At 36.6% G+C, this 144,179-nt stretch overlaps 9 protein-coding genes across 10 annotated transcripts in view; 6 read left to right on the forward strand and 3 right to left on the reverse strand.

Annotated features, from left to right (window-relative positions):
* LOC138323496 (uncharacterized) overlaps positions 1-1,370 on the reverse strand; it is a 7,161-nt gene extending 5,791 nt beyond the window's left edge. Inside the window, exons 1-2 of one of the 2 annotated variants that reach the window (XM_069268150.1) lie at positions 1,013-1,370; positions 466-549 (exon numbers count right to left, since the gene is read on the reverse strand). In XM_069268150.1, coding sequence (XP_069124251.1) covers positions 466-549; positions 1,013-1,023 — 95 coding nt within the window. In that variant the 5' untranslated portion in view covers positions 1,024-1,370. The remainder of the gene's footprint in view (positions 1-465; positions 550-1,012) is intronic. The other variant, XM_069268149.1, reaches the window with a different exon arrangement.
* Positions 1,371-5,764: 4,394 nt separating this feature from the next.
* Positions 5,765-11,705, reverse strand: LOC138323497 (uncharacterized). Its single transcript, XM_069268151.1, has one exon. It carries the CDS (start codon positions 8,527-8,529, stop codon positions 6,892-6,894), a length of 1,638 nt encoding a protein of 545 aa, XP_069124252.1. The 5' UTR covers positions 8,530-11,705; the 3' UTR covers positions 5,765-6,891.
* Positions 11,706-11,870: 165 nt separating this feature from the next.
* On the forward strand, positions 11,871-14,945 carry LOC138323498 (uncharacterized). The gene has a single exon (XM_069268152.1). The coding sequence runs from the start codon at positions 11,964-11,966 to the stop codon at positions 14,298-14,300; it is 2,337 nt and encodes a 778-aa protein (XP_069124253.1). The 5' UTR covers positions 11,871-11,963; the 3' UTR covers positions 14,301-14,945.
* Positions 14,946-24,206: 9,261 nt separating this feature from the next.
* LOC138323499 (uncharacterized) lies at positions 24,207-40,654 on the forward strand. The gene is made up of 3 exons (XM_069268153.1): positions 24,207-26,226; positions 36,592-36,741; positions 38,342-40,654. The coding sequence occupies exons 1-3, from the start codon at positions 26,007-26,009 to the stop codon at positions 38,731-38,733; spliced, it is 762 nt and encodes a 253-aa protein (XP_069124254.1). The 5' UTR covers positions 24,207-26,006; the 3' UTR covers positions 38,734-40,654.
* Positions 40,655-44,325: 3,671 nt separating this feature from the next.
* On the forward strand, positions 44,326-48,159 carry LOC138323501 (uncharacterized). Its single transcript, XM_069268154.1, has 3 exons — positions 44,326-44,648; positions 46,634-46,792; positions 47,224-48,159. Exons 1-3 carry the CDS (start codon positions 44,381-44,383, stop codon positions 47,541-47,543), a joined length of 747 nt encoding a protein of 248 aa, XP_069124255.1. The 5' UTR covers positions 44,326-44,380; the 3' UTR covers positions 47,544-48,159.
* A 3,703-nt stretch (positions 48,160-51,862) lies between these two features.
* On the forward strand, positions 51,863-57,006 carry LOC138323502 (uncharacterized). Its single transcript, XM_069268155.1, has 3 exons — positions 51,863-52,656; positions 53,246-53,401; positions 56,034-57,006. Exons 1-3 carry the CDS (start codon positions 52,017-52,019, stop codon positions 56,333-56,335), a joined length of 1,098 nt encoding a protein of 365 aa, XP_069124256.1. The 5' UTR covers positions 51,863-52,016; the 3' UTR covers positions 56,336-57,006.
* A 4,816-nt stretch (positions 57,007-61,822) lies between these two features.
* Positions 61,823-64,119, reverse strand: LOC138323503 (uncharacterized). The gene is made up of 3 exons (XM_069268156.1): positions 63,721-64,119; positions 63,059-63,214; positions 61,823-62,481 (listed from the first exon to the last, which is right to left on the reverse strand). Exons 1-3 carry the CDS (start codon positions 64,070-64,072, stop codon positions 62,195-62,197), a joined length of 795 nt encoding a protein of 264 aa, XP_069124257.1. The 5' UTR covers positions 64,073-64,119; the 3' UTR covers positions 61,823-62,194.
* Positions 64,120-66,274: 2,155 nt separating this feature from the next.
* Positions 66,275-69,350, forward strand: LOC138323504 (uncharacterized). Its single transcript, XM_069268157.1, has 3 exons — positions 66,275-66,807; positions 67,241-67,396; positions 67,911-69,350. The coding sequence occupies exons 1-3, from the start codon at positions 66,405-66,407 to the stop codon at positions 68,270-68,272; spliced, it is 921 nt and encodes a 306-aa protein (XP_069124258.1). The 5' UTR covers positions 66,275-66,404; the 3' UTR covers positions 68,273-69,350.
* Positions 69,351-80,480: 11,130 nt separating this feature from the next.
* LOC138323505 (heparan sulfate glucosamine 3-O-sulfotransferase 6-like) lies at positions 80,481-102,113 on the forward strand. Its single transcript, XM_069268158.1, has 2 exons — positions 80,481-82,363; positions 101,462-102,113. The coding sequence occupies exons 1-2, from the start codon at positions 81,759-81,761 to the stop codon at positions 102,087-102,089; spliced, it is 1,233 nt and encodes a 410-aa protein (XP_069124259.1). The 5' UTR covers positions 80,481-81,758; the 3' UTR covers positions 102,090-102,113.
* The last annotated feature ends 42,066 nt before the right edge of the window (positions 102,114-144,179 follow it).

Genomic DNA, 144,179 nt, shown 5'->3' on the forward strand with positions numbered 1-144,179 from the left:
TTCATCAGGTGGATGCTTATCTGCAGACGACACAACGACGCCATATTGGTTCGCCTCGCTATAGTTTTGTTACCGGGGACTAGTGATAATGGATACTAAATAATTGCAACGATGGAACTATAAAAAGTCACTTGCAAATGAACAAGTAGGCAAACATTATTCATATCACCGACTTACATGTTTCGTCATCTATGCTTTCATATTGCACGAGAAAAATGTGACCAGATCTCACCTGTTTGTTTACATTTGTCCACTATACGTGTAGTCAGATTTGGCTATATAGTCAAATCTAGCTATATAGCCAGATTTAGCGGTGCTACCGGACCTGTATGCATATGTATACATATACATTTGTATACTATTTACAACTAAAACCTAGCTACATAGCCAGCCTTGTAGCTGCTACATGTAGACAACATGTATTGTACATTACATACACGTATAATGCATAATATAAGTAATTACTCGATTTGTAGTCTGTTTATCCTCTTAGAAATTGGCAAGCATGAATCTTCACAATCTGCATTTGGGCTCCTTGGTCTCTTCAAGCTAAGAAATAAGATGAAAAATAAATAAATGTGCATTTTGGTACAGTTACATATTGTACATGTATGTAGTTCAAAAAATATCTTGCTATATATGTATCGCCAGATTTGATTTAGAGTACACTTTCATTTTACAACACGAAAGAATTGTCAAAATGGCCGCTGTACTTTTAAGTTTAACATCTCGAGATACTCATCATTCTTGCATATAAACCTACGCTTATGTAATACAATACTGTGTTCCAATGAGTCTTTACATTATTTATTTTTTTAAATAGCGCTAATAGCTTCAGCTGTATCTGCAATTTGAAATGTTGATCAAGCACGAATTGTGCATGTTTGACAGAAACTGCATGAGAACGCATTCGAATCCAAACTCTCAGTCTGGTAACTTATTTATATGCAATCGAAACATTATTTGTTCTAACAAATTCAACACTGATTTATAAGGATTTTATTATAGTTACCTTGCCGTCATTTTGTACTATTCATTTCAGCTGCGCAAAATAAAATATAAATAACGATGAAGAAGCACTTCTGTCAGAGACGTCTGCTCACAGGAGAGTTCTACAAGGGGAGATAACAAAGACAGGTGCGACCACATGTCATGTGGGAGTTATTCCTCTTGGCGTGTAATCCGATTCGTACATGTATGTGACAAATTATTTTGACATTTTACACAAAAAATTCGATATCTTTACGACAGATTCACTCGAGTTTGATAATCCTGCCCTTTAACTGAATTTCGCTTTCGTTGGAAAAGTATAGAATATTAATGAGAGACTTACTAAAGCTACAATAGTAGGCCTTATACAGTATACATGTAAAACATTTGTAATTTATAATTTTATAATTATTTGTTAAATAAAAAAGGTATTTTCTAGATAACTTTTTAACAGCGACAATCTAAAACTCTTCAGTGAAAATACGCGTCTGCAATGGCAAAAGTCAGCCACCTTACATGCACTGTATGCAGTCCAATTATTTATACCATGCTGTCACATGATCTTGCAAGCGCACCTAAGCGTTTCATTTATTTATTGTTACATGTATATCGTGGTGACAGCAAGGAACAAACAGTACCTTCCAAAAATAAATGGTATTTTTTCAGTTTACCAAAAATAAACGAAAAAACATTGACCTTACCCCATGATGAAATTGGAAGTAAACATGGCACACGATCTTGCGCAGTACACTACAATCCAATTTTAATCATATTATGACTATTCAATTTATTAAGCTGACCATTCAAATTTCTATGAAGAACAAAAAAATTGAATTATAAATCAGATTGAAATTCTTAAAAATGTCAAATAAAAAAAAATATTGGCTACTTTTTAAATCAGACGACACTTTCTGCCATTCTTCCACTATATATATCGCCTCAATTGTAACACGGTATGTCTGCATCTTAGACTAAACACTGAGATTGTATTAGAATTTACATTGCCATTCTATACTTTTCATGTCTAAAAAGGTTCGTTTCTTTTTAAAATTAGCTAAAATTACAAGTGCGTAAGATCATGTGCCGCGCATATGATATATATATATATATACGATAAAAATCCAATATCACTTACATGTATTAGGGTTTAGTATCAGAAACATATATACATATGTACATATGCTTCTGTATCTATATAAATGAGGGTTTGAAATATAGTAATGAAGTGTCATCCGCAAATTGTTTTACAAGACTATCAAGATTATCAAATACATGTTTGTCATTCATATACAAAATAAATAGTACTGGACCTAAAACTGGCCCGTGCGGAACGCCAACATTTGTACTTTAAACCAGAAATAAACGGAAGATTTAGATATAAAGTTTTTTTCTCCTAAAACTTGTTGGTACGGGCATAATTTTCAAACCAATTTTGAAATTTTTAACTTCATAGATGTATATACATGCATGTATACCATAATTTTCTATTTTAAATAATTTGAACACTCTGTCCCTTGCGACACACGATCGAATGCTTCAGAAATACATATGTATCACAGAAAGCCTGATATTTTCACTAAATCTTCACATAAATAAACGTGTACAGTAGAATGATCCGTCTGGAAACCATATTGACGTTGCCAATATTCCTTGTGTTTTTATATGCGTATAAGACAAATATGAATAACAGTTCCCTGTGATATAGAATAACATGTCATAATCCCATGTGATGTTTATACTTATACATGTAGTATACAGTGAAGACAATCACACACCACGTACATGCATCTCAGTGATTTCTTAGTGTATAAGTTGTGGAGAAAAACTTTCCACAATTTCATGTGATAGATATGTTAACATTATTATGGCAAACACACACCGCAATCCCATGTGAATAAATGTGTAAACGAATCTGGTAATATTCATTCGGTCAAACAATTTGTAAAATTTTACTTTGCATTTATGGTTTAATAAGGAAGAAGACATATATTAAAAGCTACAATTGCTTTTTATTGCCATGTTACACTAGACCATTTTTACTACATGTGTGTTGTCAACTGTGTCCGACGTCGGTAACGATATTTCTATATTTGGATTAGTATAATATACAGTACTTGATAAGGGATGACCTGATAGTTGGTCTATATCTACCTGGTAATATGGAGAGTACCCTCCCATGTATTTTACAAAAAAAAAATAATTAAATTCAAACTTCAACGTTTTACAGTACCAATAAAACATCAAATTAATTTCTCAATGTGCTAAATCTAAGCGCTTTGTATTAAAATGGATAAAAACACGATTTTGACAGAAACACATGGATATATATTGAAATATAAATCTATTGCAATATCGATAAGATTTGTTATATACTGTAAATGCTATATTGATATCTTTATGTAAAATTTAAACACAGGTGCGAACATAGTAAAACATAGCTCCATTTAAGTAAGCATACTGTTGGCCGTCACATATACATTGTATTTGACTGAGGGAGTGATGGAGAGGGTCATAGAGGGTAGAGGGCGTGTGCGAAAAAGGGTACAGGGTGTGATTAAAAGTGAGAGCGATGGGATATATTGAAAGAATACGGCTTGTGAGAGAGAAAAAGAGTATGGCAGATGTTATTTTTTTGGCAATTTATTTTAATTAATAGTTTATTAATATGTATTTTCATCAAGTGCGTATGCGTTTTCATGATATATATTTTATTATTCCAACTGTTATATCATTATACGGCAATTAGTAAATCGTTATCGTAGGTAGCTGTTGTAAACAGGAAGTTCATTCTGATATAAGGACACAAATCATTAAAGTATCCTGTTTGTATTTTCCAAATTAAGGAAATTGAAAATGTTTACGTACTATACTTTGACCACAGAAATCTTCATATTAAATGTGTAATACAGAAATCACCGTTACAACGGTAGTTAATAAGATTTAAATTCATTTTTACTTGTATAAACATGGTGATGTAATAAGCTAGTCAAATCGGTGCACATAAATCCTTAATTACTGTTGTTCTCCGCCAGTCACCCATACATCAAAATATATTTTCTAGAAGCTAGTATCAATATCTGTTGGCAGGATACATTGCGGTTTTCATATCGATATTCAGAAATTTAATATCCTTTTATAGTTAGTTTCAGTTGTAAACAGGAAAATTACATTAGATGTAATATGTTTTTATTCTAAACATCTTAAGGAATTTCGTATTCTGTTTGATCAGATGAAATGGGACAGGTGTTATTATTATATCTATTTATGAAACAAGATAATTGGCTTTAGGGATCATTACTTTGATACTTCCAATTAACTGTTTTACATCTTAATAAATGTAATCAATAAAACCAACATCATGTTTAACTGAAAGCGCCGGTACCGTTCTGACAGTAATATAACTGTCGTCAATATATGAGCCATATAAAAAGGGTCAGGTGATTTAAATTAAGAATATTTAAAATTATAAATTATAGATTATGTAGTATCCCATGCATCCTAAAACATGTTTCTGTTATAATTTCAGAGAAAAATTTTGTTTTCATTCGTGCCCACCATGAAGCATTCCTCTGTACTTAAATCTTGGTTTACATCCAAACCTGACTCAAATATATGAAATAATGAGAAATTATGAAAATTTATCAAAGTTATGTTTAAAAAAGTCAAATAATTTGTCCTCCTTCTATGTTGCATTTCTTGACTGTTGTAAATATGTTTCTCTACACAATGCATTTTTTAAAGAGACTAATAAAGTTTGAAGAAGTTTGAAGAAGAGTAAGAAAGCATTTTTCGCGATAGCTTAATGAAAATTAAGGAATGTAATCAGGGTTCATACAACAAGCATGTTATTGGCCAAAAGTCAAATTTTCTAACCATTAACTACTTGTTGATACATGTATCATTAGTGTGTTTTTGCTATACTTATATATAAAGATATGTGTTCCTTAACCCAACGAAAATTTTGACATGTTATTTTTTCTTCAGTAATATATTAAAAACCATAAAGTTTATTGAATTTAGCTGTTGAAATAATTCAAATGGTCAGACAATCATATATGATGCCTTATAAACGTTATTTACAACACATACCTTAAAATTCTTGTTTTTTTATGCATTATCGAGTTCCGATGAAAATATACCTGCAGAAATAACTATACAATTACTAATTGGCAATGTGAAATAAAATTGTAGACCACAATCTGGCTTCAAGGTCTGACCGTATATTTGTTTGTTTGATTAATTTACGTCCTATTAACAGTCAGGGTAATGTAAGGACAGCCTCCCATGTATGTGGTGTGTAGCGTGTATTTGATGCAAGGTGCGTGTTTTGGAAGACTGCGGTATGTTCGTTTTGTGTCTTCTTGTATAGTGGAACTGTTCCCCTTTTTATAGTGCTATATCACTGAAGAATGCCGCCAAAGACACCAAGCAATACACCCCATCCGGTCACATTATACTGACAACGGGCGAACCAGTCGTCCTACTCCCTGTATGCTGAGCGCTAAGCATGAGCAGAAACCTCGGCCAAAGGACGGAACCCAGAACCTACCTCACCGGGACGAGAGCTCAACAGAAGACAAACAGTGAGGTGGTGTTAAAGAAGAGGAGGTATAAAACAGGTGCAATAAGATATACAAATAAAAAGGGGTGAGAACAATATACATTTAAAAAAAAATTATTAATGACAATAATCTCCGATGCTGACAGCAGAAAATGTAACAGTTCATTTTTCGTTTCTTTAAGTTGATTCGAATTTCTGTCACATCCCTTGCCATATTTTCGTTCTCATATCATTCCAGGTTTCACAATATATGTTTCTCTTTTACCTTTATCATCGGAGAATAATATTTTTACAGTATATATATCTTATGTGGTATGGCGAGAAGGAAAGATATTAGAATTGTGATTTTCAAAATCAATTTGCATCGATAATGTATTGCTGGGTGCTCTGGCTGTATTTTCGTCATTTGATAATCTTTTACTTCTATGCATTAATAGCTTGACATGAAATACTTTGTAGGATATGTTAATCAAGTTGTTTCCATCGTCGAATAGTAGACGAAAAAAGATGAGTTGGGAAGCTTCGAAAGGAAATTAGGCAAAGAATAGTTATTCAAGTTGCGTAGGTTATAATTGGAGTTTTCAGGCACTAAATTAATGGAGGCAGAAAATTGGTCAAATAATCTGGGGTTAGGGTTTTACTAGTTTTATAATAAAAATGCAATTTTCTCTTGTAGCGACGATTTTCAAGGGGTTCTAATCCACTTTCAGAATATAAAGATGATCTACTAGCAAATGATGGCTAAGCTGTTATTATTCTAGCAATTTCGATCGCAAGCTATTACTTGACATGGCCTAATACGAAAACAATAAACACCAGTACGGTTGATTGGTATTTTATTGTACACTGTATGATCTATACTTGAATAGTTGTAACTATTGTTACAATGAATTTATCGTCTACGTTTAATCTAATATAAAGGTGTTGTTGATGATTAAATTCATCGTAAATATAACGACACAGATATTGAAATTATCCTAAAATGATCAGAAAATTGCATTTCTAAAATCACAGTTTCTAAAATAACTTCTCATATAAATACAAAACAAATTCCATTCTGACAATGTACATACATGTATTTTATTGGTTCGAATCCTTACTCTAAATCTAGGTGTTTCAGCATGAAACGGGTGTAATTAAGAAATCGCGAAAATGCTAGTACACTAAAATTAGTAAGTTAACAGTTTAAAGGTGAACAATGTGACACAATGTATAGAGAATGTGTTCCTGGGAACAAGGAACAGTTCCTATTTATGCTAACTTCCTTACATGGAAACTCCTTTACATGACAGGTATTTTTCGACATTTGTTATTTTGTCGTTGACTCAACCGTGTTTATCTTACAAGGTATCGATCAAAACGCAATCATTGTGGTTGTCACTGATACTTATCACGTCCAATTCTCGACAAAAGTCATTTATAAATCTCGATAATTCTCGTTTCCATTTCTGATGCCAACGAGACTTGTCCTTTTTACAGGTGCTATTAATGATTTTCGGAACAGAACACACGAACAATGTAGTTATAGCCTGAGTCAATGTTTGTAATTCCTTGAATTTCTCAAAACTTACCAGGAGTTCTACAGACAGATAAAGAACTATGGAAATTATAGTTATTTTCAGAATAGCCTTGAAAAGTTGTACGCGTAACGGTTGGTATCTATTGACAACGGACATAAACAAATCACTGGGCATACAGGCGACATCATCAACAATGGAGTAAACCTTGTCTGTTCCATGTTTCTCCGCGTATATTTTGCAAAGCTCTAGTACATTATTAAAGATGTTCGTGTATTCAGTTTTCAACTTCTGTATACTATCCCCTATATACATAATTACAGTTATATACAGAACAAAGTAGCCCGACGACTGGGTCGTATACGCGAATAAACCCGTGTATGTAAAAATGACAACCCGCGACAAAAACAGAAAACTATCGACAAACACAATATTTAACACGTAGATCACATAAGTAAGTGACGTAATCAGAAGTGGTATAAATAGCAAAACTAAACATTTGTAGCATATATGGTGTGTTCGAACGCGATTCCAGGCACCAAGGCAATAACCCCGTAGGATTACAAACATAAAAAACAAAATAGGCATTCCATAGAAAACGATACAAATCGCCATTTCTACCAGACAAACAATGAGATAGCACGGTAACAGAGCTACAAACAAAACACATATAATACAGTTACCGTTCACTGTGAAATACGAAAGCATTGCCTGAAGGCGTCTTAGTTGAATCTTGAAAACATAACCAGTAAAGCTTGGATTCAAAAGCATGAAGAAATTCTTCACCATGGCACTAGAAAGTTGGTCGTATCCATTGGAGTCTTCAATATTAGAATATGTTAGTCTCTGTCTGTCACCTACACTGATGGAAAGGGGAGTCAGTGACGTTCCTTTGCCGGAGTTTTGTGGCAAGCCACGAGCTAATTCTTTTGACAGATTATTTGGAACACATAAGAACAGAATAGCACCAACAATGTAGAGGCCCAAGGCAATAAATGGTCCACCGAAATCAGAGAGGAAGTTGTCCTTGGCCAAGTCATGTCCAGCCAAAACCGATAAAAAGTCCATAGGAGATCCTTGGCGAACACTTGCAACAACGAAATCCGTTTGGTAAATTCCATGTAAAGTTATTTTCACAATTATCACAGATAAACTTAGCAAAGCGAACACGAGTCTACACAGTCGAGAGCCGGTCCTTGGCATGTTGTCACACACACGACGAATGGGCTGAGAAATAATCCACCATAGCGATATGGGATTAAACGAAATCCATTCTTTTGGTTTAGTTTCTGTGGCTGATTTCAGAAGATAAAGTTCCTCTCCATCCTCACCATTCTTACTGTGATGACGTCCTTTGCCAAAATGAATCCAGTCATAGACCGCTGAACAAATTCTCAACAAAAATATTGGGAAGTATACAAAGAGTAAAAGTCCCGTTATAAATGGGAGTATTCGCCACATGTTTTTGTGTCGAAGTACATGGTTATAACAATAGTTATATGGCTTTGTCCCGTTTTCCTCTATACATGACAATCCTACAACATGTGTAACCGATCGTTTCTATAGGACAAATCACATGAAGACACAGAGAATACATTAGTTGGTCTCTGATGTAGATTTTTGTCTTGTAGCAAAAGTATGTAGTCTTGTATTTGTTCTCCAAGTGAAACTCTGTTTTCATTCGATATGCCATTTTTGTTAACGCTCTGGCTATCCTCAAAGTGGTATTCATATGACCAATGACAATAGGACAGTGGTCAGTGTTCCTGACGTCGATATCTATAGGGAAAGGCTGGATCAGGACATCCTCTGTAAGCAGACCGAGGGACCAAACTCTGTACTGCGGTGGCCAGGACAGATGGTGTTGTAATGTCCCCCCGGGTTTTCCGGGGAAAGCCCACACCCATTCCTGTGGCTGTATAACGCACTTGGTGAAGTTTGCGCTTCCTGTTCCCACAAATCTTAATAAAATATGAATGAATTTGTAATCATATTTCTTAAGCATTGTCACAAATGCTTCAATCGTTGAATTATCGATATACATTCCACATCTACCTAAGGAGGAATGTTTCAAGACTCGATCTGAACCACTTGTGTCACAAGAAAGCTCACTGAAGTCATCAAATTTTAAATAGTTCTTTCTAATCTCCGAGATGGCACTGGTTTCATTCGTACCACCTTTGATTAAAACAACACCTACCAATGAATTTAACAACATCCAGATGAACAAAGGTGACATAATCAAGCTCATTAGAACTTTTATGTCAATGTCCGCCTGCGTACTGATGAAGCTCCTTGTTCTGGTGGGGTTTCCAACCTGTGTGTTGTAGACTAATTTTACCTGGTTTTTCCTTTGTATAAAAGTACTTGATTTACGGTCGCATTTAGCATGGGAGATAAGAATTTTACCAATAACATCCCTGTATTAACAAGCGTGATAAAATTCCTTGAATTTCATCCAACCTATCGCGAGGATGTTTTCTTCCTCTTCACATATTAAATAAGTTTATATGAGATTTTAAGTACGAGGAATGGGGCATGGTTGTCACGGATAAAATCGATTAATAAAATATTTGTCTATGCAAATATAAAAACAAGAGGCCCAAGAGGCCTTGGCGGTCACCTAATACAGAAAGAGCATTGAAAAGTTGGTTCAAATCTGTAAAAAATATTTACAAATTAGAATAAACTTTAAAGTTGAACCTTCGTATTATAATTTTTAATTTGTGTTTTTTCATTTTGATAGTTAGTGTATTATGTTACCAAACCTTATGCTTAAAATTCCAATTTGCTTTGCCAACGTTTAACAACAAAACCAATCTAGAAGTCAGTCAGTGTCAGTGATTATATAAATTTCACTTTTTAATCTACCTGGTATGAAGATGATTTGGTTCCATCAAACCTGGGAATTTAGAAGAAGACTTTTGAAATTTTAGCCATTTTAACCCATTTTGGCCCCACCTCTCTGATCCCTGTGGGTCAGCCAGGACCAATATGGATATGGTGTTAAAATGCTATTTCAGGCTAATAATTCTAACCCAGTTTGATTCATTTCCTATTAAAACTAAGCAAATAATGTTCATAAATGTGTTTTTCCTATATGAACTACAGTGAATTTGACTCCCTCCCCAGGGGAAAACTGAGATCCCAGGACCATATAATTCACAAATTTGGTAAAGGCTCTTAAGACCTTTCCATCTATGAATAGTATTTGATTCTACCAGTTCCAGAATTTCTGAAGAAGATTTTTGAAGTTTTGGTCTATTTGACCCATTTTGGCCCCACCCCTAAGGCCCCTGGGGGTCAGTCATGGAAAATTTGTTAATAGGATTCAATGGCCATATCATAGGGATATTTCTGACAACATTTGACTAATTCCTATTATAAATGACCAAATAATGCAAAAAAAATGCGCGTTTTCCCTATATAAGCTATGGTAAACTTAACCTTCACCCCAGGGGGAAACCTGAGACCCCAAGGTCATTTAATTCACAATTTTTGTAGAGGGCTTTGAGCTTGAGACTTTTCTATCTGTGAAGAGAAGGCCTATTTGATTCTACCACATCTGTGCATGGAGAAGAAGATTTTTGAAATATTAGCCAATTTCACCCCTTTTGGCCCCTCCCACAGCCCCCTGGCGGGTGGGTGGGGGTGTTACAATTCACAATTTTGATTGGCCTTGTGCCTTAGAAGGTTTGTGCAAAATTTCATTGAAAATGCTTCAGCGCTTTTGGAGAAGAAGTCGAAAATGTAAATTGTTTACGGACATACGACGGACGACGCACGGCGACGGACAAAAGGCGGTTAGAATAGGTCACTTGAGACTTTGTCTCATGTGATCTAAAATAATATAATTTAAGAATGGATGAGATACATGAATGATCATATAAATAACATGTGTGTTTATGATTAGTAATAGAGTAAAATACGATAACTTTCACCTCATGAGAACAACGAAATACAAATGTAACTTCGTTATAAGCATAATTCGATTGTTATATACATATTAAAAACATCTACATGTATAAGGAACCTTGGCGAGGAATAAAAAGTACTTAAAACGTACTACGTTATAACCAGGAATTCGACTTAAGTGTGGTTTAATATAAAGGTGTTTAACTGTACAATACACTGCAATATGATATTCAATGGAAATAACCTAATTTGAAATCATATATATTAAATATTGCTTAATTTGAAATGATTTATTATCCCTGTTCAGATGTAGTAATGCCTTTTTACCTCGGTTATGTTGAAATCTGGATAATCTGAAAAGATTTTCCTTTCTCCATGGGATTATCCTGATTACACTGTAATATGATGCAATGATAATCCATCAAACATTCAGACAATACATCACATTGATATTTTCGTTACTAATGCACTAGTGTGAATATTTAATTAAGACAGCATGCATTAATATGTTGTACACAAACATTGGCTCAGAAGTAATTTTTATTTCCTTCTATTTCTAGGTTGATTCTTATTTCGCTCTCCTAATATTCTTTACCAATATCAACATAATGTTCATGCCGATAGCCATCTTTCACAATATCAAGTTATGTAACCTTTGATTTCATTGGTAGTCTGCTGTTTGAAAAGCCAATGACAATGAACTTTGTATCATTATTATCTACTGTTATTTGTGAAAAAGGAACAAGGAAGATTTAGAATTATTTCATATTATGGACTTCAAAGTTTAAATGTAATAATAATTGTAAAATAGTAAATATTTCCTTCCCGTCACATGAACATATAAAAGAATAAAAGACAAAGACATTATTATTTCCGTATCCATTTAGTATAAATGAACAAATATACCTCTGCACCTCAAACGTCCTTTCATGCTTTGAATCTAACAGAAATATCCAGTAAAACGTCTCCATAACGACAGCATGTCTTTAGAGGCCAGTGATTACATTTTAATGCATTTTCTGTTCATTTCTATTTTGTGTAAATGTTTCGAAGCTAACACCGGGATAGAGGTATCGAGCCATAACATGGTGTTTCATCCTTCTGTCGGCGCACATGATACATGTGAGAATTGGAAAGGTAACTACATACCAAATACAAATGATGATTGCCCAATGGAAATTTCTCACAAGACAATGAACAAATTTGTGTATGACGTCATCAATAAAAAATATAATTTCGTGAATTTATACCTGGATTTTTTCGGCAAAGGAGACGCGACCTTCACCCCGTGTGTTATACAGCCTCAACGATGGATATGGACATATTCAGGCCCCGGGGGAGCCTTTCAGTACCTAAAGTGGCCCCCGGAGTACAGTGTATGGTCGATGGGATTTCTGACGGCCTCCTCACAGCTGATTCCGTATAACTTTAACATCAGTATCCAGTCTAAAAAGAACTGTTCGTTATATGTGGGGAGAAGAAACACCACAGGCCGAATAGGACTGGCGCTTTCGAAACTGTCCCACGAATTAAGTGAGCAGGTTCGCCTTGTATATGATTCCAGCTACTTCTGCTATAAAACAAGGACCTACATACAGAATGAGGCGTTATATGGATTGTGTTTGCATGTGATATGTCCGTTCGAGGCTACAGGCTATATTTGCTGTCACATGGAGTGGGAATATAAACGCAACCGGTCTGTGTTGGTATGCCCAGCGGAACCACTAACGTACGATGCCGTTTGGTGGATAGTACCGTTTGTTTTAGGTACAGTTCTATTTGTGTATTTCCCTGTGGTTCTATTCTGGTGTAGTGCAGAACTACGCGATATATTTATCAGTGACGTCAATCTTTTCCAGTTCGACCCCATTGCAGACTTAGATGAAACTACACCTCTTCTACCGCCTAAAGTCTGCCCTGAATCTGATTGGCTGTTCACAAGTCCGATCACAGTAGTGACGATCTTAATTCAACCAATATGCTTCCTCGGTCGTCGTTATCCAAACGGTTTATCCAGAACTATTCGGTTTTTCTTTGCTATATTTAGTTTATTTTTCGTTACGATTAAGGTAGTTGTTCACTATATCTACCAGTATGACTTCGTTGTGGCGAGCGTTACCCAGGGTACACCTATGGATTTTCTCTCAGTTTTGGCCGGATATGAAAAAAGCAAAAACAATTTCCTGAAAGGCATCGGCGGGCCTTATATCGCGTGCTCTTTATACCTTATAGGGATGGTCATACTCATGTGTGTTCCGTGTGATCTGTCAGACTTGATGGAGGCAGGAATTCCATCTTACGAGTCCAAAAGGTTATCTCCCCTTACGATGCCAAAAAACATTCAGTATCGACTTGGTTCAGTGAACACGCACAAGACCGTGACGGGGTACAGGCTTGTGTACAGAACAATGACATCAAATTTCTTTATGCTGCTAAATTCTGATTTCTGGGTGCACACGTATCAAATACAGATGCAACGCTTCGTTAACATACATTCCAATAGATTCATCATTGCTCTCATATTCCCGATGTATGTTGTATTGTGCATTTTGGAGATTTGTGCGTGTGTAATATACTTTGGATTTCCAATAACATTTTACATTGTGGTCGTCCTGAAATCCTATAATTCACCGGTATTGCGTTCTCTCTGCACTTCACCAGTTTGGATTCGAATTCCGTTGTTGTTGGTTACGATGCCAATTTTATTGGGGATGCTCATCTTTGTTATATATATGTTTAGCATCATCTTTGTCGGAAGTTTCATCTTTCTGTCACGTGTCGCCGTTTTCACATACACTGGACTCTTCGCCTTCCCTAACTATTCCTATGGATACATTATATTCGCTGTGACCATCGCAATGTATATAAAAGACGTAATCAATTTTGTCAGCGAAGTTTACGTTCAACTTTTCAAGGAGCTCTCGAAACTCTGTCGCCTCTATCAGACGGAGAATGGCGACCTTCCAGTCCAAGTATTTCGGGTCGTAGATAGGGTCAACTACATTCCAGGAAAACTCTTCTTTCATATTGTGAACCGCTTTCAACCCATGCGGTTACAAATGGTTCAGGCATGCATGAAGATCTTGTTTGTTGGTTTCGTATTGTTCGTGTCAGTTTATCTGATACAGAGTTTTCAGAGATTCCAACAACTGTCGATTCTAACACAGTCCGTTACTACGTTGTTTGTGTGTCTGCTACCAAAACTACTGGAGGGAATGTGTTCACGGAAAAATACCGGATATAACAAACAGTGGAAAGCGGAAGTGACGCAATTCATCAAAGAATACTGTTCTAAATCCGGTCAATGTATAAATTAATAGGCAATGTCGCGCTAAACATTCTTGATACATGTATTTGGCGCTGATGACTGACGCGTATGTCTATGTACAATTAGGAAGAGGGCAGTGTTTGTGAAACGTTTTAATCAAAAAAAAGACAAATAACCAGAAAAGAAAGAATTCTTTCGGCAAACTTTATTCAAATTTAGGTATTTTTAGCGTAATGATGATCCAAATTACTTTTAATCATGTATTTTCCTTTTATCTTTTCACCATGGAATCTTTAACATTGTTAGCTAATTAAAGTGTCGCTTTTGTTGGGAATCTAGAAAGAATAATACAATCATATCCTTATTTTACGTAAAGTATTGTCTTAACATTCGTACAACTTTATCATTATAATGCTAATTTACTTATTTTGGATTGTTTACATTATTATGATTTTGCTGTGTGTTTTTGTATATATGTTCTTGGCCGAGTTTCATCAACATTCTTAAATGACTTTAACATTCTCAACAAAAGAACAAAGCTCAGGTTAAGGAACATTCCTTATTTTGTTTAATACTTTCTTATGGAGAATTTTACGTTAAAGAATTCTTTAGATTTAAGGAATGGTGATGAAACTGGGCGGTTTTCAACCGATTAATTTTGATATTTGAAATAAAATAAACAGATTATAAATCATTTACGTTGTTTCTGGTTATCTAAGTAATGTAGTATTGGACTACAACTATATTATTGACAGGATGGTACCACTACTGCCATTTAAGCTCATGTTGATGTTATTGTTTATAATATGATGTATAACAGCTATTTGGACGTATCAGAAATTCCTCTAGCAATCTAAATTCTGACCTATTTCGCGATCATTTGAGAGATTCTCCAATTTGTTCTTGTGGCCTTGGTAATGAAACAGCCGAACATTATCTTTTCATATGTCCTTTATTTAATGAACAAAGATCATCACTCAGAACCAACATACATAATTCTAATATCCCCCACTCGCATTTTAACACAAAAAATCTACTGCATGGTTGTGACAATTGTGATGAAGAAAAAAATACATATTTATTGCAATGCATATCAGAATATATATCTGAAACTAAAAGATTTTTTTTAGATTTTTCTACTGTGATAGGTTGGGGAGATACACTAATAATAATATTCATTTATAATGTAATGTTAAATGTTAAAATATTTTGTTGATAATTGTACTATACCGGATTTGTTTGGAGATGGCTAATATAGGCTTTGCCTGTTGCCAAATCCATTTGCATATTTTTTGCAATAAAATTTGTTGAAATTGAAATGAAGTGATGTATAATCTTACAACGTAAACAGTGAGTGTGTATGTGTGTGAGGGTGTGTGTGTAGTAGTAGTAGAGGGGTATAGGACATAGCGTTTCTCATATATATCACATCCCGTCACTTCCCTTCTGTCTCGTTTTGTTTTCACTAGACGATGTGGCATTTATTTCCTATCCCTGTCTTAAGCCAATTATATTGAAACTTCAGAGTTATACGACTTTTATCTTCCGGAAATGTTAGCTTAATTTAGTTGTAATTACTTATTGTATAGCTTTTTTCACTTTACAAAATAGGCAAAATTGTGTTTTTCTTCTTTTGTGTGTGTGTGTGTTTTTGTTTTGTTTTTTGTTTTTATTATTTACTGTGCAATAATGACTACTTCCGTGTATGACCGAAAGCACTTCTCTGAACGATTAAAAGATAAGGGTTATCATGGTTGTGTAATAGATGATTATTATATCTTAAGTAAACTTTGACAAGGAAAGGGTAAAAACAATTACACGTCTTCCATTCCATAAACCTTTTTAGCTAGACAATTTCTGATCAAACGGAAGAAGAAATTTCCTTGTTTTTTACCAAGAATAAAAAACAGGACGTATAACATCGAAATTTAATGTAATTTTTCTGTTTACAGCTTGAGCTAAACAAAAAAGACATAGAAATTAAGAATATTGATATGAAAACAGCAATGTATCGTGTCAACTGATATTGATGCTATCTTCTAATAAATATGTTTTTGTAGGGGTGACTCAATGAGAATAACATTAACAGGGATATCATAAACATCTGGAACCAACAACATAACTTCATTATAAGCATAGTTCGTAATATACATAGGTCGCTATACACATGGTTCGTTATACACATAGTTCGTTATAGACATAGTTTGTTATACACATATTCCGATATATACATAGTTTGTTAAACACATAATTCGTTTTACATATAGGTCGTTATATACATAGTTCGTTATACACATAGTTCGTTATACACATATTACAGATTTCTTATAGAAACCTTGACGAAGAATTCAAATTATTACGGAATAACCATGGATTCCTTGTAAGGGCGTTCATTTGAAACACGTTCCTTATAATTGCTGCAAGCGCACAAGGTTTAAACAAATAAACAAAGAATTGAATTTAAATCTCATTCAGTACCGATGTAACAGTTATTTATTCAATTATTGAAATAAGGTGATGCTTTACGTGTTCAAGCATAGAAAAGAATTTCAATTTACTTAATATCGAAATTACAAACAGGATATCTGTTTTTATGATACATGTATTTTTTTCGTATATCAAAATTTAACATTCTGTTTACAACAGTTACTTACGATAACGCTGTCTCAATTGCCGTAAAATGGTCTGATAGTAGGAATAATTAAGCACTATTCTCAATATGTTTTGGTTTATGAAGTCATAGACAAAAAACGAATGGACATTCTTTTTCATAGAACTGAGCTTCGCGATATTGAGAATAATGCTGATATCAGCTCAATCAGGTATTAATTAGACATAAATTTCAATGATTTTACTTACTTTTACAATATAACAAAATGTTGTGGCGCATTGATATCTTATCAAACAGTTCAGTTTGGCCAATGGCTATGCCGCTTTTAAAATATCATGCAGAAACGTTATTTCGGTAAGCTCTGTATGTATGACGTCATCATGCAAGTCTAACCAACAGAAATGAGTGTAACATATGAAATAAATAATTCAAATATGTATCATCAAACGGAAGCACACTGAAGACTTTTCACTGACACGAAAAAAGTTTATTTAAGCAATAAACAGTTACCAAATTGTAGTATATAGTCAATATGAATACAATTTGGGTGACAGATAAATTGAATGTCGCCCGTAAATTGAATGTCGCCCGTTAGATTTTATCTCTTGATGTGACAGTTAATATCGCGCAATGTAGATACCCTTCTATAGTAGTGATGTGGTTCCGAATCAGGTAGCAGTGTACAGTAAGACCGAATGGTGAGATTTTTATAAAGCAGAAAGCCCCTGTTTTATTATATGCATAAAATATTAAAAAATGTATATGTCCTAAAATTGGTGAATTCAATCTAGAGAATTATATGCAGGCTTCACATTTGCATAAAGAAATTCTCCAAAATGGGTTCGAAATTAATGGTTTAGAGGGTATCCGAATGTGCGTCTAAGATGGAAAAACTCAATACTGTAGCAGCAGAAATTGATAGCGGGGGTACGAGGTAAGATTGCTCAAAAGTTTAATGATATACCTATGTCGAAATAGGCTCAGTTCCGCTATCACGGTAGTGATGCTTGGTTTTAAACTGTGTTCAAGAAAAAAAATTCTCCTAGAGGGGGTGTAATTTTGGGTTGAAAATCCCATTTTTTTTTGCATTTTTTCAAAAAAACAAATTTGGTTACCATGATTTTTACAGGCTCACAAAACCACAAAAAGCAGATCTGTCCAAAAATGAACTCTGCATAACAATTGCAAATGTTGTGTAGATTAAAAATATATATACTTTTATATAGATGTTATTTAAGGTTAAAAAGCTGTGTGTACATAATTAAAGCCTGCACTTTAGTTGCTGAATTTTTCAAATCTACTGTACACTGCCACCTCAGCGCTTGGGGAAGGACGCTGCTGAGTTGATTCATCTGATGATGGAATTCTATTCCGCGTGAGACTAAGTGATTTATTTAAACCACATATTTTTACGTAGGATAATGGGATTTTGTGCCACTAGAAAGGTAAGATGCAATCTTATTTAAATCTGACTTTTCTATGATAGTTTTGTAGGATATTGAGTTAATCCAATAATATTAGATCTCGATATTGAGAAACTTCTGATGTGAGATCTAATGCCCGAACCCTATACGAGTCTTCGCAAGTTCCGCCCTCGAATTTGAGCGGAACTTTGACGCTTAATTACGAAGTGAAAAAACTTACCAGAATGTCAAAAAACAAGTATAGCGTGAATCAGTAGTTATCCATGAACATATCCTGGTATAAAAATAGGTATGACATAACATTAATCTACGGAATAATCACACATTTAAGAGCTGGCCCATAGCATCGCTGTATAATCTAGGTTAATTCCTATTCAAATTTTCGTCACTTCCGGTTTATCAAATTATAGTACGGTGTATCAAATGGAAAGATAATATTAATAGTGGTAACCAAGGTTGTTTATATGCACGGAAACAAGTATTTTTTATTAGTTCTGATTGATTCTGGAAATATTTAAATAAATTAATGCATTTTAGTCGAAATACTGCAAAATATTTCATAGATAATGATACTTTTACTTTCCGTCACCATTCCGTAATTTGTAACAACCGAGTAAAAATGGCGACCGGGTAGACTTACAAATAGTGGTGGGGGTATAGAAATGTCTAAATTCGGTATAACAGTGCAATAGTGACGTTTTGAATTTTGGATTTAACATGATTTGGGATAATTCTTTCAGGATATAAAAGGTTAGTGTAAATACAACTTGAAATTTTGAATTTATATCGAGCCAATTTCTGCGCCGTGTGAATCCTGCCTCGATTGTTAGAGGTTAGACACGACGTAATGATCAAAAGTGTCTCGTCGTGCTATACCTCTAACATTGTTGGAGTAGATATTGAGTGTGCCTGGTTTCGCTTTTATGAACTCTTTATGTTTCTATCAGTCTGTCAGATATCTGTCGATATTAATTAATGAGTTCTTGTGATAAAGTTGGTTCTCATTAGTACTGTCGTCGTTTTTCTTCGGTCTAGCCTAGCTTCGGCATAATACCATGCCGAGCGCCTCCCCCAAGAGAGTGGCATCAAACAGCTTAAAAAATCGTCACAACTCAAAAACAAGAGGCCCAGAGGGCCTGTATCGCTCACCTGGTTTGTAATGCCAAATAATTTTCTGAATACAGGTTCATTGTTTCTTTTCTGAAGGAATTTTAATATTTACCTCTATTTCCCCTATTGGGCCCCACCTCTCCTACCCCCGGGGGATCAGAGCCAAAATTTATACAAGTTCTGTTCCCCTTCCCCCAAGGATATTTCTGGCCAAATTTGGTTACAATCCATGCAGAACTCTATGAGAAGAAGTGATTTAAAGGATTTACCTCTATTTCCCCTATTGGGCCCCACCCCTCCAGCCCCCGGGGGATCAGAGCCAAAATTTATACAAGTTCTGTTCTCCTACCCCCAAGGATGTTTGTGGCCAAATTTAGTTACAATCCATACAAAACTCTTGGACAATTAAGTAGCAATTTAAAGAATTTACCTATAATTCCCCTATTGGGCCCTGCCCCTCCTGCCCCGGGGACCAGAGCCAAAATTTTTACAAACTCAGTTCTTATTCTCCCAAGGATATTTCTGGCCAAATTTGGTTACATTCCATGCAGAACTCTATGACTAGTAGCGAATTATAGGATTTACCTCTATTTCCCCTATTGGGCCCCACCCCTCCTGCCCCCAGGGGACCAGAGCAAAAATTTATACAAGTTCTGTTCCCCTTCCCCCAAGGATGTTTCTGGCCAAATTTGGTTACAATCCATGCAGAACTCTATGAGAAGAAGTGATTTAAAGGATTTACCTCTATTTCCCCTATTGGGCCCCACCCCTCCTGCCCCCGGGGGGTCAGAGCCAAAATTTATACAAGTTCTGTTCCCCTTCCCCCAAGGATGTTTGTCGCCAAATTTGGTTACAATCCATGTAGAACTCTAGGACAAGTAGCGATTTATAGGATTTACCTCTATTTCCCCTATTGGGCCCTGCCCCTCCTGCCCCCTGGGGGTCAGAGCCAAAATTTATACAAGTTCTGTTCTCCTACCCCCAAGGATGTTTGTGGCCAAATTTAGTTACAATCCATACAAAACTCTTGGACAATTAAGTAGCAATTTATAGAATTTACCTATAATTCCCCTATTGGGCCCCGCCCCTCCTGCCCCCGGGGACCAGAGCCAAAATTTATACAAACTCAGTTCTTATTCTCCCAAGGATATTTCTGGCCAAATTTGGTTACATTCCATGCAGAACTCTATGACTAGTAGCGAATTAAAGGATTTACCTCTATTTCCCCTATTGGGCCCCACCCCTCCAGCCCCCGGGGGGCCAGAGCCAAAATTTATACAAGTTCTGTTCCCCTTCCCCCAAGGATGTTTCTGGCCAAATTTGGTTACAATCCATGCAGAACTCTACGACTAGTAGCAATTTATAGGATTTACCTCTATTTCCCCTATTGGGCCCCGCCCCTCCTGCCCCCGGGGGGTCAGAGCCAAAATTTATACAAGTTCTGTTCCCCTTCCCCCACGGATGTTTGTGGCCAAATTTGGTTACAATCCATGTAGAACTCTATGACAAGTAGCGATTTAAAGGATTTACCTCTATTTCCCATATTGGGCCCCGCCCCTCCTGCCCCCGGGGGGTCAGAGCCAAAATGTATACAAGTTCTGTTCCCCTTCCCCCAAGGATGTTTGTGGCAAAATTTAGTTACAATCGATGTAGAACTCTATGACTAATAGCGAATTAAAGGATTTACCTCTATTTCCCCTATTGGGCCCCACCCCTCCAGCCCCCGGGGGGCAAGAGCCAAAATTTATACAAGTTCTGTTCCCCTTCCCCCAAGGATGTTTGTGGCCAAATTTTGTTACATTCCATTCAGAACTCTATGACAAGTAGCGATTTAAAGGATTTACCTATATTTCCCCTATTGGGCCCCGCCCCTCCAGCCCCCGGGGGGTCAGAGCCAAAATTTATACAAGTTCTATTCCCCTTCCCCAACGGATGTTTGTGGCCAAATTTGGTTACAATCCATGTAGAACTCTATGACAAGTAGCGATTTAAAGGATTTACCTCTATTTCCCCTATTGGGCCCCGCCCCTCCTGCCCCCGGGGGGTCAGAGCCAAAATTTATACAAGTTCTGTTCCCCTTCCCCCAAGGATGTTTGTGGCAAAATTTAGTTACAATCCATGTAGAACTCTATGACTAGTAGCGATTTAAAGGATTTACCTCTATTTCCCCTATTGGGCTCCGCCCCTCCTTCCCCCGGGGGGTCAGAGCCAAAATTTATACAAGTTCTGTTCCCCTTCCCCCAAGGATGTTTGTGGCCAAATTTTGTTACATTCCATTCAGAACTCTATTACAAGTAGCGATTTAAAGGATTTACCTATATTTCCCCTATTGGGCCCCGCCCCTCCTGCCCCCGGGGTGTCAGAGCCAAAATTTATACAAGTTCTGTTCCCCCTCCCCCAAGGATGTTTGTGGCCAAATTTGGTTACAATCCATGCAGAACTCTATGACTAGTAGCGATTTAAAGGAAATGTTGACGGACAGACGGACGACGGACGGACGGACGGACGGACGGACGGACGGACGACGGACGACGGACGACGGACGCCGCGCCATGACATAAGCTCACCGGCCCTTCGGGCCAGGTGAGCTAAAAATTATAAATTGTAATAAAAAATATATCAAAATTCTCAGTTATTTTGGTTTATAATTAGGTAAACCACCTAGCATGGCATATATCTCAGGCAAATATAGCTACAAGGTTAAGATATAATGTTGAGGAAAATTGTTTTAAGCGGAATACAGCACCACGGTCCTAGCCAGCACCGGGCCCAGTCAGCCCCGGTCCTGGTGAGCGCCAGCTCAGCTGTTTGACACTGTTGCCCCAAGACGTTCGCAGTGATGTTGAGTCTAGTGTACTCAGTAAGGGTTATCCCCCTTTAATCATCAAAATTCACAACACTACAATTTAATTTCAGTTTTCGGAAGGCACGTCACTATTGCTGAGTACATTTTTATGCTGTGTAAAGCTCAAACGATGTGATTGTTCTTAAATTAAGTTGAACATTCCATCAGTTTAAGCTGAGTTTATCTCGAAATTACACGGTGTAATTCTACTTCAAACAGTCAAAAGCTTACCACCAGGTACCTTGAAAAACTCTCAACTCAAGCCCCATGCTGTATTTTTCCTTGTGTTTTCCAATCAAAGTAGACTAGTTTTTAATTTCCTCCAGTGTTCCGGACACAGTAGCAGACGACGTTCTAAGACGCTGGACGATGTTTTTATGACGTTTTAATTAATTTGGTATTTGGAAAGCGTCCAAATAGTAATTACTGCAATTTTAAATGTTTTCGTCTTGATTTTCATTTTAATTTCATTAATGCTAACTTTTTTAATTTAAAGTTTATTATTTCGAATACAAATCCTATGTGATGATAGGCTACTACAAATGTAGCTTTGTTTATTGTTTACTGGCGGCCATGTTTGTTTACATTGTTTGTATTCCTACACAGAGACCTCATCACTGTAAATTGCAGACATACTCTCATATACTACAATTTGGTATACTAGTGTTATATAGGCGAATGCAACATGGAATGTAAATATTAAGGTTTAAAGTTGTGTTTTTTGGTAATTGGTAAACTGAAATGTACAGGTTTTTGCATATTTTGCCAAACGTTTTACAAACAACACATTAATCTACGAGTCAACAATAATATCTAAGATTAGGACGGATACACTGACATTTTATATCATACAGGCAAATAAAATTCACTAGTTTAAACAGGGTCTTAAACTTTAATATCTACCACCAAAGTCTTATGTGTCTTATGTCTTATACAGAATAACCCTGATCCCATTGTGTATAAGGAAGTTTTACTACCGGTGTATAATAAATGCCTTTATTTTCCTTTAATATCATCTAAATATATCCAACCGTGCTAGTCAATAACACACAATATATGAGGAAGTTAAAGTAACGATGCTTTGTATTTCAACAACGCCGCCAAGCGTAAAAGTGTAATATTAATATTTTTTTAGTGTACAATTACATAAATATGTGGTTTGTTGATATATATCCTTGTTCATACTAAACCAGTACCTCACATCACTTTTCTAACAACGCATGGATTTTTATCTATACTGAAAAATTACGGCAGGATGTATTCAGTGATCAGGAATTTTATATTAATGAATGTTTGGCCGATACTTTGCACACTGGGCTGGACTTCAGAGGCCAGTGAGCGGACAGTGATACATGAACAGGGACAGAACATGGCGTTTCACCCTTCTGATGGAGAAAACAGAAATGGTGATCTGGAGAAGGATGACATCTACATACAGTATATACGAAAGACTGGTGACTGTTCTGTGATTTTACTACGATGAATGTGTTTTGAACTTTTTGTTCAGTTTAATAGTTATCATCCTCGATCATTCAGGGTTCACTATAACTGTAATGATATCTATCCCTGGAATGTCATACAAAAACTGCTGGTTCTGAGTATAATATAACGACATAACGATAGTGATAGTAACCCCTGGTGTACCGAAGATGAACAGCAGTTGGACCTATTCAACGAGTTTTAGTTTTAGGTGAACACCGACATTAATATAAGTGAACACCTACATTAATATAGGTGAACATCGACATATATATGAGTGAACACTGACATTAATATAAGTGAACACTGACATTAATATAAGTGAACACTGACATTAATATAGGTGAACACTGACATTTATATAAGTGAACACTGACATTGATATAAGTGAACACTGACATTAATATAAGTGAACACTGACATTTTATATAATTGAACACCGACATTAATATAAGTGAACACTGACATTAATATAAGTGAACACTGACATTAATATAGGTGAACACTGACATTTATATAAGTGAACACTGACATTAATATAAGTGAACACTGACATTAATATAAGTGAACACTGACATTAATATAAGTGAACACTGACATTAATATAAGTGAACACTGACATTAATATAAGTGAACACTGACATTAATATAAGTGAACACTGACATTAATATAGGTGAACACTGACATTTATATAAGTGAACACTGACATTAATATAAGTGAACATTAATTTGACTAAGAATACAAAATGTGGCTTTGGTCGAAAAATACTAACATTGTGATGTATATAATTATTTTTTCTTTCTTTTTCATACTAAGTTCGACTTTCTGTATGGCTGAGTGTTTTTTCCATACCTATATATTTGTATTTTCACTGCAACTTTACTATGTAGCCTTGCCAATCACCGGTAAAAAGCAAAACAACAAAAGAAGAAGAAAAAAAAAAAACCTATAATTTCTTATTTCATCATTTCAACAGATGTTTCATCACCATGCTTTGCTCGCGATAAGATATTTAATGCACAAATCATTACGCGTCAGAATGACGTTCATACGAAAATGAACGTCAAATCGTTAGTAACGTGTATAGAGAATATACTGATAATGTAGATAAACTGTCATTATTAAACTGAAGGCAGGTCAGGAGAAAACAACTGACCAATCACAGGCCTGCAGAGATTTCCTTTGAAGATTACATGGAGCTCGGGAGCGACGCCAATTTCAAAGCAACATAATCAACCGCAGTGGTCCGCAATTCGATTATTTCGATGTACCAGAGGACCAAACTACCTACTCAGACCATTTGTTGTCAAATACAGAGTCTTCATTTTGGGTATGATAATAAAGTAATCCAGGAGACATAACAACAGTGAAAGTAACCCTGAAGTACCGAGGATGGAGATTTGGCGTTGCATATTAATAATGAAAACTTTCTGAACTTATGATTTTGTTTATTTTCAATCATTCACGAGAGGCAATTACTTATTTCGGGATCGAGTTTCGTGTTAGATTAGCGATGTCTCCACAACCCGGCGATCTATGTGTTGAGGAAGTTAAACTTCGTGACCTTTCGAATGTTTAAATCCGGAACTATTTTCCTCTTCAATTTATCACACATATGATGTGCACGTCGCAATAGGGTAGAAAACTTATAGTCTTGTCCTTATAATAAGATTAGGGGCAGGTCCCTACCCTGAAAAGATTTGGATTCCGGTACCCACGTGGTGACTCGATAAACTTGAAACACGTGTATATAATGTGTAAACATCCTGTTGTCTGCTTACCTGTGAATGTCCGGAAGTCACAAGTAGGCCCTAATGGGTTCATGACCTGATTTGGATGAATATGATTGTAAGAGCTATTGTTGATATTGTAAGGGTCTCACCTCATTGATGTCTCATCTGTGTTATGACCAAGCATGGCAGATATCTGAGTCACTAACGGTACAACCCTGACCGTCGCTGCACTGGAAGTATTTTAGTGTCTTCAAAGCACAGCCTACCATACTGTGACGCGCTGTGTATTTATATCGCTCAAAGCTTTGGAGGAAATACACATATTGTTCTACAACTATTTCTCTCTTAATGTGTCCTGTCAAAATACACCAGAAGTAGCAGACGGTCAAGTGTGTAATTGTTCCCTATACACGATGTGACGCCGGGACGGGACGGTCGCTACTTTATTTGCCATATGCATATAGACAATTATGACATAAGGTTATTGAATCCCCACGTGCTGACGGAGGGACCATTCGGCTTATTTTGGAGGTAGCTGAGGAGGGAATGTGATGAAGACGAAAGTGTTCGGTTTAGTGGGAGGGTTCACATCTCTGATGCAGGTTTTCGCCCTATGTACCCCCTGGTGGATTATCGTTCAGAGGGATGAACGCCGGACAGTATATGGACTGTGGTATACACTGTCTTGTGAAGTGTCCCAGGGTGTGTCCTTTTGTAAGACTCTGTACCACCACGCGCCGCACGAGGAACATGACGTCATCAAAGTTGTATGTAAGTACATAGTATCAGTATTGTTCCCCCCTTTATCTATTCTAATAATAACATTTTGAACATATTATTTATCATATCTCATTTTGTTTACATACATTGAGCAATTTCGTACATACAGGATATGCTGATACTGCCAAAGATATAAGTGCATATATAGATATATGTGTGTACATTTTGTGTATTCAATGTTGCGTCACAGCTAATTAAATAAAGACACATTAATTATACTGGTTAATCATGAGTTATTACTGGGGTTTTTCAAATATTGATATGTAAACACCCTCAAATATATTTGACTAACCACCCTAAACCCGCATACATAATTCCAATAAATGTTTTACGATGTTTTTGAAAGTTATACTGCATTTCTATATAATAATTTTCTCCTTACATAAATCCGTATGTCTCCACATACTTGTTTATATTACCATAAATAGTAATACAACCAGACCAGAACCGATATATTCGTATGACCTATTTTTACCTGAATGTATATATTATAATAAGCCATGCAGGTGTGTATCGTAAGGCGACTTACTTAGCTAGGTAAGTATACCTATAAACAACTATAAGACTGTCCCAGTTTACGAGGTGTGATGATGGTGTAGCCATAACAGTTTATAGTCCGGTAAATAAAACTACACGTGACAGAGATCTTGTCCCCGATCGTGATATTGATATATCAACTCTCAGAAGCAGATATCATCCACATATCGGATATTGATGGTTATGTAATAACTTTCTGTGAAAAACTCCGAAATTAATGACGAATGACACAAAAATAAATACCTTCAAGATATCAGATACATGCAAATATATATATTATTCTGTATCATGGGAACGCACAAGCTATAGGTTCCTTAATGTATGTAAATAGCGAAGAAAGTAATATAAGGCTGACTTGGTTGTAATAAAATTTACACACGTCACCTATACAATAAACACAACCTTCGTTGATACAAAATCCAACATGTGACAGTTGCCAGGTTCTGACCATTGCAATGGTATGTGGTTTTTCTCCTGGTACTCAGGTTTTCCTCCATCAAAAATAAACCTAGCAGTCCGTAAATGATGCTGGCTATTACTAAATTTAAATAGAGTGTTTAGCTAAAAAACCAATGTGAGGTTATTGCTAGGTTCTGCCCGTTGGGCGGTGGTTTTTCTTTACCAACAAATAAAACACCTGTCACGTCCATAGATGACCCTTGCTTTTACCCTAACCTTTCCTAAACCCAAGTACACGTAATTCCTGGTCGCTAGCTTGATCACATCATCATCATCATCATCATCATCATCATCATCATCATCATCATCATCACCATCATCATCGCCATCATCATCATCATCATCATCATCATCATCATCATCATCATCATCATCATCATCATCATCATCATCATCATCATCATCATCATCATCATCATCATCATCATCATCATCATCATCATCATCATCATCATCATCATCATCATCATCATCATCATCATCATCATCATCATCATCATCATCATCATCATCATCATCATCATCATCATCATCATCATCATCATCATCATCATCATCATCATCATCATCATCATCATCATCATCATCATCATCATCATCATCATCATCCATCATATCATCATCATCATCATCATCATCATCATCATCATCATATCATCATCATCATCATCATCATCATCATCATCATCATCATCATCATCATCATCATCATCATCATCATCACCATCATCATCATCATCATCATCATCATCATCATCATCATCATCATCATCATCATCATCATCAATCATCATCATCATCAATCATCATCATCATCCATCATCATCATCATCATCATCATCATCATCATCATCATCATCATCATCATCATCATCATCATCATCATCATCATCATCATCATCATATCATCATCATCATCATCATCAATCATCATCATCATCATCACCATCATCATATCATCATCATCATCACCATCATCATCATATCATCATCACATCATCATCACCATATGCATCATGTGCATCATAAATGATTTTTGCACAATCATATCAGAGTTAGAAATTACCCGTCTCGCTCTTTTCACTGAAGCATGTCTAAAGCATACACTGTACTTATTACAAAAAATACCAGCTCTGTGTCTTGTTCTCCTAGATCCAGAACATAAAAAAACTTTATTAGAATTATTTTGAACCCCCGCGGACTTCACACATTCCATACCTGACAAGATACATCCGCGAGATTAATGTCACAGAGGACAAGTGTTGATGTGGTTTAGTCAGTCCCATCCTTTCAGTGTCACGGGGACATTCACTCCAACAGCAAGGATCAAATTGGTCAACATTACTTTATAAAAAAAGACCCAGATCGTATAACTAAAAATATAAAACGTAAATCTAAATATAAGGTAGACACGTATCGTTATCTGTTTTGACGGAGTTTGCACATGTTAATTCAACACGGATTGGTTCTGCTTTTGGAGAAAATTCAAAGTTCTTAGGTCAACAATCACCGACCTACCATTAGTACTTGGCAATTTACCAAAGACTGCCAGAAACTCGCGACAAACATGTGGTAGACTTACATATGTATAGTAGAATGTCAGACGCCCTAACCGGAGTCCCGTAATCGATAGCAAACAGCGTCTGCTCGTTCAATCATGATGTAAAAGATAAAAGAAATGTCAAAGTTGGATCCTGGGGCAGTGGGAAAGGTCGAGCCCCGGGGGTAGAGGGAAAGGTTTAAGTGGCGTTAGCGTGCTTGGTACACTATGATCGCTCAGGAAGGATATATTACATCACAGCCAAGAGGAGGATGCTCTCGTTATTTTGACTGTCACTATGACAAGTAGATACTTGAACTGAACACTTTCAGCAAGATTTCATACAATTGTATGTGATATATCACAATTTTGTTGATGCAAAAAACGCTTGAAAAATGACGCAGCGCACTGTCCGTTTCCGGTATTCGTCGTTGCCTGTCGGAAATCTGTTACATTTTGTACATCTATCTATAAACTTAAGTTTAGTCATTTCAACCACAGGGATCTGAGAAATAGTTATAATCTATATTATTTGGACCCACCAGAGTGTCCATAGATTATACCGTTATTAGAGGTTTTCGGGGTGTAGATAAAAAAATGGTAAAATTCATATTCTACATGGTATATATTTGACACTCTGGTGGGTCCAAAACTCCAAATTGATATCAACTGTACATTGTACCTGTAACTCTTTCTCAGATTCCTGTGATTTCAACGTATAGTACCAAAATGTATTATATCGCTCTATATTTGCCCGTATTATTATTTGAAACATTGTTATCACGTAATTATGATTTCACTGTTTTGAAATTTAAGAAAATGTTTTCAAATTCATATTTGGAGTTAAAACGATAGAGAAAATCCGATAATGCTGATTATATAGGCAAAGTTGAATGAACAAAAGTGGACGCTATTGGTTCTTCTCTTGGAGAGAATGAAACAAAGGGAAGCAACTCTGATAGGTCAGAACGGGGATGGTTATTTATTTTGTAGTAGATTAGTAGTTTTGTTTTGTTACAATGTCTTGAGTTGAACGCCACTGGGTTCTGTCCCCTGGTCGAGACACACAATAGACTATACAAGTGGTAGTAAATGTAGTTTCTGCTCCTTGTTAGCGCTTGGCATATCTAGAGTGGGACGACTGGATTGCTGTCGACGTTACAATGTAAAAGTATAGGGCGCGCTGTCTGGTGTCTTCGGTGGCATGCTTCAGTGATATAGTTCTATAAATAGATATAACATTAACATGGTTACAACTTCCTCCACCTCCTAAAACATACAGATGTACAGGAGAGGTCGTCCTAAGTGACCTCATCTGCCAAATAGGACGTTAATCCTAGAACTAACCAAACAACATAGAAACAATAGAGTAATATGCAGAAACATGTCGCTCACATTTTGTATTTGACCAGACAATGGTACGCGTGATTATGGCTAACGATTTGTCTGGGTGTGTTGTCAACACTCTTTGATAAAATATGTACATTGTGCTAACAGAATGTTACACATGTTGTAATGCTATCATCTACCCCCGCGCACGTGAGAACGTGCATAGCTGTCGTTGGCAGCAGGGCAAGTATCTTGCACTCCCCCGAACTGTTGGATTGTTATGTGTCTGTCAAGATGTTGAGCGACAGTTGACATCTGTTTGTTGTGACAGGGGTATATATGATATCCTCATTATACATCGTTACACACCATTCATAAAATTGTATAATGGAGCCAGATAATATTTTTGAGTTCACACAGAGACACAGGGACTTGATAGCCATACTATAAAGTAAGGTGTAATTTCGACCTGTGCTATAATCGCTCTACATTTTCAGATATTTTTTTCTGGGAACGAGAAAACTCTGTGGAAAATTGCCTAAAAGATTTAGCAATCGATAATTTGTCAAATGGTATCCCTCACTGTAAATAATTTCTATATACGAGGACAGGTATATTTCTTTTACAGATGGAAGTATCTCAATTTCGCAAGAGCGTCGGTTATGACCACATCGCAATATCGAGCGTAATTGCGAGGCATCTTAGATTACTGTAATGTTGAATTTTGCTTTACGTCTTAACCTCTAAAATCATTTTCTTAGAAATTGATTTGTCGATAAATACACGTGAGATATGGTAATGACCACCTTACGAACGGCGGTCCTAAACCTTCAATTTCTGCTCAAGCAAATTCATATTTATGTTAGACATCGTCTTGAACATTTAAATTATCGATCCGGTAAACTTCCTGGCAAACAAAACTACCAAGCGGTGTTTTCCAAATTGTAATAACCGATCGCTTCAGTCTCCGCACGCCTTCCCTGTTGTAATTCAATCAAACTGCAGTGCCGATACTTTTCTTAACATTGATTTTTGTCAGCTTTTAGTACGAGTTGGCATTTTACGGCGCTTGGTGTTATTTCTTCACAAACTCCAGTTGAAACAATGACGACCAATTGTCACATTGATGGCAAGTGTTCCGCTTTTAAAGATTGGATTCTGCACTTCATTCTTCGCCTGGAGTGTTTATATAACCTCGGCAACATTTAGGATTGTTACAAATATATTGTTTAGGTTTCTGGGTAAATCAGTCAAGATTTGTTTCTGTTTTATCTATTATATCTAGCACAGCGTCTATTGGATTTAAAGGGGACCGACCGCTTTGGGACAATAGTTAAGGTGCTTTGCATTCTAGCAATTCAACAAGGAACCGATACCACTAGTCCTGTGCACCTTCTAGATAAGTAGCTAAGGTGTCTGATATTTTCTAAAATAAACTTTATTTATTTTACATCGATTGCGAAACCAGTTATACAACTTATAGAAATCACTTTCCATGGAACGGAGAAGCACGCGAGGGGTCTTAGAGTGGGATGAAACCGGAGTGTCCGGAGAAAACCCACGTGATCGGATAGATGACCAACGACTTTTTCACGCCCATGCCGGGGATCGAACCCCGGCCGGCTAGATGAAAAGGCGAGTGGCTTAACAACTTTATCCAAGGGTTCTGATATTCTAGAGTTAGTCATGCACCTCTGAAATGAAGTGACCAAGCGAGTGGTTAAGGTTTCTGATATTTTAACACTAGCTTTTGCAACTCCTTTTAAGAATTCGAATTCCACGTGTGGCACTTGCAACGAAATGCCTATTGGTTCGATGGTTTTTCTTTGGGAACCACGTCAATCCTTCGCCATTTTGCCATCAATTTATACAACCATGGCTGTTTAAAGGACACAGGCAAAAATAAAGAAACGATTTAATGTAATTCATTCTATTGACCTTTGAGCAATTTATATTCTGTATATGACATAAACCAGAACCATCCTTCCAGTAATATACCTTGAGTTTGAAAAAATACAATTTGTATGTAGTTACACCTGGTTCATACCTACAAATGATAAAGTCTGCATTCGCTTTATTCATTGAAACTTAACCACAATTTTCGTAATGGGAACATCGCTTGACGCTCTGTGAATTGGGGGAAACATAATTGCTATTTTTAAAGAGCTGTCTTGTGACAAACTTTTGATTAGAACCAATCTCGTTCCTTCGCAACACTCCCTTGTTGTTACATGATTTTACATAAGTTATAGTTACATAGACGTTTTCCTGTGTATTCACCTTTTTTTAGTACACAAGTATATGACGGTCAATTAGGGCTACCTTATGTGCACCTTTTCTGATGAACCGTATGTTTCAAAGAAATTAAAGGATTGAATTTAATTGGTTAGGCCATCTCGCAATTTCGCGATCTTGCCTCGCAACCTCGCGACCTCGTGCAAAGAGTCAGTAATTTGCACATGCGTATTGACTAATTTTCAGACATGCATATCTCTTGTCTCAGTCGGTTTTGGGTTGAGATTTTGGGAAAGTATTTGACTCAATAAAATTATTGCCAAAATATATACACTTACACTATATAGGAATGTGTTGCTGTCAACTTGCTGAACTTGAAGGCCATTCTTATTTTGGTTTAGGCCAGACCGTCGACGCCGACGATTTTAAGTGTTTGAGGGCAGCGCCTGGGCATTGAAGTTCCCTGCCAGGAGCTCGCTGTGTCAGAATCGCTATACCTATATAGAGTAAGAGCGGGTTTATCGGCAGACAGAAAGGCTATATTTGTAAATTCCACTCATTGACTAACTGTTACTTTCCTTGACACTAAATGGAAATGGCGTGCTTTTGAATAATGTACTTACAAAAATCGCGAGTTGGTAGACTATGCCTGATCGATACACATGGTGTACTATATATAGGGGAATGGAAAGGTTTGATGAAATATTGTCATATGTTTTTATTGTGTCTACTATTGTTGTAACTACATATCGACCGGCATAATGAATGTTTAAGTATCGTCTAGACGAATATATTTTTCGGTGAAGGTTAAAGATCAAAATATAGGTCGAAATGACCTGCTTTCAATGAATAACACGCTTTGTCACTATGGCAATCTTGAGTCACAAGTTTAAAGTTTCTGTAATCAGCAGTTTAGAAGATAGAGCTTGGATAAACATTTTGTCAAAACTAGGTCAAAATGTATACTACATTGTATGTCACAGTGACCTAATTTTGGTATAAGACTTACATTCTTACCTACATTTAGAGGAGACAGTGACCTTAATATGGTGTGTGGTGATATTAGGGGATGAAAATAAAGCTCTAAAATAATGTCACGGATATCTTAAACTTATTTTGAATACTGACATTTTCCCATGGCATAATATTTACTCACAGGCTTTTGAATCTATTAGAATCAAGTATTACACAAATAGAGGTATCAGGTACCCGTACACGTATATTAAATATATATAACCAAAAGCCTGTGATTTATTTGTCTATACAATTTGATGCAAATAGACTTTCTCTTGGGTTCTACGTCAGCTCACGAAGACAAATATTCGTGAAGCCTTGCTTTCTACAATTCAGCGTCCTGATTGTTTCTCGGCTCAGTATAAGAATGTTCCTTCGAGTCAGTTGAAGCTACCGAATAGATGAATCTAAACTAACTGGCTATAGTCATGCAATACAAATGACGAACATGCCTAACCGTTACTTTTCTTGACACTAAATGGAAATGGCGTGTTTTTGAATAATGTACTTACAAAAATCGCGAGTTGGTAGACTATGCCTGATCAATACACATGGCGTACTATATATAGGGGAATGGAAAGGTTTGATGAAATATTGTCATATGTTTTTATTGTGTCTACTGTTGTTGTAACTACATATCGACCGGCATAATGAATGTTTAAGTATCGTCTAGACGAATATATTTTTCGGTGAAAGTTAAAGATCAAAATATAGGTCGAAATGACCTGCTTTCAATGAATAACACGCTTTGTCACTATGGCAATCTTGAGTCACAAGTTTAAAGTTTCTGTAATCAGCAGTTTAGAAGATAGAGCTTGGATTAACATTTTTTGTCAAAACTAGGTCAAAATGTATACTACATTGTATGTCACAGTGACCTACTTTTGGTATAAGACTTACATTCTTACCTACATTTAGAGGAGACAGTGACCTTAATATGGTGTGTGGTGATATTAGGGGATGAAAATAAAGCTCTAAAATAATGTCACGAATATCTTAAACTTATTTTGAATACTGACATTTTCCCATGGCATAATATTTACTCACAGGCTTTTGAATCTATTAGAATCAAGTATTACACAAATAGAGGTATCAGGTACCCGTACACGTATATTAAATATATATAACCAAAAGCCTGTGATTTATTTGTCTATACAATTTGATGCAAATAGACTTTCTCTTGAGTTCTACGTCAGCTCACGAAGACAAATATTCGTGAAGTCTTGCTTTCCACAATTCAGCGTCCTGATTGTTTCTCGGCTCAGTATAAGAATGTTCCTTCGTTGAAGCTACCGAATAGATGAATCTAAACTAACTGGCTATAGTCATGCAATACAAATCTTAACATCTAACCAATTTGGTACATTTGTAGTTCTAACGTGGGTTTGGGATATATTATCAAGACGAACAACAACTTGAATGTATTGATTTTGTCATTATCAATTTCTCCCTGGAACTGTTTGGCATGCCATGGATGGGAATACGGTAATGAAATCTTATGAATGTCACTACAATCAAATTTTAAACACACGATGGAAGCCAATGTGTGGCTGTGTACTCTATTTGTTAATACAGTTGTACCGCTTCGGTTGATTTCTGTTGTATTTCTTTCTGGAGTCTAGAAAGTTAATGTCAGTGTTGGTATTAATTGTGAATGCATATTGTAGAAGTGTTTTAAGTGGTTTTAAAGGTGATTAAATTAATGTCCTTGACCTTCATTGCGTCATTCTCGATATTCCAGGGGTTACTATCACTGTCGTTATATCCACCCCTGAACTATATCATAGTAAATATGAAGGCTTTTGTGCGACAATAGAGGACCAGGTATATTTTTGGTGTTTTGATGTACATCAAAAGAATCGAATGACGTAAGGTACGCTGTAGTTGAATGTAGTTTTAAAAATTGTGCGTCACTTTTTCTCTCCAAAATGCCTTCAGCTTTACTTTGACATAGTGCGGGATGGATATAACGGTAGTGATAGTAACCCTTGGAGTATCGATGATGTCCTTGCGTGTATACGCTGTATTCAAGTGAAATAGAAATGTTGTTTTGAGAAATACGCACGAGTATTGTACTGATTTTGGTGAAATGCTTTCGTTTTATGCATGTACATGTGTCATATATAAAAATGTTTCTATTTTGTTGAATCCTTTCCCTCGGCGAAATAGAAATGCCAGTGTGTTATACATGTGTTTTGGTGAAATAGTACTGGTGGTAAAGCGTACGAGTCGGTCTTTCCTTATCGTGGTATCGTCCAAATATCGATTGGCGATGTAAATTGAATTAATTGAAGGTTAGGCTATAGCAGGGTATGTTATTGGCATGTAGTTCTCTTAAACATACATTTAACGTCCTGAAATTGCGTAAACTGATATGAACAACTCCATGGCATGTGGCTCTATAGACACACATGCCGCGGCCCATATACACATCCCGTATTGTTGAAATCGTTCTAGTTCGTACTGCATGTTATTTCCTTTCCAAAATAGGTTTTAATTTTTCTCATTTCGAACCAGAAAACCTATTATAAGTTCGTTCTCATTTCCAAATAAATAAATGTAACAATAGTGTTTTGCAAAAAAAAATGTGTATTTTTTTTCTTTGCGTATAAGTCTGGGAAGAAGTGAATCAGATATTTGGTAAAAGTTTCCTCTATCCCTTACACCACACTTCGACATTTATAGAGATAAGTGTCTGGTGTGGTTAATAAAAATTATTAATTGAAGCGGAAGGTGAGTCCTTCCCTTGTGACATGCCAGTTCACGCACCTCTTTCACGATTTTTTTTTAGATATTTTCAAATTCCAATGACCAAACATGTCCCAACTTCGCTAGCCAAGGATATTACTAATACTAGCGAAGTTGAACAAGTCCATGATGTTACAAAATTCATTACTCCTTTCAAAATGTTCGATGATATTAAGCGTCAAACTTGATACATAGTGTACAGAACGTTACACATAGTAACTTACAAGTACAGTTCTTTGATCCAACCAAAGGACACTGCCTTTCGACATTTGTTCCCTGACGAATTCAAACAAAGGGAGGTAACTCTAACAAATCGAAATAGTATTTTGACAGGTTCAGAGTAAAATCGGCCAATCAGATTCGTGTTTCCATACATATGATTAGATACAGCAAAGACTTAGATGAAACTTATCAATCCTTGGATTTAGGTTTCACAATTTTCGGTTAATTAACACTGTTGTTGCGGTTGTTGATTTTTGTTTCTTTTTTTTCAGCAAATTTCCTAGAATTCGAGATCGAGACAATGGTAGGTGTTTGTGTGTGCCTTGTGGCGACAGTTCTTGGTACCGTGTACAGACACCGTCAGGCCAACAAAGATTCCCTGGGGTACGGTCTGTGTGCAACTCTACTTCTTATTGTTTCAGGTAATTGCGACCGCGTTCTTAGTACAATGTATATTACAGAGTTGTCTGGATGATGAATGGATATTGCGTCGTTTTCTCTGAATAGATACGACGTTATGTGCTTACAAATATGTGACGAACTGTAACAATTTATTTTAAACCTTCCCCAAAGGGCAGATAACTCGGTAATGTAGACTGAATTTTCGGAACGTGTAATGCCGTATCTTAGAAACTTCAATAAAACCACTACTGATATATATACGTCAGTAATATATAGCTGATCTATCCGCGTTTCGTTCTACAAAAATTAATCGAAGGGAAGTAACTCCGATATTTTAGAGACGATAAGAGCAGCCAATCAATTGCATGTATCTATCTCAAGGTCAAACACTAACGATTTTTTTCTCCAATTTTTAGCTCGCCTATTCGAAGAATAGGGGGAGCTAATGTTGTCACCCCGGCGTCGGCGTCGGCGTCCCATTTCACGTTAAAGTTTTTGAGCAAGTTTCTGTTTCGTCAATTGTTTAAGCTTAAGTCATCATAAATGTTTATTATTTTATTTTCCTAATGTGTATGGATGCTGAACGTGATAATACAACCAATTTGAGGCCCTTTAGGTTTTTTTTGAGTCTGTTAATTTGTCATATTTCCATGTTAAAGTTTTTGAGCAAGTTTCTATTTTGTCTATTGTTATAGCTTAAGTCATCATAAATGTTTATGATTTTACTTTCCTAATGTGTATGGATGCTGAACGTGATAATACACCAATTTGGGGCCCTTTAGAGGGTTTTTGAGTCTGTTAATTTGTCATATTTCCATGTTAAAGTTTTTGAGCAAGTTTCTATTTTGTCAATTGTTTAAGCATAAGTCATCATAAATGTTTATGATTTTATTTTCCTAATCTGTTTGGATGCTGAACGTGATATACAACCAATTTGGGGCCCTCTAGGGGGTTTAAATATTTAAATGTTTAAATGTTTAAATAGTAAATACTTGAACATCAACTTCTTCTGAATAGGCGAGTTTTGCTGTTCTCCAACAGCTCTTGTTTAAATAATGAAATATATACATATGTAGTAGACCTATATCGTCAAAATTCCATCCTATAAAACTAGTGCCTTTTGCAATATTTGGAAATCAACTAACTCGAGCTTGATATATACCAGTTTGACTAAAGTACAGATCCTTATTATCACTACGTTGGAAAAGAGGATCTGAGAAAATCCCATTAGGAGTCATGTCCATGTGACCTTTGTAAATGGCCAATTAAATTGCTTCTGGCAAAATTTTGACAGTGAATTTCAGGGGACGAAATAGTTTGAAAATCCGTCAGAATTATTTTTGTGTACGTAGTCATCTCGCCCAAAGAGCACAACTAAGCTAATTGTATGTGAATATTGGGGCGAAATGGCGTTGTCAAGTGATATAGTAATGTGTAGAAAATGGATTTGATCTGTAGTACACGTGGTATAAAGGTCATATGGACGTGACCCCTTATGGGATGTTGTGAGATCCTCTATGTAACGGAGTGGTAATAAGGATCTGTATTTCAATCAGATTGCCCTATATACCGACAGCTTATCCACAATTTGCATAACATCATCTTTGTTTTTCTTTTCAGGGGCCACGGTATGGGTGACAATAGGAAAACTTATAAAAGAGAACGTGGACTTAGCTGGACATGAAGCTATAGATATCCCATGGTCACTCATCATATCTGCGCTGTCCAGCACAGTTCCGCTGGTCCTAGCAGCCCTTACAGTGCCCTTACTGGTCAAAAACATTCGTGAACTGAAGCGTGATCGTGTGGCCGCACGTGCATTGGAGGACAAAATCCAATCAAGCACGGCGAACTTGTACACGACGGACATCAGCATGGACCGTCTTCCTGGCTACCATAATATGGGAAACTCGCTCACCCCAGCGCCAAGTTTCTCCACGCTCGACTCGACAGCCTTTCCTGGCGGCTCCGTGACGTCAGAGACGATCAAAACTGGAGAGATTTTTCTGTGATATATAAGCAGTTGTTTGTGATAAATGTTTCTCGTTATATTTATCATTATTTAGTCAGTTGTTTTAAGTGTAAAAATGATGTGAAACATCAGCAATATGGACTTTTTGGTACTGAGTAATGGTTTCTTTATATTTTAGTGAAGGTATTGGTTTCTAGGTGTATTGGGTTATGGAAGTAGCATAATTAATGTTTTTGTTTTTGCGAAAATCTATAACTTAAGACAGTAGTCTCGTTCAGCCAGATTCTTGCTTCGTAGCGACAAACGTCTTGTTGGACTAAACTACAGATTTGAGTAGAGCGTAGCCTAGGGGAGAATAGCGAACTAAGGGAGATAATCAGTCTATCAATCAATACCTGTTAGAGAAATGGCAATTCACTCTGGATAACGGAATCACTGATTAATTGCATATGACAATTGTAATGTGGGATATTGTTACAGTAGTACATTACAGAAGTAATAATTGTCTGATACATGTGCCATATACTTCATTTTTCATTGTTTACGAATTTCTTTATGACTATTACTTACTGTACCATATATATTTGTATTTAATTTGCAATCATGAAATAAGCTATTCCAGGTATTGGTAAATGTGACTCACTGGCATATTTTTGACAATCACTGTAATAATAACTCTGGGTAAAGTGTGTGTTTCAAGTGTGTGTCAGGGACGACAACTCACAGAATAATTCACTACAATTTATCTTATATTGTTTTCATTAATACATCTCCACAAGGTCTGTATGATAAGTACAACATAAGGACCTTTAAGTATCTTACATTTAAGTTCATATAGTCAGTTACAATGTAGGTATTTAGAAAATGCATTGGCCATTGGTTGTTTTTAAGGTCAAATGCAGTAAATAACTCAACGAATAAGGTATATTATCTTAGTGTGAAAGAGTATTGATTTTGTTGACAAAAGTAGCTGAGCACCTGCTGTACCTCATTCGCAACCCCTCCTATAATTTTGTATGTTTTGCATGTATACACAAAGGCGAAGTGGTCCCAATAATAATATAATTTCATATCAAATTTGAAAGCTTAATTCTTTAACATAAAAAAAACGAAACGCGGTATTTCATACTCACGTAAAGTATTTTATAAACAATCGATAATGTAGACATATTATTTACGTGTATTTTCTATTTTCTATCCTAACTTAAACATAATACATTATAGCTATCTCTTCTATCAGAGTTACTGCCTTTCGTTTCACCCGTCGGTCCGGACGAATCGTGTAAATGTAACAACGATTCCGAAAAATAATCTAGAGATGTTTATTTCCGAAGAATGCCCGAAATTTCTTCGAGAATCGATATTGCGATTTGGAAAGAACTATCGAAGGGAAGTAACTCTAATAGATCATTTATAAGACAATCTTAACACGTCAAAATGTTATTTGTATTAATTTGCCTGTGATTGGCTTATTCTGTATTTGATTTTTGTCAAAACATTTAGCCCGGAATTGTTTCATTATCCTGAACGCATATAGATAATCCTGAATTTGTGACCCATTCTTATATTGCAATTATTTTTCCTCTATACTATGATCTTCATTCCATTGTATTTCATAGAGATCCTTATAGCACGACTCTCGATTACATTCCAAGTCTGTGTGTCTTATGTGTGCAGTACGTGCATGTGTGTGGAGAAATAAAGATACAAACGGCTCCGTGAACAATTCGATTGAGTTTATCATAAAGGGAGAGAACTCTTTTTAAGTATTTAATGTATAACATGTATCTACAATGGGACGTTTTCAGCTAACTTCTTTTACAAGCTATCCTTCATAACTTACATGCATTTATTATTGTTTTAAAGTCACATGACTTAAGCTTTGCTTTTCTTATTTACTTGTTAATGTTTTATACATGACAAAATAAAACGGATACGAAAAAAAGTTTTGTTTATGCTTCAACATTTAATAAAAAAAAAATGCTCCCTAAATTACAAATGGCAACAATCTACAGGCTTCACTTAAGGTAGTGAGCGATACATTCCCACAAACTGACCACTATACATGTATTAATGAATTAGACACAAGAATCTGTACTGCACATTTTGTAATATGGAAACTCTGCATTATAATTCATTGTCTCTATACATCAAAATATTATACGTACATATGTTTTCCCCAATGCTACGGTTGCTATTTTCACAATGTATTTCAGAGAAAAATATCGTGATACATAATTATCTACACGAATACTACAATGTATATAGTGTATCTTGAATTTTGACGATTGAAGATCAAAGGTCTCGAAAGAAGAGGAAAATAAAACAGACGCACACAATTCATTTTTTAAATAGTATACTAGAGGTATTGTGATATTCTATGGTCGCTTATAATTACAAAGGCATGCGTTAGATGATATTTTTGTAATGCAAGTGTCCGTGGAAAAGGTTTTTTGATGGGGTAATTTTATCAATACTCTAGGGGTTACTTTCACTGACTTGATATACTACCCTGGATTATCTCATAGTAAAACGGAAGGCATTTCAGGACAACAAAACTGACCAATCCCAGGCCTGCAGAGATTTCCTTTTGGGATTACAGGAAGAGCGACGTCTGACTTCAAAACCACACAGTCAACCCCAGTGTACCGTTATACTATTCTTTTGAATGTACATCAAAGGATCAAATTACATTTGTCTTCTGCTACCTTCAGTTTTGATGTTGCATACTCCAGGGCATCCTCGATACTCCAGGGGTTCCAATCACTTGCGATCTCTACACCCCTGGACTATCTCATGGTGAAATTGAAGGCAGTTCAGCGAAAACAACATTTGGCCAATCACAGGCTAGCAAAGATTTCCTTTGAAGACTACAGAGAGAGCGACGCCTAACATCAAAGCCACGTCACACAGTCAACCACAGTGTACCGTTATACGGTTCTTTTGGTGTACATCAAATGACTAAAATTACCTGTTCTATTCTGTCCATGGTTGTAAAGATCGTAAGTGATCGGAACCCCTGGAGTATCGAGGATTCTGTCCATGGTTGTAAAGATCGTAAGTGATCGGAACCCCTGGAATATCGAGGATGATTCCAGGGATGGATTTATAACGTCTGTGATAGTAAACTTTGGAGAATCGAGGATTCTATCATCTATTTCATGATAGATAAAGAATAATAGAATGTACTTTTGGTGTAAAAAAACAAACCAGTAAACCAGAAAATTATACAAACGATTGATGCTAATTAGCAGAGAAGGAAACCTGAGCACAACCTGATCAAAATCCTTACAACCACTCCGTGCAAAACCCATAAGGGGTCATGCTCATATGACCTTTATACCACCTGTGCTTCAGTTCAAATGGCTTTTCTACACCTTGCTATACAGTGAACTGCATTCAAGCGTCCGGATTAGACTCCTCCCTCAAATGTTGTAACATTTTGTTACGACAGCCAATGAAATCTCTGGGAAGTTACCTCGATTGGTTAGACTCCGTGTGGTGTAGCGCAAACAATGTTGACTTCAAAGAAATCTACTGATTTGACTTGGTCACACCTTTGTACCAAAGATTTGTTAGCATACACTTGGAGATAAAAGGTTTCAAACAGCTTTTTAATTCAATAGTACCATATAACCAACGAAAGACAACAACACTATATCTTGATAGCTTCGTAAAACATTCCCAACATTTCTACGGTTGTAGAACGAATATACGTACCCGGCCTACTATACCTTTTGGCCACGACATCATATTCTGTCTAAAAGTCTTTTGAGCTACAATATTGCAGCTAACACGGTTGTAGCTGTATATATAAGCTCAAAAAATATTTTTGATTAGGGTTACATTGGCAAAAAAAATAGGGTCGGTAGGTAGCGATTTTTTTTTAAATTTTTTATATATATTTATATATATTTTTTGTCAAGTTCAGATGCAAGTTCAGAGCTGTTTACTAAACAGATATATAGCAGATCTATAGCTCCTATTTATCAATAAGATGATTAAACATTAAGTGTCTTTTACTCTTGACTCTTTATTTAACAATGAATAATTGGAGATTTGACTAAGAAAGAAGGTATTAACATATTAGATTGGCCTAGCGTCAAACTATTAATAGGAGTATCTTTTTAGGTACAAAAAATTAGGGTCGGGGGTAAAAAATTAGGGTCGGTCGGGTAACCCTAAACAGACATTTTTTGCCTAATGTAGATGTTTCATCCGGAAGCAGACATCCCACGTCTATTTGTTAGTTGTTTGAATTGTAATGTTTAAAAGTATGCTTATAAATACAATATATGTAGATTTCCATTCAAACCTATGATAAGTTGTGTCTAAAAGCACTCTATTGTAGTTCAAGAAAGCATAATTTGACGTTTGGAATATACATGTACATGTATAAAGTAACGACTCTCTAGCTCATGTGATTTCAAATAAAATAGTATTATCAAGTTAAGATACCAAATATCAAATTTCAACTCACTTTAACCTGTGACTATGGCTATGTACATGTAGGTCATGACTATATACATACATGTAATGCTGTTTTTATTTTACGATTTTGTATGCCAAATTGTTGCGGTATTAATGATTGAAATTGCGTACGCTTTTGAATGTGCAACAGCTATAACAGGTAAACTCCGCCCTCAGTTAGACTATCGCTGTTACTAAACTCCGCCCACAGTTTGACTGACGCTATTCCCGAGCCGATAAACGCGCATACGACTGGTTGAAACTATTCACGTGATTTGTGGTTTGAACGATCCGAAAGGCAATTCCGGACGCTTGAACGCATTTCACTGTATCAATTGAAAATGCCATTTCGTTCCAGAATCATATACATTTACCTTTGTTGTGCTCTTTGGGCAAGATGACTATGTACACAAAAAATAATTATAACAGCTTTTTCGAACTATTTCGTCCCCTGCAATTCACTTTCAAGATTCTGGAGGACTGCTTCAGTCTATCATTTAGTGAAAGATAAATTTGAAGTAAACACAAAACACGACTATCAATGACATTGACAAAACAACCGCGTAAAACATACACACACCATCATTTTTCAGAAATAAGCAATATGTTACACGTACAGTATGTAAAACATAACACAGTCAGTGCAAAAAGGTTAAACTACATGGCAACGTACCGTCATAATTGGCAATATTTGAAAAATGATTTTTTTTCAGATACACTATATTTTATAATGGGAAAGTGTGTTTTTCAATATACTGAAGACGATAAATAAAACTGTAACGTGCCCTTGTAATGATATATTGAATAAATATATTCCAAGTAGTGAATACCTCTCACTCAAAGATCTAGAATTCGTACATCTATGTAACTACCCGGTAGTTTCCGTTCACTGTCAAGTGGTGTAGCGGAAATAACCGAGCTTTGTCATTAAAGGGGTACCCTTCACTCTCATATTAAATGTATTCCAATTATACAACAGAATAATATCACTGAAATGATTTATTTAGAAAATGCATTTCTATTTTTTCAATTGATATGAAATATATATACAGTTTTGATTTATTTCCGACTAGATATGCTCGTAAAAACACATTTGTTTGCTCCTTTAAAGGCCCCTTTGACCGAAATCACGAGCACGAAATCCTGTGAATCGGGTACATATACACCTGTGTGAACCAGTCCTGCACATTCGGACATACTCTCTCAGCGTAACAACAATGAATGTCGCTGTGGTTGGAAAAGTTAATCTGGTGTTGGGGGCACTAGCCATTATTTTTCAGATTATTGGGTTTGCCACTCGAGGATGGATCCGCTTCAAGTTTGAAGTCACTTTGATCGATCTAGGAGGTCAATTCTTGACAGGTTTGAAACAGGTCGCTACCACAAAATTTGAATTCGGACTGTGGTCAGTTTCGTCTTGTATCCAGGGAGTATGTTTTGTACTCAAACATACCGACTGGGAATCTAACAGTCAGGTCAATGCATGTAAGTAATAATCCATAAATAATAGTTATGCACAGATTATGCATGAAAATCACAGGGACTTGGCATGAATTTCTAACAAGCGGTCAATAAGTACAATATTCATAATATAAAATATTTCTTCTCCTTTGGAACAAATATGCGAAGCTGTTGGTCAATATATATATTTTATTCACAAGGACATACTACATTTATATATCATATACAATGTATATACATGTACAAAAATGTACATTGTATATGAACGTTAACGTATTAACCGTTGGTAAGAAATTCGTGCCAAGTCCCTGTGACATAAATTCCACATTTGTTCAATTTGATAAATATACAGTGATATATATACTTAAATTCTGATTGTTTCAACAAATAAGACTCGACAGAAATCATTCTGATTTCGTTTTAACATATATACAGGGATGTGGCTAGTCCGCTAAAACTGACCATAATCGCAGGCTCAAAATTCTGACTGATCGCCTGTTTATGGTCAGCTACCTACTGTTCTTGAAAAGCCAGGGATTGTAGTACAAATCTGGCGACAGCGATTATGAGAATTCTGCATGTTGGTTTGGGGTCAAATATGCCTTTAAAGTTAAAGGGAAATGTTTGGCACTCACTTTAATACATGTCACACTCCAATTCATCACATTAACGATGCTATGTCCCTAGTTATGTTCGAGACGTCCAAGAATCAGTGTTTCGGAAGCCATCTTTGAAGACCAAAAGTTAATTTTAACAGCCAATTAGAATCGTCGAATTTCACCGGAAATTGATCCCAGCTAAAACTGACCATAATCGCAGGCTCAAAATTCTGACTGATCGCCTGTTTATGGTCAGCTACCTACTGCTCTTGAAAAGCCGGGGATTGTAGTACAAATCTGGCGACAGCGATTATGGGACTTCTGTAGGTTTAATTGGGGTCAGAAAGGTATTGACAGTTAAAAGAAAACATTTGGCACTCACTTTAATACATGTCACACTCCAATTCATCACATTAACGATGCTAAATCATCACATAAATGATGCTATGTCCCTAGTTATGGTCGAGACGTCCTAGAATCAATGTTTGGGTAGCCATCTTTGAAGACTGAAAGTTAAATTTTAACACCCAATCAGACAGCTGGGATCGATTTCCGGTGAAATTCGACGATTCTAATTGGCTGTTAAAATTAACTTTTGGTCTTCAAAGATGGCTACCGAAACACTGATTCTTGGACGTCTCGAACATAACTAGGGACATAGCATCGTTAATGTGATGAATTGGAGTGTGACATGTATTAAAGTGAGTGCCAAACGTTTTCCTTTAACTTTAAAGGCATATTTGACCCCAAACCAACATGCAGAATTCTCATAATCGCTGTCGCCAGATTTGTACTACAATCCCCGGCTTTTCAAGAGCAGTAGGTAGCTGACCATAAACAGGCGATCAGTCAGAATTTTGAGCCTACGATTATGGTCAGTTTTAGCGGACTAATAACTGCGATATGGAAACGCAGAAAAAAAATCGTCAAAGACGGAACAGTCATTTGAACAGTTGATCGCTGGCACGACAATTGTGACATCATAATAAGCGGAAGGCAGTTCATAGACTGATGAATGCCAGCTGCATGTGATAAGTTTACATAGTAGGGCTGCAGTGAAAATGCAAATATTTACTTAAGCATGCGTTAAAACAAAAAAGAAGAAAATATGAGACTTGTATACGGATCAAAGTTATATTATATCAACATAACATAATACACACATCAAAAACATAAAAATAATAATTATATAGATATAAATTGGAAAAAAAAGTTCTTTATTGTAGAAGTGTAGTAAGACAGTCGATCGCAACTCTAGTTTTTTCACTGTGCGCTCCATCCACGGGCCAACTGATTTGTACTAATTGATAAGAGAAAAAAATCGCTTTCGTTGGCGGTGAAGCATCAAGAATATGGTTCCGTATACGAGTTACCTCCCTTCAACCTATTATTTCATTCCCTTTCCAACAGATGCCGACATGCTGAACATCCGTCAGTATAAGATCATCACCTCCCTTGCCGTCGGCTTTGGAATCGTTGCCATGATCTTTCTTGTATTACATTTCCGCCGGCCTGTCCTTACCAACAGATGTAACGGCTTCTTGGCCATTAGCTGTTTCTCCATCGCAGGTATGCATGAAGTTGTCAGTCAATTTAACTTTCTAGTTTCTGGGGAAATGTTTCCAGTGCTTTTTAGTTTAGTTTTGTTTGTTTTATTGTTTTGGGTTTTGTTAACATCTTCATAACAGATAAAATGCACATAAAAGAATAAAAGCTGAACCTTGTTGAAGAGTGGTTCAATTCTAGATACAAGTTTGAGATCTATGTGGAATAATATGGCGATTTCGAGATACCAAAACAACGTGAGTAAAGTACGATTTACCGTCGATTATTCTCGCCTTCCGGTGATCATGGCGTCATATTTACCCACGTTTTTGTACATTTATCTCGAAATCGATGACTTGGTCGTAGGTCAATGAATGTTCACTACATTTCTCTAGTTTAAATGACCATTATTATTTGAAGCTGGTGGACATTAAGTGTTCATTTTCTTTCTCTAGGCGTCCTGATGTGGTACGTGGTCGGAAAGTTTGCCAAAATGGCCGCCAATCTCCACCCAATTCTGACGGAACATCAGGAATTAACCGCCATGGCACCCTACTCGGTTGTTCTCGCCGCCATTGGAGCCTCGCTTGCGTTTGCGGTAGCGATCATGGTGTTTTTGGAAGTTTTCCGTACCTCGTGTCTAGCGGAGAATGGTACTGTGATCAGCAGGTTTCCCGGCGGTCAACAGCAGCACACCCTACTGAGCATCAGCCACCAAACTACCATGGCCCCGCCCCCAATGATGGCACAGACCACTCATATCAACGTTCGATAAATAAGGCGTAACTGACCTCCTTCTGTGACGTCAATTACACTTTGTTGATGTCATTGTAGGATGATCGTGTAATAAAACTACGATGTGTATGTTTATATATTGTCTTAATAAGTTATCAGTTTCTTTATATTTATTTACAATTTATGCTTCGGATTTATTGCACATAATCGTCACTTTTGTGCCATTCAGACGCTGTCAGTGGTTAAAAGCGAGTGCCTATTTCAAATTTGCGCTTTAATATTTATTTTGTAAAGGAATCAGGACAATGCATAACACTGATTGAAATTATGATCATGTTATTTTATATCATGTCCAATACCTATATTATGACCAATTTTCATTACTTCATACGTTCTAAATCTACAATAGTTATGCATTACGTTTTCATTTGATGATCAACACAATCATATATAACTTTACTTTTTGCATATTACTTCATTACTCTTGAAAAATACAATGACTTAACATTGTGTATGTGATTTCGTTCACTTATTTGAATGAACAATTCATTACATTTTCGTCATGCGTTTTAAACACTGAATTTGATAGCCAATACAACCGATTGAATTCATACATTGTGTTGTGACCTTGCCTCCATTAAACTTTTCTAGCTACATCAGTTGAATTATTTTATGACTTTAATGTTATCACTTTTGAATTGGTTACCAACAAAAATGACAAAGTCGTTCCCAATCGGGTTTTGGAAATGTACTCATATACTCCTTTCGGGACACCTCGTCGTTTATTCCATGTACATAATGTATATTGCCATCATCAATTTCAAAAACCCGATTGAGGGCGATTTTTGTATAGCCAGCGACGATAGTTCGTGAAGGCGATACTTTGGTGTGTTCCAGCGGCGGCAGTGATGGCGGTGGCGGCGCCAGCGCCGCATTGTTGTCAACATTTCACTTTAAAAGTTTTGCCTTTAGGTCCGTTTCTCAAAAGGTTAAGTCCAATCCTAACCAAACCAAAACATAGCTGAAGGACATGATTATCACCTCAACACACCTAATTATTGCAGGATTCAGTTCATGCAGTGGGATGCAGAGGCTGTAAAACTTTGATGCTAAACCATACTTTCTTGGAATATAGCTAAAGGCCATCATCATCACCTCAACACACCTAATTCTTGCAGGATTCATTCATTTTAGGGTGTGGGATTCAGATGCAGTAGGACATACTTATGCTGCATTTAATTTTTCCTTCTTTTTGTTATATTTTCAGATGTTTTTAAATATGCCATTATAGTTATGTAATAAATCAACAATGCGGTACGGGCGATAGTTATGATTACGCGTATTTCTTATTTTTGTTGAAACGGGGCTGCTACATATACTTGTATCGTCTTAGTGGTTAGTGACTACACTTTGTATCAACTTTTTCTAGTGGCAACTGTTTTTTTATGCACGATCCGCATGTAGAAATATGATTTTGCATAATGCTTCGTTTAAATTTACCAGGCACATATATATCCGAACGTATTTCAAAGTTAGTGTTATCTAAGATATAATTCTTTTGATTAAGGTCCGAGAGTTTCACAATCTACGTACATGTGCAATTGTAGCTTAAATTCACTTTGTTCGATTAAGTTCAAAGCCGCCTCCAATTATTACAGGGAAGGGTTGGCGGATTAGGGTAAGTGCAGTAGATCGAATCTTGTATTCATATCAGCAAAATTTGAAGAGTAAGTCATGCACAGAGATCCACAGATGTTGGAATCAAGCATGTAAAATTCGCCGATGGATATTTGAATAGCGAAACTTATAAGGTTATTCTAGTTGTCGTTAGGATTAAGTTTGGGATCATTTGTCCAGGTTTTCTTATTTTCATGTATATACTTAATACATGTATATATTGACTAGGATTCATATCCAAATCTAAGAGTTTGGTCATTTTTTTACTGTAGTTGGGGTCAATACACAGTTGATGGTTTTTAAAAAGAGTAAGCCCATACAAACTGTTTGTCTAGAAATTTCTGATTGAGCACATTGTGTACATGGATTCTAGAAAAATGAAGCACCACTGGGTGTGATAAAGGGGGAAGCATGCTACTTTTGCTGTGAAAATTACGTAAAAGAATATATAGATTGTTATGTGTACTGTATATAATCATTTAAAAAAAGTTTTTCGTGTGGTCTGTAAATGATCATCAACATTACACAAATACCTGTTCTTACAAAAATACCACCCTAAAAACATATTGTCCGAGTGTCTTTTATCAACAATTATATAATTTCTTTTATATATTGTACACGCTTGTACATGTACTTAAAAAATATGATTACACATTTCAAAATCCGAATAAAATGTGATTCGATTTCATCTAGAACTGGCTTCACAGGGGCTCAGCTCTAACTGCCACCTCACCGCGATCTCCTCAAATTATTCCTTATGACTACAAATCTCTGCTATACAATTAGCGTAACAAACGTTGCTAAATTATGCAGCGATGATCCTTAGCACTTACGTCGTACATATAAGTCATCGTATCTTCACGTGATTGTGAATTGGCGATATATATTCACCTTACTTGGTGCAATTAAGATTTTCACCGTGTCATGGTTCTTAGATCCCGATTTTTGTCATGGAAAAATATTTCGCAATGTCTTATTTCTGGACAATCATATGTATGTAGGGATCAACCAACTAAATAAAAAAAAAAACTTCGAAATGGCCCCTGTGATTGAGCCCAGGATAGAATTTTAACCCGGCCGCTGATTGGCTGGCTAATTATGAATTTCAAAAGTAAAAATGTTTTCTGACAGGTAATTATTCCTAGATAACCATGATATGAATTTGGAAATTCATATTGAGATTTAGGTTCAAAATATCAACTTTGATAATGAATAGGTAAAAGCATTAGAATTTCAGGATTTTTTAGTGCAAAATGCGCCTGATTTCAATAAAGCTACCCTGGTTGGAGTTTGAGCAGAAGGACCCAAACTTTTTTTCTATTTAGTGTTATATGAGAACCTAGACTTTAATTATAGAACACAACAGCTAACTAATATTCCTTTGTTTTAATAATACAGTACAAAACTTAAACAAAGTTTAACACTGTGGTCTATGTAAAATCATTTAGTTGGTTGCTCTCTGTACATGTATCTCAAAATGGCGAAGTGTACCTGTTTAAGAAATATTTCAGTAAAATGTAACCAATTACATGTATCACTATAATTCATGTTTTGAGGACAATTCAGTCTAATCTATTTTTTTGTGCCTGTGGCCACAGCATGCAACTAAAAAATCTATAGAAGTTACCCGCATCATTTCTGCAGTTAACAAATACGTTATCCTAATCATCACTTTTGAGTTGCTTGATTCTTTTACGCTTCAAAGTTTGCTAATATTGTTAGAAGACACAATCTACGGCGGTTATTCCAGAAAAATACCCGTCTATACGTTGAACAGACAGTATGATTTCCTCGTATGTTTGTACCGTCGCAATGTTGGATATTGGTAACTGCAGTTACCCTAATTCGGTTTCCCCTTATGAATTATCAAGACGTTTGACCCATAAAGTTACAAATGGAGAGTCCTAGAATTTTAGAAGGAAGCCATAAATACATTATTTATGGTATAACCTGTCGTGAGTTTTCTGTTGAATCTTTGTATTATAAGATTAATTGATCAAAAACATCTACTTTGAAATATTACATGGTTCAATTTTACATGACGCGATCCATTGTTTTTTATAATCATTTACATGTGTAAGCTGTAGCTTAGTTGGCAGACCGTATTATATTATTATAAAAAATATGTTCGGATTTATATTCCTGGCAAAACACCAACATCTTTTAAACTATGTTAATTTACATAGCAAATCATCATGTGACGAAGGAGCGTCCAGGCATGTGCTTATTACTATCTTAAAACTGAATATTAGAAAAATATATATTTTGGATAAGAACAATAATTATGTCGGTCATGTCATGATGTGTCAGACACTCGCGTTTAAAACTAGCATTTACCCCGAAAACTTAAGTTGATTCGCACTAAAAGTACCACGTGTTAAACCATGAATTATGCTATGTTGTTTGTAAATGTATACATGTACCCGGTTGGATGAACATGCCAGCCGAATTCTATTGTATAGGCCAAAACCGCGGTCACGATTTTCTATGTGTACGTTTTATTTTTAGTGATGACCTAGTAGCCTTTCCATTGGCAAACTCGATCATTTTCACGCGATAAGTTTGCAAAAGTAACACTGCTTCATATGGAATGTTATTTAGAATACTGAATAAATCGGTCTACCTGATATAACCGAAGGCAATCCAGGTTTTACCTGTGCGTCATAATCTTTATAGAAAATAAATACACTGCAGCGCCGTCTATCAGTATCGATCGTCTCCTCGGAACAGGTACGCTAAACACCTGGTTTATTCAGGTAGACTCAGCATCTCGTTACAGCTAGGTACATCCAGATACATAGTTGTTAAAGCACAGGAGTGGACACACATTTTCGTAATGGAGGTCTCTCGCCAGCTACTCGTTATTGGGGTGCTGGCCACGTTGGGCTTGTTGATGAAAACCATAGTGTTTACAACTCCGGGTTGGGCTGGTGTACATATCCCTGTAAAGAAACAGCAGCCCATGGATATGGTGATGCCAGCATTACCAAGACAGCCATGCGATGACGGAAGCAGAAGCGGTGAAATGTTAGATGATGAGAATCCTCTTCCGCCATGCGATATGATCCAAGATAAACCAATGCTGGAGGCTGAGAAAGCGGATATGATGCCGGAAATGCACAGAAAAGGAAAGCGCCACCACCGCCATCACCACCACTGTGGTCCCGGAGTCCACATGTCTCTCGGTCTGTGGTACGCCGTCACGTGCACCAAGGTCAACAGAAAGGAGATGGACGACGGCATTGCCGCTCCAACTCCGGATTCATCTGACCTGATTATTGATCGCAAGAAGCGCAGCAACCATCACCACGATAGCTCCGAGGAACATGACGATGATCATGATGATGATGATGATGACGATCATAAGAAGATGGAGAAGAAGTGTCGCATGACGTCATACAAACACGCTGACGTCATCGCCGACAATATGCCCGCCGAGGCTAGCAACTTGGCTGACATCGTGAAAAACATTGCCCGTAAGTTATTTTCTAATTCTACTCCTTTTATGAAAACCTTTCATAAGTATTCCTTCATACATACATTTTTTATTATTAATAATGATCAATCACATTTCACTTTGGTATTTTGTTCGTACTGTGTCATTATTGTTTTCTTTAAAACAGTATTCCTTATTTTGGAATGAATGTGACTCTGCATTTTGATTAGAGATATTGAGAGAGTAAAATACATCTCTTACCGAGTTCAATTTACAAAAGTAAACTTTACCATTGTACCTGGTATTCAGCAGGGTAGTGTCCTTTCTCTGAAATTATACTTTTGTAAATATATCATGTATACTCTTAAACTGATAATAGAATGTAAGTTAACGCAGTGTTCAATGAAGAACTGTACTTTAATCAGTTTGAAACTTATTTATGTTAATCAAAAAATGGCGAAATAAAATCTAAATATCTAAAATTAGGGACAATCTGGTGAGTAGACTGGTTTATCCGGAAGCCTAAAGTTAATATTATCAATTTGAACAACATCATGTTAAATATTTAATTTTACTTCATGTCCATTGTTGTACCTGTCTAATTTATGTATGGACGTATATTTGAATAGTGTACACGGACAAGATGCTGTGTGAGTTCCGAGTAGAGGCCACCATCGGCCTATCCACGTCCTTCGTCGGTATCTTCGCTCTCTGGATGTATGCTCGTGGAGGCGCTAGGGGGCGCTGGAGTGCTATTATGTCATTCATGTGTCTGCTCACCTCTGGTAAGTCACCTTTAGGCACTATAATATATGAAATCATCCTCGAAACTCGAGGGGTTTCTTTCATTGGCGTTATATCCACCCGGGTAATATTACAACAGTGGCAGTAACCCCTAGAATGAAGAGGGTGATATTTACCAGAACTGTCCACTTATTTTATCACTGGTATTTAGATAGACAACGATCCTTTTATTTCATTGTAACCAGGATATTTATTCTTACCCACATGTATCTGATAATTGGTACTATGTAGTTACATTTTATATCAACATGGACCCAGAAAGTGACCATAGACATTTTTAGACGTTTAAGGAGTGTAGATCAAAAATACTATACACTGGTTTATAGTACTATGTAGATTGTGATTTTACCGATTTTTTTATCTAAACCCATGGAACGTCTAAAATTGGTCAATGGGCACACTTTTTATGTCCAGATTGACACTGTATGGGGTGAATACCGTGAATTACTTAAATTGAATACACTGTACCTAATTCACAGATCCCTCTGTTTTTACCTAATGTGTTCTAAGAATGCTTAGTTATGGAAAGTAAGTCGATGTATTCTGCTACACACATTATATGACCCCATAAACAGTACTAATACATTCACAAATAGTTGCTGACCATAAACGAAATTTAAAACGATATTGTGCAACCATAATGGAATAATCAGTTGAAAGCAATCTTAAAAAAATAATTTCTGAAACTAAAATCATGATTAAACCGTGAACGATAGGTGTATACTTCATGATTGGGAAATAAATGCTATCATGAAATAGATGTTCATGGAAATCCTTCAAAACAGCAGTAGAATATTCATTGAAACTGAAACTAACAGCAATGAAAATAATGTATGTTCAACGAGAAAGTTTCTTATAATACAGTATATTACATTTGTATACTTTATGATTGACTAAAATATTATAGTGACAAACTTGATGAAAACACTTCCTGTATGGTATAATGTACATTATCTTTGTATGGTAGGTATGGGGTTCCACATTTTCTGCACTACCAGTCCCATTGATTCAGAATAACTTCCTTGTGCATACAATCTTCAAATTAACTCTATTCTAACATACAGTATTTTAAGTTAAACTTATCTTGTCGACCTTCCTTGTCGGATGTCTAACACCAAGACTAAGAGTAGAAAAAAATGTTCAAACATGTATTTATATATTATGCATTTAAATTAATATTTATAAAATGGTTCAGCATTTGAAGTCTAATACTTAGTGATTCAAAGAGACCAATATAATCTTTAAAGGGCCACTACCTTTCCGAAACGGCTTTTAATTTTTAAAATAAGAATGTAAAACGAGATCAATAATTTTGTAGAGTCGCAGAAGTTATTAACTATACGTTTACTAGCACACTTATCATCACCTTCAGAACTGTTTAATTAGAATAAATAAAATGTTAATTTTCATAACGCGGGTCGTTTTATGTTTCCCGCCGTCGTCCTAAATGCCGCGCGGTAGTTGACTATAGCTGCGCCAGACGGCAAAACAGCGAAACGAATCTCCAGTGTTATCGTACATTAGACAGGAAATCTTGCATACGTTTGGTGTTGTAACCTCATATTAAGCCATCGATATATATTTTCTTTTGTTATTAATGTTTTTAAGAAACCTTTAAATTTTGCTCCGGAAAGGTAGTGGGCCTTTAACTAAGGAAAGGATATAGAAATGAGGGGAAACAAACTCGTTGCAATGAAAAGGTTTTATAACAGATATATAAGTGTAAGTTACCTTTAAAACTTAACTGCATCACAGGGTTTCGAATCTAATTATACAGACATCACTATATATGTAATTCTAGATCCTTGACTCAGTATTACACATAATTGGGTTGTATATATAACTAGAATCAAAAGCCTGTGTCTGCATCACTGTATCTGTCCTGAGTCTCTTTAGATGCTGAAGCCAAAATATATTCGATAATTGGCGGGGACTACTGTGAGCTTACACACTTAATACTTAATTTGGTTAAAGAGACAATTCACTCAGGTTAATTCTTTTACATAACCAAGAAGCAAACTATGTCATAAATGTATTGTTCTACATTTCTTATGAAACATAAAACAGAAAATATTGACAAATTCCACGTCAATGTTTAGTATTTTAATTTATACCGTTGTAATTACAAATCGTTGATCAACAAGATTAAGCAGGTACAATATGTACGCTGTACTCATACCCGAGCCAAAGTCATGCACGTTAAACAAATGAACTACATAACCACTGAGGAGGTGATAAAATGATTTTAAGGCAAGATAATTCACTTAATAAGGTAAACACACTACTGTCAGAGCGATTTCAGCAGTTCTAGACAAAAGTTGCATTACTCTACGAGCAAGGGACAGGGTTCGGCATACAAGATGTTCGACCTCAATGTGTAATGGCGGACAGCCAGCGAGTTTGAACATTTTACACGCATTTCACCACCATGGAATTTTTTGGCATATCACAGTAAAACCGACTGATTTAATTTCCATTAGAACTGGGTTTTTGCCGATATATGTACAAATTTTAATGTTCTCTTAGACTGAATTGTCCCTTTAAGGTAAAAATACCAAATTGTACACTCAGTCTGGTCAGAACAACAGTGTTATATTGCATTTGTCGTTGCAGGTGTCATCTACCTGGTGGCAGTAGGCAAGGTCGCTTCTATCCTCATTATGTCCCACAAGTACCTTGAGTCCGAGATGAGTGACCTCAACGTCCGCATGACCGTCCCATGGGGCCTTATCCTGGCTGTGATTGGCTCTCTGTTCACTCTCGTCGCCACCTTCGGAATGCTTCTGGTCCTTTCCAGGGGACACAACAGCCGAGATATCGCCAAGCCATATGCTGTTGGCGTCAACGAGAACGGCAAATATGCCCGTTTCGTTAACGAAGAGGCGGGTCCTCTTCCGATGAAGGTGAAGTTTTGAAGAAGACATTCCCGATGTCGTGTTGTTTTAGTGTTTTTATGACTTTCGTTTTTAATGTTTAATCTAACCTACTTGTTTGTGAATGCAAGGATAACCATGACATTTTTGGACACGATTTGTTGGATTTTTGAGAGTTATCTCCAATTTTTAGAAGCTTAATTTACAATGTCATGACCTTCGTCAAGGTTGCAATGACTTTCATAAAGGCAACATTGCCTTTTTGGGGATGCAATGAATTGGCAAGGACATATATGAACAATCGACAAAGATATGTTTTAAAGTATTATACAGGCAAGATCTGCAGTGATGAAAAGTGCACTAACCTTTTATTTCTTAAATATATGTATAATTATATGGATTCTTTAAAGTTTCGCTGTTGTTCTACTTAATTCACCTTTTAACTTCAATCGCTCAAGTCTATATTTTACCATGAATTATATTTCTTCTCTATATAAACAAGGATCGTATGTAAATCCATCCAGCTGAACAGAATAATCTAGAAGTAAAAAAAAAAACAACCGTCCATCCAGACGATGCGTTTGGCTTTACTTGGAGCGAGTAATACGTTCAAAAGTTGTTTTTTTCTCAAATCATTAACAATACGCAAACCGGAAACAGTGTATTTTGTTATAATATTTTGTATTTTCTGAAATAAAACTTGTTACTTTTTATCCATCAGCTACATTATTAATACACCTCGCCACAACATGTACATATATCTATACACCGTAATGGTGTCAATTTTAGCAGTTATTTTAGAAATTGCCGTTTAGGAAGCATTGCACTAATTTACAATTTAACCATTAAAAGTTTCAATATTTTACATTCGGCTCTTAATTTTGTACAATTGAAATAAAATGAATAAGGCTATAAAAAGAAACTCACAAAAATGACTACTTTTGCAGTATATTTTGAGGAGTTTAGCGTCTTTAATACAGCAATGGTCAGTAATTAGAGGGTGCATAACTTGTGCTGTATAGTTATGGCTTCTAATTCGGAGACATTTCTTTATATGTTATAACTACAGTTGTACACGTATCAAGTCGGATAAACTCATTCGCTGGTCAGGTAAGACGGATGGCTTAACGTCGGAGTTCCCAGAGAAAAAACCACCGCTCTCCTACCACTACAGAGCGACATATCCCAGTTTGCCTCAACTTGCTACTGTATCTAAAGATGAGAGGTTGGTGACAAGATGCTAAATATCTTAACACAGTCTCTCTTTATTTGGTGTTCACACATAATTTACATTTAAGACTACAAAAAATCATGTACGACAATTAAATTTACTGAAGATGTTTAATAACTAACATTTATATGAAGGAGAATATCGGAGAAAGCAATTTGTTATCGACCGACAAAATCCACAAGTCACCTCAGGACTATTTATGTGATGTTTATCATGTAGATTTTGCCCAAAGAATTTTGTTACATCAAATCCACAGACTGAAACCGACACTTTGTTATTGTACAAGGGATATCTTGTTACGGAAAATCGTTTTTGTGCAACGAGTTTTACTGACACAACATGAATTATACAGAGATACGACACGGTTGCATGGCTGTATTATACAAATGAATTCAAAGTATGACACCATAGGATATCGATACCTGCTGAATCAAGCGGATGACTTATAGATATATAAATTTTGTATATGAATATAAAGATAAATAATTATAAAAAACGGTTCATCTATAATAAACTTAAAACATTAACGGTCTAAACACGAAGTCTAGTTATACATGTAGGCCGAGTCATGTAGGCGATAAAACTAGTAACTAAACACATACATTATAGTAAATATACTAAACGACTACAGTATATATATCTATACATTTACATGTATTTGAATAATTTACATGTATATATGTATACATAGTGCATTCTATATCTATACATTGATTTCTCTCTTCTCTGTCTTTCAACCAACAACTGTTTCAAATAACATCACTGATAATAATCAATTGATTCCTTGTTCTGAAAAAAAAATCAAATTTTTTTTCGCAGTTAATCCGGATTTGGATCGATTTAATTAGATGGTTTTGTCGAGAACCCATATACTCTTTCAGGCACATGGGCCTATATTCTTCTTGCTCGAACACGTACGCCTTTGATTTTTTTTTTATAGTTTTTCTCATTTCTTTTGTCTTACGTTATGCAATCAAATCAAAATACAGATCCTTTACATGACTCTACCAAACGGAGTGATTATAAGGATCCATGTTTTACGAAAAAGTCAAGTTTCCTTTGCTAATCGTTTTCGGCTCTAATTCAAAATTTGTATTGCATTATGATATACAATTTTTGTATGTACTGATAATAAAAGACATACAATTTGTGTATGTACTGATAATAAAAGACATACAATTTGTGTATGTACTGATAATTAAAGAACGATCGTTAAAATCTTTATATCTTATTTAGTCCCTTTACAATGTACATTGTATAGGGAAACATTTACAACATTCAACAAATGCAATATATATAGAAGGAGGACAAATCATATTACAAGAACTTTGATTTTACATTTCATAATGTTTTGATATTTGTAAATATTTTATAAAGAGTAGACTAATAATGGACAAATCTGCGCCATATCAATATGGATCTGTCGATAATAAGAATTGTTCTGTTATAAAGAATACCACTTCAGTGATAAATAGACGTATATACAAGCTATTGAATCGTCAGACATAGCCGACTGTAATCATTCTGTGTATAGGTCCTACATGTAGTCTGTCCCTAAATTATTGAGTAAAGTTGTGTATTGAACTGGAGCCAGATATATACATGTAGGTATTGTCATGTAATCAATATACCTATGTTAGATTGTGTGTATTGGGCTATATACCCACCTGGGAAGTCACGAAGGGCGGTTAATTATTCAATGAAACGTATCTCACTGGGCCAAGTAACCATCAAAATATAGGATGATGGCGGATATTGGATTTCCGATTTCTCTCGCAATCATGGGCTATATAGTACCCATCATATCGATTTTGACACATCCTGGTAAATATTTCGCAATATTTTTTATTCTACATAGTCAAAAGATTTTCTGTTAGATTTAGAAAGCCATCATTTCCGCTAATACAGATTATAATTCTCATTTCGTCACGACAACATCAATTCTATATTATATATCAATATTTTGTGGTCATTTGGCCTGATGGTGATGGCACTCCGGGTATATATACCCAGATTAATATTGGTCACGCTCTGATTACCCAGATTGGCCATGCTCGGATTACGCTATCACGAAACTGACATTACTAGTAAAACACATTCAGCCAGTGTCAATATTTAAATCGCGTGGTATTTATCAACTGATCTAAATACACTGTTAAATTATAAATAAATTAAAATCTTCTTGCCGGAAATCACGATTTATGTAAAAATCAAATAAATAATTTTTGTGTGGCTTTTTTTTCGAGGATTGGTGTGATATATCGAGGATGGCTACACACATTTATCAGACAAATAATCATGGCAATATAGGAGCATTACTGCTTACACTTGTGTTCAAGAAGTCTTGAAAACACAAAAAATGACGTCAATTTCAATTGAGCATTACATTTTTTTGTAGTGCAATAATTCAATGCCATCTCGAATATATGTAACCCCCTAATCGCGATTCCAGCCCCATTACAACAGTTCTGTTCTGGGTTTAGCCAGGGCCCAGTTTCATGAAAATTACTTAACTTTAAGGAATTCCTTAACTTAAAAATTCTCCATAGGAAAGTATTACATAAGTTAAGGAAAAATCTTAAGTTAAGGAACCTTCTTTAAAATCCGTAATGCTTTCCTGTTAATAATTTAAGTTATTAATAAAACTGGGCCCAGTGATGTAGTATCTATACATTTTCTGAACTGGTCACTACTTAAGCAATTCGATATTTGCTGAAATGGAGTTCCTTAATACACAAAAATATGCACAGATATATAATGTATGTATGCATAGTATACGACGGAAATAATGAAATCGACAATCGTATACGTTCGGTAGATCGTATGGTGCTGACTCATCTTTAACTACTAGGTAATAAGATGTCACCCCAGTTCAGGTATGTATACCTGGCACAGAAATACAGGTACATTAGATTCTATACGACATATTTAACTGGACGTACAACAACATGTATCGTTAATATTGGATACATTTAAGCGTTTCGTGGACGGATAATTTCAGATAAATAACAGTTAACTTGGAAGGAAACCTACTTTTTTATATTCAATGTGTGACTTTTAAATGTAATAAATAATTAGTTCATGCAATGTTAAAAGAGGTTCAGTATATAAAAAAAGAAATTATAGTGTAGTATAAATGCCAAATACACCAAATTAGATACAGAGAAGAAATAGGTAATTAAATGAAACGCATAGAATATATTTATAGTAAAAGTATTGAGACGAAGAATAACTTGTTTACTCAGTACCTCGGAAGCAAGTGATAATTCAAAAACACTAAAACCATTGTATATCTTAAAGCATTTAAATCTGTCAATTATGAACCTTTGTTGAGGTTACTATGGTGTTTCACCACCCTAGTAGAATCAAATAATGATATTGACCGATGGTGTAGCCAGAGGTTGCTTTTAGAATATTTATAGCATCATTTTATATGAATTTATTAAATACAAGAAAAATGAATCCATTTTTTGGCCAATGGGCTATTAAAATCGATTGTGACGTCACAATGATTAAAATGAGAAAACCAGAAGATATCTTATATTTGATAATGTTAAGTAATTTGTACCGATACATTTTAATTGCCGAATTATATTCAAGTAAAAATATCGTGTAAAATAATTACATTTTGCAGCTTCACTTCGTGAAAAAAGAAGATCCAACAATTGTTACCTTATATTTACTGACAAACAACTGTGTGTCAGATCAAGCAAATGTAATGTCAATAGTAGCTAAAAATAGACATGACTGTTGATAGGACACACACGAGATATTTACATCTCGGATAAAGATGTAGTAATCAACATCACGTCGTGACGTCAGACGAAATATATATGATAATATAATAGGTAATTTATCTGGGTCTATTGTCCTGGTGGGTTAAATAATGTTTATACAAATGTAGCATTACCAACATTTCTTGTCTTATGAATTCATTTTCTAAAAGACGTAATTATATACAATCAAACTTGTCTATAAAGATCCCAGGGACAGAGAGAAATGGTCTTTATAACATGGCCATATTTATACACAAGTTGAATTGTTTTAAAGTTGATCATTGGGAACCCTAAAAATGTGGTCTTTTTAAGCAGATACATATCAAGAGCATGGACGATTTTTGGGAATTACTGGGGAAAACACTGATCAAATGTAATTTTTGGCAACCATATGTAGTGAACATTTATATCCCGTGGATTTCGATCACGTGACTCAGACAGACTCGTGATTGGAGAATGTCAGACACCCTAACCACTCCATCATAGTAACTCGGACATATAAAGAGTACACAGAAATGAAGATGTATTTACAATTTCTTTTTAATTTGTTGTTTTTAATAACTTCAGTATATATGAACTTCTTAAAAATCTACATTCTTGCGCACTATTTTTAGCCGAGGTATAATCCCGTAACTTCCTAGTAATTATCATCAACTGCACATTGTACACGACGTTATAAAAGGAAACGAGCAAGTACCTCATGATTCAAGAATATGTCCATAAATGTAAAATTCGTCATTTCAAAACTAAAATATCTGTTTACCTTGAAATGCAATTGTTTAATTGATGATTGTCTTGAAACAAAGTCAACACAATACAGATGTTTGCTATTGTCTCACGAACGGATGTTTTTGTTACATGGCTTGTGTTCAATGACGAACTAAAATGTCCATCTTAATTGATGGGAGGACCAGCCTCACTGGGAACTTCTCTTGACTTATCATTGTGAATCAATTTTATTTTATCATCGTCAGGCATTAGTGTTTTCTTGCTGGTGAGAGTCAATAGTAGAGCCAAAGAGGTTCCGAACAGAATAATGGCGGCCAATCCGGACATGAGCAGGCCGTACGAGAAGCGGACGGAAACTTTCGTCATGTCGAAGTCGAAGCTGCTGCTGAGGAGAACTTTCGATTGAACGATGAGAGTAGCACATTTTGCAGTGGCCACGGCAAGAAAGACACCTGAAAATTAATTGTTACATCGTCAAAATTCATCAATAAAGATTACAGACAAACATATATACTATCATTCATCACAAAGTTTTAAAATACAGGCGGATTCTTACTTGGAGCCTCTCTACATGTACTATATTGTATGTTAGGTGCCATTAGCGCTGAACATGGTATAAATGACATGTATTTTGCTTGGCTAAATAGCGGTCTATGCATATACAATGCATTGTGAGTGTGGGAGTATGTTTTGGGAGGCTGCGGTATGTTCGTGTTGTGTCTTCTTGTGATAGTGGAATTCTTACCTATTTATAGTGTTATCATATTGACTGAAGAATAAGACAACAATAAGTTAAAAATGCAAATTGTATAGAGAAGATTGTGATATATTTTTGAATGTCAACAAACCAAATTTTTATATTTACTTTTTGATAGAGTAATACCCTGTTTTAACTGCTTCTCGGTACAAAAATACCCAACTTCGCTAGCCAAAGGTATTCAGTATAATACTCTCTCTGTTTCAGGAAGAGTATCGTACTGAATACCATTGGATAGCGAAGTTGTAAAATACATAACATTGGAAACTAACCTGCAAGTAGACCGTTGATGAAGGCAGTGAGACCAACACATCTACGTGGTTTGACAGCTTTATAGTAAAACACTGTGGTTACCATGGAGACAATCAAGCAGACCAAGGCAGCGGTTATCTCAACTTGGAACTCGAGGAAGGCAAATTTGGCGATATCTGTAAGGACGGAATGATTGCTTTCAATATTCTCTGTCCTACATGTATATTAAACATTTTATGTGGAACAAGGTTCATTTTCGGAGAAAAGTTGAACCTTGTTATTCCATGGTTACTATCATTGTCGTAATCTTCAACCTTGGAATATGCCATAGCTAAACTGGATGTAATTTATCAGGGGAAACTGACCATTCACAGGCCTTGAGTCCTCCTTTGAGGATAAGAGCGACACTCAACTTCACAACCATACAGTGTGTTCAGTTGTTAGATTCTTTTAATGCACAAATGTACATCAAAGGGTCAAACTAAATTTCTCATCTGTTGTCGCAAACATAGTCTTCAGTTTTGCAATGACATATTCCGGGGTTGGACATTACGGCAGTGATAGTAACCCCTGGAATATCGAGGATGGAAAAAGTAAGGATATGTAGCTCTCTCAAAACGTGTCTGTTGAAGTCGTCTTTATTTAGGCAATTACATTTTGTAACAAGCCAATTCAACTGTACCTCCAACGTGGTTGTAGATTTCTTCCATATCCATGCCCTGTAGCGGTGGGTCGAAGTGTCTTGCAGCATGCTTGGCGTGTTGGTACGAGTGCACGTCACAATAGGTGGGTACACATGCACTAAAATACCATAACCCACATGACAAGGTGACGATGGTCGGGATTTCTACTGTGACCGGCTGATAGACGTGGATAGTTCTGTTTCCCTCGCGTTTGGTAATATATTCTTCCGTCTGCACTTTCTTGTCTTTGTGGATTCTCAGAATATACATGCTTGGTGTAGAGAAAGTTATACATACTAGTACTAGTGCTAGTGCAGTGAAAACCAAGGCTACTATACGTGATCGTTTCATGGTGTCGGCGCTTGAAGATCAAGCAATAATGACAATCACAACACCGGCAGATTATTTATATAAAAGCATTATCTCTGTCCTACCCCGATAACGTATCTGTTGTGAAATAGTTGTCCTGTGATACGGGATTTTACCAGTCACATGTAATAAAATGATATTAATATACACTCCTCTCGGAACACGATTGTTTGCTAATGTAGTTGAAATAATTGGGTTTTTTTCGATTATAAATTCAGAGTCAATGTTTTTGAGGTCTCTTGGCTACAATATTACCTTTTAATGCACAAATTTAGGGTCAAACTGTTGTCGCATAGTCTTCAGTTTTGCAATGACATATTCCGGGGTTGACATTACGGCAGTGATAGTAACCCCTGGAATATCGAGGATGGAAAAAGTAAGGATATGTAGCTCTCTCAAAACGTGTCTGTTGAAGTCGTCTTTATTTTAGGCAATTACATTTTGTGCCAATTTGTACCTCCAACGTGGTTCGATTTCTTCCATATCCATGCCCTGTAGCGGTGGGTCGAAGTGTCTTGCAGCATGCTTGGCGGTGTTGGTACGAGTGCACGTCACAATAGGTGGGTACACATGCACTAAAATACCATAACCCACATGACAAGGTGACGATGGTCGGGATTTCTACTGTGACCGGCTGATAGACGTGGATAGTTCTGTTTCCCTCGCGTTTGGTAATATATTCTTCCGTCTGCACTTCCTTGTCTTTGTGGATTCTCAGAATATACATGCTTGGTGTAGAGAAAGTTATACATACTAGTACTAGTGCTAGTGCAGTGAAAACCAAGGCTACTATACGTGATCGTTTCATGGTGTCGGCGCTTGAAGATCAAGCAATAATGACAATCACAACACCGGCAGATTATTTATACAAAAGCATTATCTCTGTCCTACCCCGATAACGTATCTGTTGTGAAATAGTTGTCCTGTGATACGGGATTTTCCCAGTCACATGTAATAAAATGATATTAATATACACTCCTCTCGGAACACGATTGTTTGCTAATGTAGTTGAAATAATTGGGTTTTTTTTCGATTATAAATTCAGAATCAATGTTTTTGAGTCTTGGCTACAATATTACCTTTAATGATTTATTACGGCAATTGTTGTTTTTAAGTTCGATTAACAGCCAATGTCAATTTAGCACATGCGAAGGTCATAAGATCTAGCAAAGTGCATGATCACGCGAATCCCCCCGCCACCCCTACCAGCAGCACTACCCCTGCCTCCACCAAAAACTGACCAACGTTTTTCCCCAAATCGCTGTATATACAGGGGTGGGAGGGCTAGTGATCATTAAGTATACGGCACAACGAAGTATAAGGGTATACCGGATTCAGGATATCCGACTTTAGATTGACCGACTACTAGTCCTAATATACTGCCTGGTATCATTTCAACGAAACGGTCATTATTCTTATAGCAGTACAATCTAGGGCAACAATTAAAGATACATATATACGTTTGTAAGAGTTATATCTCTACTCCTCTGAAACGGTTGGAGGGATTTCGATGAAGCTTGGTAGCAATAATCCTTATACAGTGAAAATGTCGTGTGTAATTTACCTTGGGACGAGTTCCCTTCTCCGTTTTAGAGTTATGTCTTTCGTTTCAAAATGATCGACCTAAATGATGTTGTTCTTGTTGAGTATTCATCTTTTAAAGGCAACATTATTCTTGACGTTACATTGTAATGCACAAGGCGTCGCATATTATTTATAACGGGAAATACTGATTGGAACAGATGTACATATATCGTGGTATATACATGCATGCATGTTTCTATATCCATGAATTTCATAAAAATTTATCATACAAATTTAATTTATCCATGAGTTGCATATACATTTCACATAAACAGACTAGAACATGGTCCTGATGTATAATTAAAAGGAGTTTAATATACATCAGTTCATCAGAATGATGTTCATTCAAACACACATATTATCCACTGAAGGCATTTCTTTTTGCATTTAATTCATTACACATATATCTTTATGAAATATACACACGGTTTTTAGTAGTTCCATGTATTTGATGGCAGGTGATACTTGATTTGTATATAAGTATTACAGAGTCACCTCCCTTTGCTATAAAATATATAGACTTTCAGTATTGAGCGCGAGGATAAAAATAGCTTTACGTCATCACACAACACTGTACAGGTGAGTGACAAACAACTTATACCTTTACAGCAGGTGACACACACATATTGTCATCCGGGCATTAGGTGTGTAAAGTTGCCATTTTATAAACAAGGAAGAAACTAGTGACATACTAATTGGTACCAAGGCAGGGCCAGAGTGACCGCGAAACATGATGGTTTTGCGGAGACATAAGGCTTTATTAGGCCTTTCGGTACTGACCGTAATTCTTCTCATGGTTGGCTTCTTTTCTCCGTATTGGTTCCGTCTCCATTATTTCACATCCGGACGAGGAGACTATGGCTGGCGAGATCACCTTTCGGGGGGCGAACCGATTGCAATGGTCAAGAGAGAGAGCCCGCTGTACCCCTACCCGGAAGATGTGTATGTCAGTGTGTCGGCCGGACTGTGGTATTTTGTCTCGTGCGTTGAGACGAGGGTTTTTACAGAAGACGGTACCTGGAGAGTCCACAAATGCCACACCAGTACGTACTGTCAGGCCAGTCGGGCTGTTGAACATCTTCCGGAAGAGATGCTTGGAGTCGGTCTTGAATCCATATACAGCAATGTCGGAGGTAAGGCACATTGTAGCACCAAGCCATATAGGTTTGAATCATAGCACAATTTGGTACGATTTATGATAACGAGTTAAACCAGAACCATCCTCGATGTTCCGGTGGTTACTATCACTGACGTGGATGAAACGTAAGTGATAGTAACTCATAGAATATCGAGGATGAACAAGAACATGAAAATAAATTATAAGAACATGAAAATAAATTATTTGGAGTGTTTTTTTTTGTTATTTTAATGATTTAAAAGTTTCAATGACTATCAAAGCTCTGACGCAAAATTATTTTATGACGCAAACTTTGCATTTGTTGTAATGGAACTCAGTGCGACAAATGTCTTCGTTCTTGTAATTTGACAGGACGTGTTTCTGGAAAATGCTGATTTCACGTGATGTCAGTTTCATTATTGTAATAATCTGCTGTTTTATTTTGACAGAATACACTCGGTACGGACTTCTAGAATTCCAAATCGAGGCAGCAGCAGGTTTGATTTGCGCTATAATCGGGATGATTGCAGGGTTCCGGTACATCTTTGGACATTTTACAAAGCGAGGAACTGGACTTGTAACCTTCATTTTCCACCTTATTCCAGGTATGTCAACATTGCATTGATTTCTCCTTCCGGGTAGGGGTGTACATTGTAAAATTATAAATATGCCAACATTTAAAAATCATAGGTATGTCAGCATTTCAAAATCATAGGTATGCCAACATTTCAAAGTCATAGGAATATCAACATTTCCAAATTCCAAATATGTCAACATTTCAAAATTATTGGAATGTCAACATTTCAAAATCATAGATGCGTTAACATTTCAAAATCCAGGGGTGTCAACATTTCAAATCACCATTTCAAAATCACAGGCATGTCGACATTCAAAATCATTGGTACGTTAACATTTCAAAGTCTTAAGTACAGAATGTCATCATTTCAAAATCACAAGTTCACATATTATGCCATCATTTAAAAAAATACCTACATATACATAACAGACTTTCATAATTTTAACGTTTTAGATTTCCAGGAATGTGAATATTTGTAAAAAATTAAAAATGAGAATATTTGATTATAAATTGCTTACCGTTAACTTAAATTTCCATTTCAGGTGTGCTATTTATAGTAATCTTCGGTAAGGCGGTCACCATGTATAAGATGTGCATGCTGGCCCTAACACAACTGTTCGGCTACCATACAGACTCACCCTACCTATATATTGCCACGCCCTATTCTCTCCTGGTCGTATGCGGGGCCTCCATCATAATCTTAGGAATATCCCTGGTTTTCCTCATCATACTTTCCAAGGGACCACGCAGACACCTCGAGCTGATCAGTTCCCAAGGGAAAGGACCCGGAGTTCCATTCGGAATGATTTCACCTCCCGGATATCAGCCATTTCCGGGATTAGCCGATCGTGACCGATCATCCAGCATCGAGGCCGAACCGCTCCCTGAGAAAGCGCCTTTATAAACTACATACAAATCTCGTTAGCTCGAAATCATGTGCGTTTTGACAAAAACGAAAAGCTGTGCTGTATAGGTTTTGCTATAATTGAATGATGAGACACCAACATTAAGTTGGCTGTGTTTGTGGAATGATTTTAAGCAATTAATAACGAGTTAATTAGTCCAAGGCAATTCATAATCAAGAGATCCTTCCATGATCAAGCAAGCTGTAAATATGTGTTTGAAGCCAATGTATTATCCGGGACATCAGAAATTTGCCTCATAAGAAATCATTTGTTTATATCTACTTAAGATACATATATGTATGTCCAGAATCTCATGCGTTTCATAAATAACCATCCTTGTATAGTTAGTGTTGTGGTTCAAACGACAGACTTTCATGAACATTTGACGTGTAACTTGCGTATATATCTTTGTTTGGAAATTTACTTTTTTTCGCAGAAAGATTTCGGGGAGAGGGCGCCTAGATTTTAATTTAAAAATAGTATATCTATATGAAAACTTGGTGTGTATGTTTTTTCATTTCATTTTGTGTGTTAAGTTGTTTTTTTGTTAAATTTTAATGTCGTTTATTTTGTTTTCAATAACCAAATGTCTCGGGTCCCTGTGCCTCCCACTATACTGATCATATGAAAATATAGTATCAATATTGTGTCAACCTGCTATTCACTAAGGAATTCGAGTTATACGCTATTCAAGTTTTGGAAAATGATTTTTTTCCCTATTTTTTAACGATTTGAATGTTTTTTGTATAATGTATAGTTATCGATGTTTATAAAGTATGGATCCATTCTATCTTTGTTTGAATCTCATTTCATTTCAAAGTTGCGTGTGTTTGTGGCACGAAAAGTGATATACATGTACAAGATGTAATTATTTTTCTACTAGAATTCAAAACTTAAAACATGTTATAGCATTAATATAACAATACTAGTAGCTTTAGCTTAAACGTGATATTCGTAAGCAAAACAGTCTTTCTATAAAATATTTTGATTGAAGTAAGTCAGAATATTATTGAGTTGATTAATTTTGTATCGCAGTTTTCAGTAAAATGACCGGAATAAAATGCTTGTTATAATTAACATCTTTGTAGTTATTTTATACGAGTTACGTCCCTTTTACCACGAATTGTTCGGATACTATTACATGAATTTCCACAGTGAGAAAGGCACGTGGTCCATAGTTATGGATTCCTGTTTTTAGTTACGACAGCCTTTTCATAAATTAATTCAAGGGAAAAAGTTAGTTATAGACAATATCAAAGTGGTTTCAAAAAGGTGCACCCATCTTTAGTGCATCAGTGACTCTGAAAACAAAATATTTGGCCAAAAATCGCTCAAAAATAATAATAATAATTTTCTTATTCTGAAGCCACGGGATTATTTCTCTATATATAATTTTTGTTATATATATATGCATGTGTAAAACAGAATATACAAATATCTATCGAGACAAAACCCTGTGGTTAAACTAAATGTACCTCTACGATTTGAAAAAGGGAACTAACTCTAAAAGATGTGACTGTTATTTTTATTTTTCTACCAGTACAGAATACAACTATTATCTGACCAATATCCTTCCTCCTAAAGTTGGAGAGCGATCCGCCTACAACATAAGAAATAGAGAAAACTATGTTATTCCGAAAGTTCGTTTGTCATGTTCACTTGAATCTTTCTTGCCATCTTCTATTAGATTATGGAATGATTTGCCTAGCAATGTCAGAGAGCTGCCATCCGTTCGTACCTTCAAAACATTGATACAATCTGATGTAAATTCTTTACCCGTTTATTATTTTACTGGGAAAAGGAAGTTTAATATTTTACATACAAGATTGCGACATTCGTGTAGCAGTCTGAACTATGATTTGTACAGAGTAAATATAATTAACGACCCATCATGCGCATGTGGTAATCAATGTGAAAATGCAACTCATTATTTTTTTGAATGTAGTCTTTATACTAGGCAAAGGGATGTTTTATTCCGTAATGTTTCACAATATGGTAATATTTCAATTAATATTTTGCTTTATGGTGCTCCATACTTGTCCAACATGGAAAACCAAATGATATTTCAATGGGTACAAACCTTTATTAAAGATAGTGCTAGATTTTAGGTCAAGTCTGTAACAACAAACTTATTTTGATTTTTTTTTCTATTTCTTCTTCAATATTTTCTGTATATATACATAATTATATGATTGAATGCTGTCAAAGTATTGTATATACATGTATTATGGAGAAGGCATTATTAAGTTTTGATAACTTGTGCCTAATCCATTATTGTATTTTTGACAATAAAAATATGTTTGAATCATGAATCAATACAACTATGACATGCATCATACATCAGATTTGATCAGGATTATGAATATACTTTTACATTTATTTGTGACGCATCCACGATAACAAAATGGAACAATTTAGAAGCTGTTTGACGTGTCTCGGATATTTTTCCTCGTGTACTCCAGCTTTCGTCCACAGCTCAAACATTACACCTTTAAACAGTAACAAACGAAATAAAAATCCAGCAGATACGAATGTATGGGACTGATCATAAATACAAAGAGCCTAAATAAAAAGTACAGCCATGGATAGTAGAACCAGGTACCACAGAAGATCGAGCGTTTTCATTTTTTGTCAGCGAAGATTGATTCACAAATCTTAAAATACAGAGTAGTGTTTTGGCCTTTACGGTGGCTATCATCATCAATATGTTATAAATGTCTGGTAAATGTACAATGGAAAGTTTAAGAATTTTAAAAATATTTCAATTAAACCCTGCATCTTCACAAATAGATCTATCAGTAATAGTAGAGAATTTACTATTCGGTGATATATCAAATGACGTACTGGACTTACATGTAAGTGCATGTCATTGGTAGGCTATGCAGTGTATGAACATTTCAGTGAATTAAAAATGCAGCTGGAAACGTGAAAAAATTACAATAATCAAAAACCTACCCATATCACCACTGCGCCTCACTCCATCGCAATTGTTATAGAATGTGTATCATTTATCAATTATGATCCTTGGTTAAGGTTAATATGGCGTTTTACCAACCAGACAAAATAGATAATAACCGAAAGGCGTAGCCCGAAGTTATAAATACCATATTAACAGAATCAAAGGTCCTTAATATCAATATCAGATATGGAGTTTCTTGAACAAATGTTAATAGAATTATCTAATATGTATGTTAATTACAAGAAAACGATGGCCATAGGACACCATCCTGAGGAACTCGCTACAACGAGTCAATATGGTATATGTCGGCCTGTACGTGACGATGCATCAGCCAATGAGAATAGTGGAAAATCATAGCTTATCTAAAATATATATAAACGAATATTCACTAAGCCGAACCCCAACATCGAGTGCCTATTTAGTCAAATACCCAAAATGTACATCAGACCAACTTGAAAACAGTACATCATATTTGCTTAGGCGATTACCCATTTAAATGTTCATGTTTTGAGCATGACGGCATTTAGCAAAAGAACATGTTAATAAAGATTTGGGATCTGTTCCCTACATCCTTGATATTCAAGGGGTTAATGTATTTGTCGTTACATTGTATATCCACCACTGCTAATGTCACAGCCAAATTGAAGGCTTCGTTTACGACACATGATGAGCAGTTAGTTTGGTCTCTTGGTGTACATCAAAATCATCGAATATTGGGCATTGTTCTCTCTCTGTAATTTTCACAGGACGTATCTTCATGCTTGGTCAGTTTTCCTCCTAATCTGGCTTCGGTTTTACTATGAGATAGTCTATGGATATAAAACGTAACGACAGTGAAAGTAACTCCTGGAATATCGAGGATGTGTTCCATACTTTAGTCTTTGAAAATGGTGAAGTACATGAAATGGAATACGTGGTTTGCCGTTGTCAGTATAATGTTGCCGCATGGGTCGAGCTTTCCAGTGCAAATCGGTTAGACATTGCATGAACTCCGCTTTGGTTAGACGATTTACCCACAATACGATACCTCGGATGTCAATTTTGATCAGACAATCACCAACAACAATGCACATCGGATGCCACCTCGCATATAAACCATCAATAATCAGATACTTGCAGGACACTATATAGCAAATGAAATGTAAACATATGATATTTTAATCACACACTTCAGAAACCAAACCCCTCGGAGACAGAACGTCGGGGTATACGAATATGAAATGGAATACAAATGTTCTTGGAGATATTTTAATTGCATCTGTGGAAACGAGTTTTGAGATTTCGTCACTTACTTGTACCAAGTTATGTTAAGCATTACAATGCCTATTTATATGGGAATTAAAATGGCTCAGAAACAAAGACACAAACAGATTTGGCAGCTAATGGAAACCTTCTCGTGGCTTTATACCGCTGAGTGTTCAAAATGACTTCCATCATAACTAACGGAACGTAAATGTGAATTTAATGTTTTATTTTATTGTGTTTTTTTATGCCGTGCATAGGAACTGTTGATCCTTCTACCGCAAAATATGGCAACTTTCCATCACCGTTTGAGGAGAAAACATTAAAATAAGGATAGAATCGATGATTGACGTATTGCTAACATATAACCCTGTTACGTAATTCAGTTACACCATATACAGCCTCTCGCGAGGGTACCCCCGGGATTCACACCTTTTGGCACCAAGATTAGGTTTACCTTTTGCCGTAAATGTCCCTGAAATGGTAACACGATACTCTCGTGCAGGCCCGATCGATAGAGCGAAGGTATATCTGTTACCGTGGTATGACGTTTAAGATACCGAGAAGAAAGCTGCGTTAGCAAAATTTCAAAATAACACATTTTATCAAAGGCATTTCCATCCATGTTGGTACATTTGTAACATGTCAGGCCGAGTGAATATACTGATTATAGTGAAACTAAAGAAAATCGCTATCAGCTGACTTACAAATACCGTATTTAATCAAAGAAGGAAATGTTGACAAGTAATAAAGACTTTGCTGGTAACGAGGATTTTCATTGGGTTTAAATTATGTTATCGTTGCATAACGTGAAAATAACACCGTCGTTTGTAATATTGCATTTGATTGGCTGATACAACGGTGTAGTGATACATTAAGGAAAAGATTCCATGAAGAAACGCGAAATTGTACACGCTATATGACGTCAGCACAAAATTAAGAGTGTATTCTCGTCATAGCTGCTTCTTTAGATCTTAGAGTAAAATCTGATTTCTGTGTTAGATATCATTGACGTAAAGAATTATTCAGGTTCATCAATAAATGAAATTAAACGTGCCTCCAGAGATCCAGTATGATTTTAAGGTTGATTCGATTGAAACTTTGACCTTTTCACATGCTAATTAATTTGCTGCCTCACTTGCCGTGCGATTTCAGCTGTTTCTCGTTTGGCGCTTGAAGATGAACCCGTTTCCGTCCCTGGCAGGAACATGTTGAGTGGTTCTCCCGTTGTCAGTATAATGTGACCGTGTGGAATGTGTTGTGCTTGGTGTCTTCGACAGCATGCTTCAGTGATATAGCACTATAAAAAGGGCAAGAGTTCCACTACACAAGAAGACACAACATGAATATACCGCAGTCTCCCAAAACACGCACCAAACACTTCATACACCGTCACGCTACACACCGCATACATGGAAGGCGTCCTGGCTTTTAATAAGACGTTCATTAATCAAACAAACAAAGAATTTCATATCTAATGTAAAATATAAGGATATTTGATTCTGTCCATATGTTGTTTTAGCGCCTTGGTAGAATCTTAAATAATGACTTGGGGCTACGCTCTATGTTATCATTTAACTCTACCAATGCGTTATAACACAATATGGTCTTCATCGGAGGTCCGTGATTCATAATTATATTTATAAGAAAATCATAAAAATACCTGTATTCAATTAAAACACTTGATTAATTAACGACCTTTTAACAGCTATGGTCATGTAAGGACGGCCTCCCCATGTATGCGGTGTGTTGCATGTGTTGTGCGAGGTGCGTGTTTTGGGAGACTGCGGTATATTCATGTTGTGTCTTCTTGTATGCTATATCACTGAAGCATGCCGCCGAGGACATTAAGCAACACACCCCATCCGGTCACCTTATACTGGCAACGGGCGAACCAGTCGTCCCACTCCATGTATGCTGAGCGCTAAGCAGGAGCGGAAACTACCACTTTTATAGACTTTGGTGTCTCTCGGCCAGGGGACAGAACCCAGAGCCTGTATTCAGTTGAGTACAGTATTCAGTATGACAGCATTCTAAAATCGACATAACATCGCATAATGATCGTTGATCAATAAATAGTCCCAGGGAGCTTTGCATTTCCTTCATCGCGCAGGCGTAAAAGGCGACTAAATTTAGAACCTTATTTTTCCTCTTCTATCTTAATGATTTCTTCTTTCTTCTAAAGTTTCCCTTGACACCACCTTACGTTAGGCTTCGCCGCATGATATTAGTCATATAGTCAGTTACTGACCCCCTATAAAGGCATAGAGGGTCAGTAAGATTTATAGGGGGCGAGGGCGTAGCCCGAGCCTCCTATACTTCTTACTGACCCTCTATGCCTTTATAGGGGGTCAGTAACTGATTATATAACGAATTTATCGCATCGAGGACCATTTATTTGTTTCATTAGATCTTTGTTTCCTATTTATTTTCTCAAGAATCCGATATCAAACCTGAACCATGCTGGCGAAGTATACAACAATCGCCGCTTTTAAATATTTGGCCTACAGTAGGCCTACGTATTTATTTAACATGTATGTATTTCTTTCCGGAATCTGCAAATAACTGTATAAGGAACCTGAAGAACAATACTGAGTTATTCATAAATCAACAATAATCCAAAATTCCTAGTGCACAATAGGCCTACCTCAATGCGACATCAGACTGGTTGTATATTGAAAGCATCACAAACAAAAGTGACACAAACATCCATCCAACATTTATAGCGGCGACTCATGATCATCTATGCATTCTCGCTGAGATAATCACTTAAAGTAATGCCGATAAATAAGTTGTACTGTTGATAGATCTAAAGATACGAACCCCTCCATATGTTTATGGTCGAAGTCAAGAAAACGCTTGAATTCTTACGTTTGACTTTCACCGCGTCATCAACTTTCAAACTGGCGTAGGGGAAGCAACTCGTATTTAAAAAACCGCATTTCATTTAATTTGAAGTATTAAAACGATTTTAAATGATTTTAACATAAAAATAATAAGTAAAATATGTTTTAACGGTAAAGAAATGGTGTATTTAGTTGAAGAGAATGTGTTAAAATTTTGAAGCGAGGGCGGCAGCCGCCATATTGCACCATAATAAAATTTACTGACCCCCTATAAAGTGTTAGGGGGTCACCACGTGACGGCTCTCCGCCAATCATTTGGGGACATTTCTGTCCGAGGTGCGATAATGTAGATTCTGGGTTTTGTCCCTGCTCTGCAGTTAAAACGTTAGCATTTTAAAATTGTACCTGGTGTCCCTATTATATATTAAATTATAAATTTAGGACATTATCTTTTCTTTCTACATAACTGACTAAATAGTCTTCCTAACGTCTCCCTTGACACCACCCCACTTGGCCAGTTTTGGCCTTTGTTTGATTGCTCGTCCCTTTGATGTAGGCTCTAAGTGCTGTCCTTTGGCCGGGACACACCATAGTCTAAAGAAGTGGTACTTTTAGCACCTACTGAACACTTAGCATACGGGAGTGGGACGACTGATTTGTCCGTTATTAGTATAATGTGACCTCGTGAGGTGTTTGTTCGGTGTCGTCGGCAGCATAATTTAGTGATATAGCAATTTAAAAAGAACGAAAGTTCCACTATACAAGAAGAAAACTATTTGTTTGTTTACATTCACGTCCTATTAACAGCCAGGGTCATGTGCATGGCCCCGCATATATACGGTGTGTAGCGTGTATGAAGTGCAAGCTGTGCGTCTTGGGAGACTGCCGTATATTCTGTTATGCCTTCTTGTGTAGTGGAACTCTTGCCCTTTTTATAGTGTAATATTACTGATGGACCATGCCGCCGAAGACAACGAGCAACACACCCAAGCACCCGTCACATAATGCTGACAATGGACAAACCAGTCGTCCCACTCCCGCTATGCTTAGCACTAAGCAGGAACAGAAATTACCATTTTAATAGGCTAAGATGTATCTCGACCAGGGGACAGAACCCAGAGGGCCTACCTCACAGGGGCGAGCACTCAACTGAATGCTAAAAGTGAGGTGGTGTCAAAGGAGACGCGAGGAAGAAGAAAGTAAGTGAGGAAGAAAGATCCTAAATAATCGTCATTTATGATCATGCAATAAGGACAGCAGGTACAATTCTAACGCCCTACATCATAGCGTATTTAGAGACCGCAGAACCAAATGATTTCGCTATATACGATATGTTAACGTTTGCCACTGTCCAGGTTAAATGGAGTTTTCAAGTCTGGTCACCTGTCACTAATTTTGAAGAATAGCATCTCGCATACCTGTGAATAAAAAGAAATAAAGATCTACCATCTTGCTAAACTTTTATGTGAGGGGTGCCATCTTATGTTGAATTCCGCACCAAAAATTGACCAAAATATTCCTGAATTCCAGTATTGATTACCTCCCCGTCAGACACACACTTGACAGAATTTTAAAATTTCTTTACACATTTTACATCTACATGTACATATTGCCCAACCCACACATGAAACATTTGAAACTGATGCGCCCTGAATACCAAATCAGCAGGTTCCGAAACATTCACCTCTCTATGAAATCTTGTTGCCCAGAAGGGGATTTCCAGGAATCTATTTTTGGTTTGATTCTGCGGTCCCTCTAATACACATGTAAACGACTATTCACTAAGCCGAATCCCTACATTACGTCCATTCGTGCTGTGTCTTCTTGTGTAGTGGAACTTTTACTCTTTTTATATCGCTATACATGTATCACTAAAACATTCCGCCGCAGACACCAAGCAACACATCTCACTCGGTCACATAATGACAACGGGAGAACCAGTCGTCCCACTTCCTTTATGCTGAGCGCTAAGTATGAGTAGAAAACTACCACTTTTAAAAGACTATGGTGTGTCTCGCCCATGGGACAGAACCTAGAGCCTTCTAAAGGCCAAAATTGAGGTGATATCAAGAGAGACATTAGGAATAAGAAAGTAAGGCAGGAAGAAAGAAAAGATAAGATCCTAAATTTAGTCGCCTTTTACGATAATATGTATAGCAGTCTCCAAAACACGCACCTCGCACTTTAGGATGTACAATGTATACCTCTGAGAAGTCAAAATGTTCTGGTATTAAACTTTTTTTCTCATGTAGATTTTTGGAAATAGGAGTTCATACCATACAAGAAAATGGAAGAAAAAGGATATGTCGGTGTGCTTGTGTTTGAGCTATGGTCACTCAAAGATACCAAGTTGACAAAATCTTAGATTTTTTTGGTATTTTTGCCGTTTTGACCATATTCATAAGAGTTTAAAGCCATATAATTTCCTAATGAGATGTTTGATATGTATGGAAGTTTGAAGAATTTATTTTCCTGTGGTCTTCTTTAAAAACATACAAGTTTTGATTAATAAGACTCATATTTTTTCTCAGAATAACAACATATGCTACCCCTACCCCTTAATTTTGAGCTACAAAATACACCATTTTCAGCCATTTTTGCCAAATTTAACCCTTTATAGAAACAGTTGTGGTATTAAACTTTTGTTAATATTTTGCATATCAATAGGGAATGGGTTGTTCTTTCTAAATTAGGCAGAAAAATGGGGGGTCAGTGTGCTTACTTTTTTGCCCCATTTGAATATGTGTTATTTTTCAGTATTTTAGAGTAAAAAATAAAAGTGCTCAAATTACCATTAAATGTAAAAATAAAGTGACAAAAGCGTATCATTTCACGCAATAATGCTCAATATTTTAATAACCACGAACCTAGTAAAGATTAACAGCAAAAATTAGCTCGATACAGCTAAAAATGCTGGTGCAGGGATGATATAAGTAAAAACAATTTCAGTAAAAAAATGGTTAAACTATGGCTCTACTCAGAGAGGAAAAAGACACAATTTCAAAATGGCCGCCAAATGGGCCATTTCTTAAAATTCCTGTATAAAAAATCTACTGAAAATAGAAATGTAATTTTTGTGACAAAATTTGCATCTGGCAACTTACTACAGATATTGATAACATATATTTGAAAATCTCATAAATTCTTTGATCTTTGTCGAAACGAGACTTCAACAGGACTGAAACCTCAGAAGAATACATCCTTAAGGATGTACAATGTACACCTCTGAGAAGTCAAATATTCTTGTATAAAAACTTTTTTTCTCCTATTGATTATTTGAAATAGAAGTATGGAACCATAGAAGAAAATGGGAAAAAAACAGGTCCGTGTGCTCGTTTATGAGATATTGCCACTCAAAGATTCCTGACAAAATATCGTATTTTATGGGAATTTGCCGTTTTTACCATATACACCGGAGATTAAAGCCATAATTTCCTAATGAGGTGTTTGATATGCATGGATGTTTGCGAAATTTATTTTCCAGTGGTCTTCTTTAAAAATATAGCAGTTATGATTAATAAGACTCATATTTTTCTCAGAATAACGACATATGCTACCCATACTCCTTAATTTTGAGCTACAATGCTCCAGATTTAGCCATTTAGCCAAGTTCTGGTATTAAACTTTTGGAAATATTTTGCTTATCAATAGGGAAAAGTTTGTTCTTTCTAAATCAGGCCGAAAAATTGGATGTCCGTTATCTTACATTTTTGCCCCAATTCAATATCTGTTATTTTTCAATATTTTTTAGTAAAAAATAAAAGTGCTAAAATTACCATTAAAAGTTGAAATAAAATGACAAAAAGGTATCTTTTCACATTAATGCCAAATATTTTAAATACCGCGAAATTAGTGAAGAATTACAGCAAATATTCGCTCGATACAGCTAAAAATACTGACGCAGTGATAATTTAAGTAAAAAAAAATAAGCAAAAAATGGTAAAACTTTGGCTCTACGCAAAGTGAAAAAAGGAACATTTTCAAAATGGCCGTCAATCGAATCATTTCTTAAAATCCACGTATAATTCTTTTTTAATAAGAATAGAAATGTATTTTTTTGACAAAATTAGCACCTGGCAACTTGCTACAGATATTGATAGATTTTCTTTGAAAATCCCATAACTTCTTTGATTAATGTCGAAACGAGACTTCAACGGGACTGAAACCTCAGAAGAATACATCCTTAATAGGATGTTATTAAATAATCAAAATCAATACAAGTTTTATGCCTTCTTTGCATATCAGAGTTTTCTCCCTTACGGTTAAGATATGGAATATGACGTCATTACTTTCTGAGCGAAAATAACGTCGTTTTATCTGAAAAATATGACGCTACAATCAATACCTACCCACAAAGATATAGTAGCAAATATTGTTATTTAAATAAAATTGTTTGTTATCATCAAATTCCCTGTGTATAGTTTATCCCGGCCACATGACCACCAGGCACAGTGCGATGGAATACACATCGTCCTACCTTGGGGAAGAATGAAAATCATCCACGTATGAAGATAGTGTATATGATCTATTTTCATCCAAATCTAAACTGTTTGCAATGAAAAACATAGGCGACGAACTCATTAAACCAGCTCGTTCAAATCAATAACACGTATATATTTGTTGGAGTGATTGATGGCGGGCATGCATTGTCTGTAACGTTTAGTTATAGATCATTACCAGCGAAACAATTAACGAGAGTAATTAAATCACTCCCAGAGGAAAAATGCACCTTTGTTCGAATGAAATCAAATTGCATTTTGTTATAAAAGGAATCATTGTGTAATTAGTTTGCATGCGCCGCGCGCGTTTTTTGTTTAGACGTTTGACATCTCAAGGTATATGTGTTGTAATTACCGCAGAAATTGATAACCTTAGGAAAAAATCTAATACTTTAAGCAACGCATAATTTTCTCCTAGCCCAAAACCACTATCGGTTTGATACTGGGGGCTGTATATTTAACCTGATCTGTGAGATACGGGCTGCATGAACGTACAGCTGTGTCAAATACCAGCTATAAACTTGCTATCGCGAAAGGCAATTCACTCCAATGAACTCATTCTGTCTCGAAACATCCTCTCGGAGGGGCCGGTCAGTTTCCACCCTTACAGATAAACAAACTGGACGACGGTTTTAGATTTATTGTGGATTATAGAGCATGTTTCTCCGCTGATCATATTACTTCCACCGAGTATACGAACTTTTCGGCGCTTTGGTGGTCATTAACACGGTCTATGTGGTACGAGTCGTCTGTTTGAAACATGACTTGTAGTTTCCGTGTATCGGTCTATATTAACCAGACGATAGGAAATAAACTTGCGTGTTGCAGACTCTGCCAATGTCCTTGCTGTTGCATATTTTATGAAATTGGCCTGTAAAGATTAGCACAACCGTGTATCCATATATTGTCTTAATTATTGACAAAGCTACAAACAGACATCTTGATTCCCGCACACACTATACTATTACAAGTTTTGATAAAAACGCGACATTTTGAAAGAATTATTTCAAAGCGATGACATTTTATTTTGATGTATAGCAGCACCACTGAGCGTATTGGGGGAAATTGATATGTGTCTGAGGCGTCTTGATGTCTATGTTTGGTCCAGCGCGTGCTGTACACGCGCTACAGTATGACCAATGGTGTGTATCGAAGCAGATCCATCAGGGACATTTTATGTTGTCACTGCTGTGTCTGAAAAACCAATATTTACACGCGATGTAGTGGATCATTAGTAATTAAACGGATTCGCCAACAGGGAAATAGAAAGTTATGTTTTTATAAACAAATCGACTCTACAAATGACTACACCTGCTATAAGATATCATATAATTTGGTTGTGTTTCCTGAATAATCAGGAAATATTTCAAATAAGCACGTGTATTTTGAGATGGATTGTTTGCTTTCGTACAAAGAGGTGAAGGCAACGTTGTAGGAGCATATAGTGAAACATTTGAAGTGATTCTTTAGATGATTGCAGCGTGTGGCAGTGAAATTCGTAAGTGCTTCCCCATATATACACCAAAGTGGCCGAGTAGCACACTACAGAATCACTCGTAAACCTAACAGTGTTTGGCGGGGGAGGGCAGTGAACGTACAACCTTCGGATATCTGCTTCCTTGTGCCCCGACGTCAGAGAATGTGAACTATATATACCATTATACGTGTCTACACAGCATATATTAAACATCACAATTGATAGATCATGCTGCGCGTGATGCACGTGGACGGAATGCTTACCAGAGAGTTATGATGTTTCAGCGATTGTTTTTGTTTACACAACGACTGGGAAGCTGACTACAGCACCTAGAATGTGAGCGCGTGTTACACTAGGTCGGTCTGTGACGGACCGGAGTTGTGAATTATTGGATATTGGAACGTCCCTGAGAAATACTTGGACTGGATAACGATGTCCCGGACTAATGTGTAGGGATGAAGGATGTCCGAGATGAAGAAGTTTCGATTTTGGTGGATATTTCGTCGCGGTAAGAAGAAATACCTCGTACCATCCACTGTGTGTGCTTGCGGAGTTTGTACTGTTGTGTTTGTTGCGATTTTAAATGTGCTTTCTGCCGTCACTAGGTCCTATGACGGTCCTCCCCACAGTATTGTAAACACCACACGATTAGCAACCAACGTCCGGAAAATGACCGGAATTTCTCTCCGTCCCACACCGATGAAACGTGAAACCTCAAATGTGATTCTAGATATCGATGATGGACCGGAAGCTGCCTATATGATACACGATTTCTCCGACACTGACAGGCATGCGCAAAGTGGACACATTCCGGAAACGGATACATTTTATGTTGACGATTATGACAAAATCGATGAAAATGCTCAAAAGTCGCACGAACATAGTAAACTTCAAAAGATATCAAAAGGTGCCGCTAAAAGGCTGCCTAAAGCCCTAATTATTGGTGTTAGAAGGTGTGGGACACGGGCTCTTTTGACCTTTCTCAGAGTTCATCCGGATATACGGGCACCTGGGCCGGAAGTTCATTTCTTTGACAAGCACTACCATAAGGGATTAGAGTGGTACAGGTAAATATTTTTGAGTATATATCTACTGTTTTTCCCTCAAAGAATCCTGCATGCACTAACCACGAGACACTCCATTTCATCATTGAAAATTAACGTTTATAACATTACGAATTATAACGTGTCTTTGCTTTCTGTTCTTTCATCTAATTCCCATTTCGCACATGTTTTGACTTTCTGGCCAGTTTTGGACTCGTGTCTTAAAACCCCCCAAAAAACTCCACTTAATTGACTTAATAAGTGTCATGTCCTAGAGTTGGCTTAATTGGAAGGAACTGCAACGGGGACGTGCTTATTGATTTCAAGCTGTATCTTCACTTGTTCTTATGTTGTCACAGTATTTATTCATGTCAGTTGCCGACGTTGAGAAACATACACGTTTTTAAAATACCGTTTTGAAATGTGGCGATAATTTGTAATTTGTTTTCGATGGAGTCGAATGTTTTCCGTACAAATTCATATCTTTATGTTGATATGCAAGACAAAAGAACGCAATATTTATCTTTATATAGTCTTTGCACCTTTAGTTCTGTTCATGATAGGTTCGGTTACAGACCATAAGAAACCCACCAAGGAGTATTTTATTTCTATCCGGATTTATTGCTTCCGATGATCGATATTTCTATACACATTTCCGCAACGATAATTCCCTTGACCAATCGAATAGCGACTTAATCAATAATGGAATGTACTTATATTACATTGTTGTGCAATATTACATAATTCCCTCAAGTCTTTACTTAACCTTATGACGAATGTAGAATGTGAATCCAACTTAAAGTCGAGTTATCTGTGTGTAGAATGTGAATCCAACTAAATATCGAGTTATCTGTGGGTAGAATGTGAATCCAACTAAATATCGAGTTATCTGTGGGTAGAATGTGAATCCAACTAAATATCGAGTTATCTGTGGGTAGAATGTGAATCCAACTAAATCGGTATCTGTGGTAGAATGTGGATCCAACTAAATATCGAGTTATCTGTGGGTAGAATGTGAATCCAACTAAATATCGAGTTATCTTGGGTAGAATGTGAATCCAACTAAATATCGAGTTATCTGTGGGTAGAATGTGAATCCAACCTAAAGTCGAGTTATCTGTGGGTAGAATGTGGATCCAACTAAATATCGAGTTATCTGTGGGTAGAATGTGAATCCAACTAAATATCGAGTTATCTGAGGTATAATGGGAATCCAACTAAATATCGAGTTATTTGAGGGTAGAATGTGAATCCAACCTTAAATCGAGTTATTTGTGGGTATAAGTGAATCCAACTAAAATTCGAGTTTCTGTAGGTAGAATGTTGATCCAACTAAAAATCGAGTTGTTTGTAGGTAAAGTGAATCCAACTAAAAATCCAGTTTCTGTAGGTAGAATGTTAAACCAACTTAAATCGAGTTACCACTAGGTAGAATGTAAATATTACTTTACTACATTTGAAAATAGTTGTACAAACGTGAGTTCGTTTGAATCATTGCTCGTGCTATCAAAACCATTGAAATAAAATTTACAATGTACCAGAAAGATATACAAGGTATATATATATAACCGATTAGTTTGATATCGGTGTCAAGCTCCTGTGCCATATGCGCCATCTCTACGATGGAAACCACCCTCGAAGCTTGTAAATACCAGACTGATTAACTTGACTGATTCACCGCGGCACTTATATTGGTATTTATCGTAAAATCGATCTTTTTTCAATTACAGCTATATCAATCATTTGAAATATTCTTAATGGGCAGAGATTGAGAATCCACCATATAGAAAGTAAGTGGATAGCGTTGATTTAGATAGCAAATTCTCACTTCCGTTGATACAGTTTGGTTTGTATGGCCAAATCATCTCATTTCTGGAAACTGATGTTATATCGCCATTCAGAAATAAAAGGTGGTTAAGGCAACTTACGAATACAATGTTAAGTATAGAGTTTAACCCTCATAATAATCACAAAATTATTATAAACATCATCCCATACATATAAATTCATCAGAGTGTGTTTTGAATATGTTTCATAAATGGGGGTTGTCAATATATTTGATAGGTAGATAAAGCGTTATTTTCGGATACTCCGGGTTTTCGCTATCAACAAAGATAGATGCGTATTTAAATTGCCATAGTCAAGATTACTGTATCCCGTGTAGTTTTTAGCAGAACATGAGAAACTGGCAAACCAAACAAAATAACAAGACACGATGTAAAAAAGGTGTTTGTTTGCAATAGGGGTGAATTTTATCAGCTTTGTGTGTGTAATGACATTGTAGAGCAGGTGTGTAGTATCCATATTTATTGCAGTGATGAGTCTTTCCTTGTGTAAACATTTACGTCCCATTATCGTGGTGTGTGACTTGGTCTTACCACCTGTCGCATGCGGGCTTTTTTCATCACTTGTAAAAAAGACATGAAGGATACGACCTTGTAATAAGGTCTTCCTTAGGATAAAATCAACCCGGCTGCTGAGGCTGAGGTCGCGACATATGGCATACATATTACATGAAAGATGGCGTGTGGATAAAGCTAGAGACTGTATCTCATGTCACAAAGGTCTGTTAGCTTTACTGAAATTAGTATTTGTTCAAATGATCAATCTGATTTCCAAGTCATAACTAAATGTCAGGAGCCATACAAATGTATTCTAGAATATTTTTTCAATTGATATTTTACGTTTAATAATTACTGATGTATCAAAACGTTTTGTGGACGAGATGTTATTGTCAAGCTAACAATTCATTTAAACTGAAATCCCACAGAACGACAAAATTTTCACACCGAGACCGGGCCAGTCTCCAATTAAAACGCGATAAACCTGGCCCTCCAACTCTGTGTTAATTCGCCTGATTAATAAACTACGTACTGAACACTGCTTAGTGGGGATACGTAAACAAAACGGAAGGGTCTTTTTCTTCAAAATGGCCGAAAGCTACATACATGTATGTGTAATAATTGATTTGAATGTAACATATTTTTCGAAATATTATATTTAAATTTTTGACATGTTCTTTAAAGTAGGATTACCAGTTAATATAAATTATTGACGCCGACAGAACATTAACCTTAGACGGTGAGACAATGCCTAGTAACAGTGAGAGTCATGTAGGCGATACAACAATAACTTACTAACTAATAAAGACTTGTGATATGGCAAACAAAATCGAGCTGTTTGTAGCGATAGGTAAGTGATTTCATAACCTTGATAGCCGATACTTGAGCCAAAATCATTTTTAAATGTAAAGTATTTTTTCTTAAAAAGGCAATAGTTAATAAAATACTAAACTATTTTTGAAGCATTTGTGTGATACATTTTCATCATGGCTACTATATATATTATTTGACCGGTGGGTTATACGGTACAGACGTAATTAAGACGAAGTGGCGATAATTTGTCGATGTTGGAAGTATCTGGTTAAATTAGCCCTTCACAGTCTGACTGTAATGATCTGCTGAACACACTAATGGCTACCAACTGTTCATTACTTAGCGTCACAGGTGTATATCAAGCTGTCGATGAGATTCAATCCACGTCCTCACTTTTACGTCTCCGATAGGTTTTTGATTACATCCAAGTGTAATTTAAAGGGAAAATTCAGTCTAAGAGTACATTAGAATTTGCACATATATCGGAAACAAACCAGCTGTAATGAAAGTGAGATTAGTTGGATTTGCTGTGATATGCCAGAAAAGCCCACTGTAGTGAAATGTGTGTGAAATGTTCAAATGTCCGCCATTATACACATAAAAAGAGTAAAGCAACTTTTGCCTAGAACTACTGAAATTGTTTTACAATAATGTGTTTACCTGTTATGGGTTACATTGGTTCGGGTATGAGTACAGCGTACACATTGTACCTGCTGAATGGTATTGCTATACTATTTGGAATTTCAATGATTTCAATAAAAATAGTTCAAAATGTCGTGATTTTTTTCTCGTTATTTTGTGTTAATATGTTTCATACGAAATAGAACGATACATATTGCTTAGTCGTATGACATAGGCTGTCGGCTGGCCGTAGACTTTTCACGTTGTAAGCTTCTTTTCAAGATTCAACAGTGGAGTTGAGCTGAAACTTGGACGAACTGATCCTGAGATGGTCCTTAAGAAGTGTTGTTATTTTTCGAATGAATCCCACATCCAAGGTGGCCGCTACCTTTAAAACACATTTTAAAATTCTTGAGTTCTACTAGTGCGATTTAAACTTGCCTAAAATGATCTTGACATGGGTCTGACCAAGAGTTGTTATTTGTTGAGTCCATCCAATATCCAAGGTGGCCGCCACGACCGCCATCTTGAAAACACATTTTAAACTTATTCCCAAAGTTCCAATGGTGCTGAAAATTAAAGGAAGTGTTGTTATTTTTAGACGGTAGCTCCCCCCCCCCCCCCCAAAAAAAAAAATATTGTTATGTATTGTTCTGGCTGTCCAAATTCCAAGAAGTTGGATGCTAAAATCATTTTACAAATTCCTATTCATATTCAACTGGTGCCAAGGTTATCAGATAACAGTTAAGTCCTCTGGACCTCTTGTTCTTTTTTTTTTTCGATGTCGCCATATTTTGACACAACACGCTTCTAGGCCTTTATGCCGTTATAAAACTACGTTAGACTGGATAGACGAAAGCTAAGTTGTCCCCCATACTTGACAGGGTTATCCCGCGGTTGCTAGGGAAAAGACAATGATAGGGAAAAGACAGCTCACATGAGCTAGACAGTAACGTCACCAATACATGCGGCGACCACTTTTACGCACAGCGACGTTGATATCGACTGAATTTTCACAATATTTCGTTTAAGTTTTGTGGGAAAAAAGAATCTTACATGGGCCCGGGATATCTATACCCGAGTGAAAGAGTTTTGCTAATCAACTCGAGGCTTGCCGAGGGTTGATGGTCAAAATCTTTCACTCGGGTTGAGATTAATAGAATCTTTCATTCTCATTGTGATGACACAGGAGAATCTCAAGATTCTTATGTTTTCAAACACGAGGCTTTGCCGAGTGTTTGACAGCTTAAGAATTTTATACCGAGGGTTGAGATCTCCTGTCTCACCCCAAAGAGGGTGAATGATTCTTTTTCTATTACCCCGTGCACCACTTTATGTCTCTAATAAACATGTCACTTGTGCAAGCGAGGATGACGTGACCTCAATGAGTTGCCGTCTTCGCCGTCTTTGTGACGTCATTTCATTGTTGTCGTGACGTTATAATACTATTATCGCCACGTCATGATACTGTTGTCGTGACGTTATACCATTATTGGGCACGTGCAAAGATTTCGTGTAGCCTGTCTTTACTCTGGGGTGAGATTTTGTGAAAGATTTTGGCCGGTCAACCCGAGGCTTGCCAAGGGTTGAGATATACCTGTCCACTTCACAGACCCATGTAAGATTCTTTTTCTCCCATACTTAGTAGAAAAAAATGATGATTCCACTTGGTTTCCAGCTTTTTCATCGCGCCTTTATCGCAGGAACGTTGTTATGCGTCAAAATTGATGACGTCATACACAATGCGCGGCGCAGTTACGCCGCATGTATTGATGACGTCACGTTATTGTCTAGCGCGTGTGAGCTGTCTTACGCCCCCGCCCCTGTGTAAGATAGATTTATCTCTTCCCTAGCAACCGCGGGATATCCCTGTGAAGTATGGGAGAAATCCCTGTCCACCTGACAGGCCCGTGTAAGATTCTATTAATCAAAATCGGTCACATTATTATTTCTAGAGTACATAGTCGCTCCATACGAACGACGTCTATATATCGTCCCACTCACCAGAATCGATTCAGTAGGGACAACTCATTAACGTTATTAAAGATTAATCACGTTTAAAGATATTCAGATAGATTAATAATTGTTTGGAAAGCGCATCAATGTATGTTTTACTGTTCCGAAAGAGGTTTGATGACCAAAGTGATGGAGTCTTTCGTCTCCGCTAGCAACGCTCATTAAATTTACTAATTGGATTTGTCAATTACTAAAGTAATTGTTGAACTAAATCGCCCATGAATTGTTGGCAAATAGACCGAAATCTTTCATCTGGCTGCAGAATCTACCTCACTCGTTCCGTAAAATCTCATTTGTGTCGGGAGCTTTGCCAGATAGAATCGGAAGAAAGGTACCAAATGTTCATTTTTACTGCCGATATAGCGACCAACGTCAGCGTATCAATACCGTATGATAACATCAGAAACATCCCGAGGCAGAAGTTCCGGATCAATAACAACAGTGTCGTGTGCAAAATGTTCGGATAATCTCTGTGACTTAGTATTTATTGTATTTTCATATTTTGTCCAGAGGAATATTGATTTTTGACAATAAAGTGGTTTGGTCTTTTTATATGAAAGAACATTTTCAAATGCGCATGTGTACAAATGATTGCACTGCAGTGTTTGATTGTAATAATTATGAATAATAATACAGAACATTTGACAAAAAAGCAGTAAATTGTCAAATATCCATAACAATTTGTAATCTAACGATTCCGGAATATGACATTCATAATTATATGGTTAACATACGATCGCGAGCAATCTGCCACGTAAATTGATGTTATCCGTATTTTACATTTGTACGGTAAATGAATTCGCAATCAGTTGTGTTCACATTTCACACCAAATATTTATCGTATTTAGAATGTATACAAAGTTACAAACACTAGCTATTCGGGAATATAATTTTTTTTTGATTAAATTTATCTGCATGTCCACGTTTTGTCGCATTAAACCTTGATTACTAGCAGTCACTTATCTTTCAAAGAATACATCATGTAGTATATCACACACGCATAGTGTTTGACAAGTGTTTACTGCAAAATAATTAAGATTTAATTAATGTAGAGTTATCTGTTCTTAACAGCAGAGTTGTCTTTCCTGATGGCACTGAATGACGAGATGAAAACTACAGACCGAATCTTATTGGTTGATTTTTAAATTTCATTGCTTTTTTGCTCTTGTTTTAGCCAATGAAAATCCTTCATGCAGATGACATATGGCAACATTATTTTTTCCGCTAAAGAAATGCTTGTCAAAAAGAACGTCCAATAATACGATGCAGTGTGGCCCCTTTCGCAATGACGTTGCATTGTCTGGCAGGGACCACGAAGTGATATATTGGAACAATTGCTGCCGCAGTGTTGCACAAGATGGCTATGATAACAGGATATGATACTTCACCTTTACATACAGTGACTTGGCACGGTCCTTATTTTAGACAACTTTCACGCGAAATGGCAGTGTCTGGCAGAATCGCTCATTGATTCTTAGAAAGTAGATCTCATGTTGTCTCCCGTCACGAAACACCGCTTCCATGCATACCAAGATACATCTGTCTAAGTTGTCCCATGTCACGATAGCCAATCTCCGTTCATGTATCAATGATTTAATGCCGTAGAGAAACGCCGCCATCTTTCTTGTGCTGATCTATTTTGTCTATCAAATTATGAGTTTGTCGAATTCATTCAAATGTTTGATTGCGTATTTTAGTATGTGTAGACAGCAAGAGTATGGTTGAACGGGACTAATTACGAGCGTTCAAGCGAACTAAATTTGATTTACTGTTTTTTGAAAGATATTATCGTGTCTTAGTTGGCATCTTTCGTGTTCTTGAGTCTAAAAAAATTAAATCTGACGTAAGTCACAAGTCGTGTTTTATTTTTATTTTTTATACATAAAAATGAGTATAAAAATAAATAAGTAACATTTATCTGGTAAACTAAATAAAATGATTTGGCGAATTATATCAGTACCATAATGTCATCGAAAGCGGTCCATAGCAAGACATGTAATTATATAGTATCAGTGACTATTTTTTTTTTTTTTCTCACGAGAACAATCCGACGTAACTACCATCATATCCACAACATATCGTGTACTGAAAATGAAGTTGTCTCAACGATTTAATACTATCATAGAGATAATTAAATATCCTTGTATCTCTGCCTTTAGCTAGACAGACACCTAATTGTGTCAATACAGCCGACAATGTTTATGTACACAGCTTTTTATGTCACTGGTTTCCCTAGACACAATGGTCTTTATCAATATAAAGTTTTATGAACCTTGATGTCTCTCCTACGCGACAGACAGTCTATACAAATAAAATGTAGAGTCTATAAAAAGAACGCTTCCTTCCGATATACTCCTAGCCCGACTTCTTCATTAGCAGCAAATCTACGTTATTTAATTATCTCCTCTTTTTTCCTGTTTGCTTTCATTACTTATAGACATTGCCTCTAGCAAATTGGCATCTTAGAAGTAATTGATTATCAACAAAGAGTTAGCTGGATGAACCGTCCCGCCTACTTGTACGAGTCCAAGGTTTCGTCAGTGCGGTTTGTGCCGTTGTCTTTGCTGACGGTATTTAGTCAAGACAGCATTCATTAAAGCATGAGGAACAGACCAGAAACGTTTACTTATCTACAATAAATATGTAGCACTGAGTTATAGACATTATCGTCAAGTTCATTCGGTACAAAGAGACATATCTTCATCCGGAATCGAGTACGGGTTTTGTGTAGTGTTGTAGGGTATACGCATCAAAGGTTAGTGCGAACATGGTTAGTTAGTGCTTCGGTGCCTGGCAGGGGTCGAGCAATACAGAGCGAGAAAGATAATCTTATTCCGTTGAGCAAACAACACAAAAATGCAATAAATATTTCCCTAACATGTTTCGTATTTATTTTCACAGGTTTTCAGTGATACTTCCTGGTTGTCTTTTCATTTTCACAACTTTAGTTATTATCCCTCGCGAAACGCGTTTGCGAGGGATATTGTTTTGGGCTACGTCCGTCTGTCCGCACGAGATCCTTTTCCGGGCTCTAACTCAAAAACCGTTCAACGCAGCTCTTTAAACTTTCTGTATATATCAAACAAGTGCCTTAGTTGTTCTTTTTGCTATTGCGGATCGTCTATATTTGGATATTTTCCGTTACCATAGAAACACATAGTCAAAAATACCAAATTACTGTTTCCTTTTGTTTCCGGACTATAACTCAAAAACTGTTTAACACAGCTCCATGAAACTTTCTGTATATCAGAAAAGTGCTCTAGTTGTGCCTTTTGCTGTTGCGGACCTTCATTTTTTTATTTCTTTTCTGTTATTATAAAAACTTAGTCAAAAATACCAAAGCCCAGCTTCTTTTTGTTACATGCTGTTTTTTAGTTTATCAGTACTCACATATATTTAAAGTTATACTTGAATAATTGTTACTTTGACCTTGATGTATTTTGGTTTTATTCCAACTGCGGGGCTCATTGTTTTAATGAAATTTTACATCCAGGTGAAGAATTATAATTTTTTGTTTATTCCGACATAGTTTGCAACAAAAGCTATACCGTAGTCCTACCTTTCCCTGAAATAAGTCGACTTCATCGTCATGGATAAAGAGAGAACTGGCGTTTTTATGTGTGTTACTAAATACTGATGTTTACAAAGTTAAGACAAAATAAAGTTATGAAAGCAAACTCTACGCAATCGTTGAAAAAAACTACGTCAAAATGAAGAAATCGTACAGAGAAAATCTTCAGTGATGAATACTTTTGTACATTTACTATGACACCGATATCAACAACAATTTATATTTGATATATGTGACCCAATTAAGGACTTTTAAACTGGATATTACCACTATACATGTAACACATGATTCATGTTAATAGGGTACATTGATACCATGTTTACATGTCATTTCAGTGATACCGCACTATAAATTCTCTATTTCCTTACCTTGGACGATAATAATACGTTATATAGTGTCTTACATTTTACAATTAGAATATATTTAATTAAAGATGCTCCACCGCCGACAAAGATTAAATGATATTCCTCAGTTGAACAATAATTGGTGTTTGATCGTGTATATATATGTATAATTAACACAAAAATGATATAAAATAATTCATTTCGCCTTTGGTGCATGCGCAATCAGTACTTCCTTTCATATAGAATATAGTGACACGGATTTTTTTTCTGGATGCAATTAATTATTTTTCATATTTTTAACTTGAAGTAAAATTAGAAGCTCAAACTTTTCAATGGTGACAATGTTGTAAAGTAAGTAACTTTTGTAACTGAAGAAAAATACTAAATCGTCTGCTCCTGTTTTTCATAGTGAAAAAATACCATTTGACAGCGGTGGGGCATCTTTAATAAATGTGGTAAATACTTTAGACTTATGTTACCTCCTAATATTAGACAAATCCAGTTCTGAGCGTAGACGCACTACATACACTTAGACGAACATGTACTTGGGGTTCGTCTCATACGTATACCTAAACATATGGTCAAGTCCTGTTCATTACAATACACTAGTGATAACATTAGTGAAGAACTAAACTATTACCTGTAACGGTTTTATAAATACTAAGTAGTAAGTATCTTGTAATCAAATACAATAACAGTTTATTTTCATACAGCCCTGAGTACGCGTCCGTCTACGTATATATGTGAATACAATGAAGTACTTCTACATTCAGAACTAACCGCAGATGTCTGTGAGATGGCTGTGCTAAGTCTGTGTCTCTAACATTCAGTAAGACAACGCCATAAAAAGGACAAAAGTTTTCCACTATTACAAAGAGGTGCACTTCGAACATGTTTCCAAAACACTCGCGCACCGCACACAGGTGGCAAACCACAGGAGGCCTGGGATGACCATGGCTGTTAGTAAGATGATAATAAACTCAACAAACCAACCAATCTTTTTTGCGATTGTTCATTGTCAAGCGCCTGTTTACTTGAGACAAGCTTCTCTTTATATTTTGTTTACAATATATATATACTATATTATGAATAGTTATAAAAAGCAAACTGAAAACTGAATATGCAAATATAATGTTCCTTGTACAACATGCATACATCCAGGGCTCGCCGCTATCTCTGTCGTTGTATCAATCCCCGGAATATGTAATAGCAAAACAACTGATGGCATTTCAGGAGCATTCACAGAACTTAGAGACTCTAAAGAATACAGAGAACCACGCCAATCTTCAATGCCACACAGTGTATCGTTATTGGATTATTTTTATGTACAAAGGACCAGGCTAACTATCTCATCTGTTGTCTCACACTCTTCAGGTTTTACTATGATATTGACTAGGAATGACTTTACTGTTACTGAAAACGCTAAATGTACTAGTAGAAATCTCGGGAGAATTAACTTCCTTCCCTCTTCGTAAAGGTTAAACATGAAGGTTGTAATTCACCGCAGCCTTTCTTTTCAAAGGACATTACATTTCAGAAACATGCAAAGATATATTTTATGTGTGGGTATACATATGATAAAGAGGGAGGGCTTCTTTCTAAAGGTGTTCGTATTTCATTGGTTTTGATCCATTTGTACAACAATGTCACGTATTTCAGTCAGAAAATTAAAATAGGTTCAGATTAACATCTTCATTGAGTAACATTGAAATCTGTGATATTTTGTAAACATTTCGTTGACAACTTTCGAACTAACCTTGGCTTGGTCAACATTTTAAGAGCAAAGTAAACCATTAACTTTAAATCAAGGTACAGAAATACCAAAGCACTATATTTATTATTAATAACACACTATGGCCTGTCGTTCCTGGTGGGGTTGTAGGAAGTAAAAGAAACTATTTCCATCTTCAAAAACAATATTTTGGCACCCATCTGTGAGCTTTTAACCGCTTTCGGGACTTTGACCCTTCTCGGGAGTTGAGCTGTCCCGTGTCTGTCAATCAATCTCGTTATAACCCTTTTATCCTGTAGACTTCTTTTAGCTCTATACCTTTTAAACGGGCATTCCTTCAACGACTTACCACGTCTTTGCAACACTCAACTCTCCATCAGCGAATTCTTACCAGAAAATTACCTTGGAATTAGTTTCGTTATAGCCGAACTTTGCCATTCGATTTGACATCTATAGTAAGTGCATAATCGGAAGGTTCGGTATTCCATTGCTTGTGTAAGTTGCATTGTCGTAGAGATTGGAATTGTAAATATAAATTGAAATCCATTAATCGTCATAATTGAAATCAAATGAAAATGTATTTCATGCATTATGCTTAGTTAATTTAAGTTCGATATCAATTGATTGTTGTTGAAATCGCGAAAAGAGATTATTATTATCTTAATATAAATTCTACTTGGGTATAACAGTATGCAGACCTCAGCAAAGGTCCATAATTGATAAATATTAAAACCTCTTTAGTTCATCTATATTATAATCTTAAATTCTCATTTCAAAATCTCCTGCAAGTTTTACACAGTTTTCTTTTGCGAAAATATGTTGCCATCAAATAAATCAAAGAATGGCTAAATGAAGTATTTGTTAATTCTTGGTGATTCACGAAACAAACATCACAACCACACTGAACAAACAACGGGCCGACAGGTACAATATACATACACACTGATAAAGCCATGTTTCTTTATTCTAACCACGTCAGCAGTGATAATGTAGATCCCAGACAAAGCTAATAGAGTGTCCAGATACAGACCCCGGTCGGACGAGTTCTCCAGGTGTTTCGCTGTCTCTCATTAAGCAGGTTCGCCAGAGTTCTGACATTCCGGCCTGAAGGTTATTTTGTTTTATAGGTCTGTTACTCCTGCATACTCCAGCGTTCCTTCCACATTCTTAACGAGAACTATAAATAAACTCACATCTCCGTATCTCTGAACCAATTTGGGAAAGACTACGGTGTTATTTTTTCTTCTGAAAATCGCCTCATCGAAAACCTCTAATGAATATGTCAGATTGTACCAGCTGTCGATGCATACCATAGCTAATGATAAATCCCGAATCAGTGATCGTGAATTTAATGTCTTGAAAAAAAAGAAAAAAAGGTGCGCGTTTCTTCTAAATTTGGCGACTTCCATTATGTTCATACACGTGCACACAAGGACACGTGTAAGTTTGTAGTATCGTCATGTCGTGACTGTTACGTCCAAAATGGTTTTGTCTTGTTTTCATCATTTCTTAGTGAATTCATTTCGGGGTGCACGTGTTTTATTTGATATAAGGCGAAAGTGAACCTTCGGAAATATTCTCTATGTCCCGTCAATATGTTTTTAAATGAGCATGATATCAAGTAAGAACTAAAACATTTCTGGTGTGGAAAGGAAAATAAGTATGTGATATAGACAAATGTAACGATCACTTAGGCAGTCAGATAAAATGCTTTGGATGTTGTCGATAGTGAGAAGAAACATTTGACAGCTAGATGAAAAACGCCTTGGTCGTAGACCATATTTATATCCAGAGAAAAATGATATGGATTATTTGTGGAAATATGTACGAGAGAAAGGGTATCTGCATTGTTAATGGTAGGGACTGGCAGGAGTTTTAATATTACTAGGTTTGTGTTATTTTGGGCAGCTTGATTTTCATTTCAATTGAGATACGATTGATTTTATAAACTGTTACATTGTACAATTAAGATTGTATTTCCCAACCTGACATTTACGAGAAATCCACATACAAATTCGCTGATGGCATAATCAATAGTAAAAATGCCTGGTCAACTTTAGGTATAATTTTAGTTAAGTTCATTTCTTGGTTTACTGATGTCAAAGTTTCAAGTAAAAAAATGTCTGTGTACCTTTCTTCAATGGGTGTCATCTCAAAGGTGTAGAGTATTGATGGGCTAAGATCAATATTACACAAAACCCCAACATATTTCCACATACCGCATCCCTCCAAAACATATATACATCTACACAGGCAACATATTGCAGAGAATGCTATGTCTTAAAATGGCATTAGCTGTTGATAAGACGTTATGCCCTTTCAACCAACTAATGTGAAGGCGAATGGAGACATCTTGAGCCACCAATTCATTAAAAGTTAAAAGAAAGTGGTAGAAAGACTAACAGTTGAACGTTCTATTAAGCTACCAAAATGTTATGCTGAGATTTCAGAGTAGAAAGACAGTCACCTTAACCATAACGTCAACAAAACGGCTAGGTTGAGAGTTACTAAATGCAGTAGATTATCAGACACCTTAACCATGTCGCTATCTCTGGGATTGACAAGTCTGTGACGAATTTTGGGTTTGGTGTGTTAGATTAACATCCTATTAACAATCAGAGCGGTTTAAGGAGGGTCTTCCGTGTATATGGTGTCCCTGCGTGTGTGAAGTAACAAAAATAATGATGGTGTATGTACTGTGTAATGAAGTAACGTCTTTACGGTGTAATGTTTTGATATGTACATATATATGTACAGATAATGTGATATAATGATGAGAATAATGTCTGTTTGATAACAAATCTCAAATAAAACAACGAGTTTTTCATCATCAAATATCAGTTACACGATCATGATCTCTAAAAATCAATATGTTGGTACTTTAACAGATAGCGAGGATTCTATCGATTGGGACATATACATGTCAAATCGGCCAGGATAGTTGGTAATGCGGAAGTAGAGGAAATTGAAATCGCCTATCTATCAGATTTTGGATGACAGCAAAACGCGAGTTGATTGGCGGTTATATCCCATAATTAGCAACATGAGTTACATATGTTATTTCACAACACGATGCTATTTTTTTTTTTTATTTTTATTTTATTTTTTTTTTTGCTTTCATGTGAAAACAAATGACATCAATCTAGGCGTTGTTAGAAACACTATCCACTACAGCAGATAGACTATCTCTTATTTATGCCATTCCCAGCAACTATGTTGAAAACCTTTCATAAAAACTCGCTTGTTTACTCTACGGTCTTGCCGCGAGTTCCAACACTCACATAGGTCCAATTGAAACTTCATGTACATTTAAATCTTTGGCACTTAAGAAATCAGAGGAAGAAAAGTAGATGGTTAAACACGCAAATGAATAAATGGTTTCAATTTGCATACTAAGATTTGCCATTTCTGTGCTGTACAGTTAGAGTCTTGTGTTCTAGTGTACTGTACAAGAGATAGCGGAAGGCAAATGTATACATAAGTTAGATAATTAAGTTTCTCATCAGCAGAGAGATGTTCAGGCGCCTTGATCTTGCCATATCAAATATTTGACGTATAATATGTTTCTTTTTGTAAATACGTTTTTGCTGATTACCAATGCGCTATTAATTAATGATACCTTACCGACGTCTCTATGTCGCCGATGTGATTCGAAGATTGGCGTAGGTTTATAGACACAGTGCTTATATTATTATATCAAAAGAGTTTTGCGAGTCACGTCGGTATTAAAATTACATTTCATTGGCTTTTAAACATTTGTTTAGACAGGGAAAAGCATTATCTGCAACATTCTGTTATATCGTTTAAATTGAGTGTTAAGTCTATGAATCAATTCTATGTTAGGTTGTTGAATCTTATCTTTGAGACAAACAAAGCATCCACCTTCCAAAATTATGGATTGCTTACAATACCACAAGGTTGACATTATGTCAAATATGGTACCAATCAATGCAACTCTTTTGTTAGCATCACTGAAAGATGCTCCACCGCTGACAAATGGTATTTTTCACTTTAAAAAACAGGAGCAGACGATTTAGTATTTTTCTTCAGTTACAAAAGTTACTTACTTTACACCATTACCACCATTGAAAAGTTTGAGCTTCTTAATTTTACTTCAAGTTAAAAAAAATGAAAAAATATTTAATTGCATCCCGAAAAAATGCTGTGACACTATATCCTATATGGAATGAAGTACTGATTGCGCATGCATCGAAGGCGAAGCAAATTATTTTATATTATTTTTTTGTGTTAATTAGGCATATATATACACGATTAAACACTAATTATAGTTCCAATGATTAATATCATTTATGTTCTGTCGGCGGTGGAGCATCTTTAAGTAAATATCAGATATAGGTTATAACAGTTTATGATAAACATCTTCAGAGGACGATAGTAGAACAACACTAGGATAAAATGGCGTTTTTATGTATCTAGGTCTGTATAATGCTGACGAGATAAGATATATCAATTAATGCAACTCTTCTGGTAGCATAGACAGATGGTTGTTGAATCCAAAATATTATAGATATGTTCTAATTTACGGTAACGTGAAACCATTTAAAAAAGTTAATACAGTTAATATTACTTATTATGACAACACCAGGGCAATACTCCACTGCCCAAACTAAGGACACCATGCAGAGTTCATCAGGATGGTGTTCTATGACCATCGCTTTTGTACATCAAATACTCATAAAACTAATACTCAATGACCTCTGATTCGGTTTATATTTTGGTTTATAGCGCCTTAGTAGAATCTTCAATAATAACTCTTGGGATCCACCATATTAACCTCAACAAATTGAAGTATTGGAAGCAATATCGAAGAATAAATACACTCCTACATCATTTGCAAGCTACTGAACACAAGCGATATTCACCACCACCAAAACACTTGGAAACCAACAGAAATAATCCCAATCAAACCGACCCCAAATCACTGCCTTGGTTCTATTCCCTCCCCCCCCCCCAACTTTACTCGTAATTTGATGCCAATCTAGACGCAAAATATGAGTAAACAGTTTCTACATAAACGTTGGTATTCTGGCGATATGGACAGGGATTTTGTGAGATAAAGGTTCTATAAAAAGTATGGACCATATGTTTTTGGTATTTATGATAAGGGCTGGACTATATGAGTAAAGGGAACACTGAACGCGAGGAGCGCGAGACATCCGTCTACGTGCTAATGTCTGTAATGTATGGTTATCGCTACTCAGCATGTAAATGATTGGGGATGATAAGTTACGTAAATAAAAAACAACCACTCTTCCTACTTAATAAGAACTGCAGACGCGCTGTTACACGTGTCCATCGTCAGGCATCTCGTTATTTTGATTTGCTACGTCAAAGCGCGTGTGGTTGCTCTAATTGTTGACAGGGCGTGTTAGTATTCTAAATACAATGTGTCGCGTGGATGTTTCGTGAAACACATATCTTTGGTTAGATTTTATCAGATCAATTGCAGGTATTACTTAGTATAGATATTATTTAACGCTGTATTGCAGAAAATGCGATAATGAATATTAAATTAAATTTTGCGAAGTCCATTTATATCTTTATTTTGCATAGTAAAGCATGATTAATGTTAACATCAGTTATGGGTAAACAGTTTATATAAACATCGTTAGTTTGGCGATAGTGGAACATGATCTTAACAAGGATGACATTTTTATACCTCGATCTCTGTCTGACAACATATAAACCATAGCAAGCTCGATCTCTTTTACCTGAATATGGACAATTGCGTAATTCGAATATTCAATTGATGTATACAGTGAAGTTTTCCAACACGGTACAAATGATAGTATTTTGCTATGCATTCTCAATACCATTACAAAATGTCAACCCAGTTATTTAGCTGTCATTTTTGCGCTGTGTTGCCGTTGTAACAGCATTCCATAACAACTGGATATACATGTATATGTAAAATTCAGAGAGAAATAAATCTAAAAATGTCTTGTTAACGGTATGATATTCCTACTGATTGTAGAATATTCTCTCTGTACACGTATATGATCCGAGATTTATATTGTCAATGATATGAAATAATGGACAAACTTTTGACTTCTAACATATGGAATAGATGATCGTACGTTCTGTGTTGCATAATAAAGGTCACAACTCTAGAAACTGCTATTATTGTAGATCTATTGGTCAAACTGATGGGGTCAAAACAATATGGTTACCAGAGGGACGCATTATTTGATAACTTTTTGTTGTAGTAGTTTGGGATCTAGTTACCCAGATGAAGGAAATGCTGTGATGCTATTAGAGAGAACTGTAGAAATTACGTAACATTGTGCATTACCTATAATACTGCTGTATTCACATCAGAGGCTATGATATTGGATTTACACACGATTGGCTTGTGACCAGAAGTGGCTAGCTATATTCAATAATGACAGCGGCTCTCGCGAGAGTGTATCTAGTCTGCGACACTCGAAGGAAGTGGAAATCGTGATTTACCATGACAGTCGACTATAAAACATGATAAACACTACAGTCGAACTAAGTATGTCCGCCTGGTCGCCTCGAGTAGCCGAAATACAGACGCCCGTAGTGATCGTAAAGCGAGGTTTTATGGTATTATCAAGTGTTACTAATATTTAAGCACAATCAATGGTCTGTAGTCGTGACTTGGGAGACTGCGGTATACTGATGTTATGTCTTCCTGTGATAGAGGTTGTTTGTCTTCAAACATAACATGAATATACCGCAGTCTCCAAAAACACACACCTCGCACAACATACACTCAATACCGCATACATGGGAAGCCTTCTTTACATGACCATAGCTGTTGATAGGACGTTAATTGATTATAAAAGATTGAACATAAAGATATTAATAGAATAGTAAATAATCTGAAAGACTTAATGTGATCACTTCATTGAATTAATTGTGTCATTAAGAATAATGAGGTTATTGTTTCCGAGACATCTTGTGATATTTTTAACATATTTAGAAAATATCAGGCACTTTTAATTGGGATCTTGGAATCATTGAACACTGAATTACCTTCCTCCTCCTGCTGCTTATCATCATCATCATCATCATCATCGCCACCAACACAACATTTTCTTCTACCATAACAACACCATTTTTTTTAAATCAACCATTGACATCTCAATTTTGATTGTCATTATACCTCATTATATCATCCTTGCTGTCAGTTTGTATGTCGCTATCTGAAATGCAGACGTAATTAAACCATAGCTGACGCGTCAACATCACTCATATAGCAATACTAACTCGTCAGCCCTGAAAGAACTGAATAGTGTTTAATCATCCAAATCCAGATAATTGTTCACTTAAAAGATTTTTGAACTGATTCAACAATTTCATTAGTTCATCTTTTTATTTGGTTTTGAAATATGTAGTACTAGTTCATATTTATCAGTGCTCCATATTATCATAATAATACAAAAAATATGATATTAATGAACCGGTAACATTAAATTGATGTTAAAGCATTCTACGGAAATGTACAGCTATATTCTGTAAGATGAGCTTACGCCTATTTTCTTATTTCTGTGTCCGTCATCGTAAATGATCCCCGTAAAGCAATTTCAATTCGTTAAATCAATTAAAAAAAGAAAACTTACACATATATGTTTGAGAACCCATTTTATTTATGATATAAATGTTATCTAACCGTTTGTTCCCTTTCTTCTTTTTCAGAAAACAAATGCCATCCACGTTAAGCAGCCAGATGACCATAGAAAAGACTCCCAGTTATTACGTCATCAAAGGTGTCCCGGAAAAGGTGCATCGAATGGCCAAACATATAAAACTGATAGTTGTCGTTCGGGACCCTGTCTCTCGGGCGTTATCCGAATACGTTCAGTTGGCGTCTAAACATTCCGATATTGGTTCGTTTGAGGACCTGGCCTTTCTCAATAACGCCACAGGATTGGTAGACACGTCGTGGTCAGTTCTGTGTAACGGTGTGTATTCTAAAAGCCTTGTACGGTGGCTGAAATATTTCTCCTTGAATCAATTCCACTTTGTCAGCGGAGAGAGACTTGTGGAAGATCCGGCCGGCGAAATAGCAAAAGTACAGGAATTTCTCGGGCTCAAACGAATGATTACCTCGAAACATTTGTATTTTAACAGGACTCGTGGTTTTCCATGTGTGAAGAAGCATGAAAGACATGGAAAGCCGAGATGTGTGGGGGTTAGCGGGTCAAAACATTACCCTAGTGTAACGCCACGCCTTATAAAGCGTCTCAGGGACTTTTATCGACCGTTCAATAAACGGTTTTACGAAATTACGGGTGTAGATTTTGGATGGGATGATAATAATTAAAGAAAACTTGTTATTTTGAAATGGCATCGTTGTTAACGTTTCTTCATTCAATAGTATACTTGATTAATGGGGATCAGCTTTTCAAAGCCTTCAAAGCAAAGATCAATTTCTTCATCACTCTTATGATTGGATTGCTCACCCCAATGTTTGTCCTTATCGCTTAGATTATTTCATTCATTGTAATGTTTAACGTCTTATTGGTAGCTAGGATCGATAAAGGAAGGGATCACTTGTATGTTATGTTTTATGTAAGTGTCTGTAGTTGTAGGAGGAACAGCTTATTTGCGTTGTACATTCTTCCTTGCCACAATAGGCCTCTTGACCACTTTATAGAGCTTTCTCACATAAGCATACTATCTAAGTCACCGAACAGGACACTACTCCAACGGTTAAATCACACTATATTGACAACGCGCAAACCAGTCGTCTTACTTCCTTTTTGCTCAGCGCTACACAGAAGCAGCAGAACCCCTTTTTTTTTTTTTTTTATTAATTAAGATGGTTATTAGAACCCAACGCCTTCTTCACATGAGCGACCATTCAAGGCAATGAAAAGGCGGTGTCAAGGGAGGAGAGGCGTTAGGGAAGACAAGCCAATTCGTGGAATTTCCATCCCCCGCTCTCAGGACATATTGTAGGTAAACATCGTTGAGGTTAGGTTTAACATTGGTTGAAACATGAAAAAATAAACTGAAGTCTTATTAGGAAATAAGATGTGTAAAATAATGTCTGCTGAAAGTGACTATTAAACTTGGCTGAGTTCTTAAGGCATTTAACTTCGATACTAATGTTTAAGAAAATCGGTTTACATTTGTTACAATTATTGCACGGGGAATGGCAGAAAATGACGTTTTTAGTACATCAAAGGTCCATAACTCTACTACATAATGTCGGCCAAAAGTGGCAATCGAACTTTGCCAAGCCCTTTAGGCATTTGACCTTGTTACCAAGTTTGAAGAAAATCGGTTAATATTTATGACAGTTATTGTACGGAAGTGGAAGAAAATGACTTTTTTTCATTAAATCAAAGGGCCATAACTCTGTTAATTAACATCTGCTAAAAGTGGCGATCGAACTTGGCTAAGCCCTTATGGCATTTAACTTTGTAACCAAATTTTACAATATTAGTTTTAACATTTTAGTTATTACACAGAAACTGCAGAAAAATGACATTTGTAGTAAATTAAAGGGTCATAACTCTGATAAATAACATCCGCTGAAAGAGTTGATCGAAGCTGGCCAGGCACTTAAGACAATCAATCTTGTTACCAAGTTTGAAGAAAATCTGTTTATATTTATTAGAGTTATTGAACGGAAGTGCCAGAAACTTTTTTTATTCAAGCAAAAGGCCAAAACTCCGCTAAATATCGAACTAGGCCGAGTCCTTCAGGCATTTAACCTTGTCACCAAGTTTGAAGAAAATCGGTTTTCCTTTGTTTCGGAGAAAGCGGGGGATAAAAACTCAAATAGAATGGAGAGATTATTATTAACAATAATGTGGACAAAAAGTACATTTCTAGAAACTTCTTGACGACTATGACGTTCATACTCAATTCTGTGACTTGTTCACTCTTGATCTGAAATGTTTGCCGGGTCTGTTCTCGACTGACAACGTTACGCTAGTGATAGCGTCGATGAGGAAAACTTAAATCGATCGATGCGATGTTCTTTCTGGATTTCCCCCAGACACTTGAATCCGTCTGTCCCTAAACAAATCTAATCCCTTTATATGTCGCGGAATTACACTGAATGGACAAATCACTAAATCTAATAAAACCCTAGGTTCTCCAACCAAACGTGTGATAATGTTGATGGAGAACTAGAACGCCTGTGTACAGTTGATTAAAACATTAGATATGTGTCATTTACTTCCGTCTAGACACAATGACATTTAATCCATCTGATAACTATATAGGACAGCGTTCTTATTCATGTTACTATTATGATTACACTTTTTATCTCGGACAATAATTCTTAATTCAAAATGTCAGTGTAAGCAACAGATGAGATGGAAATCAGTGTGTTATCACGCGAGCGAAGCACTATTACAGAGGAAAGTGTACCGACAGTCTAATAACTGTGTATCAAATAAAGCTCGTTGGCCTGTGCACTTCTCTGGCTTGTTATCGTCGACTGTTTCGTAAAAGTCGATTTTTGTTGACGAAATGGGAATATTATTCCCAGCCACTACCATAATCCTAACGTAGCTATTCCACTTGGCTTTGACGATAATTGAATTAAATTCTGTCTTCGCTCTCAGTACATCCAGGACTACCATGAATTTCTACGAGTCTCAGGCGAGTTCTCGACCTTTTGTTTTACGATCATTATAGAACAGATTAAGAGATTTAGAGTGCAATTGCACGAACTCACACATTAATATCTGTGTAATGCTGACTTGGGTGTTTGTCCTATTCACAGCCTAAATCATTTAAGGTTTTGATTGGGTTATTAGATTTACGCCCCCGTTAACAGCCAAAGACGGCCTCATTGGAATATGCCACCGAAAACATCGAACAACACAACCCTTTCATGACAGTCTCTCCTACTTCCAATGTTTGTGTGAAGGTCTGTATATTTTAGGAGAATGCGATATGTTCGTACTGTGTCTCTTTGCCATCGTGGAATTTTTGTCTTTATCATAGTGATATATCACTGAAGCATACCGACAGACACCGGACAGCACACCCCACCCGGTCACATTATACTGACAACGGGCAAACCAGTCGTCCCACTCCCTTTATATTGAGCGTAAAGCAAGAGCATAAACTACAGTTTTTATATACTACAGCATTTTACAGCAAGGGGACAGGATCCAGAACTTTCTCACAGGGGCGATCGCTCAACTGAAATAACAAGTGAGATGGTGTTAGGGGAGACGTTAGGAAGAAAGTGCAGTAGGGGCAACAGCCACCGATTTAATATATCTGTATGCTGTGGAGTCCGGTTTTGTCTGTTAGTAACAATAGAGAACTATGAGAGTGTTATTTCACTGAAGCATACTACAACAAGACACCCAGAGGGCCTGTATTGCTCACCTGGTTTATTTAGTAATTATTATAAAAACATCGAAAAGGCAAAATTGAAACATATCCCACCATTTGTACAATTTTGAATCCATAAGGATGCTACCAATGCAATACGAGTGTGATTCAATGCTTAGTTTTTATGGAAATAGCAAAATTGACACTTTTGGCCCAACATTCAGACTCCCGGGTGTCAGCCCCAAAATTTGTACAATTTTGATTGCAATACGAGTGCAATCTAATGCTTAGTTTCAGAGGAGATGCCGTTTATTATAATATAGAAATAGCAAAATTGATACTTTTGCCACGCCCTTCAGGACCCCCGCCAGGTCAGCCCCACAATTTGTACAATGCTGACCCTCATCTAAATTTAATGTTTTTTAATGGTTTAGTGTTTCAAGCACATTCATACAATTCATTTCCTAACTATATTTTATCTTTGTTGTACATTTGTTTCGAGTCATCCTTGCAGAACGTCTCATACACCTTTCCTATAAGACCGACACAGCTGTATGATGGCAGCTAATCTGCCACTGCAGTAATAAGATTTGAAAATTGCAGATGTGTTTTGTATCCCACGTCTATTCAGACCCCAGGATAATAAAAAAAATCTTATTTCGAAAATATTTTTACAAAACTAATGACTATGGCGTTATCATTTGTTTTATAGGCAAGGTGAAAACGTAACAAATCTTGTTATGTTTCATAATTCCGAAATCAGGTTGATGGGTATCAGTTAGTACCTGTTACAATAATACATTGTTTACGTGACCAGACTTTGGCTCAGAGATGAATATCCATGTGGAAATACAAATGTTCAGCAAATTTGGTTTGTCATTACGTTTCTAGCGTAGGACTTGCGTAGACTCGGTATACGGTATATCGTGCAAACGATTATTTTTGCAAGTTTAACTTCAATTGAGAAAATTAAGTTTCTACAAACTCAGATTTGAATATCTGACATTAACGATGAATATGCATACACGAGATGACATGTTATTTTAAAGGCACACTATACGTGACGTTTCACTTTTTTATGTAATCACAATTACAAGAAAATTATCACGATCATTGCATAAAATAATGACTAAAGCAAGGTAAGATGTTACTGAGACAAACTGTGATGTTTCGAAAAAAAAAATAAAAAAAAAAGATAAAATTAATTATGGTGGCCCACAATAAATACAAACCGAAAGGTTACGAAGACGTTCACGAAGCTATCGATTTCCGGTAAATATCACGTGACCCGATCGACCTCGCACGGGAAAAACAGAACCATGTTAGCGTTAAAATAAAGTACGAATCTATCGACTATATTAACCTGATATAATCTTAATATTAGTAAGTAGGCCGAACGATTGCGAGCAATTCTTCTGGAGAAGCAAGTAATGTTTATGGATAAATAAACATATTTATTGTGGTTTCATTTAGTAAAATATTGTTAAAATAGGTATTGTTTGGCTTCATTAGTATGGACGTTATGAAGTGGGATTGGACTGGGTCGATCATCGGTGACCAGCTACAGGTAGCTCAGCAGTAGAACATTAGGCTAGTGTTAGGAGTTCCCAGGTTCAAATCCTGTGCTGGTCGGTACATTTCTCCTCCCGTTTCTTAAGCATTAATGTCAATATTTTTTAAATTTATTGGGGTATGAAACAAGATTTATTTGATAAACTGATGAAATTCAATATTAATAGTAACATACATGTTTATATGAAATAAAATACGTTTACACCTAGGATTACTTTCATTTTCCAAGGGATCATCTCCTATGGTTTTTTCCCTAATCAATACCCGACGTCGTTTCTATTGTGACGTCACGATAACGTCGAGTGTTCGTGCAAAAAAGGTATTGGCCAATCAGAAAGACAGATTTGGTATGAAAAGAAAGAGCATTTAATATTAAGTAATTATCTATTTAAGCACTATTCTCAATATATTTTGGGATTATCAAGTTGTAGATAAAAAACGGAAGGACATTCTTCATAGGCGCGAAGATAAAAAATGTCCGTCCGATTTTTGTCTATGACTTCATTCATAACCCCAAACGATATTGAGAATAATGCTTATAAATTGTTTCAGATAACTCACTCAGGTACTAATTAGGCATATTTTCCCGTAATTTTACTTACTTTTACAATAAAACAAATTGACATATGGCGCAGTAATATCTTATCGAATTATATATGATCAGTTTGGTCAATGATGCCGAGTAATATCTTATCGAATTATATATGATCAGTTTGGTCAATGATGCCGCTTTTAAAATTCCACTCAAAACAGTTTTCTATGTATATTTGACGCCATATTACTTGACGTAAAATTCTTTCGATCTGTGGAAAATAACCTAATAAATCTAATCAATAGAGATGAGTGTAACATATGAAATTAAATTATATGAAACGGGAAATATAACATCATGATAAATAGTGAATATAAAACAGGGTTCTCACCAGCTTTTGAAATTCTGTCGCCAAAGTGAAATTTCTTTCGCCAGGTAAGGTTTTTTTGGAACCAAATAAAAAATGTAAATTTGATTATTGAAATAAAGAATTATCTCCCTTTCTAATAAATATCAGTTTACAGGCAAGCATGGAAATGCATTGATTCAACAAACACGAATGAAAGGTTAATTTTTCAGGATGTATCATTTAGTAGAAATGTTTCTAAGCATTTTTTTCTTATATAAAAATATCAACATTAATCTATTGAATTTCATATACACATTACAAATATTCTTAAATTAATTCCCAAATGTTTATATTTATAAGAAATCAAAGTAAGTAAAACAGGCGAGTAATTAAAACATTAAAAGCGAAATTTTATTATTTTGATTTGTTTGAAATCATTCTGATTTTTTGGCTAAAAAAGCATGTGTATTTTTATTTTTTTTTAAAATCCTTTTATATCTTCGTCTGTATTATTTAATGGATAAATCATATTTTTTATATCGTAATTTGTGGGTGTTTGGAACTCGAAGAAGAAAACTATGTGTTTTCATTTTCTAAGTGTTTAATGTTGAAAAATATGTACGAAAATCAGGAATTTATTGACTTCTGGTTCAGATATTAGTATTGAATTCTACCCAAAACAAACCAAAATGGCGGCTGAGCCATGTGCTCAGTGGGCCTTGTCTGCTTTGCTTTCAGAGGCACAGTAAGTAAAATGGTTTTGATTGACATATGTGACAATGATTTTCACATCTTGTTTTGTTCTTTGTGATGATTTTATTGTCAACTGAGCTTACCAAGCTGTAACAAGCTTGAACGACTAGACGATCACCGGTAGAGTAACAGTGTTGTGTAACCACAGGCGTCTGCATCTGGTTTTGGAAAAATAACATATCCTACCCTTCTATATGAACAAGGTAAGACACTCCATGAACCGGAAGATGAAGGTACGCTCCATTTCACTTTGAAATTAAACCATATTTGACGAAAATATTGAGTGTCCGCTCGTTTAATCAACGTACCTTAATTAGGAATCGTCTTTTTTGCAATGTTTGCCAGGTTTTTGTCGCGAAGTTACGTTTTTTTATATTAAAAAGGACACCAAGTATCCAAGTAGCGGACGATGCATCAATTTTGGAACGGAAGTTGATCTTTCAAGCAAGCAGTTAATCTGATTGGTTAATTAAATCAATTGACCAATCAGATAGCTTTTTACAACTGCTCGTTTGAAGAGTTCAACTTCCGTTTCACAGTTGAAGTATCGGAGTGTCTCACCTTGTTCATATAGTAGGGGTAAGTTAATATATTTTTATCAAACCAGCAGCAGACGCCTGTGGTGTAACCCACTGATGACATGGGTCACTGCCTCTGGTAATTGACAGCTTACATGCTAGCCTACCAAGTCATGACACTAATTAATAAACAACCTGGAGTGTGATTTACCTGGATAAGATCAGTTTCTACCTGTACAACTTATGATATTATGGATGATCACATGGCTATTTTCTGTCGCAAAAAAAATCGCCAGTCATAATTTTATCGCCAATGAAATATTTTTTCCGCAAAATGCGACATTGGCGACCGCTGGCATGAACCCTGTAACACTTGGTGCCATCCAGTATAGTGGACATATATATGTAGTAAATATGGCTTTTAAAATTATTAAGATATATTATAAACACAAAATATACATGTATTTCTAATTACTTTAAAGATGCTCTACCGCCGACAGAGCATGAATGATATTCCTCATTTTAACAATAATTTGTGTTTAATCGCGTGTACATATGTCTAATTAACACAAAATAATGTGAAATAATTTATTTTGCCTTTGGTGCATGCGCAATCAGTACTTCATTACATGTAATATATAGTGCCACGGATTTTTTTCGGATGCAATTAATTATTATTTTTTTTTTTTAACTTGAAGTTAGAATCTCAAACTTTTCAATGATGGTAATTGTGTAAAGTAAGTAACTTTTGTAACTGAAGAAAAATACCAAATCGTCTGCTCCAGTTTTTGATAGTGAAAAAATACGATTTGTCAGCGGTGTAGCATCTTTAACTGTTATTAAATATTAACAAATTTCGGCACATACATACAGTTCATGTTTAAATAGTCGATAAACGCAATTACAAACAGGATAACCATTAGTAAACTTACTTTGAAACAATTGGATTGCATACTGCATCAGCGTGTAAATGTGTATACCTAATAACGCTTCAGTAATTGTCAGTGCGGCAATGACGACTGTTTGAAGATGCCAACTTTGTTCACAAGATGATTTTTGTCCGCTAGATATCATAGGTTTATCTGCATAGAATAATGTTAAAATATACGTCTATCATCTTTATTCTAGGTAATTGGTACAATGTTCGATCATTATATTTGTTTGTGATTACAAAAAAAAACCCTATAAAGTTACGTATAGTGTGCCTTTAAATATCGATATACATTTTAAGCCCAACCGAAGTTAGTGTTTCCTTATACATATTCTGATATTTTCCCCCGGTAAAAACATTCACTAAGAATCTTACAAGTTCTTATCAGATTTATTTATGTGTTTTAAATGTAATGTGCATCAGGGATGTTTACAACAATCCTATTTATTAGTTTGACTAAAACTAAAATAAACGCGTGCTCTGACTTAAGTATGTAGCATTCCCTGCTATTTCTTTCCAAAGATAGCTTTGAAGCTTATGCTTTAATCCCAAAGCGTCTGAAAAATGTCTGTTACATCTTTCAATATGTACATTATGTAACTAAGTGCCAAGTGGAGTTAAATCGTTCTTTTGAAGATATCTCAGCCAGTTTTAGACACGTGTTTTGCAGACAAAGCGATTATCCCGAACAGGTGTTTCGTGTTTCATCATCTTGTATTTTGTATCAAGAACCCAGTGTTGGATGAAACGAAATATATGTATAGTGTCACCTAAATTACGAGGACTACTCTGGTCTTATAACTTCAGTCAATAATGCAATTATGTAGATCCCTATTACAGAAGCCATCGCACCTGAGACAAAGACGTTTGTTACACCAATCTTATTTGTCTTATATCAAAATAAGATTAACTATTAATTCTTATGTATTTTCTTTATCTTACAATATAAACAACCATTTCGTTAACATATCTATATTTTAACCAAACCCTGAACTTCCTCAAACAGCAGAAAATATACCAGCATCCTCACTTTCAAATATTCGAGCTACACAAGATGTCCTAACCACGAAATTGATACATTTTTTAAAAATATAAACAAGCCAGTCGGTCCTGGTGGTATTATTCCAAACAATAGGCCCAGGTGGCCTTGACGGTCAACCGAGTATTGATTTACCTTGGTATTATATAATGTCAGTCAGGACCATCATGAACATTTAATATCTAAATGCCATCCAATTAAATGGTTTGGGGATTAATTAACGTTTACCACCTCCACAGGAGAGACATCGAGGGACCCCAGCGTCATTTAAATAAATTTTGTTTGAAAGGACTTTGTGAGTTTTCTACATGTGAAGGGAATTATATCATGCAATTTGTTGAATTTATGAAGAAAATTTTCTGAACTATAAACAGTTACATAATGTAAATCATTTTGCCCCTTTTGGTCCCAACCTTCATATCTTTGGGTGTCCGTCAGGGAAATGTTGTCAACGAAGTTAAACCACCATCTCATACTGATAATTCTGACACAAATTATTACAAATGACCAAATCATGCTCAAAAATGTGTTTTTCCTATTTAAACTATAGTAATCTTGACCCCCTTCAAAGGGGGAAACGTAAGACCCCATTTTGGTAAGAGCTGAAGAAGACCTTTCCATCGTTGAAGAGTATTTGAGTCTACTATTTCTGGAATTTCAGAAGACTTTTAAAGTTTTAACCTATTTGACCACTTTGGCCACATCCCTCAGGCCTCTGAGGGTCATTTATGGTAACAAGTGTTAATAGGATTCAATGGGCATCTCATACTAATAAATATTAAAACATTTGACTTATTTCTTATCACATACGAACAAAAAATACTCAAAAATGTTTTCCCTATATAAACTATAGAAAACTTGACCCCCTCCCCAGGGGAATAGCGAGACCCCAGGGTCATATAATTCAGTTTTCGTAAAGGACCTAAGACATTTCCATCTATGAAGAGTATTTGATTCTACCATTTCTAGAATTTTAGAAGATTTTAACCCCTTTGGCCCCTGGGGGCAGTCATGGAAAAATTGTTAATAGGATTCAATGGGCATCTCATATATACCGATAATTATGACAACATGCGACTCATTTCCTATGACAAATGACCAAATAATGTTCAAAAATGTTTTCCGAATATAAACTATGTATAGTAAACTTGACACTCTCCCCAGGGTCACATAATTGATAATTTTTTTAAAGGACCTTAAGACCTTTCCATCTATGAAGATAGATTCAGGTGACCTGAACATAGTTAAAAAGCTCGAATTACTCTTGCACTTCCCATAACTATTTCATTTAACAAGAGCCCAATGGGCCCGAATCGCTCACCTGCTATCTGGTAATCATGCATGTTTCATACTTAAGAAATAGGAGAGTGAATAAGAAGTTATATCAAGCCTAAGCACATAAGTGGCCCCTTTGCCTTTTGGTTATTAAGAAATCATTTAAATATTTTAACCTATTTGACCCCTGCGTCAAGGTTTTTCATTTGAACAAACTTGATAGCCCTTCATTCCAGCATACTACAGGTCCAATATCAGGTCCTAGGCCTCTTGGTTATTAAAAAGAAATCATTTAAAGGGCCACTACCTTTCCGAAACGGCTTTTAATTTTTAAAATAGGAATGTAAAACGAGATCAATAATTTTGTAGAGTCGCAGAAGTTATTAACTATACGTTTTATAGCACACTTATCATCACCTTCAGAACTGTTTAATTAGAATAAATAAAATGTTAATTTTCATAACGCGGGTCGTTTTATGTTTCCCGCCGTCGTCCTAAATACCGCGCGGTAGTTGACTATCACTGCGCCACACGGCAAAACAGCGAAATGAATCTCCACTGTTATCGTACATTAGACAGGAAATCTTGCATATGTTTGGTGTTGTAACCTCAACTTAAGCCATCGATATATATTTTCTTTTGGTATTAATGTTTTTAAGAAACCTTTAAATTTTGCTCCGGAAAGGTAGTGGGCCTTTAAATACTTTAGCCTATTTGACCCCTGTGACCTTGAATGAAGGTCAAGGTCATTCATTTGAACAAACTTGATAGCCCTTGATCCCAGCATGCGACAGGTCCAATATCAGGCCCCTAGGACTTTTCGTTATTAAGAAAAAGTCATCCCAGCATGCTATAAGTCAAATTTCAGGACTCTAGGTCTTCAAGTTTTGGAGAAGTTGTTTAAATTGAAAAGTTGACGCCAGACGGACGGACGGACGACGGACGATGCACCACAGCATAAGCTCACTTGCCCTTCAAGGCAGGTGAGCTAATAAATCATTAGAATCAGGGTTAGTACAATCTAGCTGGAAACAAGCTAATATAAATGCAATTTATAAAGGAAGTCGTTCTGATTTATTGACCAATTTCAATTACTTCTTTCAGTATATTGACCCATTAAAAATATCTTTATAATTATCTGGTCGATAATTCTATCATTACCAGACATCAGAAAGTTTTTAAACCAGGGGACTCAACTGTGAACCAGTTGTTGTTTATTTATAATGTAGTTGTTAGTAATAGGGATTAAGGTCATGAGTTGAGGTTTAGTTTTTGTGATATTAGCAAAGCATTTGACCGAGTATGGCACCAAGATTATTATTCCCAATTTAAGACTATTGGTGCAAGGGTACTCCAAGGATCTGTTCTTGGCCCACTTCTTTTTCTTATTTACATGATATCACTGAAAATATCTCTTTTACGGTCATGTTAAGCTCGTTGGAGATGACACCTTCCTCTTTGTTATTATAGACAATGGACCTACATAAGCGGCACAAAAATTAACATCTGGCCTTCCTAACATAAGTGAATTGGCGCATACATGGAACATAAAATGTAACCCTACGAAAACCAAATCTGTGATCTTTTCCAGGAAACGAAACACAAATCATCCCACAATAAATGTTCAAAACAGTCAAATTACCGATTAACTTCCTTTCATACACATTTAGGACTTACGCTTACGGATGACGCGAGATGAAATCAAGATTTCAAACAATATATGCTGAAGCTTACACAAGCATGCAAAAAACCCACCTCAGAAGAGAATCATTGATTTTGATATAGTCAGCATTCATTAGGCAAATTGTAGAATTTGCGGACATTGTTTGGGACAACTGCACACAACAATCTACAAAACTTTTAGAATCAATCAAATTAGAATCCTGTTTGTTTAAATAATGAACTTCGTATAAACAACCAGAGTCATGTAAGGCAACCTCCGATGCATGCGATGTGTAGTGTGTATGAAGTGCGAGGTGCGTATTTATGGGGACTGCGGTATGTTCATGTTGTGTCTTCTTGTATAGTGGAACTATTGCCCTGTTGTCCTTGTCTTTGCACGGCCCTGGCTGTTAATACGACGTTCAATAATCAAACAAAAAAACCTGGTGATAATTACTACTCTCACTCTAGACAGTATACACAAAAACTATGATAATTTCTTTTTATTTGCCGCACAATTAATACTTCAGATAAATTTAAAAAATATATATAAAAGAATAGACCGAAAATTGCACATTCTATGTTCGGCAGTGTAAATCTGCAGGATCCACGGGAATCTTACCATTCTCTACGACAACGGGTCAATGAGAATGCTGTACAATGCTGGTCCAGGAGTTAATGGACAGCAGTTAAGTAGAAAACTTAACACAGGTTTTCCATTACAAATGCATGAATAATGAACAAATGACCAATGTAAGTAATGTCATTCAATGAAATAAGAAGTCCAAAGGTCGGTACATACAGATAAACTCGAATCACAATTCATGGATAGTCATAGACATAGAGAATCAGTGTTCTTCCAAATCTGTAGACATTAATAAACGTTATGATAAGTATAGCCAGTGTAATGTAAGGGGGATAATTCCTATAATTTATTCTCACCGAGTACTGGAGGAGTTACACATCCTTCTATGTCAACAGACAATGCCTGGTAAATAAAACGAAATGTTTTGAAACATATATTATCGATTTGTATATCCCAACCTCTCTGTCATCACTGCGGAATGACACATGACAGACTAATAGAACTTACTAAAAGTGCTTTGAGCCAAATAAGAAAATGTAGTGGATTTTAAGAAACGACCAATGACACAATCATCCCTCGTTAGTTAAATAGTCGACAATGAGTTAAAACGTTCCTAAAGAAAACATTCTGCTATGCCTTATCAAAAAGGTGTTTGTCTTACGAAAAGTTATTATTTAGTTTGGTTAATCAAATTAACGTCTTATTAACAGCAAATGTCATTTATGGAGGTCGGTTGAAAATTATCTCTGAAGGTTGGCTAATCAAAATCCATCATCATCATCTTTAATTTTCCCTCTTAAGACTCAAAATTTGGTAAGAATGGTAGTTTGATATTTTTGATATAATGCATTATATCTATTGAATTTTGGTCAGTATAGTTTAGTATTTTTGTCATTGTTTAATGTTATCATGATAGTGATTTTTGTTGCATTTCATATCATTGGTTTGTTAGATTAAATTAACGTCATATGAACAGCCAGGGTCATCTAAAGACGGTCTCCAATGTATGCGGTGTGTAGCGTGTATGAAGTGGAAGTGCGTGGTGCGTGTTTTGGCAGACTGCGGTATGTTCGTGTTATGTCTTCACGTGTAATGGTACTCTTGTCTTTTTTTACAGTGCTTATATCACTGAAGCATGTCTCCGAAAAAACCAAGAAACACACTCCACCCGATCACATTATACTGACAACATCCTGCATATGGGTAACTAATGCACGTAGGTATCCGTTTTTACAATACAAAAGCGTGTCATGTCTGGGACCATGCTAAATATATGTAGTGTTAAATATGGTTTAACAAATTATATTGCACTAGAAGCATTACAGAGTATGTAGAACACTTAAAGATATTCAGTTCGACAAATGTACCTTAGGGTTACTCCATTTAATACGCCATATCGGTACCTTTTCACAATTTTAACAGGAAAAATTCACACGTCAACTCTTGTTACACTTATGTACGCCATATTTAATTCAACTTGGCCAATTACTCTCTTAAATAATGTATACAATATTCCTTCGGGAGTCATTTTTCATAGGATTAGATCTGTGATAGGTAAGTTGATCAATAAAGATCAGACAGGACCTCTTTCGGGGATATATTGGGAAAACATTGGTACTGTATATGATGTAATGTGTAATACAGAAGATCTTAATATTCAAGGAATGATGCTCATGGTAGACTTTGAAAAAGCGTTTGATTCTGTTTCGTGGGAGGTCTTTTATAAAATTATTTTAATTTCGGGGTGGTATTATGAAAATACGTCAAGATATTACATACTGACACATATAGAAACTATGGATATATTGAATCTAAAATATGCTGACGATACAAGATTGATTTTAGATGTATCGGAAAAATAGTGCGAAGTGCATGTTTTGGGAAACTGCAGTATGTTCGTGTTGTGTCTTCTTGTATAGTGGAACTGTTGTCTTTTTATAGTGATATCACTGAAGCATGTAGTTTAATTCTTTGTCTGTACCAAGTTCTTTGACAGGAGTAGATCATAGGTAAACCCTTATAACACTCATATTTTTATATTACATTATGTATAAACCCATTTTCTCCAATGTTATAATTAATTTATATGCATATGTTTTAATATACTCCCTCAGTATGGCTCTTTCTCTGGACATTCCTGATTAGGATCAGTACTCAGTGGTAACACTATGGACTTTATAGTACTGCCCTGTCACTAGGAATGGCTTGTGCGGGAGTGATATTGAGGGATCCAAATTCAAATTAAATTCAAATCAATATCAACTGATTTAAATCAAGGAACTGTATATATTGAACTGATATGAATCCATTATAAATTTCAACTTATCCTTATCTGGCTATACAGTATCCACATTTTAACTAAAAACAAATACATAGGTATGCATATATACATGTATTTATATATACTTAACATGCTTTTTATACCTGCTCATTATTGGAGTGTTACCATAGTATTACTTACAAGTGTATCCTAAATATATATTTAATTTCAATATTGTCTGTAAAATTACATATATTATATATATGATTTTGAGATGTACATGTATGTATCCACAGGGAGAGGGCTTATATAGGCATAGCCTGCTGCCCAATCCCTATTAAATCTAATGATTTAATAAAAATATTTTGAAATGAAAAGCATGTGTTACCGGGTGAACTTGGTACACATTGTCGCCAGCGCGCGAGTATTCTACACGAGCTATGAGATATTTAGTGTGCCAAGTGAGATTGTTAGGGACGCATGCGCGAAGGTCTATCCATCCGTAAACGTCCTTTTCATGTCACTCTGGTTCCCTGGTAAGTGTCCTGCACCTGCATATATTTTTTATTCATGTCTGTATATATATATTCAGACCTATTTTCATGCAGTATTCAAAATCAAAGTCTCCTTCATAGAGTTCAATATTAAAACGGTAAACTGAACCTCGAGACTTTGAGTTCTTAATTAACAACTATATATGTGTATAAGTGATGATGAATGATGGTTGTTAATCCATATCACTTACATGTTTTCTTGACTATAACGAACTGTTGAATGATGTGGTACTACTAGACTGTGAATCTGAAATACAAGATCTAATTGTGACGCGTGCCGTCACATTAACTTCCCCCATGAGCGACCTCCCCTGAATGATGACGTAACATTTTACCTGTAAATAAATTTCATTTCGCAGAAGAAACATGAAGTCACATCATTTAAAGTTAATATATTAGGTACAGCAATGCCTATAATTATATTAGATTTGTGTTCTCAACCTGTTTGTTCAATTTTGACTAATTGCATGCCGTGGCGGCCATCTTGGTTCCTGGTCTGAAAAAGTTGCAAATCTACTGGTCACCAAAAATGACCTCAAAATAGTTTTATGTCACTATTAACAATATTATCTATAACTTAAAAATACAACAAAAATGAATTTGGACCTAAAACGGATCCCTGCTGACCAGTGAAACAAGAGGTCCATGGGCGTTAACGGTCATCTGACTCATGGCACAAAACAGTTACAGGATAAAGTAATGGTTAACAATTAATATAAGCAATACAAAGAGCATCTGACTTTAATATGTAAGTTTCTGAAATAGCTAAAGGTCATTTGTTGAACCCCGCCCCTTTTCCCCAAAGAGTCAAATCTGGCTCATTTACATAAAATATGATTGTCTTCCCTAATTGTGTGAAACATCAATGAGGGAAGACAATCATATTTTCAAGTGTTAAGGAGAAGCATGATTTTAAAGCCAAATTTCAGTCAAATTACCCTTTTTGAGCCCCGCCCCTCTGTCCCAAGTCATCGGACCTATCTCGTTTATATAAAATATGATTGCCCTTTCCCCAATGATGTTTTACACCAAATATGGATGTAATCCACCTAAGGTTTAAGAAGGAGTAGAATTTTAAAGCCAAATTTCATCAAAGTTCCCCCTTCTGAACCCCGCCCCTCTGTCCCCAGGGGTCGGACCTAACTTGTTTATATGAAATATGATTGTCCTTCACCAATGATGTTTCACACCAAATATGGATGTAATCCACTCAAGCATTAAGGAGGAGTAGGATTTTAAAGCCAAATTTTATCAAAGTCCCCTCTTCTTAGCCCCGCCCCTCTGTCCCCAGGGGTCGGACCTAACTCGTTTGTATGAAATATGATTGTCCTTCCCCAAAGATGTTTCACACCAAATATGGATGAAATCCAATCAAGGATTAAGGAGGAGTTGGATTTTAAAACTAAACTTAAGAATTTTTCTCCATTTGGGGCCCCACTCCTCAGCCCCTAGGGGGTCAGACCAGGCTCATTTATATAAAAAAAATGATTGTCCTTTGCCAATGATGTTTCACACCAAATATGGATGAAATCCATTTAAGTATAAAGGAGGAGTAGGATTTTAAAGCTAAAATTAAGAAAATTTACCCTTTTGGGGCCCACCCCTAGGGGTCGGAGCAGGCTCATTATATATAAAATATGATTGCTCTTTCCCAACAATGCTTCAAAACAATTGTTTGTTTGATTTATTAACGTCCTATTAACAGCTATGGTCATGTAAGGACGGCCTCCCATGTATGCGGTGTGTTGCGTGTATGTTGTGCGAGGTGAGTGGTACCGGGAGACTGCGGTATGTTCGTGTTGTGTCTTCTTGTATAGTGGAACTGTTGCCCGTTTTATAGTGCTATATCACTGAAGCATGCCGCCGAAGGACACCAAGCAACACACCCCACCCGGTCACATTATACTGACAAACGGGCGAAAACAGTCGTCCCACCCCCTGTATGCTGAACGCTAAGCAGGAGCAGAAACTACCACTTTTATAGACTTTGGTGTGTCTCGGCCAGGGGACAGAACCAGAGCCTTCCTCACAGGGGCGAACGCTCAACTCAAGGCCAAAAGTTGAGGCGGTGCCAAGGGAGGCATTAGGAAAGATAAAGTCAGTTAGGAAGAAGAGAAAAGATAAGATCCTAAATTTAGTCGCCTTTTACCATCATGCAATAGGGGCAGCAGGTACAATTCTAACGCCCTACCTGCAGGGCACTTTCTTCAAAAACAAATTTGGTTGCCATCAATACAAGGATGAAGGAGGTGTAGGATTTTCAAGCTTAAATTAAGAAAATTTCCAAATTTGGGGCCCCGCTCCTCTGTCCCTAGGGGTCGGACCTTACTCATTTATACAAGAGGCCCAAGGGCCTTAACGGTCATCTGACTACCTTGGCAATAATCATAAAGGAATTTAATTAGATATAGTGTCATGGTAGCCATCTTCGATTCGGGATCAACCAGAGATGTAACACTTTGCCGGAACCTTCGGGTCAGATGACCTAATAAAATATGATTGTCCTTCCCCAATGATGTTTCACACCAAATATGGATGTAATCCACTCAAGGGTTAAGGAGGAGTAGGCTTTTGTATAAATAGTCTTACGCACGGCGCACGATGACGAAATAAAAACAATGACAATAGGTCATCCTGAACTTCGATCAGATAACCTAAAAGGGAGATAACTCTAAATGGCTTTAGAAATTTCAACAACACAGTCACAAAATTTGTTTTTTTTACTCATGATTATGGTATTTTTCACTTAATCAAGAGGCCCATGGGCCTTAACGGTCATCCGACTACCTTGGCAATAATCATATAGGAAATTAATTAGATATAGTGTCATGGTAGCCATCTTCGATTTTGGATAAAACAGAGATGTAACAACACTTTGTCGGGACCATGTCAGGATCATTTCATGCACATTTCAACCGAATCGCACCAGAAGAACTTGAGAAGATGTTCAAAATGTGTTTTCAAGATGGCGGCCATCTTGGATTTCGGATCGACCCAAAAAATAACAACACTTTGTCGGTATCAGGATAATTTCATGCAAGTTTCATTCAGCGAAATCGAACCGGTAGAACTTGAGAAGAATTTCAAAATGTGTTTTCAAGATGGCGGATGTGGCGGCCATCTTGAATTTCGGATCGACCTGAAAAATAACAACACTTTTTTGGGACCATGACAGGATCATTTCATGCAAGTTTCAGCTAAATCGCACTGGTAGAACTTGAGAAGAAATTCAAACTGTATTTTCAAGATGGCGGCCATCTTTGATTTTGGATCGACCCCAAAAAAAAAACCTTTGTCGGGAGTATGTCAGGATCATTTCATGCAACTTGAGAAGAAGTTCAAAATATGTTTTCAAGATGGCGGCTGTTGCGGTTATCTTGGATTTCGGATCGATTTGAAAAATAACAATACTTGGTCGGGATCATGTCAGGATCATTTCATGTAAGTTTCAGCTAAATCCCACGGGTAAAACTTGAGAAGAAGTTCAAAATGTGAAAAGTTAACGCACGACGGAAGAAACATGACAACTATAGGTCATCCTGATACTTCGGGTCAGATGACCTAAAAATATAATCCGATATAAACTGCATGTTGGAACCGATTCCAGGCAAATTGGACCAGTAGTTAAATATCTATAAGCAGTTCAATTTTGAACAAGGAAAGGCTGTGGCGGCCATATTGGATGCTGGTCGGAAAAATGACACCGGCCTCCCATGTATGCGGAGTGTAGCGTGTATGAAGTGCGAGGTGCGTATTTTGGGAGACTGCGGTATGTTCGTGTTGTCTTCTGGTATAGTGGCATTGTTGCCCTTTTAATACATGTAGTGCTATATCACTGAAACATCCCACCGAAGACACCGAGCAACAACATGCGCGGTAACATTATACTGACAACGGTAGAACCAGTAGTCCTACTCCCTGTATGCGGAGTGTTTAAGCAGGAGCAGAAACTATCACTTTTTCAGACTTTGGTGTGTCAGCCAAGGGACAGAACCCAGAGCCTACCTCACAGGCGCAAGCGCTCTACAGAAGGCCAAAAGAGAGGCTGTGTGTCAAGAGAGACGTTAGGTAGAACACAGTTAATAAGGAAGAAAAGAAAGATAAGACCCTAAATTTAGTCGTCCTTTACGAAGGACAGCATGTACAAGTCTAACGCCCTACCGGCGGCAGTGCCACGGAACTCCCGAAGATCATCGACCTTTTGGTAAGTTCCACGACCCCCAGCATCTATGTCAGATATGGTCCCATCCTTAAGCTTGGATGAGGTCATCGCTATTGAAGGAATGGATAAAGGACTACAATGCACCACCGACCGATGGGAATCTAAGGACGTAATGTTATTTTACTCGGCGACAACGTCGTCATTCATGTAAGGACGGTTTCCTGTGTATGCGGGTGTGTTGCGTGTATAAAGTGCGTAGTGTGTGTGGTTTTGGGAGATTTGTTTAGTGGAGCTCCTGTCTTTTTTATAGTGCTATATCACTGGTCCATGCCGCCGAAGTCACAATGAAACACACTCCACCCGGTCACATTATACTGACATCCTGCTTATGGGTAACTACAATTGATATGATTTGTTTGTTAGATTAATTAACGTCCTATTAACAGCTATGGTCATGTAAGGACGGCCCTCCCATGTATGAGGTGCGTTGCGTGTATGTTGTGCGAAGTGCGTGTTTCGGGGAGATCGGTATATTCATGTTGTGTCTTCTTGTATAGTGGAACTGTTGAACTATGTATTTGATGTAGTACATTTGTAATAAGGTCCCGATGATATTCTATATGTATTATGTACAAATTATCTTTTTCTTTTGTGAATAATATATATTATGTAAATGTTGACAACACTAATCTCCTAATCGGAAGGAAATAAAGATTGTCTGATTGTCTGTCATGTTTCGCAGTAGTAGTATCTTGGTGAGAAAATAGGACGGCGTAGATTTGGATAATAAATATTGAGACCTCTTACATGGCCCCAGCCTCGCAACATAAATACTCTATTTTGTGGTAGTGACAGTGGCTCTTTGAGGAGACGTCGCTGTAGCGGGGCATGTGTGAAAGGATTGGGAAGCAGTGTTGAATGGGCGAGGCCAGTCTTTGGGCCGTGGCTTATGAGCATGGGGGGTTTTTCCCTGAGGTCAAGCCCTAGGATTTAGCTAATACTATTGGTATACTTCCGAAATCTTACTCAATGGTACTGGGTAGACTTATGCGGGAACTGGTTTACACATTTTGATACATGTAGAAGTATTAATTGCTGGACGGAAAAGCAAACATGTCAGTTCCTAGCCATGAAATTAAAGGGGTCAGCATTAAGAGTATACTCAGATTTGTCCCCTTATGAGAGGCAGTATAACGAGACCGTCACGACGGCCCTTAAGGAATGGTTCGACCCATATAGACACTGGAGTTTTTGGCACAGCTACGGGGTCGTACACTACGTAAAAAGGGCGAATCGTTCGCGGATTTAGCAAGTAGTATTCAACGGTTGACGTGTAGGGTTTATCCCGATATTGCTTCCTCCGCAAGGGGCACAATAGATATACAGCATTTTATTGATGCTTTAGACAATAGGAAAGTTAAAAAACAATTGGAAGGTAATAAGCCAGGGACACTTGGTGAAGCCGTTCAAATGGCCCTAGACGAGGAGAGTTTCTGTAAACAAGAAGGGGTTGAGTTGGACTCGGAGCTGTCTAAATTGGAGAAAAGGATGGCAGACCTAGAACAATTACTGCGTAAACATTGTACTACTAGGTCACATTTCTCGCAGGGAAACTCTCCTGCCCCCATTCCTCAGCCCTTTCCGGTTCACGGCCAGTTTTCTAGGGGTCCCCAGTGTTTTAGATGTAGTGGGTGGGACATGAACAAGGCTAGGATGAGGTCTCCATCGTGACCAAAGGACACGGAGGCCCATCAAGGAGTTATGCATATACTGCAAGGGTTTTGGGACTTGAATCGAGTACTACTGGTACTACTGGACCGCTGGGCGATGTACGGTTTTTGGTTGCCACAGCTTCGGACATTACAGCAATAGATAGGAGACCTTTGAGCGGCTTTTTTTCTCAGATTACCTCCCTTTATTAAGTAATGTACACTTTGGGATTTTTTTCCTAAATTACCTCCACTTGATTGATCCTTAAAATTCATTTTTTTTTCCATATTGACTTGTGTCCATGGAAGGTCTAGTTAAAGGCACTTTGCTGGTCACGAGATCTCGGGACTGCGCCGAGAGTCCAGTTTCCACTGGTGAGTAGGTATAATTTGTTTGTTTGTTTGTTTGATTAATTAACATCCTATTAAACAGCTAGGATGGTCTATGTAAGGACGGGGCCTCCCATGTATGCCGGAGTGTTGCGTGTATTGTTGTACGACTTGCGTTTTGTTTCGGGAGACTCGGTATATTCATGTTGTGTCTTCTTGTTTAGTGGATATTTTGCCCTTTTATATGTGTAATATCACTGAAAGCTGCCGCCGAGGCACCAAGCAACACAACCCCACCCGGTCTCATTATATTTAATGACAACGGGGCGAACCAGTCGTTCCACTCCAGTTTTGGCCTGAGCAGCTATAGCAGGAGACAGAAACTACCACTTTTAAAGACCTTGGTGTGTCTCGGCAGGGGACAGAACCCAGAGCCTTTCCTCACAAGGGGCGAACGCTCAACTCAAGGCCAAAGTGAGGCGGTGCCATGGGACGGCATTAGGCAAGGAATAAAAGATTCAGTTAGGAAGAATAGAAAAGATAAGATCCTAAATTTAGTCGCCTTTTACGATCATGCAATAGGGGCAGCAGGTACAATTCTAACGCCCTACCTGCAGGGCCAAGTAGGTATAGAGTGAGTTCTAAATCTCGAGTGATTAATTTATATATGACGCCCATCTTCTCTCTTATTTGCTGTTATCTTGTGTATAAAATGCATTAACATTACTTTGTGTGTATTTTTCGCTGTCGGTTGATATTTTTGCTATATTTTTAGGTTTGAAATACTTTGAATGTTGGACTTGGCAAGTCTCGCTTTTAGACGGGATTCGATGGTTTTTTTTTTTATTATTCTAACGTCCTATTAACAGCCAGGGTCATGTAAAGACGGCCTCCCTTGCATGCAGTGTGTAGCGTGTGTGAAGTGCGAGATGCATTTTTTGGGGAGACTGCAGTATGTGAGTGTTGTGTCTTGTTTAGCGATAGTGATTAATAGTCTTCACTCTTGTATTGAGAGACGTTGGTAGGCTGGAAAAGAGTGGGAGCATTCTGTATTGGATTTCGGGTTTAAACGTTTTGGATATATTACGAGAATCTCCGCTGGATAACGTTGTTTGTGCAATTGGAGGTTGAACTATCGATAATCGACCCAGAAATCATTCAGTCATTCCCTATGTTTGTGGTAGACACAGTGTCAGACTGGTTCCTAACCCTGGACAACCGTAGTAAGACCACGGTTCGAGCGTTAAAAGAAGCCTTTGTGGAAAGATTCAAGACAATAACACCATATGACATAGGAACAATGAACCTAAAGCAAAAAGATTGAATCTGTCGACGACTATTTCGACCGTGTCATAAGAGACACAGTTGATATTGAACTTGCTCCTCTGGTTTTGGTTGGGATGGTAGTTGCCGGGCTGCTTCCAGATATTGGCCGCATAGTAATGCCACATGACACGGACACCTTTGCTAAAGCCAGACGGTTGGCATTGTCTGCTGAGAGAGCTCTTAAGCACACCAGTCAGGACAGCAACAGCCGGATCACAAAGCTGGAGGACAAAGTGGCTTCAATGTCAGGCAACATCGTCCAGGAAATTAGAGGATTATTCCAAACATCCTCGATATCAGCACTGAATCAACCATCAATGTACCAGCAATTTCAAAAATGGCAGCATCAGCACCCTCAACAATGGCAGTTGTCCGGCAGCAAATCAGATATGTTATAAATGCCAGAAATTACATCATTTCCATTACATGTGTAGATCTAAACAAAACAATTTCAATAGGACATGAAGGTGTGGGCCTGTTCAGGGGCCTCAGTCCTTGAATGGGCACAAAGGCAAAACTAAAAATGTAGAAATATCAATTGATTTTGGCATAACCTATGGATAAAAATAGGACTAGAGTTACAGTAAAAGGTGTTAAAACTCACGCCTTAATAGACACTGGTGCTGATATTTCATGCATGTCAGAAGATTTTTTTAAACAAAATAGGGCTAACTAGGAAAGTGCTTAACACAACAAAACCTCACTTTATAACAGGTGTAACATAAAGTAAACTAAAGGTTAAGATTCCCATTTCTTTCAAAGGTGCTGTTTTAATTTATACTGTCCATGTTGTTGAAAATTTTTCATACTACCTTATTCTTGGTTATGATTTTATGAAGGATAGCAATGCCTCCATTAACATCTCTACTAACCAGTTGCATTTTCACGATGATAGTCACAGTTATCATCAAAGCAAACCAACAAATGGATATTCCTGTAAAGATATCCAGGAGGAAGCATGATGAAATAGTGCTCTTAGAACCGTGTGGAGTCAACCACAACAAAGATAATAGCTACAGCTAGATGTTTACTTAGGGTAAACAAAGGTATTGCTACACTTAGGGTACTTAATCCTACTAACAAAGATGTACACATTCCCAACAACAGACACTTAGCAGTAGCTTCAGACCTAGTCCGCTAAACCTGCCTATATTATTAGGCTTTTTTAATTTTTCTTTTTCTTTTTTTTTGCCTAATATATAGTCAGCTCGCGGTACCTCTTAAAAATGTGAAATCGTAGGCCAGATTTGGCCTACGCTACGTCAGCGGCATATTTCTAATATATCGTCCATGCAATGCCGGGAAAACGTACACATACCTTTATATTGGGATCTTATGTACTCCTTTGCCCCCATGTTACATCCCATTTATGAAATTAAACAACTGTGTACAATGAAATACTTCCGAGACCCTTCTATTTCACATATTTGTAATGGCCGCCGTATACACATCATTGTAGATGCTTTGTATGTAATTGTATATAAATATATGTTGTAAATCACCGTTTACCATACTGGTGTCAGAATTTTTTCAGGGATAATTTCGGCCTTTTGAAGCAGTGTTAAGAAAACCCAACTTTTGACAATTGTTTTTGCTGTTGTTTGACTTTTTTTTTTCAATGTAAACGGCTTTCAGTCATAGTTTTGTTTATTTCTTGAAAATGCATTCATATTAAAGTCGTACTTATATTTACTCAGAGAATATCTGAGTGTGTAAGTCTGTACACCGATGATAAGCAGGTGCTTAAGACATTGCCAGGGGTTGGCGAGGCAACAGCAAACAAAATTATAGAGTAAAGACAAAACAAAGGGGTGGACCCTTATTACCGGATGAAATTCCGGATATATCCATTATGAAAAGTGAGGTATGATGGGTTGAATGGATGCTGAAGGGGCAGATAACTGTCGTCGATATGACGACTCCGCCCAGTAATTTAATATTATGGATAGCGAAGAGATGTGGAGACAAGAATTTAGGGAGTTAAGGCAGGGCATGGAGGAATTGAAGGTACTTTAGGTTCATTGAATGAGAATAAGTCAGCAATAGCTCAGTCCGACGACAGTACCTGGTAGGTGACTGACAAGGTATCGCCTAGTGCCGTTAAGCCGTTATAGTAACTACAAATATAAGATTTGTGTTACATGTACCTGGATAACACATAAGTATATTCTGTGTATATATAGGCCTAGTTCTGCATATGTGCATGTATGTATGTATGAATGTTTTGTTCATTTGCTAAAATAAATTGTTAGTGAGAACAGACTTATGTTATTAGTTGGGAATAGTCCTAACTGACTATCTTTCCTAATGCCTCCCTTGGCACCGCCTCACTTCTGGCCTAGAGTTGAGCGTTCGCCCCTGTGAGGAAGGCTCTGGGTTCTGTCACCTGGCCGAGACACATTATTTGATGACTTATTATCAGAAACACTTTATGTTGAATGTTTATTGTTTTAAGATAGGAAACTTTTAGCCGTTTTTTGTTTTTGTTTAATACGTTAAACGTTCTTTTAACAGCCATGGTCAAGGATGAGGACGACCTCTCATGTGTGCAATGTGTAGCAATTTGTGGATGTCTGTATTTTTTGGGAGGCTGCGGTATATTAGTGTTATGTCTCCTAATAATAGTGATATTTGCCCTTTTCATAGCGATATCTCACTAAAGGATGACGTCACATCCCCTCGACCCGATCACATTATACTGACAAAGGGAAAACCAGTTGTCCCACTTTTGTTAAGCAGGAGCAGAAACTACCATGGCCACTTTTATAAAGTTTGATGTGTCTCGGCCAGATAACAGAATCCAGAGCCTACCTCACAAGGGTGCGAGCATTCAACTGAAAGCAAATAGTGAGGCGATGTAAAGGGAGGCTTAGGATCAGATCTTAAACTCAGTAGCCTTTTACGCAAGCAACTATGGACAATAGATACAAAGCTAACACCCTGCCTGCACGGAGAAGCCGTTTGATAACAAGATTACAGCAATATGTTGCTTGGAGCCTTCGGTGACATGCTTCAGTAATAATGCACTAAAAATAGGGCTAGAGTTCCAGTATAAAATCAAAGATGCAACACGAATATGCTGCAGTCTCCTACAACTCACACCGCGCACTTCATACACGCTACACATCGTATACATGACATGCCGTCCTTACATTACCCTGGCCGTTTTAATCAAACAAACAAAAGCAATATTATATACATATGTGGCGACCCGCGCCAGGGCGACCTGCTTGCGCCTTTCTGTTTTTATTTGATTTATTAAACGCATGTTATTCGTCGCTTTTGACTTTGTGGTGAAAATAGGATTAGTTGTTTTTAAGGATAATTCCACTACCATCTATGATTTACGGTGCCTAATCTTAACATATAAATAGGAGAATGGAGGTTTAAATGGGTTTTTGTATACTTTCATATTAAAGGGTTATTAACGTTACGGTAACCTTATAACATGTAATATTAAGTACAGAGGTAGTGACGAGACCAGGGCGCCCTGGTTGCTCCTTTTCTGTTTTCAATTTTTTTTACTTCGACGTTTTATTCTTCTGTGAATAGGTATCATTTATTTTAGTATTCTCGTTATAAAACTGGTTAAGGAATCTTTATATTTTGAAACAGAATCGGAACCCCTTTCAGATAGAAGAGCTAAAGAAAACTACAATTACTATATCAGATAAAAAATAATATTACTCCAAGTTATCTACAAACGTATTACTTCCTTCAGTAGGCTAAATAATAATCCTTATACTAAGAATCCTTATAATCCTTATAATAAGAAAATAATGAAAAATTCCGAATTCAAATCAACTTTCTACCACGAAATCATTCTCTCCACTACTTTAAGTTTTCCGAATCACCCAAGTATAAAAGCACGCGAGTACTTAATTTGTGAAGCCAATCCATTGTCAATGTTTCGTCTGAAAACGCCTGTGAAGGCAGAAAGACCTTGCGACAAAGTCACCGAGTTTTTTGGTTTTCTTATATTTATTAATCCATTTGAAATACATTCGCAAAGAACTGTCTTGATTTCGTACTCACACACATATATATATATATATATATATATGTATTTTTTATCTCAAAGAAACACCACGCTGGTCAACTTCGTTAAAGGCCTGATTGGTTTAGCCCTTGCGCCTTCTCAAAAACCAGTGCAAAAGCAGTAATTGAGGGCGGTTGAGTCGTATTTACTCTGCCAGCAGGTACAACAGCCGTACATTTCGTATGAAGCTATTTATTTGTCTTTTGCCGCCTTCTTATTTATGTTTTCCTTACAAGAGCAAGAAACGTGAAAGCAGCTAGCAATACCAATTGGCCGGATCAGCGGCTGAAGGGTCCTACTAGTGCACAATACATAAAGTGATGACGATCCCCCTAATCCAGGAACTGCAACTGCTCCAATGACTGCGATGTTGTTTACCACTACATTTTTTTAAATCTAATCAGGTTTGTTTGTTTGAACAAATTAACCGTCCAAAAAACAGCTATAAAATGTAAGGACGGCCTCCCATGTATGAGGTGCGTTGCGTGTATGTTGTGCGAAGTGCGTGTTTCGGGAGACTGCGGTATATTCATGTTGTGTCTTCTTGTATAGTGGAACTGTTAAACTATGTATTTGATGTAGTACATTTGTAATAAGGTCCCGATGATATTCTATATGTATTATGTACAAATTATCTTCTTTTCATCGTTTAGTAATGATATGCATGTACCTGATTAGTTAGTTATCCCTGCAGGTAGGGCGTAAGAATTGTACCTGCTGCCCCTATTGCATGATCGTAAAAGGCGACTAAATTTAGGATCTTGTCTTTTCTATTCTTCCTAACTGACTTTATCCTTCCTAATGCCTCCCTTGGCACCGCCTCACTTTTGGCCTTGAGTTGAGCGTTCGCCCCTGTGAGGAAGGCTCTGGGTTCTGTCCCCTGGCCGAGACACACCAAAGTCTATAAAAGTGGTAGTTTCTGCTCCTGCTTAGCGCTCAGCAAAAAGGGAGTGGGACGACTGGTTCGCCCGTTGTCAGTATAATGTGACCGGGTGGGGTGTGTTGCTTGGTGTCTTCGGCGGCATGCTCCAGTGATATAGCACTATAAAAAGGGCAACAGTTCCACTATACAAGAAGACACAACATGAATATACCGCAGTCCCCCGAAACACGCACCTCGCACAACATACACGCAGCACACCGCATACATGGGAGGCCGTCCTTACATGACCATGGCTGTTAATAGGACGTTAATTAATCAAACAAACAAACAAACATGACTTTAAATTTAAATTATTTGTCTATCACTAGTCTGTGTATAAAAGCAAATAATAGTACCGAGGTCCGATAAAGTATAACAAAAACCGAAAAGGAAATTTCCAAAAAATAGGAGGGAAAAGAGTACCAAGATAACCGACACGAGACAACAACGAAAAAAAATATATATTCGAAGCATTCTCTGAATGCATAATCATTATCCAGTCGATTCCGAATCAAATTTCTCTTAGTTTGCCATGCTGCCTCCACTTTTAAGTTACCCTGCTGAAGAAACGTGTAAGTGTATGCTTTGATAACGAAGTTGTATTATGTTTCATCATTGTGTTGATAACTCGCAGCCGCCGTGGCTCACGCGTGGCGATATATTTTAGAGACCTCACCTGTGTAGCCGGTTTTTTGAGTGTCCCTTGTATGTCGTAACATATATAAGCTTATCTGGCCGAAGCTAGGGTCAATATCGTCCGAAGGTTTCTTCGTGACCTTTGATACCTTTTGGTCCAGCCAAACTTAGCGTTACTCTCAACACGTGCAGACGTAGAAACGTTTTTAGCGACTGTCCAGGTTACACTAAATTGTACACATACAGTATACACAGTGGGTATACCGACTAAGTTATCTTTTTTGATACACAGATATATGTGGTACAAAAAAGTAGTGCTGTTGAAAAGTTTAAAACGAACTGCATAAATATGCGTGTTGACGTTGTTTGGTCTTCCTAAATTACATTCCTCAGCATTGACTGTTCAGTGTTTTGGATCGTATTTGATATATGGGCTTAGTTGGAAAGACGGGTAGAAGAATTATTGTTCTGGAACACATTGTGTTCTGGTGCTGCTAGGGTTTTATGGAAAACAGTTTTTCATTACTAGACTTTGTCATTTTGATATGGCAATACTTCAATTTATAAGACCTTGACTAGTTTGTTTCTTTGAGTAATTTACGTCCTATTAACAGCTATGGTCATGTAAGGACGGCTCCCATGTATGCGGTGTGGTTGCATGTATGTTGTGCGAGGTGCGTGTTTTGGGACGTTACCTAATCAAACAAACAAATGAATCTCGAACCTTCCGGTCATACCATACTTTGTTCTGTTGAGAATTCTCGTCAGTCTCGTTCCGAGCAGCTTTTTAGCGAAAACACATCGACTGAAAACCTGGGGTCCACCCGATCATAAGAAGATTGTGGGCGCAAATACCCTGTGGGCATCACCTAGGAAAACAATTGTTGGCGTGGGCCCATAGAGGCACTAGAGGATACATTCATTCAACTTTATGATAATTCGGGTTGCAGGTGGGTAATCTTTTGTTTTATTTCAGGAACTTTCATCAACAATATCACAAACAGGGGAGGTGATTGCGCTCGTTATGGTCTTCTTAACCTTGAACACCATATTGAAGAGCTACATTGTGTGATAAACCTGCTCGTAGTGGGAACTATAGTACACTATAAACTTCTCATACAAGCGCTTTATGACTCGTAGTGTAGGCCTTTTGGTTTTTTACGCTCGTTATTGCATTGGAGCTACTTCAAAAGTTATCCAGTTATCCAACCACCAGAACATTTTCTAAACCATACTGAAAACCGCTTTCAAAACCGATGGAAATCCGCATGCAGAGACGCAATTCCATCGGATCTAGTGGTTTCTTATAAGATAACCCTGCAGCACGTAGGTTTGGTTGGATTTTGCCTTCTAATGCAACGACCACAGGTCCCTCACTTTCATTTGTTTACATCTTTTCCCTATTAACTCTCTGCCCTGCAGGTAAGGGCGTAAGATTTTACTTGCTGCCCCGTATTGCATGATCGGCGACTAAAATTTAGAATCTTATCTTTTCTCTTATGCATAACTGACTTTATCCTTCCTATGCCTGCCCTTGGTACCGCCTTACTTTTGGCCATTGAGATTGAGCGTTTTCGCCCTCTGTGAGGAATGCTCTGGGGTTCTGTCCCCTGGCCCGAGACACTCCAAAGTCTGTAAAAAAGTTGGTAGTTGGGGACGACTGTGTTCGCCCCACATTGTCAGTATAAATGTGACCAGGGCGGGTGTGTTGCAATGAGTGCTCGCCCCTGTCTGGGTTCTGACATATCAAAGTCTATAAAAGTGGTAGTCTGCCCCAATTTACGTGATTTATTTTCCCTCAGTATTCGACAGCAACTTCTACCTTGACTCGTCAACGGTTGGGCCTGAGAGACACTGCGTCGGCGCACGAGACTCCCTCCTCGAGCGCACGAGAGACTCCCTCCTCATGAGGATCTCTATAACAGTCGTAGGTCATAATTCTTTTTCATGACCCTCTGACACTCGATTAGGGAAAGAAGATGGTCCAGTCCCCTTGTTGCTTACCGACAAAGCAGTGTCCTGGAGCATACGGTTACATCACTCCACCTGTCCGTTCGCCGATGGTCGATAAGGCGTTGTTTGCGATATGTATTCGAATACGAAGGACGTCGCACAGAGCCGTAAATAGTTTGCTCTCAAAGTTTCTACCTTGGTCGGAAAATAATTGTATCGCGACTCCAAACCTTGAAAAGAAACTATTCACAGCAGCCTTGGCCGTCACTTCAGCGGTATGTGAGGGTAATGATATCGCTTCCATCCATTTAGTGAATTGGTCCACCATTACGAGGATGTGTTCGTTCCCTCTCTCTGTTTTGGGTAAAGGCCCCAGTAAATCAATATGGACTCGTTCCATGGCGACCCCAGCGTGATAATCTAGGAGGGCGTAACGACCAATTCGATTAGGTTTTTTATTCACATTACAGACGTTACAACACTGAACATAATTCCTGATTTCGGTGCTCATGCCATACCAATGGAACTTTTCCTTTACCCAAGTCTAGGTGCGACTAATCCCTTGATGTCCCGCAGATGTGAGTTCTATCTCTCTGAGGCTCTCCCTATTTATCCAGTAATATTTTTGTAGTTTCACTTGACAGAAAAGGGCCCCTTTTGATGATTCAACTCCAGATGCGAGCCATCTTCGGATCAGTGTCAGGTCGGGATCCCCCTTTGCTCCTTTTTTAGCGTTTCTAAGGAGAAACCCCAACAGCTTGGGATATTCCGGGGGACGAAGGATCGAAGTCCAAATACAAAGGATCGAACATTCACACAGAAACCGATATCATAATTTTGTAGGGAACATTTGATTCTCCACAATGCCAGATATTTAGAAACTACATAATCTCGGACAATGTACGGGGTAAATATTTATAGATGACGCATACATTTCTAGTTTACTAGAAATTTTAAGTTTAAGTAAACGAAATACATTACTGTGTATTTATAAAACGATATGAATTGAATGGTATTTTACATGCAAGTTTAATCAGTAACAAGTACCTGCACTAAGTGAGCCATTCAAATATACGATAGAGCATTGGTGACATCAGATATTAAAATGACTCCAAGATGTCTATGAAAACTACTAAAATCTAAAAACAACGTTCTATTAAAAACTAAATCCAAATTTTTGTCAATGTTATCATTGATATTTGATATGAAAATTACCTCAGTTTGATAAGTATTACAAGAAACAAGCCACGTTTTTGCCCATCGATTTAATTTATCTAAATCCCTATTTAAAACTGTTTCTATTTCATGACATGAGGATGATGACTTGATAAGGGTACTGTCATCGGCGAATAAACATGCTGTTGATTGAAGTTCATCAGCTTTATCATTTATATAAATACGGAAAAGAAGAGATCCAAGAATTGAGCCTTGAGGGACACCTGCTCCTATCATACCAAAATCAGAAGACGAATTGTTTATAACTACTTGTTGATGTCTTTCACTTCAATATAGGATATAGTGACACGGAATTTTTTACGGGATGCAATTAATAATTTTTCATATCTTTAACTTAAAGTAAAATTAGAAGCTCAAACTTTTCAATTTGTGGTAATGATGTTAAACTAAGTAACTTTGTAGCTGAAGAAAAATACTAAATTCGCCTGCTCCTGTTTTTGATAGTGAAAAAATGACCATTTGTCAGCGGTTAAGCATAAGGTTTGGTAACATTATACACTATCAAAATGAAAAACAAAAAATGAATATTCTAATACGAAAGTTCAGCTTTAAAGTTTATTTTAATTCGTAAATAATTTTTATAGCTTTGAACCAACTTTGCAATGCTCTTTCTGTAGCAGCACTCAGCTGACCGTCAAGGCCTCTTTTTTCCAATTCGTTTTTGAGACAACCCCTTGCGTTTCTAAGGCCAGGCAGTCGCATTTTGTTTTAACTCTGCTTGGATACACCACCGGGTACCGACCCCTATAAAAGCACGTGAACCCACACACACGTGCAACCAGTCAAACGCTAGCTGTTCAAGGTGTAACAACTAACACCTGACTGCCTCTAGATCTACTTTACTATATACCCAAGACGTATTTACGTGTAACCCGAGACCGTGCCATGAGAATAAAATGGTTAGTATGTTCAATGTTTTCTCTTTACATGGGAGGCCGTCCTTACGTGACCATAGCTGTTAAAAGGACGTTAATTAATCAAACAAACAAAAGTGTACCTTTGGTAGTTTATTTACGGAAGCGTCACTTGTTCGGGACAGGTGGTCACGTGCACGTGGCCAGTCAAGTACATCGGGTAAAATAGTATATACGTGGACATATTTGGACAGATTATTCTTGGGATTTCTATTCATTTGTGTGGAAAGTTCAATTTGTAAAACATCTAAATGACAGCTTGAGGAGTTTACATGTTTGCTTTCTAAAACAAGCTCTGCATATATTACAGGTAAGGGGTTTGTTAATAGAATAATAGGTGATACACAGTGGACAAGTGCTGGATGTATATGTTCATGACTGAGCGCACATGTGTCGATTCAACCGCTTTATATAGGGGTCGGTAGGCGTGTTGTATCCAAGCAGAGTTCAAATCAAAATGGCGTCTGCCCGTCCTTAGAAACGCAAGGGAATGTCTCAGAAACGAAATTTGAAAAAAAAATCATTAATTTTTTAATCTCAAATGTATATTTTTAACTTGCATTGTCAGCTTTAAGTAATTTTCATGACCCTGGGCATTGATTGATTAAACAAAGAAAGACTTACAATATGGCTTAAACATATCTTATGAGCAGTATCAATTAAAGTGTGCAAAACAATTCCTATCATGACTAGAACAACATCCATTTAGTTATCTGGTTCGCCTATTGTCAGAATATTGTGACTGGGTCGGGGGTTGTTGCTTGGTGTCTTCGGCGGCATACTTCAGTGATATAAACAGGGCAAAATATTCATTATGCAAGAAACATAACACGAATATACAGCAGTCTCCCAAAACACGCACCACTACATACACACTACGCACCGCTTACATAGGAGGCCGTCCTTACATGACCCTGGCTGGACATTAATAATCAAACAAACAGTCTGTGAACTAAGGTGCCAATAGATACTTTACTGTCTGCACTAACAGCAGCCTACTACGCCAGTAGACTGTATGTTTTACTACATGGTTAACACTCTCAAGAGTTGTTTGTCCAGAGTTTGTCTATCTAAACTAGTCGCTGTGGTTCGCTGTCTATCACGCCTTTGTTACCAAATAGTTTGTCGACTAGCAGCAACTTCCAGTTGTGTTTGTCTATGCTGTCATTTTTCAGTGTGAAGTTTGATAGGTCAGTACCAGCCAGTTTACTTCTAATATGTAACAGGAGAACAAACAATTAAGTAATTATAAACAAAATTTAAAAACTTACAACTATCAGCTGACGCACTCATTTCCCAGACACACGAAACCAAATGACGACATAATTAATATAACAATTCCCTACATTTTAGACAACGCATCTTCACAAGATAGCAACGGATACTTGGACAGCAGGTGAGAGAGTGACAGTTCGGCTGGTGCTCGTAACAACTCTCTACCTGTACACGAATTACACCTATTTTATACCCACTCACAAACAATGCTCGTTCACACCAGCCAATCAACACACAGATAACATACTCACTTCGAACTCAACCAGACACAATAACCCGTATGACAAACAAACAAACAGGTACAGCAATATACACATTGATTCTACCACACTCTGTTACAAATGTGTGCGAAAAAGCTGCTGTAGCTTTCGTAATCACTACTGTCGTGTATAAACTTGGGTCCCAGAAACAAAGGTGTGGCGGTAGTATTTGTCTCGTAACTGACAACTTCTTAAAACATGAAGCCGTCACATGCATGTCGCATAGATTGAAAGTTTTGTCAAACCCTGGAACTGTTTGGCCAGAACAACATTGTTTATGTCTGTCAACTGTTCGTCAACACCTGGAATTTCGTCTTTCGATAATGCATTAATACATTCTTTAATGTTCGTTCGTTCATATATTTGTCCAGTCTGTTGTCGATCTCTTGTAGTCTATCACCTGTGTCACTGATTTTGGGCTTGACAATACGTCATGATTGCTAAATGTATGTTACTTTTCATTTTACCCCCTGTTCCCAACCATGTCACACCATGCGTTTGTTATATATCTAGTCAGTTTATAATGTCCGAGGTCCTGCCCTTCAACTTACATTCCGAGACATTTTTTACTTCTTATTTAAGGTTCATGTAACGGCTTTAAACAGTGATATTTTGCAAGCCTAAAACTCATGACTGTGCTGCAATTGAACAGAACTAATTTCATTAATTGTTGGTATATACCCTGGCTAACTGTCAGTCTTACTGTTAATATGTAATTTGTGAAGCGCTGCTTGTAAAATTCAGTAAAATATGAGAAAAATGTATATTTCTGGAGAAGAAATAGAACTCGTGTGAATTGCATAGATGGAACCAAATAATCATGCCATCGTGTTCAGTTGTGAATTTGCCAGGTACTCCAACAGTTTGTTTGGCAAAATCGGACCAGCGAATAGCGCAGGAGCCTTTTGTTGTAAATGCAAATGGCTGCTATAAATGGCGGATCACAAATATCGCATACAAGAAGCCATCTTAATTGATACAAATGTTCTTATAGACACCATAAGGTACTCTGAACATGACAAGACTCTTCACGAAAAAAATAGTTCAACCGATCTGTTTGGGGCGAAAAATGCAAATTTCCGGAAAGAGCCTCAAAGTCCACATTTTAACTATTTTTTTCGTAAATAGTCTTCTTGTCATGTTCAGAGTACCTTATAGCGTATATACTGTGAATGTTTTTAGTTGCCAATTGTTGGTCTTTACAGACAGTGATAATAATCTATACATGCCGTTACCGTCCGAACCGACTTTGACAGTAAAATACTCCTCTAAAGTAATTGGATGAATAACTGTCTGTCAACCAAAGTCTGTTTCGGCGACATCCCAGGCGATCAAGTCCCTTGCTGGAATCTGTGCGTCTTGTGTTGACATCAACAGAAGGGCATGTTATCTGGTCTAATGTCCGTTGCAAGTCAAATGTTATTCACAAAGTCGCCATACCACATACTAACACATCCTTATTATGCGTATGACCTCCCGTGTATGTGGCGCTATATTACTATACCACTGAAGCTTGCCGCCGAATTCAAACGGCATCACACTCCACCTGGTAACATTCTGAAAACGGACGAACCAGTCGTCCTAGTCCCTTCATGCTGAAGCTAAGCAGAATCAGTATTACAGACTATAGTATGTCTCTGACAGGGGAAAGAACCCAGAGCCTTCCTCACACGGGCCAGCACTTAACTAAAGGCCAAACTTGTAGCGGTATCAAGGCAGACGTTAGGAAAAGTAGAAAAGATAAGACCCTAAATTACGCAATTGGAATTGCAGGTGCAATTCTAACGCCCTACTTGCAGGGCAGCATTTATTTGTAGATATCACGATATAATATATAATGGAGAAAAGTTTTGTATCTTCGACAAAAAATCTCACAGCTTTTTCAATGAAGTTTTTGGTAAGTCATTAATATACACTTAAATAGATTCGTGCCTGCCTAGTACACCGTCTTGATGGATACCAATTATAACCGATGTCCAATCTTGTTTGTTTGCTTGTTTAATTAATTAACGTCCTATTAACAGCCAGGGTGATGTAAGAGGGCCGGCCTCCCATGTATGCAGTGTGGTATGTGTTTTGGAGACTGCGGTATTTTGCCACGATTTAGTCACACCAAACTTTCAAAAACATTATTAAAATATACTTGTCAGCGATAATCTACTATTAATTAACAACAATGACATTTCAGTGTTAAACGCATTTGTTTTGTGTAAACTTCAAGCGGCGTATCACACAAACTCTTGCACCGGTCACGACATTCTAAGCGTCTGATCGACTTTGAAAACTTCCGGAACAATACAATGCAATTCAGGTTGATATAGTCAATAAAAGAAAGTGAGGAAACCGATTACGTTTAGTACCGGCCACATATTTAATTTATTTCACATGATCCTAGGTCCTTGGTGTACGTTGCACTATCGCTTACTAAATCATGTGACCATAGACTGCATTTACTGTAGTTCTAAATAATATTTATAAAATCACACAGCTTTGCGTGAGAGAAACAGAAAAAAAATATATATAAAATATCAGTCTTAGTGTCTGAGCTCTAGATCTAATGTACCCCAGAAAAGCGTTCAAGCACGACACAGGTAAGTCACAATGCGCACGTGCACAGAGACTGGACGGTGTTCTAACGAACTTTTTTGAACGACAGTTTATCGTATCAATATCAATATGAAAATAAACACACACAATATGTAACAAAGCACTTCAAAGTAATTCCACATTTAAAGATCTGATGAAGTAAAGGAAAGTATTTATTACAATGCACAATGGCGTAAAACATCTCCTTGCAATAGTCCCAAGAATAATGAGCGAAAGTGATACGTACACCTGTTGCAAAGGATGATTTCATAGCGGAAATTAAAATTAGGAAATATTTAGCGAGCACTTAATGTTTAACAGACATAATTCTAGTTAAAGTGCGGAAGGCTCTGGGTTCTGTCCCCTGGCCGAAACACAACAAAGTCTATAAAAGTGGAAGTTTCTACTCTGCTAAGCGCTTAGCATAACGGGAGTGGGACGACTGGTTGACAGTATAATGTGACCGAGTGGGGTGTGTCGCTTGGTGTCTTCGGCGGCATGCTTCAATGATATAGCACTATAAAAAGGGCAACAGTTCCACTATACAAGAAGACACAACACAAATATACCACATTCTCCCAAAACGCGCACCTCGCAAACATACACGCAACACACTGCATACATGGGAGGCCGTCCTTAGATGACCCTGTCTGTTAATAGGACGTTAATTAATCAAACAAAGTTTTAGTGCTATATCACTGAAGCATGCCGCCGAGGACACCAAGCGACACACCCCACGCAGTCACATTTACTGACAACGGACGAACCAGTCGTCCCACAAACTACTGAAGTAAATCTTTTCTTTGTGTTCTGTGTGTCCTCTTTAAAGCTGGTGTGGTGTGTTGTTGTTGTAAAGTTGAGTATAAGTCAAATGCTGAGTTGTGGTTTCAGTACTTTATTCCGCATGGCAAAGTATGGCCCAGTACTCATGGTCAAGTACTGGGGGAAGTTGACACTCTATGCATGGTTTGCTTGCCTTTAAATAGCCCTACATGTTTGTGTTGAGTAATATCTATAAATCAATGTTAATCACAGAGTTATTCTAAGTTACATCGAAATGCTGACCTTTAGCAGACATGATAAATCATAGTCATGTGTAACTGTTTTGGTTAAATAGCTTTCATCAATGTCTCGACAACATGTTACGCGACACGACGACAGGTCCCTAAGGCTAGGCCACATGTACAGACATGTACAGTTTACAAATAATATATTTAACTTAAACTTTTCCCTATAATGCCACATTCGTCACCATGTTGTAAATTAAATCAAATTAGCAATAATTTGATATAATAGATTATAAAATTTCTAAAAATTAAACTTTTCCCTATAATGCCACATTACGTAGACTTCCGCATTAAGAATATGAAAACACAGTATTCAAATATAAAAACAACTTCAAAATAATCCAACGTAGATATAGAAATGTTTATCAATATGCCGTCACGTGATGAAAGTGAATGTGTGTTGAAAACGATGTACAACCATCTTGAAATCAACGATGAAATCTCGCACAACAAGGCTGAGAAATATATATATAATGAATGTCAGAGTTCCAATTAAAAATGTTAAATATAAGTTGAGTTTTGATCGTGGATCCTCTTCGGAGATGAAAATATAAAACGTTTCTCCTGGCATTAGACTGCATCAGGTATTTCCAAATCCGTTGAGTCTGTAAGTGATGAATGTTGATGTGTTGATGTTCATGTCTTCGAGTACAGAGATATATAATATTAAATGTGCGTGAAATAACACGTCACAATCTCTGTACTCTGACATAGCCTGGCATAGTCCTAACACGTCACAATCTCTGTACTCTGACATAGCCTGGCATAGTCCTAATTACGATAAAAACCTGGTGAGGAATCACTTCAGGGGGACTATCCAGAAGATGTAAAATACGTTTGAAGTTGGTATTGGTGTAGAAAAATAAAAGTTTCTTCGTTGAAGATATATCTTGATGTATTGTTGAAAAAAAACCCACTTTCTTTGATGAAGATATGTAGAAATGGAACTCTGATGATAAAATGATACGGCATACACAAACAAGTCAATACACAACGAAGACAATTTAAAGTCAAAGTATACTGGATTACTGCATATCCTCTTCTATCACTGGAGGCTGTACTAAAGATGATTTTTCTGTGGCTTGGATGAAGATTTTTCACTTTTGAATCAAGAGCGACAAGTTTTGATAGATTTGCCTTTTCACTCTTTTCTTTGCAAACAATTGTACCAATCACAAATATATTACTAATAATACCATGACATCACCAGAAATACAGAAAAACTATTTTGAAGAATAAAAGATAATAAATTAATCACTCAATAACTTTATACGTATCAATAAATAGTTGTATTATGATTGTTTATTTGTCATAGGGACAATGGGACCTGTCATGTAACACTTTAAAGCGAATAGTCGGGCAAGTGACTGTAAAATCGGTAAAAATGGTATTAATATATCCGGTATAATTTCTTATGAATTAGAAAAATAAAATTTTCCGTCAAAATCGCTGTACATGCGAAGAAAATAATAATATCTATGGGAATCCTACAAGTCCTCCCGACCGGCTATGAGTGCAGTTCAACCTTAACGCATGCGCAACACCCACCACTATCCGTAGTAAACAAAACATGGCTACCGTAGTTTTGAACCAAAATGTTTCCGCCAAAACAACCAACTGACTCACCTAAAATGCGAAAGGAAAGGCAATGGAGCAGCGACAATCCCAACAAATGACTCGGTAAACATTACGACGCATGGAGAGTGTTAATACAACTTGTTATAGTGAAGAGAACAGTTCGAACGAGCACGCGGCTCCGGACCGCTACTGTACGTAACCTAGGCCTACTACCCGGTACTCCCTGCTCAGCTGATAGTGAGTGAGAATTCGTATTTTGATCATTATGTAAATAGTCCCTAGCAGTATTTTTTCATAAATGAGTGGTCACATATGGTCACATGTTTCATACCTGTTCCCCAATCGCGTAAAACGTAACCCTGGGGTAAATAGCGGTTCTTTCGTGGGGCCTCTTTAGGGGTAATGAATGCCCTGTATATTTATAAAATGTACCGTTGTAATGCATGTACAGTTAGAATGTAACCGCTAGTGCATTATCAAGCTAAGATTTGTTTCAATTAATCTATAATATTATGCTACCGGTCAATTCATACAGTTCTGATGTATATATTTATAGATTTTTAATTTGTAAATTATTGTTCTGTACATGTTCTGGTAGTGTTATACACATACATTGTATGTATGATTTACATTGTAGGTTAATTGGTAAAATTGTATTGTATATGTTCTGATATACACATATACATATGTACATGTAGGTTTTAGCTTGTTCTTTAGATATATTTGGAGGACACATACAGTATTATTTCTGGTCATAATAATAAATAGTGTTTGTACATGTGTATATGACAAACTTTACAGAGTTGAAATGTACTGCAGCCATGTATCATTTATAATTATTCTGAATTTTTGTTGGAACTATAGATAATGAATTTTGTATCTTTTTTGAAACAATATTTGATTCTATCAAATGCATCAGTGACACATTCACAACTTATAAAATGTTTTCTCTAAAATAAAAAAAAACCTGTAGAATGAACCTACATTTATTCATTTATATATATTTGAAATTGATCATTTCAACTTTTGTCACATTCAACAGATATAAAAAATTGTTGGTTTCTTTTTTTCAGGCACCATGCATGCATAGTGACATGAATACAGAAAGTTCATCCCTTGGACCTGTATACAAGTGTATGTATACATATACATACAATTAGCATCATATGAAGACTGAAGAATGTTGATTTGAGTGCTCTTGAAAGTAAACTTTTCCAATATGGACCTAGAAGATCATGAACAGAACATTTAAACAGTATTAATTTATTAAATGTTCCTTTCAACTGTAATCATTAAATAAAATTATGATGCAATACTTTTTCATTGTTTAACTTTGTAGAAATATTTGTTTATATTAGTCCTCTAGATCCAGTGATTATAATTCTTGCATCCATATGCCTGCCCATTTGTTTGTCAGGGCTTGTGAGATAGCTTTTCAATTACTTTTAAAATATAAGGATTTTTTTTACATATAGCAAAATATATCAACATATATACACTGGTCTTAGGATTTCTAAATTCTACTTTACAAGAGAGTAGACTCAACATATAAATAAAACCATAAAACTAGCAAGTTATCTGAAATGTTAAAAAAAATTTTTGTCTGAACCAAATTTCACATTTATTGTCTATGTGTAACTTGTACATAGACCATTTATGTATTAATACTGTAGTAACAGTGATTACAAACACATAGACTAAAATGTAGTATGTAGTACTATGTACATCTGTCTTTGATTTGAGTTCTAAACAAAAAAAGTGGTACCTATTGGGAAGTTGTGACTTGGGCGAAGGGTGAAATACAGAAGAAATAGCTACACATGGAAAAAAGAAAGATATACAGTACCATATGGATTCAAAGTTGCTCCAAAATCAATGAGACTAAATAACCAAAAAAAAAGCCATGTAAACCCCAAATATGCAATGACCAGATCAATGATAAAGCACCCTTCCACTTCCAGTTATCTGTAGCTATTCTATATTTCAACCCCCACTCAAGTTACAACTTCCCAACCTCATGATTCTTCTGTCTTTTAGCCCCCCCCCCCCCCCCCCACCCCCCAATACACACACATACCTGATTGATTGTCATGTTATTTCAGGTTCCTATTCAGGTATTATTCCTAAAAACCAAAAAGGGTATACACACTGTGTACTCTCAAAGGAGGGGAACCACTTCAATCAAAAATGGAATTTACAATTTCATCTTAATTTTGAAATTTTCAATTTAATTATTAATTACTGGACTATTAAAACAGTATAGAACCCCTCGGCTACAGACAAAGTACTGTGGTACACATTTCTCTTAATTAATTACTTTTCTTCAACTCAATCATCTTTTTCTCCAGAACACAAAAAGCACAGGAAACAACAGAAAAGGAAAGTAACATACATGTAGGCCTATATGTTTTCTGGAAATATATATGATGTGTTAATTCTCACAGCATAGGCCTACATGAATGTAAAGAATTAAATATTATCAATGTTTGAGAGAATTTCCTAGTTGTAATTCTATAGCAGCTACATGGAATGTACGTTTACATATATACATTGTACGATACATATACATCATAAAAGTTTCTTTCCTTCCAGCTGGACATTCATGTCATCTCTCTCCAGAACTCAAATATTGTTTACAAAAAAAAAAAACCAGAGACATAGATAATTTAATTAAATCTCTGCAAAAAACTACACGAATAATTGAACACATATATTGTACTTGTTTTCACATCTTTAACAGCTACATGCATGGACGTTCTATGGAACGTTTTCGTGTGGTTTTACATGGGAAATTATGTTACGATTATTTGTATTTAACCTTCCATGATTCGGTTGATGTAAAATACGACGAATGCGATGCTGCAATAATTGCCCCTTGCCGGGGCCCCATCTCTGCATCGGCCATCAATATTTGTGTCGATTTCCATGTACAAGATGCTTTTATCGAAAAATGATTACAAGGTGCGAGCGTTTTCATTTATCATTTCATATCACAGATATTCACACAATATTTTTACACGGCAGTATTTTATATCGTTCGGACATTAAGAATTACATGAACGAAAGATATTACTGTGTTGTA

Source organism: Argopecten irradians, chromosome 5 (genome assembly GCF_041381155.1).
Source record: "Argopecten irradians isolate NY chromosome 5, Ai_NY, whole genome shotgun sequence".
NCBI classification, from domain to species: Eukaryota; Metazoa; Mollusca; class Bivalvia; order Pectinida; family Pectinidae; genus Argopecten; species Argopecten irradians.

Bases quoted from the DNA above. Each gene is read 5' to 3' on its own strand.
- LOC138323503 (XM_069268156.1), bottom strand. From the start codon at position 64,072: ATGAAACGATCACGTATAGTAGCCTTGGTTTTCACTGCACTAGCACTA. The intron at 63,215-63,720 runs GTACAGTTGAAT...CCGTCCTTACAG, and splicing joins AATCTACAACCACGTTGGAG to ATATCGCCAAATTTGCCTTC. The intron at 62,482-63,058 runs GTTAGTTTCCAA...ATTAATTTTCAG, and splicing joins CATCAACGGTCTACTTGCAG to GTGTCTTTCTTGCCGTGGCC.
- LOC138323502 (XM_069268155.1), top strand. From the start codon at position 52,017: ATGGAGGTCTCTCGCCAGCTACTCGTTATTGGGGTGCTGGCCACGTTG. The intron at 52,657-53,245 runs GTAAGTTATTTT...ATATTTGAATAG, and splicing joins CATCGTGAAAAACATTGCCC to TGTACACGGACAAGATGCTG. The intron at 53,402-56,033 runs GTAAGTCACCTT...TTGTCGTTGCAG, and splicing joins CATGTGTCTGCTCACCTCTG to GTGTCATCTACCTGGTGGCA.
- LOC138323498 (XM_069268152.1), top strand. From the start codon at position 11,964: ATGTCTTTAGAGGCCAGTGATTACATTTTAATGCATTTTCTGTTCATT.
- LOC138323505 (XM_069268158.1), top strand. From the start codon at position 81,759: ATGTCCGAGATGAAGAAGTTTCGATTTTGGTGGATATTTCGTCGCGGT. The intron at 82,364-101,461 runs GTAAATATTTTT...CTTCTTTTTCAG, and splicing joins AAGGGATTAGAGTGGTACAG to AAAACAAATGCCATCCACGT.
- LOC138323499 (XM_069268153.1), top strand. From the start codon at position 26,007: ATGAAGACGAAAGTGTTCGGTTTAGTGGGAGGGTTCACATCTCTGATG. The intron at 26,227-36,591 runs GTAAGTACATAG...CTTTTTTTTCAG, and splicing joins TGACGTCATCAAAGTTGTAT to CAAATTTCCTAGAATTCGAG. The intron at 36,742-38,341 runs GTAATTGCGACC...TTTTCTTTTCAG, and splicing joins TCTACTTCTTATTGTTTCAG to GGGCCACGGTATGGGTGACA.
- LOC138323497 (XM_069268151.1), bottom strand. From the start codon at position 8,529: ATGTGGCGAATACTCCCATTTATAACGGGACTTTTACTCTTTGTATAC.
- LOC138323504 (XM_069268157.1), top strand. From the start codon at position 66,405: ATGATGGTTTTGCGGAGACATAAGGCTTTATTAGGCCTTTCGGTACTG. The intron at 66,808-67,240 runs GTAAGGCACATT...TTATTTTGACAG, and splicing joins CATATACAGCAATGTCGGAG to AATACACTCGGTACGGACTT. The intron at 67,397-67,910 runs GTATGTCAACAT...TTTCCATTTCAG, and splicing joins CATTTTCCACCTTATTCCAG to GTGTGCTATTTATAGTAATC.
- LOC138323501 (XM_069268154.1), top strand. From the start codon at position 44,381: ATGAATGTCGCTGTGGTTGGAAAAGTTAATCTGGTGTTGGGGGCACTA. The intron at 44,649-46,633 runs GTAAGTAATAAT...CCTTTCCAACAG, and splicing joins TAACAGTCAGGTCAATGCAT to ATGCCGACATGCTGAACATC. The intron at 46,793-47,223 runs GTATGCATGAAG...TTCTTTCTCTAG, and splicing joins TAGCTGTTTCTCCATCGCAG to GCGTCCTGATGTGGTACGTG.